At 39.5% G+C, this 144,179-nt stretch overlaps 1 protein-coding gene, 1 long non-coding RNA gene and 1 other non-coding gene across 11 annotated transcripts; 1 reads left to right on the plus strand and 2 right to left on the minus strand.

The window, feature by feature from the left end:
• Nucleotides 1-20,086: 20,086 nt before the first annotated feature.
• On the minus strand, nt 20,087-83,918 carry Rb1cc1 (RB1-inducible coiled-coil 1). Of its 9 annotated transcripts, none has more exon segments than NM_001107901.1 (24): nt 20,087-22,140; nt 22,950-23,020; nt 24,860-24,996; nt 26,567-26,625; nt 28,638-28,685; nt 29,592-29,640; nt 30,910-31,150; nt 31,238-31,346; nt 32,932-33,097; nt 41,460-43,351; nt 43,433-43,559; nt 43,798-43,901; nt 45,881-45,942; nt 46,034-46,115; nt 46,195-46,381; nt 46,568-46,752; nt 47,294-47,464; nt 51,111-51,537; nt 53,088-53,290; nt 56,738-56,908; nt 57,051-57,177; nt 60,888-61,002; nt 62,704-62,810; nt 83,615-83,918. In NM_001107901.1, coding segments are annotated over 22 exon segments (4,767 nt in total). In that variant the 5' UTR covers nt 60,959-61,002; nt 62,704-62,810; nt 83,615-83,918; the 3' UTR covers nt 20,087-22,062.
• Nucleotides 72,981-73,120, minus strand: LOC148005646 (small nucleolar RNA SNORA8). Its single transcript, XR_015621562.1, has one exon. It is a non-coding gene; the product is annotated as a small nucleolar RNA SNORA8 (small nucleolar RNA).
• A 29,382-nt stretch (nt 83,919-113,300) lies between the features above and the next one.
• LOC102549737 (uncharacterized) lies at nt 113,301-130,718 on the plus strand. Its single transcript, XR_015620112.1, has 4 exons — nt 113,301-113,341; nt 127,612-127,697; nt 129,432-129,503; nt 130,420-130,718. It is a non-coding gene; the product is annotated as an uncharacterized LOC102549737 (long non-coding RNA).
• The last annotated feature ends 13,461 nt before the right edge of the window (nt 130,719-144,179 follow it).

Genomic DNA, 144,179 nt, shown 5'->3' on the forward strand with positions numbered 1-144,179 from the left:
CTGTCTCATTCATAGCTCAGAGTAAGTTCATAGCTTTCTTACACAGGCTCACACAATGAAGCAAATAATTTCCTTTTAATCAATGGCTTAAAGCTGCCAAAGATAACAAAACATAGCACCAGATGTATTCCCACGCTGAACTTGTATTTGCTGAGCCTGACTGTAAACATCACCTCACGTTTTGTTTGCTTTAGTAATAAAAATGAGAAATGCTTCCTTGTTGTTGCACTTCTCTTGAGCTCACAGGCCTGAAGCTCCCTGGTTATCCTACACAGATTTTGGGGGTATCCTCAATGGAGACAGCCTTGCTGGCTCAGACAGGTCAATACTTCATTGAAATTCACTCTTTTCTAGAAACAAAACAACCCAAAACAAAAACAGACCAAAACAAAAAACCCAGTGGATCAGTGAGATGGCTCAGGGGAAAACTACTTGAAGCCTGAAGACCTGAATTCTAAGTTGGATCCTGGGGATGGATCTGCATGGTGGAAGGAGAGAACCAGCTCTCACAAGTTATCCTCAAACCTCCGTTCATTCACCGTGGTGTCATGCAGCTGCACGTCCATGACTGTACATATCCGCACAAACTCACACCATAAACCAATAAATGTAATAAAAGTGTAAAAATAATTTACAAAAACAGTTTCTAGGGTTTTTAGATTGCTTGAGGTCTTTGTATGCCTGTGGTGGGCAGTCTGCTCTCCTACCCCAGCAGTTAGCTGGCCAAGCTGCTTGGGGACCGTCCCCTAAGGGCACAATTGCCTTTCCCCATGGAGTCAGGTACCCTGTGCTTGCTTGTGTGCTGTTTTGTGCCTCCGGACACTTCTGCTGACCCGGTCCAATAATTTAGTTCTCCAGCCTGGTAACTCTTCTGATAGACTCTTCTGATAGAGCCCTACTCCCAGACAGAGATTGTTTGTGGGGGAAGGGCAGGCATGAAGACCAGTGTGGAGCCTGGGCCTCCAAGCTCTCTGGGCCTCTGTCCCAGTTTGGAAAACCCCAAGCAGCAGCAGCTTTCAAGGTACAGACATAATAGGAGGGGTGGCTCCCAGGAGTGAACTAGGAGCAGCCCAGACTTGAGCCTGCGGCTGCTTACGGAAAGAGGCCTCCAGGGAGGGGCTTGGGCTTGAGGGACACAGCACCAGCCCTTCAATCACCAAACACAGTCAAATGGCCAGGTAGGGGAGTGCTGCTTACGGAATTATATTTTTTTCTTTGAAGAGTTTTAAGAAGTTGTAACACTTTGTATCTTGTCGTGTAAAAGATAAATAAATATTCTAAATAGAAAAGTTTTTTTTGACCTACACATACATCGACTATGTTTATTTTCCTGATACCGTTGTGCGTACCTCTGACTATAAAAAGTGACACATTTGCAGAACAGATTTCTTGTGTACTATTGGCCATTTCGTTTGGTTGTTACACTTGTCAAAGACGAATACTGACATTGTTTTGCTACTAGGAGTGGCCCCTACAGTCTGATACATGCTAGGCAATCTTCTGGCCTCTGACTTATAACACCAATCTTGGGTTTTTAAGTGGTGTCTCTGCATTTGGTGATCTTCCTGTTTCTACCTACTGTATGTTCAGATTTCATTCTGAGAGATAGAGTTTTAAACTAGCTCAAAACTCAGCAACAGGATCTGACTCAGGAAGACTGGTACAGAATCACTGACCCTCCACATGTCACCGGATGTGGGTAAATGAGTAACAGGTTCTGTTCTGCTCCTGTGATGTTTGTTCAAGCCCCCATTGTGCCCTACAGATAATGTTCCAGCCATTGTGTCCTGCAGATAGTATTCCAGGAAACTGGGCCCAAGCCTAACCAGATGTGTTTCGGATGCAGATGTCTCATCAACTCTGACAAACATTTACCCTTACCCTAAAGGACAACAAACAAGATTTGTTCTCAGGAGAATGCTTGACCTTTCCCCCGATTTAAACCCTAGAGTCTTAAGAACAATCCTGTGACTTTGAGAGTTTCCCCTTGTGACATTTTTGGTATTTCCTTTTGACATCCCCTCATCTCCTGGAGCTAGTGACTTCTTCCTTTAAAAAGCCCTTCTTCCAGGCTCTTGGGGTTGACACCTCTGTCTCCTGCGTGGGATACGTGTCGGCCCGGAGATCTCCGTAATACACCTTACCTTTGTGTATTACATCCAAGATGGTCTCTCTGTGTCTGGGGTCCGTGATTTCCTAAGTCTTGAGTAAGGGTCTCCCTTCGGGGATCTTTCAATTCCAGCAACATCATACCTGGCTTAATGTTGCGCGCCCAACGTCTCGCCAGCAGGAACGACGCACAGACACCAGGATCCTTCTGCAGCAAAGCGTTTATTACATCTTGAAGAGGAGAGACCCGGGGCCCAGAAAGTCGCTGCTTATATACACCCTAGCACGGCGCATCCACACCTGATTGGTCGCTTACCCATGATCTCATAGGCACGCCCCGGGGTGGGCAAAGACTTGGCGCAAACACACTCTTGCACATGCACACACAGCTAGCTTCCTGAAAGGAAGTCGGGCTGGCATAGCGGAAGCCAGCGCCATCTTGTAATGGCGAATGCTATCACGGCTTTCCACATCTCTCCCTTTTTGTTTTACTAGAATGAGGCTGGTCTAGGCCTCTGCAGTTACGTCCATCTGCTGTGGCTCCTGTCTTAGGTCTTTCCTCTAATGTCACAACCTTATCCGTTGTAGGGTAACCCTATCGCCACCGGGCCCCGTGTCTTAGATTAGTCTGTGCATGAGGAAAGTTGCCCGTCTCTGGATACCGCAGTTCTGTGTGACAGTAACTGCTAAACGACCTAGGGCGAACTCTACAGGAGGCCAGCCAGAAAATGAGTTAGTGGGGAAATCATGATCACCCTATCACGTGCAATGAGGAAACCTCAGCGATGTAGAAGGGCTGATCAAAGAATCATTGAGTCTCTCTCATCCCAGTGCAATGGATTCACAAATCCATGGGGTGTAAGAGCAGAGAACTCAGATGTCGACTAATTTTTGAGGATAGATAACCAAATTTCAGGGGAGGCCCCTTGTTCAATGGCCACAAGTGCTTGAGTGACAACGACCTTGTCACGTTTCTGTTGAGATCTGAGTTTGCAAACCAACCATAGCATGAACACTAATCCACAGCATAGGGCTGCACCAAACAGAGCCACTCCCGGTAAGTAGTGGGCACCTCATCTGGTTCTCCTCAGCTGCTACCACCAAGGGCGGTAGTCAAGCTGCTCCTATAATAAAATTTAGAATTCCCAATTGTTAGCAACTACTCCAGAAAGTTCACCCACTGTGCTTGCCTAACAATAGATTGGGGGAGGGTAACTCTAGACACTGCAGACACAATGGCTGCAGCAGCGCCAGTATTTCTGTGATGACAAAAGATGAGGGGGAATCCTCCATCTTCTTCCAAGGACACAGGAATGACTCCAGGGACCCGAACCATGAGAGCTGAATCTTCATGTAACCAGGATCAGCAAGTCTCAGCAACCACCTCTGGCAGCTGGCATACTCTTGTAGCATCCTGTAGAAAAAACACAAAGATTCCCTCTTCCCCACAAAAATACCTGGACAGGATCATGCCAATATATGGATCTTTCTATTTCACCTAGGCAGAAGTATGCCTAGTTGTAGGGTGCCATAAACACTCAGAGTGTTCCTTGGCATACAAATTTTAAAATTGGAATAAAAGGAGCATTATTTAGCATACAGGGATTCCCCCTTTTTATTTATTAAGATATAAACTGTCTAGTATCGTTGTCCTACATCGTTAAGGGGTCCAGGCAATCCAGTTTGAGTTTTTAAATGGCCTCTAAAGGAACAGTATTTAGTGTTCTTAACCACTAAGCCATCTCTCTAGCACCTCACAAACTTTATTTACCTAAACATAAGCATTAATTAGAAATGTCAAATCCTGTAAATATTGTCTAGATTTAGTCGTACTAGAAATCCCTGAGCTGGAAGGGGTGAGGCTGGGCGTTGAAAGTAAGCAAATGGAGTCTTCCTCTTTTTGTGAGGGTGTGTTATCAACTCCATTACCATTTCCAAGGAGCTGGGTCTGTGGTTTTGTTTAGTTGTCTGAGCCAGAGCACTGAAAGGGCAGTGAGATGTCAGACATTAACACTGAAATCACTGATTTCATGTAGAAAACTTGTCTCTAGTAAAGCATTAAGTAAGTGAAATCAATTGTAAACCACAAGCCACACATTGGCTATCAGTATATGAATTGAAAGCTTGATTTAAAAACAGTGGCTAAAGCACGGAATTTAATAGTCTGTGTTGAAGCAGGGGAAACTCAAGAGAATAAACAAGTGATCCAATCATACATGTAGCCTTTTCATTAGATGAACCACCTATAAATACACTAAGCGCATTTTCTATGGGTTGCATGCACAAATATACAGGAAATACAAAAGCATGCAAAGAGTAAAATTATCAATTTTGCCTGATAAATTTGTATAAGTGATAGGCCAAATATCAGTATTTTGTAATAACCAATTTGATTGCTGTTTGGAATAAGATATGTTTCACCAGTTTTCTTTTTAAAATACTTCCATGACTCTAGCCTACAATTCTGTAATAACACAACTGAAGCTTTATTTCCAATGAGGATAACAAAGTTAAGTCCTCTGGTAAGGTGAGGTACTTTGGCAATTAGCATATCCTTAGAAGCTTAAAATTAGTTTTAAATATTCTTTTTTGGAGTAGTGTAACAGCTACTCCCCAAATATTAAAGCTCATTTTGAGAGCAAAGACTTGTAGTAAAAATTTCCATATACACTGAAAGATTTAAAGTTCTAACTTCTTACATTGAAGAAGCAACAAATTTATATAATATAAGGCTATTAGCCATTCTTTGTAAAATTTTTAATGATATCACTTTATGGGCTCTCTAAAATTATAAGCAAGCTCACAAAATGAAAACTCACAATTGTCAGGACGTAAACAAATTGTATAGAATCAGCCCTCTAAATCTATCTTGAAATGGCAGTTGGAGTAAGCAAACATGCTGTATTGCTCTCACAAGTTCCAAAACCTCATCAATCCTTCATAAATCCTGTAACAATCTCTACCTGCTTGATTTTTTTTCAATTACAAATAAGTTTGAGTTAGTCACTATAACACTGGCAATCTTTAATCACAATCTTTAAGTTCTCCTTGTAACACCAGAGCACAACCACAACTTTGGAAAGTCACCTGAGTTCTGAGTTTGTGACTAGGCAGCTGTCCTTGGGGCAGTGAAATCAGTATCAAAATACAGTAACTTCAGGGCAAACCACAACTTTGGAAAGCAAAACTCAACCTGTAACAATCTGGTCTCCAAAATCTAGTCTCCAAAACACCCCAAGTCTATTTTTTATGCTACCAAGTTTGACTTGTTGTTCTGCAAGGATCCTCTGACCTGTCCTAATGGCTGTAACGGCTTCCCATACAAAGAAAAAAATAAACAAAATTACCAGCCTTGCCCACAAAGGATCCATAACTTTCAGTTTCTTCACAGTGGCTCTCCACCTAGGCCCATATCTTTCTTCTTCATAGTGAGCTGCCTCATCTTCTAAATCCTCTTCCTCAGAGGGGCTAAGCTCGTCTGTTTCTGAACTATCAAGCCCCAAAGCCTCTAACTCCTCTACTGGATAAAGGCTTTTTTTTCGGGGTTTTCTTCTCCTTCCTCTGTTTCTCTCCCAGGGCGTCCTTTCCCTTATCTCTCGCTTCCTCAGATCTAAAGTCCTTGGAAGGGCCTTTTTTCTTATGTGCACCTTTTCTCTTTGAGCTCTTTAATCTTTCATCCCGCTCTGTTTCTGACATGCTGTCCTGTAACTCCCCTAGCGTTCCCTGTCCTGCTATCACTGTTGGGTGGCATTTCCCATCTTCTAGGCACAACTTCTGACTGTGCCTACCGGCAGCCGCAAAATCAAAAACCAAAAGAGAAAGAATGAGCGCTGCCAAAGTGATAACAAAAGCTTTCGCCGCATCTTCTAATGGGGGAGAGAAATGAGAGAGAACAAAACCAAGCATGCCTCTCAGAGCTTACCCTAGACACTGCAGTTCTGGACCCTCTCCGCGAGCGGAGGCTCTCCTCGGCGCTGGCGATGGTGAGGCGTTTTTCTCAGGTTTCGGCACCATATGTCGCGTGCCCAACGTCTCGCCAGCAGGAGTGACGCGCAGACACCAGGATCCTTCTGCAGCAAAGCGTTTATTACATCTTGAAGAGGAGAGACCTGGGGCCCAGAAAGGCGCTGCTTATATACACCTAGCGCGGCGCATCCACACCTGATTTGTCGCTTACCCATGATCTCATAGGCACGCCCCAGGGTGGGCAAAGACTTGGCGCGAACACACTCTTGCACATGCGCACACAGCTAGCTTCCTGAAAGGAAGTCGGGCTGGCGTAGCGGAAGCCAGCGCCATCTTGTAATGGCGAATGCTATCCTGGCTGTCCACGTGGGGTGCAGCAGAAGCCGGCGCCATCTTGTAATGGCGAATGCTATCACGGCTTTCCACAGCTTAAAGTACATTTTTCATAGATATGTGGACAAATCCACCTATTTTTAACATTAATTAATTCTGTGGCCATCTTGTCTTTTAAGGTTTATAATTCATATTTTCAGTTCACTTGGGCATTATTTTGGAGTATGAACGAGGAAAGGAGCAAACTTGGTTTATTTTGAGAAGTAATACAATGTCTTCCCATCTGAGCTGAGGCAGTAGGTAGATTTCCCTAACTTGCACTCTATGCCCTGTGGAGAGCATCAGTGAATCAAACTCCTCCCCTTTGATGTGCTATAGACTTAGGTGGTACTTCAGCCTGAGCCAGAGGGAAGAGATGAGAGCCTGCAGTCAAGAGGTGGAGGACAGTAGTGCTAGGGCCCTATGTCCTACTCTATGATGCTCCCGGAAAGATGGAGGAGGACCTGCCTTTAAAAATTCAAAATAAGGGGCAGGAGAGATAACTCAGTAATTAATAATCTTTACTGCTCTTCCACAGAACTAGAACTCAGTTCTCAGCACTCATGGCTGGGAGCTCACAGTCCCCTGTAACTGCAATGCTGTGGGAGCCAACACATTCTTTTGGCCTCACAGGGACCTTTACACACATGTGCAAAAGCACACACTAAAAACAGAATAATACTACAAAACAAAAATTTCAAAACAAGCTAGTCACTGTGGTATATATCTATAACTCTAGCACTCAAACGGCAAAAACAGGAATGTCATGAGTTTAAGGCTTGTCTCTAAATAAAGAAAGAAAAATATTCCACTATATAATGACCCTGGCCTAGGCTTCAGCTATGCTATATGCTGCATTATTTTAATTTGGATTTTTAAAAATAACTAATGATCCCTTTGAGCAATAAGTCTTTTGCAGGGATGAAGTGTTCGTCCCCAAAGAACCCCAAAGACCCATGTACTGAAGTTTTTGGAAACCTTTGAAAGTCCCTCCGAGGTAGAGGAAAGGTCACTGGGAACAGTTGTTGAGCACTATACTCTGCCGTAGATGCCTATCCCTGTTTTCTGTCTGCTGGGGTGAGCAGTTCCTGCCTTGTGCCCTAATCACCATGGTCTTCTCCTGTACTGCAGATCTAGATTCAAGAGCCAACAAATCTGAAGTCAGGAACTAAAACAATTCAGCCTTTGAGATGCTTTGCTCTGGTGAATCTGAAGTCAGGAACTAAAATTCAGCCTTTGAGATGTTTTGCTCTGGCAGTTGATTACAACAATATAAAGGTAGTTAACACCACTTATGATCAACCTCTTTGAGCTTCTGCAAACACATATGGGAAAAAACATGGTAAATCTGCTCCAAAAGTTGGTGGACGTCCTCGCAGTGGTAGAAAAGAGATAGATAGCCAAAATAATTTGGAATCAAAAATCCTTAAAGTACTAATACAAACAATATCAAGAGAAACTTGGGGACATATAAGCTTGTTAACAATACATTTGCAGAGTGGGACATGATTAGAAACAAAGGCATATAGATACTTATGGGAAAATAATCCATATGAACTGGACTCAATAAAATAGAAATGGCCACCAGGAAAACATTCAATGTATAAAGCTTCTACATAGATGCAAAAGGAAAGCAGAATACAATCCCTAGAACTGTAGTTCTCTTGGGAAAATAAAGTCAAAGTAACAATAAAACACATGCTTAAAATATATTCAATGTATTTTCTACAGCAAAGCAAAATAAATACAAAGAGATAAAAAATATGTTAAATGCTATGAATAGGAAGAAAATATGGGTAGAATTTATATATAATGTATATACTTGCAGATAAATACTAGAGAGAGAGTCTTTTGAAACAAGGTCTCAGACTGTCCCAGTTGGTCTTGAACTAGCTATATAAAGTTGAGGATGACCTTGAACTTCTGATCTTATGCTTACACCTTTTCGTGTGTGGATTCTAGACATTTACCACCCCACTGGCTTATGGACTGCTTGGTCCAGGTCTTTGTGCATGTTAGCTAACCACTCTACCAACTGAGCTACATTCCCAACCCCAGAAAAGAAATAAAGGTAAAAGGATCACATATAACAAAACTAAATAGTAACTATGTGAAAAAGATAAAATAATTGTGAACAAAATCCACCTGACAATAAAGTCTCAAATATATTTGTCAGTACTGTGAGTCAAATATGTAAATGAAATTCAATTTATTGATCTTTTTAATATACGTATCTTTTTTTTGCTCTGTGTAAGAGTTTTTTTTTTTCACACATAGGATGGTATTTTCCTGTTTTCTTCTAAACACTTTGTTTTCCTTTTCACATTTACTTCTACAATACATTTCATATACATTTTTATGTGTTTCAGAGAAATATTGTGGCTGCAGTACACTCAAGGCTGAGAGAAATGGGATTTAAAAAACAAACTGTATATATTAAGTTGTTGCCTTGGAGTCTATTTTTCTTTCTATTATTATTTATTATTATTATTATTATTATTATTATTATTATTATTATTACTATTATTATTATATCTCTTTTTACAGTCCAGTCCTCCTTATCTCCCTCCCAGTCTACCCTGTTCCTCATCCCATTCCTCCTCCCCCTTCTCTGAGAGGATGTCCCTACCGTCCCCTACCCCCACTCCAGCAAACCTCCCCACTCCTTGGGGCCTCAAGTCTCTCAAGCGGGGTTAAATGCTTCTTCTCTCACTGAAGCCAGAACAAGCAGTCCTCTGCTGTATAAGTGTTGGGAGCCTCATATCTGCTGGTGTATGCTGCCTGGTTGGTGGCTCAGTGTCTAAGAAATATCTGGGGTCCAGATAGTTGAGACTGCTGATCTTCCTATGGGGTCACCCTCCTCCTCAGCTTCTTCCAGTCTTTACCTGATTCAACCACAGGGGTCCTGGCTTCAGTCTATTGGTTGGGTTTAAGTATCTACATCTGACCATTTCAGCTGCTTGCTGGGCCTCTCAGAGGACAGCCATGCTTGGTCCTGTCTGTAAGCAGACCAAAGCATCAGTAATAGTGTAGGCCTTGGAGCATCCTCTTGAGCTGGATCCCAATTTGGACTGGTCACTGGACCTCCTTTTCCTCAGTCTCTCCTCCATTTTTGTCCCTGCAGTTCTTTTAGACAGGAACAATTCTGGGTCAGAGCTTTTGAGAGGGATGACAACCCAACCCTCCACTTGGTGCCCTGTCTTTCTGCTGGAGGTGGACTCTACGAGTTCCCTCTCCCCACTGTTGGGCATTTCATTTAAGGTCCCTCCCTTTGAGACCTGAGAGACTCACCTCCCAGGTCTCTGGTACATTCTAGAGGGTCCTCCCACCTCCTACCTCCCTGAGGTTGCCTATTTCCATTCCTTCTGCTGTCCCTCAGGGCTTCACTCCTGCCCCCTTCCCATACCTGATCATGTTTTCCTTTCCTTTCCCCTGTTCCCTCTCCTACTCAGGTCTCTCTCTCCCTCTGCCTCCCATAATTGTTTTCTTCTCCCTCTCAAGTGGGATTGAGACATCCTCACTTAGGCTCTTCATCTTGTTAGCCTTCTTGAGGTCTGCAGATTATATCCTGGGTATTGTATACGTTTTTGGCTAAGATCCACTCATTAGTGAGTACATACCATTTATGTCCTTTGGGTATGAGTTGCCTCACTCAGGATAATATTTTCTAGTTCCATCCATTTTCCTGTAAAACTCATGATGTCCTTGTTGTTAATAGCCAAATAGTAGTCCATTGTGTAAATGAGCCACATTCACATTTTCTGTATCCATTCTTCCATTGTGAGACATCTGGGTTGTTTCCAGCTTCTGGCTATCACAAACAAGGCTGATATGAACATCGTAGAACATGTGTCCCTATGGCATGGTGGGGCATCTTTTGGGCATATGCCCAAGAGTAGTATAGCTGGGTCTTCAGGTAGATCCATTTCCAATTTTCTGAGAACCTCCAGATTGATTTCCAGAGTGGTTGTAACAGTTTACAATCCCATCAACAATGGAGGAGTGTTCCTCTTTCTCCACATCCTCACCAACATGTGTTGTCACCTGAGTTTTTTATCTTAGCCATTCTGATTGGTGTGAGGTGGAATCTCAGGGTTGTTTTGATTTGCATTTCCCTAATGACTAAGGAGTTGAAACATTTTTTAAGTGCTTCTCAACCATAACATAACAGAGATTCCTCTGTTATGAATTCTCTGTTTAGTTCTATACCCCATTTTTAAATTGGGTTGTTTGGATTTTTTGGAAGTTAGCTTTTTAAGTTCTTTACATATTTTTTATATTAGCCCTCTGTGGGATGTGGGGTTAGTGAAGATATTTTTCCCAATCTGTAGGCTGCCATTTTGTCCTATTGACTATGTCCTTTGCCTTACAGAAGCTTTACAGTTTCATGAGGTCCCATTTATCAATTCTTGATCTTAGAGCCTGAGCCATTAGAGTTCTCTTTAGGAAATTCCCATACAACCCACCCCACCTTGCCAATGAGTTTGAGGCTTTTTCCCATTTTCTCTTCTATTAGATTCAGTCTATCTGGTTTTATGTTGGTCCTTGACAAGTTGGACTTGAGCTTTGGGCAAGGTGACAAATATGTATCTATTTTTATTTTTTCTACATACTGACTGCCAGTTAGACCAGCACCATTTACTGAAGATGTTTTTTTTTTTTTTTCATTGTATATTTTTGGCTTCTTTGTCAAAGATGAAGTGTCCTAAAGTATGTTTTTTTTAATAAGGATTCCCGGGAGTCTTGCTGTACACAGGGCAACATATCACCAGTGTGTCTGCTCCTCTGAAGACTTCACAGTCTAAAGGTCTTCCAGGAGTCTTGCTCCACGAAGGGCAACAGGTAATGGGCCCTTCCAAACAACCACGGCAGTTGGGAATCCTGAGGACCCATCACTCTCCCAAGCTACCACTCCCTGAACTCCACTCCCCTTCAGGCCATCTTCTGCCTGGGCAGATCACCAGCTTGTCTGCTCCGATGAAGACCCAACAGGTTGAAGGCCTCCCCGGAGGCCATTTTTAAAGCAATTCTATTAAGTAGATACTCTGTTCCTTACAGCAGGTCTTGAGATTTTTCAAGGAAGTCTAGGACATGTTGATGATGAAGTTGGATAATGGGCACCAGTGCTACAGGATCATTGATAAGCCTGAGCAAGTATTGGATCCTAACGTGAACAGGAAATGGATGACTGCAGGATCTGGTCACACTCAGCTTCTGAGTGGCCTAAAGTGTATGTCCCAGGCATTAGACACCAGCTTTTTTGTGTTCTGCTGGCAATGTATAAATAGTTTACCTTGTTTGCCCTTGCCCAGAATGTTCCTTAAAGAAAAATATATATTCCTTTCAAGTGCAACGGCTGGTTAAAAAACTCAAGTTTCTTAAATATCTATTAGCTTTGAAAGTGTAGACTTTATCTGAGCAGGTCAGATCATGGAAAAGATATTGTCACTCCCCATAACCCATGGGCCATGTCCTTTCCAAGGTATGACTTAATCATGAAAATCACTGTCAATTCTAGTAACACCCGCTTTGGTTTGACACTACAGTGAACTTTGTAGATTTCTTCTCTTTCTTTCTTTTCTGTAGGTGTTCATGTGTACTTGTGTACATAGGTGGCATGCATTAATGTGAACATACACATGAAGGCTGAAGAGCCATCACGTCCTCCTTAGCTGCTTCCTACTTTATTTTTAAACAGGTCTCTTACTGAAGCTGGTCTCTTACTGATTCAGCTACTCAGGCTGGCATATAACTTCAGGGATGCTATGGTCGCTGGGATTACAGGTATTTGCTGCTGTGCCTGTTTTTGTTGTTTTGTTTTGTTTTAACATGGGTGTTTGAGATCTGAACTCAGTTCCTCATAGGTGGCAAACACTGTACCAACTGAACCATGTCCCCAGACCATTTCTTATGGAGTTGTCTATTTGCAAGTTTTAACAATGGAGTCTGTGTACCCTAGGTTGAATTTGAACATGGCTATCCACCTGCTTCAACCTCCAGAGTGCTGGGATCACAGGGAGATGCCACCACTCCTGGTTTTCAGTAATGTTGGATATGTGATCTTCCATCTCGCAGTTGTATTTGGGACTCAGGTGGAATAAATGTTTTACATTTTCCTGCACGTGAGCACTAAAGTCACTTTAATGTCAGCCATTATTTAATGGAAAATTTCTGAACATCATTCTAATATGCTTCTACTGTCACTTTCTGTACTTATAAAATAGAAATGATGTGAGCTATCAGGTACGCTTGCCTGTTAAAAGTGCTCACAGTTGAGGATATGTGTAATTAACCCGGGCCACTTCCAATTCCATGTGGTTTTATTATATTTAAAAATATGGATGAGTAACATACACAGAAAGTCACAGGCACCCCCTCCAGCTGGAAAAAATGAAAACACTTTGGGAAAAGTAACTTGTAAACTGGAGAGACATTCCAAGGGATGTGGCTTCTAAAAGAATGAGCAGACTAGTCAAGACCAAGGCTTATCAGAGACACAGTACATCTATTTATCATCTTAAGACCCTGGACAGTTGAAACGGGCAGCAAACAAGAAAGGGGTCAAAGAAGGGCTCTAGGAAAGCGCACAGAAAGAAGGCTACACTGAATCAGACTAAACAGTCCTGAGACTGAGCCAAGGTCAAATGTTTCTCCCACTGGTTGCCACAGCCAGCCAGTCTTTGCCTTGATTTCTTGCTTTCCAGGCACCACTCCCCTTCTCCTTCAAAATATTTTCATTAAATCTTTAAAAAGTTAATGAAAATGTAGTTTGGTCATACTTCTTTCCCACAAGATCTACTCCCACTTTTCTATCAACTCAACTTCCTGTCCTTTCATTTGTAAGAAAACATATAGAGTCATCTGAGCATGGTGATGTATATCTTTAAGCCCAGCACTCTGAATGAAGGCAGTGACAGACAGATCTGTATAGTGAGCAGGCAGAGCTATGTAAAAAGACCAAGTATCAAACAAACAAAACAAAAACTTAGGGAGTCCAATTGTGCTGCCCAAATAATTTTGAGTCTGGGGCCTGCCCTGAAAGGTGGCCAGACTCCAAGTGGTAACACCTTTAGAGATAACCAATTTCTTCTCTAAGTAGCTACCAACTGTCAATAGCTTTTCAGCTAGGGGGATTTCATGCCTACTTTTGCCATCCATGCTGGGATTTTCGTCTGAATTGAACTTACATGTCCGTATACTGTTACAATAGCTGTGAATTCACATGTGTCAGTGGTCCTGCTGTGTCCATAGTCATCCACCACCCTTGACTCTTGCAATCTTTTAACTCGCTCTTCTCCAATGATACCTTGGGCTTGTGATAAATAGATGTCTCATTTATGGCTGAGTACTCTGAAAACTCTCTCTCTCTCTCTCTCTCTCTCTCTCTCTAAATAAGCAGTTGTCTCCGTCAACTGCCATATACTACACATGATGCTTCTCTGATGAAGGCTGAGGGGTATACTAATTTATGGGTATAGTGAAACCATCAAAAAATTGTTATAATCCTATTCCATTTAGTAGAATAATACTAGCAGATTCTCCCTAGGCCTATAACCTATCTAGCCACAGGCTCTTAGCATCAATACCAATACCTGGTGTTGGCTCCATCTTGTGGAGTAGGGTTTGAATCCAATCTAAAAGTATCTGGTTACTTTCATATCTCCATGCTTTCAGTTTATATATTTTAACAGGACACTCATTTTTTTAAATAGTTCACAGTTCAAAACCAGGTGGGATTGATAAGTACTGTTCTTCTCTGGTAGTGTTTATAACACCTTCCAGGACCAAGAAAACTAGCCAGTAAGGATGAAGTTTCAGGTCAGGACCAGCTTGATTTCTCCATGGTCTATGACTTAAACACATGATATCTTCAGCAACAAGGTCTTTCTGTCAATTTCTAGACAGTAACCAAGAACAACTTGACAACTTTTTGACAATTCTGCTTATTGGAGGAAGGTCTTGTGCACCGTGGATTCAGATTTGAATTTCAGTGCCCTGAGATGTAATTATAGTTCCACAGGCATTGTCATATGTGGTGTGAAGCATGTTCCCCAATCATCTCTGGTTTGTTAATAAAAGGCTGAACAGCCAGTGACTGAACAGAGAAGATGGGAAGGCTAGACTTCCCATCCCAGCCAGGGGTCCAGACAAGAAGAGGAGTTGGCCACAGGGCAAGTAAGGGTCCAGAAGGGCCATGAGGCAGGTAGAGGAAGATGAAGGTCTCCATGAGGCCGGGCTGAGTAGGAGTTGCCAAGGGAGTTCTGCATGAGGACACATAGTTACAGCAAAGCAAGCCAAGGAGAGATTAAATACAAGTAAGTTGGGGCATGTGGCTGGAAAGTAGCTAGATAAGCATAGAGGGTTAGGAAAATCAGTCATCGTATGTAAAAGTTGTTGAATGAATATTTCAATAGGTCTCAGAATCAATTATTTAGGAACTAGCCAGGTTAGGAAAAAACTGCCACGTTTAACATCATCCATTATCAACTTTCCAACAGGAATACAGAATTGATTAGTATTTTTCAATTGGCAACCTATTACTTACAACAAGTATCTTTTTGGCTTGGCCTGCATCTATGAAAAGATCACAAATTAAAACTACTGATTCATGAAAGTATTCAGAAAACCAAACATTTGTAGGTTACGATAGCTCTTTCTATAAAAATGACTATTTCTTGAATTCAGCCATGCCCTTTCAACCTATCACACATACAGCAATGTTACATGCTAAACCTGAAATATCCTCTGCAGGATCATAAGCCCAGATACGTTGGGAGAGTTCTGTAGACTTTGTGAAGTAGAAATGAGCTGAAGGTGATGGGTCCCTGGAGGAAAGTTCTCAGGGATATGCTATTCCTGTCCCTTTTGTGCTTCACTCTGCTTCTTGTTCAACCTAATGTGAACAACCATACTAACATACTCTTGCTTTCATGATCTGAATTTCTCCTATCATGAAGATAGGAGCCAAAAGAATTCTGTCAGGCATTCTGTTAGAGCATTACAAAAGGTTAATCAACCTGCCCAACTCTTGATATGTTCTGGCCTAAGAACTGTAGCTAGTTTATGATGTGAGATTTTAATGGTCTCAGTAGACAATGGTTAAGCTGACTTTTGTGGCAGTGAGGGGTATGATTATTTCTAGTCACCACTGATTAGTGTGGAGATCTGTTGGCAAAACAGGATCTAGAACTGGAAGATGATCTGCTACTCCCAGCCACGTGGGCTTATTAGGACCAGAGTGATGACTGAATGCATAATCAAATGCAAAGTGCATTTCTGAATGCTCTAAGTTAGAAGGGCACTGTTACTTCTAAACATCTCCCTGTGTTTACAAACATGTGCCTGGCTTTCATGACTATAAAGCAAGTCCTCTGGTGGAGGTTTTCAGAAGATGAAATGACCAATGTCAAGTTTCACAGGAAGCTGCTCTCACCTCCTTGACTGAAGCTAAATTGAAACACTCATGAGAATGTGGTGCTTCTATGAAATAGCTGTTAAGTAGACAAAGGCAGAAGGGGAAAGTATGGCTTCTTATTAGAAAACTCAACATTCTTTAAAGGCCATATGAAACCTCTGAAAGCTGTACTGAAACAGGTTGCATAGGGAGCTAATCATGTAATCTGTGATGAGAGAAGATGCTGGGAATGTAGACACTTTATGCTTGTGAGACAGGCTATACATTTTCAGAAGAGCTGTGGTTAAGAACATAAGCATGCATGCTCATCTCCTAGGCTAGTTAAGGTCATACTCACTGGCAGAGCAGAATTCCAGAGAGATTACAAGTGACACCAACAACACAAACTCTCCAGCTCTACTGGAATTAGATGATGACATTTCTAAAGCAGTTAAGAAGGAGAATTACAACATCATTTTGGAATCAGATTCTCAGAAGCCTTTTTTTAAGGTGCCACAAAATCAGAGTTCTGAAATAAAACCCAACATTCATAAAACAAAACAAAACAAAAAACCTGTCAAGAGCTCTGAAATCCACCAGGAACTCCTAAATGGTAAAAATGGAAGTTGAGTGCAACTTCATGGATTAACAACACACTGACACAAAGTGGTGATGTGTGTAAAAGATTCAGCAGTGTTGCCATGGGGTGCAATGTCTGCATAGCAAGGCAGCCATGGCTGCATTTTAACAAGACACATGTAACTGCTTAGATTTGAAGATGAGTGAAGGGTGGAACCTGAATTAATCTTAAGGGTTGCTACTCTTTTCTGAACATTGGAAATGACATTGCTAGTAAGCTTTAAGATAGGAATGAAAGAAACTGGTATTGCTTACTCTAAATGGCTGCCAAGTCTGAGACACCCAAGAAGTATGTAAACCAAATAGCTTAGAGTTGACTGTTTGGTCTCTTTACCACTATGTTAAGAACTGCTTGAAAGAATTTCCATCTCACCCATAAAGATTATAAACTGTACTTCTTAAAAATTTTGGCTAAAGACAATGTACCAAGGGTATGATGAACATAAGAGCTACCAGTTAGTAGAATTAATTTCTTGCTTCCTAGTTTTTAAATAATCATTAAAGTAGCTACATTTATGAAAATTAAGCATTACCACCTTTGGTTGGCTTTAGTCCACATGCACCCACATGATTTCTGCTTCATTTTTGTGGTGCTGAGGACCAAACCCAAGTTCTCACTATGAGCAACAGTTCAATGAAGATATATCCCCAGTTACATATTTTTAAAATCTCATGTGTATCTGTAAACCTACACCTTAAAGGACAAAGCTATTTTAAACCTTTTAAAAAGGACTGTAATTTTACTACTTTTTACTCTAGGTATCCATGAATATTAACTGTGTTGTTGACTTTGATTTTGACCCGAAGTATGTGGTAGAAGCTTCTGACCTTTGTTGTCACTCTTACTAGGATGTTGCTATCTTTCTGTGATCATCAGTTCTTAAAAGGCATTCCTAACTGTAATCTGTGAGGACATGGCCATATGGACTAGTCAGTCCCAGCCATTGACACATATCTAATACTGAAGTTCCAATAGAAGGTCTGGATGAAAAAAAATCCAGAACATATTGCTTTAATAGAGAACAGACTATTAGTAGATGTCAAAAAGGTTGAGAAAATGCTATTGGAGAAGGCAAATGTGGAGATTTATGGTTAAAAACAGCAAAAACAATTGGCCACAATAACAAAACTGTCACCTTTGATAAGGCTGCCAAGGCATGTGCAAGGCACGTTAGTTGGCTTATTTTAACTGTTTTAGTGAAGCAAGAGAAGACAGAGAGCAAACAAATACTAAAATGTTCAAGTTGTGAGAGTAACTTAGCTAAAACAAAATACTACTCAGGAACCAATGAGTTGGGCTTAGCCAACTGAAGACTTTGAGTACCGATGTTATATGTTCATGACCAACATAAGCCTTTGTGAAGTCCTCTGCTAAGATGTCACTACTCTGAGCTAGAAAAAGTGACACCTACAATTGTTTCCTCATACTACACTATCACTCCTGTGTTATGATTTATCTAATATAATGGTAAAAAGCTTTTTCACCATGAACAAGACATGGATGCCCACTTTCACATCTACTTGACAAAGTATTGATGTTCTAGAGGGCAACCAAAGAAGAAGTGGAGCTATAGTGGCAGGTGACATGAAAGCCTTAACAACCTCCATCCCCACCCCACAGTCAAGCAAACAGTTAAGTTTCAGAATATAAGAGTAACACATGAAAATTAGTGAAGTGTGACAAAACAGTGGCATTAGACAGCACTGAAACACCTACGAGTGTTCAAGGAAGCACTAGCGTACTAAACTGTAAAACACTTTCAGGCTAACAAGATGGAAAAATCCTCCTCTATGATCAAACGAACACAATACTATTGCTCCCCATTGATGACATTCTTAATATAGTCACTATTAAAATCCTAACGGTGGACCTAATAGTGCTTCACCACTAAATAAATGTAATAAACATGTCAAAAACTTGTCAGCTCGACACAAGCTAGAATACGCTGGGAAGAGGAACTTCAATTGAGAAGCTTCCATTGGTTTGTCTTTAGGAAAGCCCTGTGGGGCTTTTCCTTGAGTACTGATTGACGAGCCCAGACCATAGGAGTGGTAACACCTCTGGGTAGGTAGCCGTGAGTTGTATCATAAAGCAGGACAAGCAAGCCATGGGGTGCAAGCCATGGGGGACAAGCCAGTACATAGCATTATGCTGTAACCTCTCTTTTAGTTCCTACCTTTACTGTTATGGAGTGTGACCTGAGAGTTATAAGGTACAATAAACCCTTTCCTCCCTGTGCTACTTTTGGTTATGGTGTTTTATCATAGCAAAAGAACAAAAATGTTGCTGGGTTTGTAGGATATTGCTATGACAGACATGGTCATGATTTTGGTAAAACTGTGAAAGGACCTTGGAATTCTGGGCTAGAAAAGCCATTGAATTGTGTGGTGGTTTAAATATGCTTGGCCCAGGGAGTGGCACTATTAGTAGTGACCTTCTTGGAGTAGGTGTGGCCTTGTTAGAGGAAGTGTGTCACTGTGGACCTGAGCTTAGTAGAACTCTTAGCTCCTCCTGCACCATGCCTGCCTAGAAGTCATGCTACCACCTTGATAATAGACTAAACCTCTTAACCTTCCCCAATTAAATGTTGTCCTTCTAAGAGTTGCCTTGGTCATGGAGTCTGTTCACAGCAGTAAAACCCTATGACAAGTAGAGCCTAATGGGTTGTTGTGAGAGCTTAGAAGATAAGTTATGGTGTGAACAGTACAGATGATGGGGTCTTAGCTTGTTAAGTTTTAGAGGGAAACTTGAATCTGTAGTGCTCAAGCAGCTGGCACTAAGAATCAGCTGTGTGACTAACAAGTGACTAGCTGCACTAACATGAAATTTTTGCTGCTACAATTGATACTGGTTGGCCAGGGATGAAGAATCAGATGTGAAAGAGGCCAGCATCATGGAGTCAAAAATCTTCTGATAAGTGTTTCCTCAGGGTCACCATACGGAAGCTGTGACTCAGAGGGGCCGATAATATAACATAATTGAATGTGGTAATGTACAAGACAGTTCAAATATGAACTCTGAGCTGTTATCATCATGGACATCTGAAACTGTAGGCCAAACAACAGCCTTTCTTCTACAGGTTGCCTTGGTTTTATCACAGCCAATAGATTTTACTATCTTGTTTGTAAATGTAAAGAAACAAGTAAAGCTCACTCTTGAACTCTTGCAACAGGAATATATTAAAGAGACAGGGAAACATAATGAAGGGGACATAGAAACTCACGTTAGTCAGGCATGGTGGGACAGGCCTTTATTCCCAGCACTTGGCAGGGGTAGGTGGATTTCTGAATTTGAGGCCAGCCTGGTCTACAGAGAGTTATAGGTAAGAGACCCTATCTCCAAAAAAAAAAAAAAAAAAAAAAAAATTAGAATAGAAAAAAACTACATACAATTTAGTGTGACACGACAAAACTACAAAACATTAGGGGTTACAATATATTTTTTAAAACACAATTTTTATACCTTATTCACTTTTTCAAAACAATAAAATGTTAATTTTAGTTCTGTATACTGTTTTCTTTGAGACAACACAGGATCTTCTCTTGCTTCAAATGCTTGAGTGCTGGATTTATAGGCGTGAGCCAGGCACATATAATGTTTTTATTATCAAATTACCACTGTCACAATAAACATATGTAACATAAGCATTCTTAAAAAGTTGACAGTAAAAACCTTCAGATGTTGCCTTTCCCTGTTGCTCAAGTACTCCTGCCTCAGTCTTTTGTGATACTGGAACCATGTGTGGCCCCTATAAAGCTACATGTTTTTTCCCCCTCAAGACTATACTGAAAAAAGAAACCTTTACAGCAATTAACGTTTGTTGAGTATTGAACACGTTCCTAAAAATTATTTGCATTGAAAGTGTAAACTATATCACAAAGGTTCCATTACCCTGTTTTAAGTATCAGTCAAATGATCGTTTATGGAACTCTAAGTCATATCTAACTAAGTCTGAAAGTCAGACATTCTAGCTGCAAAGTTCATAGTGCTTTTAATTATGTAAAACCAAGAACTCAATGAATTTAGGTTTTTGGAAATGTTTTGTTTTCCTTCTAACAAAATCATTTTAGTTCTCACTTGCTTGAAACGTTATGTGTGAACACTGCTAGATGAATATGAAAGCACTATGTAACAAAAACAATTAACGACCACAACATTAAAGCTCAGTATTAACAAAAGAGATTTAGTGTGTCAGAACACAAAATAATTCCACGCATTAAACCATATATTAAATCTGAAGAGCACCAATTAAGAATAAAGTCATTTGTTACACTTGTAGTCTATATATAAAGATGTAATTGAAGGATTGAATAGAAACGTAATTAATGAATTGTTTGTTTATTCATTAATATGTTGTTGAATTAGGTATTCTATACACTATGTTTATGCCATTTTTGTTCTACTAGATTACATATTTATAAAAATATCCAACTTATTTTTATGAAGAAATTAAATATTTCTGAAAAAGAATCATTTTATTACTGTTCTCTAACAATAACCCTGAAGAAACTCCTTTCCAATCAACTAGCTACATCAACATCTTTGTTCAGTGCCAGCTTCTAAACCTTGAGTTTACATGGTTCTGTTCCACAGAACACCACTTCACCCTGTTACATAGGATACAAACAACATTTTGTAATAAACAAGTTTCTCTCTGATACAGAACATTTTTTTTCACCTTTCCCAGCAATCACGCAATATATTAAAAATGTAACCTTCAAAAGGCACACACATTTACACTTTTAATTCTTTATTGTCTTAAAATTATACAGGTCCTTTACAATACAGAATTTTGTTATTTATGACCTCTAAATGTTAATGTACAATGAATATCTTCTTCTGAAGCTCAACCATGAATTACGAGTTCATCAATATGATTATTTTAAACAGTCCTAAGATGCTGAGAGGTCTGAGACCTGCACTTGAAAAGATCAGCGGTACAGACTTTTCCTCCCTGGAGACCGGATGATCTGTGTGAAAAGTACTTTTGAAGATTGCTCATTATGTATGGTCGATCTTAAAGTCAGTCAAATTACACTTTTTTTTTTTTTGAAACATTAAAGGGTATTTTTTTAAAAATGAACAAATTTTCTTTAGCAGTCTTCTGAGGCAAACTCAAAATTACGATTATCTGCATGCAATAACACTCCTCTTTAAATAGTTTGGAAGGATTTATACATTTTATAAAGAACATGTTAAAGAGTGCAAGGACTCTTAAAATCACAAGAGGACAAATGCTGGTAACAACACTGGTAACTACTCAGCTAATGTTTATTAACAGGCAATTAATGAGGCTAATCACAAGCCACAGTTCAGGCTCTGCCCTTGGAAACATCTACTTTGGTCCGCATTTCTAGTTATTTGGGTGGAAACAAAACAAAACCATTTTGATTCAGCCAAGAATTTAATAAATTTATTGTTCCTAAGATGTAGTCACTTAAAAGGTAAGTGTAGTTCACCAATGAAGTATGTTGTCATGTTTACTTTTGTAAAAAAGGATGGCCAGTTGTTTTTGGAGTGGTTTATCAGCACTGAAGGACAAATCAGAAAATGGTATCAGATGTAGAGATTTTTTCTGTGGCTATACTTTCTTATTCCATGACACAGCTTTCACTCTGTAAAACTTTGTCCCCAAAGGAACTTTAAATCTGTTTTGTGCCTAAGAAGGAAAGGGAAAAAAAAAAAAAAAAGGAGTCACTGAATGACTGAACCAAATTAAATAAGCACCATTCTACCATACGGTTTACTGCTAGAGTATTGCTAGAGTATTGGAGACTGGCTGAGGGAGAGTCTCTACTTTGTACCAAACTATAAACATAGGCTCCTGACTAGTGAGAATATATTAGGTAACTCATATTATCGAGTGTTGGGTGTAGGGAGGATGCTGTAGCTATCCTATCCCCTTCCCTCTAGATCACAGATCAGTCTTACTATACCCTGGATGGCCTGGCACTCATGACGCAGACAAGACTGGCTTCAAATTTGTAGCATCCCTCCTTCGCCTGACTTACAAAGGCTGTAATATATTCATAGCCCGAGATGGCCTAGAACTATATGGATCTTCTGTCTCTGCCTTGGTTTCAAGTGCTTTGGCTAGAGGTATACTACCAACCCTGGCTTGTCAGTTTCATTCTAGCCTCCAAATAAAAACTAGAGAGCATCTTTCATCAGTGGTGTAGCATATAAAAATGACCACAGACCAACTATACTAGTAAAGTTCATTGCTGCTTCTAGTTATACAGTGTGCTTTCAATGTAAGTTACACTGGTTGTTCTCCTTTATAGGTGAATGGACTGTTGGCAATCTACCTCTTCTATCTAAAGATGATAGCAATATTTACTAGGTTTCTGTCTTAAACTCAATTTAATAAAATTATAAAGCTCTAAGTGAACAAAAATCAGAAAATATTACTAACCACTTCCATATAATAAAATTCCTAGGTTTACCATTACAGGGTATAGCTCTTACCTTTTTGGCTTGACAGTATTCCTTTTCCATTACTTTTCCAAGGACCCAGGGTCTTCTAGATACACCTGAAGCTAATAAATAAATTGTTAATATACTTTCAATGTTCATTCATGAAAAAAAAGAACTTCAGAATCAAAACAATAGTGATATTCTCAAAAGGATGTTTAAGTACTTTAAAGCCAGTTAAGAATCACTGAACCAAAATTTTTGTTTATTGACGAAAAAAATCTATGATGTGTTCCAATATATAAATATGTGTGCTTTTTAAAATGCACATTATTCAAGGAACACCAGTAATCTAAATAGGAGTCACGAACCAATAACTAACTCAACACTGCCACCTACTGAAGGAACTATAACTTGCGACCTCCAGACCAGAATGGCAGCCCTTCAGTGTGTTTTAGAACCACAGTGCCTAGCACAGCAACACCAACACAACTGGGTCTCAGTGAACAATTAATACTAAAAACCAAATGAAGGGTAGAAGTGCAGAGACTGAGAACAGCCAAGACTACAATACTAATGAGAAGACAAGCACTTTGTTTTCAAATTCACTACAATAGCAGTGCACATTTTCAAGTGCACATGTTTAGAAATACACATAAAAAATACATATAGGGGGAAATGTTAACAGGTCAATCAGGGTAACTATGTGGGTGGTTTGCTTTTTTTTTTTTTTTGCCTTATGAATCTTCATAGTTCTGAAGGATCATTTTCATCTACGAATATAAAGAGCTGAGGTACAACTTGAGACACAAGACATTAGGGTTGATCCCCAAACTGAGAAATGAAATCCCCCAGGTAAATACAAGGAAACAAGTGCAACAAGAACAAGGCCAAAGGGCAGGAAGATGAATCCCAGCACAGTGCTCCATGCCTGGAAACAGAGCAGTGGGTAGGTACAGGGGAGATGAGTCATGAGTTCAAAACCAACCTCAGATGCCTGACAGTCTGTGACCAGTATGGGATATTTGAGACTATGTCAACATTCCAAAAATTACAATAAAAAATGCTGCCTATTTCCTAAATTTCAAGGTGAAAACAAATTATCTTCTCACTTTTCATGATTATGTAACTGCTGTCCTTAAATAGGTCATCCACCAAAAGCCACGATGGAGTTGTCAAGTGACACTGCCCTAGCCCAAGGATGGGGATTTATGTACAAGTCAGTCCATATAAGAACATCAGATCATGTGGGGAAACTGATTTTCCTTTTCTTTTCTTTGTTATTTGAGCAGGATTTCTCTTTGTAATCCTGGTTGTCCTGGAACACACTCTGGGTCTAGAATCCGAGGTCTAAGTGCATCTGCTGAGACTGAGTACTGGCATTAAAGGCATGCCGTGATCCACCACACTTGGCTTGGTACACTGATTTTCTAAGCAGTCCTATTTACTCTAAGAATCCCAGAATAACTATTTTCTTCTCTTTGAACTCTTTAATGAACCAAAAACTAAAAGGTATTGTTGAATAAAGAAAGCTCAGTTTCTACAAAACAAAACTCCATAAAGCAATAATGATGATGATGAATCAATGAACAAATGAACAAGGTAGGAAAACAAATCATAAATAGTACAGGCAAGGCACTACACCTAAACTAGTTATTTGACAAACACTGGCAATATCTCTGAACAAAAAAAAAAATATACTAATTGTCAACGAAATGAACATCAAAATTCTGACAGAAATATTGCAATTACTAGGTTACATCATGTTTGAATATATATGCAGTCTGAGCAGTTAATCTACTGTAGAATACTATATTCAAACTTAGAATTATCAATTAAGTCCATAAAAATATGCGGCTAGTGTAGATTTCATTTTTAAAAAGGCAAATTTTCCTAATGACTTAACTCGGGTATAGAATACACAACAGGAAGGATGCATATTTTAGAAATGTGTGTGCACTTACCTCCCTCACCTGGTTTGAGATCCAGGGCAGGAAGAGACTCTGAATGCAGAAAATACAAAGTAGGACTAACAGTAAACAACACATAATTGTCATGCCGCTCATCTAGGATGATGAGAACCAAATCTCCCACCTGAAAACTAAGAAGAGGTAGGTTATTGTCCTAGAGAGCGCTAATCACGTGACACAAACTTGAGAGTCAGCTGGCTCAGTGTCTGTGGGTTCTATACTCTCTGCTTGTGTGGGGAAGGAAAAATACCTAGTCATAAGTTAATTTTTTTCTCTAATCTTTCATTCCTGGAATTTCAATTCTTCGATGTGTTACTCTTTATTTCAAAAGAAATACAAATACACACATGTGCTGAATCAGGCCGTAGAAAGGCACAATACAGATCTATTGAAATAACAGGTGAAGAAATAGTTACAACTACCTATGAGCGTCTACCTCTCAAACTATGCTCAAAACATTTACAGGTTCTGAAGATCAGCCTCAGATTTAGTTACCAAAGTAATTTTATGTGCTAGGTTCTCCAGCTGACAAAGTCAACTATGAAACGTTTTTCCCTTCCCTTTTTTGAGACAGGGTCTTGCTACGTGGAATAGGCTGGCCTTTGACTTGAAATCATCTTTTGTCTTTACTTTCTCAGCACTGGGATTCTAGTAGAAGCACAGTCTAGGAAGTTTTAAATGCTGCTACAATGATGTGGTAAGTAGCGTTTTGACTGAACACCAAACCTAATATATTAAAAGGAGGTAAAGGATCTTTTGCGGCTGTAATGCTAATAAGCTCGTCTCTAATCTTCCAAAGACTACTGATTTGATACAGAGCTGGTGTTAAGCTGACAGCTATCCTGCTACTTCATCAGTTAGAAAAGATAAAACTGAGATGCTAGGGCCAGAACAAGGATATCTGAGATTCATAAAAAAACACAAGACAAATAAAACAAAACAAAGAAAAACTCTTCAAACCAATTAACAATGAAGATCTACTATAAATAAAATAAGGGTCCTCACAAATACTTAATCCAGAAGTCAAGTCCTGTGATTCACCCCTTTAACCTAACATTTGAGCCAGCAAGGCAAGAAAGTGGTGTGTGGCAGGCCAGAATGGGCTATACGGTAAGACTCTTGTCTTAAGAAAAGTAAAGAAGTGTGTAAAGCTCAAGACTTTTTGCACAACAGGGTTCCCTGAGCTGCTATGGTGCTTTTCTTTATTATTCCAAAGCTCCTACCTACCAAACAACCCCAGGGGAGACAACTACTTCTGACTTAATTTGGTCAAGGAAAGCTAAAACTGTTTTGACTGATAAAAACTTCAAATTATATTCTGAATTTATAGCACATAAGAACATAAAATGGAGAAACAAAGCACAGCAGCTTAAAAATCAACATCTTCCATTTTGAAGTGAGGATGAAAAAACTAAGGATGTTTTCAGAATGGACACTGAGCTGAAATGTTAGCCACTGTCAGGAAAAGCTTCCTGAGTTTTTGTGTGAATGATAGAATCCTAATGGGATAGCTCAGAACACAGTCCCCAGAGCTCCAGGAAAACAGTGAAAAACCTTGCTTTCCAATGAGTTTTTATCTTATCATTATGCACAAGGTATTGGCTTAATGAGTGTGGATCTAATAATCATTGTGACTACAACACATTTTCATTAATTCAACAATTTGACACAAAATGCACAAAATAAGAATGAGATACTTACTCTCTAATGGCTATTTTTTCAGAATGCCTTGAAGATACTGAGGACAAGCTCTGAGACATCTGAGACAAAAAAAAGTGGAATCATGCATTAGCTGCACACACAGTATCGTGCTCACCAGAAAGGTCTGCTGTTACTGTTTTAATCTATGCTCAAGCTGAGGAGGCCACACGAATGTACGTTCATTAATTCAACACTGAAATCTAAATTTGTGTGCTAAATTCCATCCACTCCATTCCAAACACTATCTGGTACAAAGGCAAGGAATCGGAAACAGAATTATCTGACTAAGAAGGCCTAATAGCTTTCAGAGATTTGGTAAAATTACCCAGGAGAGTGACATATGTCCTACCAGTGAAGTTAAGCCACTTTTAACACATGTTCAATTTTATTCAGATTTTCTAAAAGCTCACTCTATAAAAAGCATCTAAGCTTGGAGAAAAACATGTCCATGTGTGGGAATGCACACTTCTCTGGATATCAGGTCTAGCTGTATGTGCCAGTTCTCTGGGTCACATGGGAGCTCCTCTACTTCTCTGGTTACTACTATTCTAGGTGCTAGAACAAAGCAGTTTTAAAATCTTTCTTTAACTTCCCTATATGAAAACAAAACAACAAAATATTAGTAAAAACGTCAGCCAAATAAGGCTTATATTTCCTTGGGGACTCTCCATAAAAACAATGTATTCGGTGCTGTCATCTGGAATAGGCCACTCTTCTTTAAAGCCTTCTTAGTAATACTATAATATACAACATCTAATTTTTGTTGTTTGTGTGAAGGCAAAGGAAGGAAGCAAGAGGCTGGCAATAAATAGTGGCGTGTGCCTGGCTGGAATCACCACACGCTAGAGGTAGGACTGTGCATTCCATGCCAACTGAAGACCCTGTCTCAAAACAAACAAACAAACAAGGAAACAGAGAGGGGATAAACAGAGAGGGGATAAACAGAGAGGGGATAAACAGAGAGGGGATAAACAGAGAGGGGATGCTTCACTGCTACTGTTTGTAATGTGGTGAATCATGCTGACTGTAATATATGGGTATCTGCGTTAAAAGTATTTCTCCTTTTTTTTTTAAATCACTGAACATAAGCCTGAAACTATGTCTCCTTTAAAATATGCAATTAGCAGAAAGTAACTGTTTTAGGTGCTAGGAATTCAATCTGACTTAGAGGAAAATTAAGTAATTGCTCTATTGAAACATTATTGCCTCTAAAGTGGGCTGCTGGAAGAATTTTTAAAAAGACACAAGTCAGGACAGAGTAGTTATCTTCACTGTCAAGATGCATGAGAGTAAATGTTAATTTTCAACAGATTACAAAGCCCTCCCAACTCATTGAAGTAAACACACAAAGATTACATGCATAAATATGGAATCCCAAGAAATGGTAGTTCCTTAATAATAAAGACTATTCACTTTCATTTTTTCCTAAGTATCAAAGTAAGGTAGTCAGTCTCCTTTGTTAAATTCTTGTACAATACACTATTTTCAAGTCAAGAAAAACAAGATATGGGTTAGAGAGGTGGCACAGTGGTTAAAAACAATTGCTGCTCTGGCTGAGGACTGGGGTTTGGTTCTAACATCCATGTGATGGGTCAATTATCCACATGGACTTACAATTTGCACATAAAGTTAAACAGGCAAAACATTTTTACACACAAAATAAATCTATTAAAAAGGGGGGGGGGAGGTGATTCTACAATCAATCAAAATGGAAGCCCTGACTAGATTCCATCACTTGATGGAATCCAGTGATGGCCAATGTACAAAATGGCTTAAAAACACTAGTATGAATAAATTACACACATTCTGGGCTGGAACGATGACACAGTAGATTAAAAAGCAGATGCCACCAAGCCTGATGACCTGAGTTCAATCCCCACGCCCACATGGTGGGAAAAAACTTATTTTGTCCTCCAGTTTCCATAGTGATACCATGGTGGCACACATGCTCCCTTCTCTGATTAGTAAATGTAAAAACAAAATTAGAAAAGGATATATCCCTCAGGTGCATGATGCCTATACCAAAATACAAAGTAAATTTTTAAAAGAGACATAGCCAAAAAACTCTTACCAATCTTTGATTTAACCTCTTGTTTTCTTCTTCTTTCAATTGCAATGTCTACAAGGAGAAAGCAGACCTGTGGTTCATCCTTGAATGGTTATTAGCAAGGTTCTCATCTTCAAAGAGAGTACATGCCTGGAGAGTCTCTAACTGTTCTGATCACTAACCATTTTAGTGAGAATGAGAATACTGTCCTAAAACTTGATTTCAAATCTTGTCATTAGCTGCATAATTTATAAACACAATAAATGCTGCATTTATCCCACCCAAATTTGCCAGTTTGGAGGTGGAATCGGCATTTGCAACATATTGTTACATCCTGTGTGATCCTAAAGTGTTAACCACAGACCAAGAAGAGAATGGCTAACAGGTTTGAGTTAAACTAGACAGTTTGGCTCTGGAATAATTTCACACATCTGAGCTGGTATACAACAGAGACACTGGTAAACATCATCACGACCCAAAGAATGAAACTAGCCATTGAGGGTTCATTCTGTTTTCAAAGTACTTTTAATTCATAAAAATTGTCAAATATTTATCTTTTTATTTTTGGTTGAGTATGTGATCCATGTGTGTGTTTCTGGGGTGTATGATTTTGTATGCAACTTCATTACTTCAATCTTCACTTTTTTTATATTCTTGCTTATCTTAAAAAAATCTACTTTTGTTTTTAAAATAAACTTGCTGAAATTCTTATTGCTATTATATTACTGTTTTCTGAGCTGTTAAGTAAAATTTTATAAAATAAATCTTTTTTTGCCTTCTAGAGATGTCAAGCACTGAAGAAGTTACATAGTGAGACCTAATCCTACTAGGAACACAAATGACAGGCCTTCTAAAACTAACCATAAAAAGACTTAACTCATAAATGCAAATCAAAATGCAATGTGTTTAAAATGAAAGGCATTTAAATCTTGTCCCCGGGTCATCGTAGTAAACAAGTACTGCACAGAGTCTGCTCACCCGTTCTAGGAGCATGATCCTCTGCTTCTCTTCAGATAGCATATTTTCTCTAAAAGTGAGAGAATGGTGGTTTTTAAGGTTTAAGCACTTTCATGGAATGTACGTTCTGAATTGTACATTCATCAACAAGATTGTAGAAGCTTATCTGGGCATGGTGCTACATGCCTCTAATCCCAGCACTTGGGAGGCAGAGGCAGGCAGATCTCGGAGTTCAAGGCCAGCCTTGATAACTTGATAACTAGTAGAGTAAGAACTTGTACTAACTTTTCTAAGGTAGCACATATTTATCAGAACGGCTGATACTCTGTATTCAGACTTAGACACTTCCTAAAACTATAAACATAACTTTGAATGTTTTTATGTAGAGATAATTTCTACAAAATGCATACTTTCTCAGATATTAAACATTCTTTTCCCTACCTGAATTAGTTTTGAAAGAAAAGTATATGAGGTTATATAGCTCCCTTAGAATATTACATTGATTATACTTGGTTTTAGATCCTATTGTTTAATCTAGAAAAGTCCAATTTCTCCTTATATACCAGTATTTATACTCTTCTTAGAGGCATCAATAGCTATACATATAAATAAAGATGTGTTAAAATTTCCAATTGTACAAACTCACCTTTTTGTTAAAAGTTGGGGAAATTGATTGTCATTTCTTTTGTGTGTGTGTGTGTGTGTGTCTATGCATGCGCTTATATGAGAAAACCAGGTCAACATCAGGAGTGTTGGATGAGACTATTTGCTACCTTTGTGAGTTTTCTCACTGACCCAGGAGCTCATTAGTTCTGCTCCAATAGCTGGCCAATGAGCTCTGAGGATCTGCCTGCTTCTGTTCCCCACCCCACCAATATAGGTCGAAGATAATAGATGCATGTTTTTATACCTTATACTGAGCTTCCTATATTGTTTCTATATTGTCTATATTCTAAACTGCCTCTCCTGTTCATAGAAGATAGCTGGGTTTATTTCCCCCAGAGGTCAATTTTCCACTCTGGATTAATTTCTGTCATTTATGAGTTTTAATTACCACATTCTCTTAGCATGTCTCTACACTATCTTTTAAAATTACTTTTATATGAGCTGAAAACAACTAATAAAGCTAAAAATACTTCCTTTCTTTAAAATTTTGACTTTTTTGACAGCCTCAGCTAAATTGTTCAAGTTGGCTTTGATCCCACTGTTGCCCAAGTTGAGCTTTAACTTGTGATTCTCCTGCTGAGATTACAGACCCATGACACCAGGGTCAGGCCCAGTGTGGCGCTGTTGAATATAAAAGCCTCTGATGAACTGAGTGGAAACTAAGCCTACTTACTGGACAGACATCATGCTAGTCTCCATTGCTGAATCCACTCTTCCCTCGTCCGTCGTCTCCATGGCTGATCGCTCTGGCTCACCTGGGAGCTCAGGTGCACAAGCGCCATAAAGCTCTGGGGCTGCAAGCACGGGTGCTGAGGGAAGGACGCTGCTGGTGCGCAGTTTACTCACTTCCTCTTCAAGCTTCTTCTTCTCTTCAAGCAAACGAGCTCGGTCCTCAGACAGCGACTCTATCAAATCTAAGATCCCAAATTCAAAGACGCATGCATTACTTACTGAAAACATTTCAAAGTATTTTTAAAAGCATATTGTAAGATAACACTAACCTTTATCCCGCTCTTGCTGCTGCATTGTACTTTTTAGCTTATCGCTAAGATCATTTATTATGTTTTCTTTTCTCATTTTCTCTCTTGTTAAGACTGTGTTAAAATTGGTCTGAAACAATAGTAATAGTCAATTAATTGCACACACTTAGGAGCCAATGCTATGGAAACAAGATTGAGAAGTATTCTTTTCTGGGGGACATTTAGGGAGTCACATGACTAAGCAAAAATGGTATGTATTGCAGTAAAGGTTATTATTTTCTTTATTTGAACTCAATATCTTGAAAACAAATCTTATTTTCTCCTTGTCTGCACTGTCAGAAGAAAGGTATTAGCAAATGCTTGAGATTTTAGGGAAGGAAATTAAATGATGAACGGTTTAAAGAGAGTGCCGTTGTATACATGACTTTTTCTTTGGGAAACTTACTTTCCTCTGCAACCTTGGATCTTTGGCTAGCTCTTGATTACTATACTCCTGTGTGATTATCTTTCTCTCTCTTATTTGGACATGTGCAATGCCCTCCTGGCCTCTTTAGCAACTATACTTATTACTCCCAGGTTTCACCCATTCTCATTGCATGAAGTTCATATATCTAATTGCCTAGAGGGATCTGAAAGACAACTGGCAATTTTAATTGCATTTTAATTAACAAAGGAGATTAAATTTGTTAAACATTTCATTTATATTCATTAAACATATCCATTTATTAAAATAAAACAAATACATAAGTGAGAAAATGATCTAACCTGATTCTTTTATCTGCTTAATTAACATTTACCCAAAACCTTTTGGAAATCCATTAATGGCAACAGATTTTTGTTTGGTTTGTTTGTTTTAGATTTACTTATAATGTGTACATCGTTCTGCCTACATGTATATTTGCGAGTCAGAAGAGAGCACCAGAGTTATGAGTCACCATGTGGTTGCTGGGAATTGAACTCAGGACCTCTGGAAGAACAGCCAGTGCTCTTAACCTCTGAGCTCTCTCTCCAGCTGGAGAGAGCTTTAACAGGAAAACAATTTGACAGTTTCAGACAAAAATCTAATGGCAAAGAACAAACTAAAAGTTTCAGGATACCAAGAACATTTGAAGAGCACTTTCTTTGAAGAAAAAAGGGAATCTTACCAATATAACTTACAATGTTTACAAATTAACTTACTTATTTTGTTTACAATGGGAAACCAGCATATAAAAAAGCACATTAACCATTATTTATTTTCATGAACTGTGCTATTTCTGTAATGTGAAATAGATTATGATGATCACAATTTATAATAAGCAAACTAGACTAGACTCTTATGATAACTCAGGTAGTTGTTAGCTTCCCAGCTTTGAATCCATTAATTCAGCCCCTAATTCATTTTGGGAATTTGAAATTGAGTATATATTATAAAAGAGCACAGTGAGAACTGCAGAGAAAGAGCCCAATTGCATGTGAAGTAAGTTGTGCCAAGGATGCTGCAGTTCTCAAAGGCAGATTTCACATCTATGCAAGTTGATAATTCTTACACAAACTGCTAACTACATTCACGTGACATTGTTACAAGATTTCTTTTTAAAATAAATGCTTTTATCATGAGAAGAGTCAAACAAACACTGAGATGGTCAACTAATGGAAACACAAGCCACAAGCACCCTGGACTGCAGAGCCCTAGTTAGGCCAGCGTCTCTCCAACGTCCTCAGACCTCACACACCTGCTGTTCAGCAATCAGAGAGGTGCGCACATTCTGCATTTCCTCATTCTTTCTCTTCTCCTGTTCTTCAAGTTGTTCTAGAAACTTAGCTTTTTCTTCCTGAAGTTTCTCTTGAAGTTCAGCAACTAAGCTTGAAGAATCTTCTCTGGCTGATTCAAAGGCGGGACTTAAAAAAACAGTAACAGATATAATCAAAATATATAAAACATTACACTTAGGTTATTTACCTCCCAGAAACCCAAGAAAATGAGAAATGTATTTCTGTATGAAGCCTGTCTTTCTAACTGAAAATAAACTGACTATGTAATATCTGAAGTAACACGGCTGATGACAGCAACAAATGTGGCGAAATCAGGGCTTCCACCAGCACCTAGGAAGTCAATGTTCTTGTTAGGCACTTCAAGATTCAGCTTTTCTATCCCTATAAACTGAAGAAGAAACATACCTGATGACTTCTTAGAAAAAAATTTTACTTTACGTAAGATAGATTTTTGGCTCAATTTGACACCTAATGGCAAATAACATGAAGCTAAAACAGAAACTGATTCACTTCAGTCAACTCTTGCCAATCTCTTAGCAAGGCAGCACAGATAAGAATGGCCAAGTGAAGCACAAGATAGCCCAGGTGAATGATTACACACTGGTTAGTAATCGTCAATCTTTTTTCTTATTGGTTATTTTGTTTATTTACATTTCAAATGTCCCTCTTCCCAGTCTACCATCCACAACGCCCCTCTATTCCCATCCCCTTCCTCCTTGCCTCTATGAGGGTGCTCTCTCTCCCACCCACCCGTTCCTGCCTCACTGCTTTAGCATTCCCGTACTCTGGGGCATCAAGCTGCCACAGGACTAGGGTCTTCCTATTCTACAAAACAGAAACAGAAGGAACACTCCCTAATTCGTTCTATAAAGCCAGTTACGCTGATATCTAAACCACGCAAAGCCTCAACAAAGAACTTCAATTTCCCTTATGATTATCCATGCCAAGATAATAAAATTCTCATAAACCAAATCCAAGAACACATCAAAACAATCATCCATCATGATCAAGGAGGCTTCATCAGGGATGCAGGGATGGTTCAATATATGGAAATATATCAACGTAATCCACTATGTAAACAAACTCAAAGGGAAAAACAACCCCACATGATCATCTCATTAGATGCTGAGAAAGCATTTGACAAAATACAACACCCCTTCATGTTAAAAGTAATGGAGAGATCAGAAATTCAAGGTCCATAACAAAATATAATAAAAGCAATATACAGCAAACTATCAGCCAACATCAAATTAAATGGAGAGAAACTTGAGGCAATCCCTCTAGTATCAGCGACTAGACAAGGCTGCCCACTCTCTCCCTACTTATTCAATATAGTACTTGAAGTCTCAGCTATAGCAATTAGACAACAAAAGGAGGTCAAAGGGATACAAATAGGAAAGGAAGAAGCCAAAATATCACTATTGGCAGATGATATGATAGTATACATAAGCAAACCCAAAATTCTACCAGAAAACTCTCTCGCGGCTTATAAACAACTCCCAACAAAGTGGCTGGATATAAAATTAACTCAAACAAATCAATAGCCTTCCTCTACTCAAAGGATAAAAAGGCTGAGAAAAAATTTAAAGAAACAATAACCTTCACAAAGTCACAAATAATATAAAATATCTTGGTGTGACTCTAACTAAACAAGTGAAAGATTTCTATGACAAAAACTTCAAGTCTCTGAAGAAAAAAAATGGAAGGAGACCTCACAAGACAGAAAGATCTCCCATGCTCAGGGATCGGCAGGATTAACATAGTAAAAATGTCCACCTTACCAAAAGCAATCTACAGATTCAACACAATCCCCATCAAAATTCCAACTCAATTCTTCAGTGATTCTGAAGAGCAATTCTCAAACTCATCCAGACAACCACCATCACCACCCCCAAGATAGGGTAAAACTATTCTCAACCATAACTTCTGGGAGAATCACCATCCCTGACCATAAGCTAAACTACAGAGCAATGGTGATAAAAACGGCATGGTATTTGTATAGACAAAAACAGGTAGATCAATGGAATAGGACTGAAGACACAGTAATAAACGCACACCTATGGTCACTTCATCTATGAAAAAGAAGCCAAAGCTATCCAGTGGAAAAAAGGCAGCATTTCCAACAAATGGTGCTTGTTCAACTGGCAGTCAGCATGCAATCTTAAATCTTAATTTGCTTTCAACCTTTTAAAGATTCCTAAAATACTGCTTTCTCAAGTACTGAAACAAGCCATGCATGGTTCATCCCTGCACTCGAGTTTCTGCAAGCTTTCTTACCCATACCAGCATGGGTTTAATATAGTATCTGGTGACCCTGGGCCACATGACAAGTGGTAAAACATACTACAACAAAATAGAGGCTATTGTGTCATTATTAGAAAATGAACTTTCAGTGTACACTTGGTTGATTTTAAAAGATACTGAAATGTTTTTGAATTAGAGGTGCAATTACAAACAGGGTTTTTAGTTAAAAAGTTTATGCTTTTAATGTTCATGCCTAGTTTTCTATTATAATTATGGTGGCAATGTACAATTAATACTATAGCAACTGAAATTATGAAGATCACTGGAAATCTTTTATCCATACATCCGAACTTATGGATAAAGCTAAGCTAAACTTGAATACTCAGACAAATCTTCCTCCATAAGCACTTCAACAAACAGTCTGATTTATGACTTTGTACAGATAGGTTGTAATCTTCTATTTCATATAACACAGCATTAAAAAGTGAAGGGTTTATTTAGTTTCTCCTTGGGGCTCAAAGAAATGTTGCTGTGCAAATTAAAGCTTATCAAATCAAGTATGCACGGCTGCATACAGGAAGTGTTAATGAGAAACACAAAGGCTTCAGGGCTGTGACAATAGATAAAACTAGGCCTAGGCAGCCTGTGATGAGAGGTAATCCTAATCAGCCGACAGCTGGAGGTTCACGGCAGTAATTTATAGTAGAAGGCCATAGCCACATTAGATAGTCAAGGGAGACACTGTACAGAATATACTTAAGTGAGGCTGCAGTCAGCAACAGAGTCCCAATTCAAATTTTACTGTAAATCAAATATTTCTAAATGTTACTATGATGGGAAAGAATATGTAGCAATTAAGTATAGTATCACTCAAATTTTGTGACTTTGTGTATACACAAAGGCAAATACCTATCATTTCTAATTTATTTTTTTATCTCTGTATCACTGTACACTGTGATTGGGGATGAATGCTGGGCTGAGATGACATGGATAGAAGAGATAGTTCTAGTAAGCAAGCACACACAGCTATAACACTCACTCTCTCTGAAAAGAGCCTATGATCCACTGACCCAAAAAAGAGTACCTACGTGATTACCACAGGTATACTGCACAATGACACAAAGGCTAAGGGGGGAATAAAGCCTAAGGCCTGAGGCGGAAGAATGAACACTGTAATGGAACAGTAACAGTTGATAGAACACCTTCTGTTCAGTTTTCTTTTTCTAGACTACTACTTCCTGGCTTTGGGGAAGCACAAGAGTTGTGAACTGGAAAAGGAATGGTTGTGGTGATAAAAGGACAGACACACTGACATTCAAACTTAAATGCATACTGGCTAAGATTCTGAAGTGGTTCTGTTTAAGAGCAACTAGACTGAGCTTAGTTATAACTTAACTGAAGTGGTGAAGTAAAACACCAGTAGATTAGGGCATTACATAGCAAATTTTATGAAGGGACCAATGAAAGCTAGGGTTTTGGAGCATGCTTCAGCTGTCTTTTTAAATACTAAAGAGCTTCCATTCCACAGAGCAAAGGAGTCTTCTTTTTCAGATGTATTGGTATCGCTTTGAAGCAGTTCCATTCTCAAAACTCAGCTCCTTTACAAATCCTGTCTCAGAATTCAGCTGCTTCCAGACCTACTGTGACTTTTAAACTTAGGTATACAAGTAAGTTAAAAATCTAACCAAAGGATGTTTGTTTGCATTCTTCAGTTACTCAAATTTATTTTGGCAAAAACACAAAAAGAAAGGGTGGAGAATATACCTAGTATGGGGGACATAAGCTATTAGAATAGGAACAATAACCCAAATCTGTTATGGTACAAACAATGAAAGGGTTAACATAATCATCTCTGTTCTTACTATTCAACTTTGGCCAAAAGCAGTAGCTGAAAACAAATCCATGGATGTGCGTGGTGGGCTGTATTAAAGCTGTGGCAGAAGCTCCCACACTGCTGCAGGACCAATGTCTCAAGTCATACAATGGATGCCTGGCAGCGCAGATATGATGAACTCTTTATATACTGCTTCTATGCACAAATATCTAAGGCAAAGATTAACTCTTGTAATAAAATATAAACGTGCCCTCTCAAGATAGTCCATCATACTATACTCACCCTACAAGTCAGGAGAGATAGGATTATCTACCTGGTGGATGAAATAAGGCAAATGAAGTAGTCACTGTGTTAGAAAGCAAGGGCACTTTACCTCCATTACAAGAGGGATTGTGGCCCATAATGCTCCTGAAACTAAGGAGAAAAGAGGAAGCTAGGGGTGCGCATACGTAACTAGAGAGACAATACACACATTACAAAGTGTGGACAGATTCCTAGACTCCAGCTTGCCAATCCAAGCTATAAACCATCTGCTAATTTTGTTAGAATATGGTTAGCAGACATTAAACATCTACACTTCAAATCTTGATTACAAGCTGACCTTGCTGCACAGATGTCAGAGCAGTTTACTATGACAAAAGGTTTTGTACTTCATTGTCTTTGAAGAATTATATAATTAATGCTCCCTACCCCAAAACTAGTTGGCAAAGATGCTGGTCTTCCCCCTATTCTGAACATCAGACTGATCTATCACATTTAAAGGCAATGGCTGGCTAAACCTCACTTGTAGGGTGAATAAAGAATTTTAAGATATCTTGATGGGGCAAGACATATGCAGGGCACAAAGGTTATGAATATTTGGAGTTAGTCAGCAGTGCCTGTGTCCCCTCTAAAAGGGAAAAAGGGAAGAGGTATTGCTGGGTAAGCCTCTAAATCTTGAAAGTAACACGTCTCCGCCTGTGTATGTTGTTTTGGGCCATTTACCAAAAACTTTTAAGACTGTCTACTTGTTCAAATTACAAAGCAAAAACCACTCTTTTATAAGGTCTAGATTAGCATATAAGCTTTTTAACCCTTAGACCAACATTCGAGCAGATATTTGAAGTATGGCTAACAGATAAATGATGCATAGAAATACTGCATACTCTAGGATAACCATAAGACCCTAGAGATTGGGAGTCAGTATTTTCCTTTTTGCAGAGTTATCATCAAGTACTCTATTTCTTGTACAGACTAAAAACCTTACCACAATAATCTTCTAAATTACTATGTGAGGCCATAGTACTGTCTATAGTAGTTACTTTTCTGTTGCTGTGATAAAACATTATGAGCAAGACATTAGATTCATAGAATAAGAGTGACATTTTTGCATGGATGAAGTATAAAGTCCAAATGTAATAGTACTCTGAACCTAAGACCATTCTGTGACCATTGTCACATAACAATAGCAGAACTTGAAATTGGTGCAAGTAATTGGTGCTTTTCCAAAGAAAAGCAACAGAAATGTGGTCTATGCTTATTTAGAAGTGATTTACTTCTACAGGAAGTAATTCTTGGAGGTCAGTGAGATCGCTCAGTGGGTAGAGTACTTGCCACACAAGCTGATTTAAGCTGGAATTCCAGAAACTACATAAAACCAAGTGTGGTAGCATAGCATACCTCTGTAATCCAGCATGCTACTAGTAACATGGGAGGGAGAGGTAGAGACTCCTGAGTCCTGAAGGATAACTATTCTGAGTATTCAGTAGTAAATGTTAACAAAAGAGGCCCTGTGTCAAACAAAGTGGAAATCAAGGCTGCCCTATGATCTCCATGCATGGCATAATACACATATGACCCTTTCCCCAAGCATTTTTTAAATTAGTTATCACATTGGCCACTGCTGCCCCCTCCATTGTACTGAACCAATAAGTACAAATGTTATATGCTACATAGCTGGTGTAATTGCATACTGTCTAATAGAATAAAGGAAAACAGTTTACCTGGGATGCCTCTAGGCATTACCATGTCTAGTAAGGGAACAACAACAACAACAACAAAAAAAAAACAGAAACAAAAACAAAAACAAAAAACTAATGAAGAACTATACCACCTAAGAATGTGGATGTAGTTCAGTGGTGTACTTGCCTAGCATGTACAAAGCTCTGGGTTTAGACAGACAGACACGCACATACATACACACACACACACACACACACACACACACACACACACACACACACACCTTTTAAAAAGTTAAAGTAAAAATCTATGGCAACTGTATTATAAAAGTAAATGGTAGTCTCCTTACAAAGATTTCAATCTGCCACCAGATAAAGCACTGGCTAACGTAATGAACAAATGGAGTAGATAACAGAAGAAGCTACATATATTTATCAGTTGCAATGGTAATTAGAGAAATAAAGGCTAGTGATTAAATCTAACCACATTTTCTTTAATGTTTCTTAAGGTTTTATAAACCCTTCTTCTATTCTGATGGTTTATGAAGTAAGATACAATAATGGTAGTTATTCTCTATTTTTTTCAGCTTTTAACCTGTAGAATGGCAATCATTGTAACAAAACAAAAAAGAAAAGGAACAAATGTTCAATCGAGGAAGGGTAAAAAACATCAATTTGAGTCTTACCTTTGAAAACAGAGAGGATAAGGAAATCTTAGGCATGTGTGGGACAAAAGTTACATCATGTGAAACAAATATGATATTAATTGAAGTGTCTTTATTTGGACATCCAATATGAATAAAGGAATATCGACATCTGACTACTATGTTTAAAACAGGGTACAATGCTAGACTGCTCTCTCCCATAACACTGCTACCAACTCTTTTGTAATCTCATATATTCTTCAAGGCAGAGATTCTACATTTCCCAAAATCCCTTGAAGAGCTTCAAATATGCAATAAAAGAACACCTGCAAGGTTTGGAAGACAGAAGAGAGGCCCGGTCCTATTCTCCAGAAGTGGTTGTAGCCGGTTGTGTCACAGAAACTTTCTGACAAGTAACTGAAAACAACTCATTTTATGTTGTAGATTTAAGCCAACGTTCGCAGCTTTTAAGAGGTTCTTTAGTACTGTGGTAGCTTCCCAGTGAGCCATGGAGAATCAACTTTGATGGTTACTTCAGAGGATGTCTTGATCTTTAAGAGAGCTTGACAAAGTTTCACTAAACATTAGTCAGTCTTTTTTAGACTCCAAAGACAACTGTTCTTGTCAAGCTTGCACTGCTCAGCTGTAGCATGAAGTCTGTACGTCAGTTTGGAGAAAATTTCCCACTCCTGCAATCTGATCTCTCTCAATACTGGATCAAATTCTTCATCTCCTACTCTTGGCTTCTCATCACTCTAGCTTGCTATCAGCAAGAATCTTGGAAGGTCAATTGGAAAGGCTAAAATTTCCTTTCATTTCATTGCTTTTTTGATCTGTTACTGATCCTGATCCTGTTACCCAGAATAAACTTGCACTAGTCCATGCTATACTAAGTAAGAACTAAACTCAAGTTTTATAGTACAGCTACTTCAATAATTCTAATATATTCTATTACCAGTTTACCATCCAGTTCTTTAATGGGCTTTTTCACAGTCATTACACTGTTTTGACTTTTTGTCTTCAAAGATTTATTTCCACAAGTCTATTAAACCCTCTTACCTCCCATAAATACAAAAAGAGCTAGTCTAAAATCAGCATTACAATACAGGCAGAAACATACATACACATACACACATACATGCACACATGCACGCTAACAATACAATACTCACATTGAGAACTAATGATAGGACTAAATGACAGATTTACCATACTGTGTAAAATCCCACCACAAAATGGAAATACTAAACCCATCTGTGGTAACAAAACAAACAAAAAAAGACATTAAAAATATAAGAAGAAACACATAAGCAAGAAATCTAGAATTTAAAAGAATTAGCTTTCCAACCAGAGAAAACAAAAATGAAATTGTAGTGTCCAGAAAGCAATATTGAGGACCATTCTGCATATTCTCATTGGCATAAACTCTAAAAAATTATATAGGAAAAGAAAAGCAATTTCAACTGAAAAATTTAGTAAAAAGTACAAATCACATGTTTCAAAAACATTTTTCTGAAAACAATTTGTGTTTCCTTTTTAAGACAAAGTCTAGCCTAAATTAGTTCACTCTGTAGCCCAGGCTTGACTCCATAGCAATCCTCCTGTCTCAGACTCCCAAGCACTTGGATTATAGGCATAAGCTCTCACGCCTAGCTCCAACAGTAGTAAATTTATGTAATATTATTTTCATGTTTGTGATAAATAGTATTCTACAGGTAAAAATTCCTCAGTTCCTCTACTTAATTATAGAAAAATCAACAAATCAAGATATTATAATTAACACATACATCTGAAATAGTAAATTACATTCTAAGCTTAATACTTACCTTTTAGCTATTTGATTCTCAAGATGTTTAACTTTTTCTAATAACTCTTTCTCAACAAGTTCTCTCTCCAGCTTAAATTCATCTAGTGCAGTTTGAATGGCTTCATCTTTTTCAAAATTAAGCTTCTGAATTAACTGTTCTTTGTCTTGTTCGTGGTTCATGGCCAATCTTTCCTTGTCTTTCTCAAGGTTCTGTATAAGAGCTTTATACTTCTCTTCTTGTTGGGTTATTTTTTCATCTTTCTGTTTTTCAAGAGCACTCAGTTCTGAGTTCAATTTAGTCTGCAATTCAACTATTTGTTCTTTCAGTTTTTTTTCTATTTCAAATGCTTGGTGATGCAAAGCTGTAACACTGTCTAATTCAGCCTTAAGTATATTAGATTCTTCCTCATGTCTACTGATTAACTCTGAAATGCACTGATCTTTTTCAATTGTCATTAAAGATCTTAACTCTGATAAACCCACCTGATAACTCTCACTATTATCATGAATTTTTTGGTTTAATTTATTTATTTCTGTTCTTAAGTTTTCGGTTTCTTGTTCAAGTAGAGACTTCAGTGTTTCCTTCTGCTGTGTTCTGCTCTCTTCCAGCAAGATCTTTATTTCATCTGTTTCTGCTTCCTTCAGTGCAAGTTCAACCTCTAACTTACACCTCATGTCTGACAAGTCAGAAACCTTGACTTTCAATTCCTGCAGCTGCTGCTCTTTCTCCTGAATAGCTGAGGCATGAGATTCTAGCATCTGGTCAATTTTTTGCTGATTTTCCTTTTTTAATTTCTCCAAAGATACTTTGTGGTCTGTTATAACTTTCTCAAACTCCTCTGTGTGCCTGATGTGCAGTGTGTCTTCTAATTCCTTCAAGTGATTTTGTTCTAGGCACTGAAATTCAGCTCTCAATGACTCTATTTTTTCATCATGCAGTTTTTTCAGGTCTTCTAACACCATTTCTCGTGACTGCTTCAGTTCTTTAATTTCACTGTTTTGAGTATGCATTATATTTTCCATCTCTAACAACTTCTGATCCTTCTCATGCTGCATGCAGACAATAGCATCCTTTTCATGCTTAATTATCGCAAATTCACTGTCTTTATTTTGTAAAGCCTCCTCAAGGGATACTAAATCTTCTTTCAATTTTAAAATTTTATTTACATTTTCTTCACTGTCTTTTTCTAGAGTATTAAGTTTACATTCATACTCAATTTTTAAAGATTGGAGTTCTTGCTGATGTTTTTCCTTTAGTGTTATTTCTAGGGAACATTTTACTTTGTCAATAATATTTCTTATTTCTACAGCTGTACATTTTAAATAATTTGATAAGTCACACTGTTCTTTCTGTACAAATGTTCTGAAGTGGCACAGATCATCCTTGATGGTTTGTATACTGATGTGAGAGTCTTGGGCAGCAACTCTGCATTTCTCGAGCTGGACATGTAGCGCAGCGCGATCCCCAAAGCCCTCGTTTCCACGTGTGCTTGTGTCCTGCATGCGCCTACTATCTATTGCATTGATGACTGAAGAGTAAAGCGACTCCACCATCATTTCTGGACTTTGTGGATCACTTATAGGGTTCGGAGACGATAAATTTTCTTCTATCACAAACTCATTCACAGCAGACATAAAATCAGACTCAGGGCTTTCTGCTAATGAGTCCAAGTCTATAGAAGCCTGGTGAACTGTTTGCTCTGTGTTTGGATGGGAGACGGTTTCAAAATCAAATGTGTGAGCATCGATGCTATCCGGAGACAGCTCTTCTAAGGGACACGCTGCCGGACATAGAGTATCCTGAACAGTTAGTGGAGGAGGAGCTTTTGGTGAGGTAGTAGTTGTAATGCCTGTTGTACTTTCTATTCTTGGAGAAGCAGCTGACTGTGGAGATGCCTGACTTGTGGATACCTAAAACACAAAGTGAAAGTCTCAAAAATCTATAACAGTGCAAACATCTTATATTAATAAATATATTTAAAATTCATTTGCCTTTTGTTCATTCAGCAGATCTGTAATGGTCTGTGACATTTCATCCAAACTTTGTGCTGCTTTTACCAAATTATGTAGGGCAAGTACATGCTGGTGTAGAGGTTCAAAGTCACAAAGTAAAGGAACCCTGAAAAAGAATGATAGATTTTTAGTTTCTAACAAAAACTGCAAACAAATTATTTCACTCTGTTAAAAACAATGAACAACCTGGCCAGTCCTTCTTAAGCAAGGACAGGCAGACTGAAAGAAGCCTGTACGATCATTAAAAACATCCAGTGTAACAAGTTAGGGAAGCCACAAGAAAACAAATCATAGCGTTCATCATTTTAAGGTCAATTCTAGTCAAAAGTAGTCATGGCTGTTACCTGAGGAATGGCTGCACTTCTGAAGGACAAAATGATTGAAGAAACTGTAAATCTTTTAATGATATATCTGGAAGTTCACAGTCAAATTTTCGAGGCTTCTGAGTCTATAAATGGAAATTTATAAGAGGAAGTCTATAAATGGAATTTATTTACGATGATGTCTTGCAACAATTAAATCCACTCTAAGAGACTGACAAACACATATCAAATGATCTTCTCACAATTACAAGAGAATAATAATAAAACTAAACAAAAGACCGTGCAAACATGACAGAGCACGCTAGCTCTATGCAGCTTTAATCGTCTGGAAATTGAGTTTCTTGGTGGTAACTAGTAGGCTTGTTCTTTAGCACCATTCTATAGACATTCTAGTATCTCACCAACACTAAATGGCGCCATGTTACACCGGGTAGACGCTATTCTCCAATCTTCCCTGGACTTGAGAATGGTCACGAGAGGTCTCTCTACAGTAAACTTTGTTGATGTACCTTAGGAAGATTTTTTTTTCTTTTCTCTTCTCATTTTGAAGAATTCAAACTTTAATTCTAGATGAAAAACGAACTGTAAAGATCTACTAGCTGTTTTCTTATAATCCTGGCCAGAATTAGTATCTTTTAAAAGTAACTCCAATTATCTTAACCACTAGTCAAGAAGATTTAAGCATGTCAGGATAATCTTCATAAAACAGGCTCACTGATAAATGAGTATGTGAATGCTAATTATAACTGTGCATTCTGAAGAAGTACTGCCATGCAGAAAAATGTTTGAAATTGATGTCTTAATATGGTGGGGGGACACAGCATTTCCTAAATTTCTTTGATCATGAAACATGTTTCTTTCTATTTAAATAATTGATAAGCCCAGCTAACTGCCCTTAAATATATCGAGTGATATTTTCATGTTTAATTTTAAGGAAGATTTACTGAAGATTTAAGTTATTGACTCAAATAATGAAGTGGCATGGAGACAATGGGATGAAATGACAACAGACAGCAGAAAGACTACAAAAAGATACAATGAAAAGCAGAAAAAACAAAAAAACAAAAAAAAAAAAAAAGAAAAAAAAACAAAACTGCATTGCCGCTGATTATGCCAGCCTACTCTGAGCTCTTGGACAATAAAACAGTGGTGAAGCACTCACTCACGCCTTGGTAGTAAGCTCGCTAACTGAAGACCTGCTCAACAGAAAGAGACCATGTCTGGTACTGGAAACCTAACTGCTACTCAGTCCTAGTGATATCAGGATTATTATAGGAGAACACAGAACCACTGATTCACTAATAACATAATCCCTCACAGCAATCTTCAAATATCTGTCCTTATACCTACAAACACGCATACATTCTCACCCTTCATCAAGGGAACTGCTCTTCTGCAATAAGGACTACAGAAAACTAAAACTGAAGGATACCTCTATAAATACTTCAGCACTAAAGACTCAATGGAAAGAGGGGACAGAAAGATTGTAGGAGACAGGGGATCGGGGACTTCTAGTAACATCAGAAGCTATACCCACACATATCACCAACATGACCACCTGAACATGAGTTAAACAAGACAGACACTAACAAAACACCAAGATGCATGGGGGAAAGCCCACAATGCCTTAACCCTACATAAAGAACTACAAACAACTGAGTAAAGCTGGGAGCAGGAGAGGTGACCTTTCCCAGGGTTGGGCACACTAATCAATTGTCCAGTGCCAAATGGTCAACTCTGAAAATATGCATGCATGTAGGTAGCATTATATGAACTCAGATTATGCCTAAGAATATTTATGTATACACATATATGCATATAATACCAACGGCTTTTTAAAGTCCATGATTTGAGATTAGAAGGTGTATATAGGAGATTTTAGTGGGAAGAAAGGGAAGGGAGAAACACTGTAATTAAAATATAATCTCAAACACAAAATTATTAACACATATTAAAGCTTACACCAGATAACCCTTAAAGCCAGAACATTTTATGGTAATTCAATCCTATCACTCACAACTTCTTCTGTTTCTGATAAATGCCTCTAATACTAAAAAATGAGGCTTTATAACATAGAATTTAGTCTTGGTTAGAAAATACATACACAAAATGAGGAAGGCCAGGAGTCCAGTCCCTTAAACAGACGATTTCTTAAAAAGGACTTCCCTGTACAAAGAAACCAGGAACATAATTATTTTAGAAATTACTTAAGGGTCAAAAAATAAAGAAAGAAAAGGGTAAATAAATGAATACTTACTAAATAATTTCCCAAAGGACTCCCTTTTTGACTTTTCAGCTTCATACAATTGTTTTCCATCTTTGACTAAAGCACCGGCCCACTTAGAAGACGAACATTCATATTAATAAATATACCAATTATGAAAACTAGTGCATAATTAAATAATTAGAATTGCTTACCTCTCTGTAGTGTTTAATGAACATTTTTCTCCTTACAACCTCAACAACAGCTAGGCAGTACATCTGAGGAACTGTACTAAGAGCCTCAACAATTCTGACTCTTTCTAATAGCTCTATTACAAGGCGGAGTAGTGCTTGCAGTTTTTCTCCATCTTGATCAGCATGAAGCATCACAAAACAACACCACCTACAGATAAAGAATCATTTTTCTCAACAGCTCCAATATTTGCTAAAAGTCATCTTGTAGGTAAGCTATAAAGACCAAGGCTCTATAAAGTCCAACCCCAAGGTTAGTCAATACGCATTTCAATGTAATCATTAGGGGGAAATTACTGTTGTTCCTGGGAAGATTAAAATATGAAGAAGTTCTTACTTCAGTCTGACATGCAGATTGTTTGCTAGCTCTTGTTTGGCAGTGGTACACTTCTGTTTAATGTCCAACAGTTTTCTGTGGTTTTGCAACATAATCATTAGCTGATTTGCATGACTCAGGCACAGATCAGGTAGCACAGATGCATCCTTCAAGTTTTCTGCTCTCATCTGATTAGCTAAAAATCCCTTTGGGAAGGAAAAGTTTTAAGAATGTTTAATTTTGTTACATAAATGACATAAGCTGTCAAGTAAGAGAAAAATGGACAACGAACTACTTTTCATTTAGATTTCTAAAATTTCTATCTCATTAACGGGAGAAAACAAAAGAAATAGCCATTCTAAGGACAGAAAGCCAATTTACAATAATCTGTACCTTGAAAGCTTTATTACAATAATTAACCCAAACACAAGCCAAAAACAAACAAATTCTTTGAAATGTCAGGGAAACACAAAATCTAAGCTATCTTAGACTTTTATAATATTTGTGTTTCCTTATTAAAAATAAGCACATGAAACATCAACATCACAAGGAATAAAAATGTAACAACCACCAGAAGACACAGCACAGCAGGAAGACGACCTGGGCTACCTGGGAAAACTGCAGTCCACGAAATACGGAAGGACTGGTAGGAGAGGGTGAAAGGAATGAGGGAGAGGGATGGTGGCACAAAATGAAATTCAGCTATTTGGTTCTGGGACTGGAAACAAGTGGTGCTGAACACAATACCTGAGCAAGCTCTTTCTGTTCATTCACCAGCCTGCTACAGCTAGCAATCATCTGGTCCAAGGCATACAGCCGATCTTCAAGTCCTTTAATGGCTTTCATATTCTGATTATCAAGTTTGGCAATAGTTTGATGGCATTCTAACATAAACGGTTGAATAATCTTTGGGTCAAGCTAAATGAGAAGGAAACACATGTGAGTAGAATCTACGGAGTCAGATACAAAAGAGAAAATGATACAAAAAAAACCAATGCACTAGGAATCGAGTTATAGTTCCAAAGAAAGGTTGATAGAATGAACCTCATGCTAAACAACTGGTGTTAAACAAACCACAATACAAAAATCAAGAGCATAATTTCAGGAATCACAAATCTCAATCAATGCTCTAATTTGAACAAGACTCAGTATCCCTAAGAATATGTTATTTTCAAAGTAATCAAGGTCATATAAAGTGGAGCTAATGACGAACCCATTCTTTTGCTGGTAACTCATCAATTCATCTTCTCTCAAAGCATCTTCCACAGCCAGGTACGTTGACATATGTTTGTAATTCAGAACTCAGGACACAAGGTAGAAAGACCAAAGGTTCAGGCCAGCATTAGTTAACTCAGCAAGGGTTAAAAGAATTAAAAGAGTTGAAAAGGCAATGTTTTTCTTCTCATCTGGGACAGAATGCTTAATTTAAACTTTCTACTGTAAGGAAATGGCTTGATCAATAAGGCTTCTTAATCTTTAATCGTTCCTGTTCTCTGACTTTTTATTTCTATCTGTTTGTAGTGTAAAATTTAATTATATGATGCATTTGAAGGTGATTGTTTTCTAGTAAACTGTCTGGTCACAGGTATTAAATGACCTTGTTTCATAAAAGGCTCCTAGAACTGTGGCATAATATACTACCTTTGTTTATCTCCTCATCCTCAGGTTCTGCTGCTTCCTTCACAGATTCCTCCTCAGATTTGGATTACTCTGTATGGTTTTAGCATTCATTAAGCATAACATTTATTTATTTATTTTGAGGCACAGTCTCATTCAAGGAACTCACACTACATTGCCCAGGCTAGTCTCAAATTTTCAGTGTTGGGATTACATGTGGGAACTGTCACCAATAACTTGAAAGAACATTTTATTTCTTTATCACTATTGATATTGTAGTACTAGTAACTAAACCTAGAGCCTTGGTGGGTAAAAAGACATGAGCCAAAAAGGAATGCCCTCTCTCCTTACACAGTGAGTCCTGGGAATTAAGATGAGGTTTTAGGCTTTTACTCACTGAGTCATCTTGCCAGATTCTAAGCTCAAGTTTTAATGAAGAAAAACTAGCACAGCTTTTCAAGCCTCAGAAGGCACTATGAATACCTGCCAATATAAACACATGGATAGCAACCAAGTGATTTCTTCAACTATGTTTATTTTGTGTTTGTGCAAACACATGTAAATGGATACACGTGTGTGGGCATGAATGTAAATGTATGTATGTGTGTGTGTGTGTCATATATATATATACACATATATACATACATACATACATACATACATACATACATACATGCAGGTCAAAGGACAACTTGTGAGAGTTAATTCCCTCCTGAGGCCATCTAAGACCCAAACATCAGATTCAAGATATCCTTTACCCACTGAGTTATCTCATTGATCAAGGTCTTTTTGGCTACTCTTGATGTGTAAAGGAAGAATTTGACTAGGCTCTTTAAATGAGGTTAGAGGAAGGTAAAACAGGAAGATAATTCAAGTGATGTGAACAGTGGTCAGAAAGAGAAAAACAATGGATTTATCTTGAATTAGTTTAACATAATTCCTAAAAACCTTACTGTAATAAAAATTTATTTAATATTTTATGGATGATTTTATTTCATTTTCCCAAAGATAATAAAAACTACAACTTCCAGGTAATGTTTTTATTGATATAAATCATACTAATAATTATTTAAGTTTCTACCATCAGCATTTATTGATATATTAATCTTTACTCATGAGTGAAGTTATAAAACCAACTCTCTAATCTTCTCTATTCCTAACTATACAACCTTCAAACAAACTGCCCTCCCTCTATACAGAGCTAATTATCCAATAAATAGAACAGTGCACACATTTACTCCCAGCATGTGAGAATCAGAAGAATTTCAAGGCAAGGACTACATAATGAATCCCTGACTTTGAGAGACAGAAAGACAGACAAATAAAGTGGCTTGAAAGATATACTAGAAATACTAAAGATCAATAAACTCTGGAAAGTGTAAAGTGAGCTAAGTATAAACATGCAACCCACGTATACAAGCATAAATCCTCTACATTTGTGAAATAGAAGTCTACAAGAAAAATCAACAATTATAGAATCTTATGTATAAATTAAAACTGTGTTGCAAACAAAACAACTACAAAAATTATCATCTAGCAGTCAATACAAATATAAAGCTAGGGATTCAAATTTATAAACACAAGAGTAATTCACAAGTGTCAGAAATTACAAAAATTAAAACTAAAAAAAAAAAAAAAACCCTTATGTCGCAACTCATTTCCTGAAGCAGTTACTGAAATTCAGAGCTGGAAACATACATTATGAAACAACAGAATTGGACTAATCTATAAAACTAAGGGCTGTAAATAGCATTTTAAAAAAAAACCATCAAATTAAGCACCTTTTGCTTATTATATTGCTGGCAAACAAAACTACTGCTATGAGATAAACAGTACTAATTGAGAGATTAAAAAACAAAATATCTCGTGGTGGATTTGTTAGCAAGTCCTATACAGTCCCAGGTACTCAAAAGGTTGAAGCAGAAGGACTGTAAAAGGACTTAACTGGACCACACAGTTGAGTTCAAAGTCAGTCTGGATAAGTTAGTAAAACTGCCTATATAGTACAGGGGATACAACAGTAGTGGAACACTTCCTAGCAAGCATCAGGTTTTATATAAAATTATTCTGAATTCCAGCACAGTTTTAATTATAGCAATGATAACAGTTATTAGAACTACTGTTATATGGTTGATCATGCAGTCATAAATGGAAGTGTTAGTTACTAAGATATTAGTATTTAAGCAGAAATACTTGTCTCGCTTTCATTTTTTTTGCAATTTTTGCTGAATCGAGTGCCTTAAAGTGAATTAAATAATTACCTATCAGATGTTATCAAAGGCAAAGATATTAAGAAGCCAAGATCTTACGGGTCTCATTTTACTTACAACTTAAACAATGTAGGCATGTGCTGTTCTAGGTATCTTAGACTAAATATTCAGGTATTTCATTTTGTTGAAGACCGAATGAATCAAGGACTAAATCTGTTTTCAAACTAAGTACCCCTGTAAGCAAAGTCCTTTATATTCTGACAACTGAAATCTTCAAAACATTAAGTATTTTGTGTCACTAAAGCGATTTCCTTTCTGATGCAAATGTTTTCTATCAACTTACAGAGCAAATATGAAGAGAATATGAATATGAATCTCATGTTTACTTCTAGAATTGTATCTGAAAGCCCAATGTCTTACTGATAACTTCTTAAGGAGATGGAATAATTACTATTCTCATATAGGAAGGTGCTTACTGCGAAAAGACCACTTTCCAAATTATGGAAATGTTCAATAATACATTTTAATTGGTAGTGATTTATCCTTGAATCACTCAAAATGTATTTATGAAAACTCTTCAAACTGCACTAAAGATTTACCATCTCAAATAATCTTCCCAAGTTTATAATCAACTCAAGAGCATGATTACAAGTGATTTGATCTAATCTCAAGTTCTAATGCAAGTTGTTGTTAATCATCCCCCCCATAACACACACACACACACACACACAACTTACCCTGCTCATAGAATCAAAGCACTTCCTGACCAGAGATTCCACATCATTAGGTCTATCTTGAACATTTATCCAGTCTAACAAAGAAACATTAAAAAAAGGCAGATCACTGTCTTTAGCATCTACTGGAGCGTCTTCTTGCTGGACAGTACTTTGACAAGATTCTCGAAGTTCTTTGCCTTGTTCAGCATCAGTGACATCTGGAGCTACATGCTCCACTGACTTGTGAAATGAGGTTAACAAGGATGTGTTAGTTGTTCTAGGCATATCAGGAGAGAGCACCAGTTCAGTAGATCTTTTCATATCAGCTTTCTCTGAGCCTTCATGTTCATTTAAAGAATCCGGTCTTCCCAAACATTCCCTGTAACTATGTCTGGTTAGGCACTCCAACAGTGGAATCTTGGCCATTACTGAAACCGCAGTTCCTAAACTTAATATATAAAACATGAGTCAGTAAAACAAGTGTGTTCATCCAATGAAATCACACTGTACTTCAAAACACCAGCCTTACCACTGCTCCGAGTCTTATTCACATATAAGCTTATTTATTAGCCAGATAAAAATACAGCTTAGAGGGTTGGGGATTTAGCTCAGTGCTTGCCTAGGAAGCGCAAGGCCCTGGGTTCAGTCCCCAGCTCCGGAAAAAAAAAAAAGAAAAGAAAAAAAAATACAGCTTAGTAGAGAGGTGACGACTAAAATTAAAATACCAATTTACACAAAGCTAGCTACATTATACTGAAGTAGACACTGACTTTCAAACTAGTTTCAAAGACAACCTATTTATTAAAAAACATCAAAACTTATGAAGATTGACCATAGCAGTCCCTCACAATTTAACTGCCTTTAACACAATCAAATATACTTAATATATTGAAAATACAGGATTAAATTAAGAATTCTAACCTTAGAATAACTCTTATACTAACCACATCAGGCAAACAGACTGAGCGGGTTAAGCTACTGAAGGGTATGGAGGAAAATACTTAATCTTTAAGCTATCATAAAACTGTATCTTTTAATATACAGGTCCTTCAAGTAAACTAATGTGGTTAGGGTTAGAGGACTCTCCCCAAAATAGGCACTTGGGAAGGTTATTGTAATAAACATTTAAAATGGTCCTTTTCCAATTACCAATTATCCATTCTCTTTCCTACTAATTATTTCTTCCTAAGTCAACTAAGGACCAAAATTTGTCTTAAAATACTCAATCTGCAATATTAAAAACTGAAGAAAAGAAGGAGTCATGGGGGTTGGGGTACAAAATTGCTTGTTTGAAATAGGAAATGATGAGGGTTGAGTTACCAGCATCACTTTAAAAAAAAAATTGTAAAATTTGAGGAAGGAAAAGTAGATACATGCTATCACCTCTAAGGTAAATTCAAAGTAGAGGGGAAAAAAAAAACCCAAAACCAAAAACCTACTACAAAATCTGGAGAGTACATATACTAGCATGCACTCGTAATTATTATTCTAAGGTTGAAGCATTGCTCATTTGCATATTAATTATAGATTAGTTTAGTACTTTCCTTCTAAAGCACAGCAGTACTTGTTGATTTATATGTAAAGGACCTATACTAATTTTCCATGTCTGTGAGTTCTGGTCTTCCTGTCCCCCATTTACATTTTCTCAACTGGAGGAAAGCTAGGAAGAGATTCTTAGACAGATGGAACAAAAGAAACCAAGAACAAAGCCAAAAGTGTGACTGTAAAAAAGGGTGAGATGGCTGAGTGGGTAACAAGAATGGCCTCAATCCCACAGCCAAAAGAGAGAACCAACATCAAAATGTTATCCTAGCTTTTCGATAAGCACTATGAAGCACACATCCCTGTACTTACACACACTACAATAATTATAATAACAAAAATGCTTTAAGAGAGTCTTAAAAATAATCATTTAAATAGTGTCCTCCAGCCAACATCCAGCGACTAAAAAAACTACTGATATAGGCATGGTAAACATCCACTTAATGATAAACATACTGAGTAAGTTTTAACTTGATGTCTTCTATGGATTGCAGATAATCAGAATAAATACTTTCAAACTTGAAAAGGAGTTTTTGGTATGAAGTTGAACAGTCCTCCAGATTGGCCATGATTGCAGCCCAGCCTTGGTGCTGAAGATGTTCATCATGGACAAGGCCTTCACAGAAAGAGCAAAGCTTCTTGGCAACTTCATACATTTCCTGTTTGAAATGGAAAATAAAGAAGCAAAGGTCTGTGTGTATGTTTACATACATATGTATTTTCAAACAGTTTTTCTAACATGAAAGATTGAAAATGCATTATCAGATTCTAGGATAATATAACACATCTTCAAACTGTAAGGCAGGAGTCCTCAATTTTAAAAAAAATTGTGTGTATGTGTGTACGTATGTGTTATGCTATGTGTATGTTGTACATGTATGAACATGAAAGCTTTAAGAAGATGCTGGGTGTCCTACCACTTTCCACTTTATTCCTTTGAATTGAAGTCTGTGCCTGGAGCTGGGCTGGTGGCTAGCAAGCCTCAGTGACACTTCTGTCTACTGGTTCCCAGGCACTGGGATTAGCACATGCCATCATCCCCAGCTTTTGTACAGGTACCGGAGGTGCAACTCTTCATGCTTCACCAGCAACGTTTTTACCAACTGAACCACTCTGCAGCCCTAAGAGCTGAATAGTTATTTTTAAAAACAGATGACTGGAATTCAATTATAACGAATGAAGTATCAAGTACAAACTAATAAAAAGCAATGTGGGAGATTTCTGAATGAGAGAAGTTGCCTGTCACAAGAGATTCTGCTCCTGTGGAAAATAAATAACATCCCACTGTTCAACGGAACTCTGTCAGCAGCTCAGACACTTAGGGAGGTACAAAGAGAATACGGAGATAAATTAAGAATGGAATTTTCCAAAGGCTAGAAAATAATGAAGTAGAAAAATAGCAAATGTAAAATATAACTATGTAAAAACAAATAATCTAGAGGAGAAAGAGAAAAAGAGAGCTACAAATCTCACAAAACACTATGAAAAAAATTAATCAGATTTTACTGTGGGCCACCATGGTGGTGTACTCTTGTAACACTAGCATTAGAGTTGCAAATGTATGAGGAACAGATAATATACACATTGTATGTTGGGAGAAGTGACAGAAAGAGCAAGTTACTATTATAAAACATAGCACTGCAGAGAGGATACGTATTTTAAGATGTCAGTGGAGGAGTGTGCCAGAGGACTGCCCCACAAAAATACAACGTAGGTTATCACTCACTGTTCTTTTTTTTTTTTTTTTTTTTTTTTTTTTTTTCCGGAGCTGGGGACCGAACCCAGGGCCTTGCGCCTGCTAGGCAAGCGCTCTACCACTGAGCTAAATCCCCAACCCCTATCACTCACTGTTCTTGGTTGTCGGTGAAAATTTGCAGTAGGACCCTACAGCTGAAGACAGCTCACACATTCATCAAAAAATGAAGAAAAGATAGTACTGACCAGGAAGCTTATTCTCTGATGACTGACTGCCTCTCATAGTATTAGAAGTTGCTATTCAAGCAACTAGTGTAGAGGGGATAGGGGACATCAACATTCTTACCCAGCTGAAACTCTGAACTGCTATTACTGGGTATGAATAGTGATCTTAGAGCAAGATCAACGCAAATGTAGATGCAAAGTGTTACTAGGGTAATCATTCACTTTCTGATTTAGGGCTTGTTCCATAGAGAAAGCACACGCATGCCTGTGAAACACCATGCCTGGTGAATCATCTATGGTTGGAAGCTCACAAGACCCAGGTGAACCTACTATTATTGTGCAAAAGGAAGAAAGTGAGTATCAGTGGACAAACACTCAGGAATCATACACGGCATTTGCTTACCCATAGCTGAATCAATACATAATAAAATTAGAAATGAGGGAATATAAAAGGACAAAATAAAGATATTCAAATGACAGTTGTGTGGTGGTGATTTTTTTTTTTTTTTAAGCTCCCTTGGTAGATAGAAGCAGGTTGATGTCTAAATTCAGGGCCAGTCTGGTCTACAGAGTGAGTTCCAGGACAAACAGGGCTAAACAGAGAAACCCTGTATCATGACACACTGACACACACACACACACACACACACACACACACACACACACACACACACACTCACGCCCCTTTTTATTACACAGGGTCTCTCTCTGTGTGTAGCTTGACTGTTTTGGAACTTGAAACTTGCTTTGTAACCCAGGCTGGCCTTGAACTCACAGCTTCTGAGTACTAGGATTAAATCAAATGTGGCTGCTGCTGCTACCGCCCAGCTCACAGTGTTACCCTTAATACGTGACTATAATCCCACTGAAATTTCTCCTTCTGTTCAAGCTTTTGTTGATTTACACTTTATCACCACATCCTCTAATAAGGTAAAAATTATATTAAATATTTAATGTTACACTTTCTCAGGAGACCAAGAAGCTAATGCAAGAAGATGATGCCATCACCAAGAGGATCTCAGCTGACTCAAGCACTACCAAGTCTTTTATTATGACGATGACAACAGCAACAAAATGGACTCAGCAATCCTGGGTTAAGTCACTTCCTACTACCAGCCAGTCGCAAAGCCAGAATGCTTGTGGACAAGAAGAAAAGCACCTTTAAAGTCCATGACTAATTAATATACAGACAAATATCAAAGGTTAACCCACTCCAAGAAAACCAAACAAATGTCTGTGGCTCCGCATTAGGCTGAATAGCAGCCTCCTCAGCATTCATTCCCTTCTGCTTCCCATCAACCAATGTGCCACTTTGACTGTAAGGGCAAAGTGTTCTCACCGCTGTTTTCCTGCTACAAGCATCTTTTGTCCAGTATTACATAACACATCTATATGAGTTCCTAAGTTTTACTAACCAACACTGACACTTTTCTAAATGTTACTTGTTACAATAAAATATAGACTGTGTTACTTCACAGGTCCTAAGAAACATTTTTCTTCCTTATCTAAAACTAAACACAGCAACTTCTTGACAGCTTGGAGTCAATGACACTTTAGTAAAGTAGTGGTTAACTAATCAATTAAAGACTGTTCTAAACTAATAATGTGACTATCACCATCTTGGGGAGATGCTTGCCAAGTCATATTTAAGACAATCTTTTCACACTACCTAGTAATGCAGAGGACCAAAATTTTAAAACTTGGTATATTAACTATAAAATATAAATTTTTTTATTAATTTCAATTGTGTGTATGTGTGTAATAAATAAGTACAGGTTCTGTGGAAGTTAGAAACATCAGATACCCTAGAGCTAGAGTTTCAGACAGCTGTGCATCGACCAAAATGGATCCTGGGATCCAAACCTCAGGTCCTCTGGAAAAACAATGCATGCTCTTAAACTATGATCTACCTAACTTTAGCTCCAACCCTCAACCCTACACTTAAGTAGAAGAGAATGTTATAACGAAACTACTAAGCAGATGAGTTAATCCCTGAAACTATATTGAGAACCTATTGAGAGCCATTAGATATTCTTTGACAGGCGCACATACGATAAAAAACAAAAACTGTAAGAGGAGAAAGAGCTGGAATTTCTCATGTTACCTATGCACAATTTTGACTTCTTTGCTATCTAGACTTGAGTGCTTTTAGAAGCATTTAGTTAAAAGTATTGTTTATATCATACCACTGCAAGCTGTGTCCTTGAAGCGACAGTGTGAAAAACTGCAGGCATCATAAGAGACTCTTCGACTTTTATTTCCATGTCATTTTCTGTTGAAAAGGTGGTTTTAGGAATAGCAGGTGCACGGTCACATAAGATCATTTCTTTATTAAAAAGAAAAATTGGATTTGTGTCCTATGTCAAAAAAATGCAGAAATGATAGAAATATAAGTGTTATAAATGATACACTTGTATACTGTCCTTAATATAAAAACAGAGTCCCTATTCCCTTCTGCTAAGAAAGCAGAATACACAGTCCAGGGTCTTTGACACCTACCGTCCCAGCGCTGTAAGTGCACACTCTTCGATCTGCAGTCATGCATTCTCCTCCATTGACAACTAGCACCTGGTGCTGAACAGCAATCTTGTATTTGCTTTGAATGGCATGCTTCAGATCAGCCACACTTAGAAAAACAAAATCTAGTTATTTACATGTTTGTAACACCTTTGTAAAAGCACTTCATAAACACACACACACCCCATAATAAGACTACTAATTTCATTCTAAGGTTTTTCTCAAATAACAGTAGTAAAAGTTTCCCCTTTTTTAAATTGGATACCACCATCAACTGGCTGGCCGTGAATTAAATGCCTATGTTTTTCATATCTAAAAGTGAACCCATAAAATATAGGCGGGATACAAAGTTACTTTTTTGGGTTTTGTATAATGGTAAAAGGTATAAATTAACATACATGTATGTTTAAGCTGACATCTATTTTGGTAGAACTCCTCAGAACACAAGATGTGTGATTAAGATTTTCAAACTACATTATAGAAAGTACATTAAATCTAAATCACATGAAAACTGGTTCAAAAAATAAAATTCCTATAGCTACTTGCTAAAATCTGTGATCCTAGAAGGATCCTGGGCACTTGAACTTAATGAGAAATCATTCTTTTAGAAGTAAAACTGTATCAATAAAAAATGAATGTATGGGCTGGAGAGATGGCTCAGCAGTTAGGAGCACTGACTACTCTTGCAGAGGTCCTGAGTTCAATTCCCAGCAACCACATGTGGCTCACAACCATCTGTAAAGAGATCCGATGCCCTCTTCTGGTGTATCTGAAGACAGCTACAGTGTACTTATATATAATAAATGAAGAAATCTTAAAAAAAAAAAATGAATGTATTTAAAACATAAGTTCATGATAGCTGGGTGGATAAACTGCCCACTGTACAAGCAAAAGGACTTGAGTTTAAATCCCCAGGACTCATATAAAGGCAGTGAGTTGGTCAAGTCTGTAACCCCAGCACCAGGGTAGCAGATCCCCTAGGCCCCTGGGATGGATTGGCTAGGCAGGGTAGCCAAATCAGAAAGCTGTAGGTTCAATGAAAGCTCCTATCTCAGTAGGAGAGAAAAGGATGAGGGTGATAGAGCAAGACATGACACATCTCTACACATGACCAACATTCATAAGCCTGCACCATGAATGAATAAAATAAAACAAAAATCACAAAGTAACCCCTTAGTGGCATTTGTGCGTTTATGTCTATTTGGTGTATATACTGGCACATTCATCTGTGCCTGCATGTGGACACGAGAGGTTAATGCTGAGTGTCCTTCTCCATTGCTTTCCACTATGTTTCGAGAAGGGATTTCCCCCTGAACCTATAGCTTGCTATTTGGCTAGACTGAATTGACAGCAAGCCCTACGGATTCATCTGTCTCTGCATGCTGCTGCTTCCCTTCCTACCCTGCTGGGGTTACAGGCACACAATGAAACATCACACATTGAAACACTGGGTTTATACATGGGCATTGGGAATCCAAACTCAAGTCCTCATGCTTGCATAAGCAAAATCTTCCAAGGCTAACTCTTCAGCTCCTTTAGTGCCATTTTTAAAAAGCTTTTTATTAGCACATATTAATTATACATATTAATTGTACATCATAATTAATATTTCATTAAACATTTTCACAAATTTTATTTTCACTCTTTTCCTCTTATCTCCCTTCTACTCTCATTAGTCTCCTTTCTCTTTCCAGTTACTTCCTACCTTTCTTCTACTTTCATGCTAAAACTTCCTTTTTAAGGTTTAATTAGAGTTACTTCAAGAGCTTGGGGTTATATACAGACGTATAAGCAACTTACTACTGGAGCCACTACTAAAGAAAATATCTCTCTGCCCCAGAACTCACGAACTAACTACAGATTCTTGGAGAGAGTAGAACTAACTTAGTACCATTTTTTAAACATTTTTTAAAGATTTATTTTAAATTATATGTCTACTCTGTAGCTGTATTCAGACACCCAAAGAGGGCATCAGATCTCATTAGAGATGGTTGTGAGCCACCTCGTGGTACTGGGAATTGACCTCAGGACCTCTGGAAGAACAGTCAGTGCTCTTAACCACTGAGCCATCTCTCCAGTCCCCATTAGTTCCATTTAAAACTAAAAAACCAACAAACATGAAAAACAACAACAAAAACCCTCTTTAGTTTGTGTGTGAGAGCTTTTCAGGTACAAGCACAGATATGCATGCATGCATGGTATGCTTCCTGCCCAGAGGAACTGGAGTTTCACAACAGGAGGTTGTGAGTCACCATGTTGGTTCTGCAAACACGCCCTAGCTCCTGTGCAAGAGTAGCAGTGCTCTTAACGGATGTGCATCTTTCCAGCTATCTTCCTGCTCTCTTCTAAATAAAAGTTATTCAAAGTGTCTGTAATAACCTCAGTAGGAGACTATTCTGCAATGCTATCAAACCACCACAATAAACAGCCTTGAAGGTGGTATGTACCTACTTGTTCTTCTCCCTGGGAGAACTTTTTTCCTTGCCCTGAGAACTAACCTTTGTACTTTATAAGCTTATGAGAATATTCAAATATTTGATATCCTGGCCAAAATAGAAAATGACTAGAAATGAGCTTCACTAAATTACAAAAGAATAGTCCATTTGTTTTATTCTCACATTAATAAGCAAAACAAGCCCATTGATTTAATTCGTATAAGAATAAAAACAACAAATGGACAAGATGGCTCAGTGGATAAAGGATACTGTTAAGCTTGATAACCTGAATTTAATCCCAAGGATCTAGATGGAAAAGAGAACCCAGCTGCACAAATTGTCCTCTGGTTTCCTCATATGTACTTTTGCATGTGCAAGCGTTCACATAAACACACACAAATAAAATGTAGTACAAAATTAACGAAAACAGCAAAGTGACGCTACTGCTCTAATAAACCTAGCTTAGAACTACCCTTTTTTAAAACTGTGAATTACAGTCATGCAAAACCACAAAGCACAATTTCCAGAATTTAATTTTAGCATTTTATAATAAACTATGTATGATGAGTAGGAAAATGATACCGAGGTTTCAGATTTACAACATGACTATTGTTTGTTCTGAGACCCAGGTATCACTACGTATCCCTGACTCATGAAACGCAGATGCCTGTCTGCCTCCAAAGTGAGTGCTGGAACAAAACGTGCTTAACATTCCCAGCTGGCTAGTTTTTTCACATAGATTGGTTATTTTTTTAAAAATTAGATTTATTGATTTTATTATTTTTATGTGTATTGCACACTGCATATGGGCCTGGTGTCACAGAAGTCAGAAGAGGGCACTGTATTCCCTGAAATTGAAGATACAGACAGTTGTGAGCTACCATATAGGTGCTAGGACTCAAACTTTGTTCTCTTCATAATGAAGCGACAAGTGCTCTTTAGTTGCTAAGCCAACTCCCTAGCCCCCAGTTGTTTTAGAAACAGGGTTTTAAAAATGTTTGTATGTGTATTCAAATATCTATATGTGTATTCATATGTGCATGGGTACAAGTGCATGCACATGAGGTTACATGAAAGCTTCCTTAGGAAGTGTTATCCTTGGGAAGAAGATTTACCTCCTTGAAGACAGTATCATTGTCTTGAATTTCAACAAATTCAGCTACACTGTCTATCCAGAGGGATCTTCCCAAAGTTCACTTACAAGAGCACATCATAACAACTGTCACTCCTATGTGGGCTTTGGGTATTAAACTCAGACTGTTCTTGTAAGTGTTTTTATTGACTCTGTCATCCCCACCATGGTAGAATATTTTCTTAAAAATAGGTAATTTTTTTTTCATTAAGTCAAGTTGGAAAAGCAAAGGATAAGTGAAATATAACTCACGTTTGCACAGTTAGCTCAGTGTCAAATGTCAGAGTGGTTCCAGTGTTAACCAGAAACACATATAACTTCATGATGATCTTTCTGGAATCTGACACCTCACCCTCCAATGTGGTTCCTAAGTGAAAAAAAACAAAGGGAATTATTCAAGAATAAGATTGATCACTATGATAAAACAACCTTGCTATACAACAAAAAATAAAGTGTGTGTTGATTTTAAGATAGCTAAATTGGATCATGCAAACAACTTTTGTTTTGTTTTATTTTGAATAAGACTAGTGAAAAGCGCAACAGTCCTACACTGGACAGATAGCTTTTGTATAGAAAAAAGAGAGGCATACCACTAGAAAAATGTGTATAATTTTTCATGTTTTCTACACCCTGAATAAAAAATTGAGGAGGGGGGTGTGTAATTCACCAGAATAATTGATTTGCATGCAATATGCAAAAGGTTCTAGATTTAATCCTCAACAGAGAATTAAACAACATAAAACAATATATATGTGTGTATTAAGAGAAGGGAGCAGTTACATACTTGCAAAACCAGTACTCAGGAGGCTGAGGCAGGAAGATGGCTTGGAGTTCAAAGTCAGGCTAGGCTACATATTAATTAAGTTCCAGGCCAGCCTAAGAAGCAGTGATTTTAATCTCAAAACAAAAACTCCAAAGGCACCGCTTCCTGTTTCTGGGAGCATATAAAAATACAATTGGCCACTATCGGGCTGAGAAGATGGCTCAGCAGGTCAAAGTACTTGCTACTTAATCAAGAGGATATGAGTTCAAATCCCAAGGACCCATGTAAAACAGCAGGGCAGGTCACAGGGAAACTGTTAACACTGTGAAAGGAAAACACTGAAAGCTCACTGGGACTTGCAGGTCCCCAACCTAGCTCCAGGTTTAAAAAAGGATTTTGTCTCAAGAAAAAAGGTAGAGGAGACAAAGAGCAAAGTGACATCCAACTCTTGCCTCCATTCCAGGATACAGGAATGAATATATATATCATGAACTGTGTGCACATCCCTCCCCGGAGACAGACAACAGCTATTAATTTCTAAGTTAAATACACACACACACACACACACACACACACACACACACACACACACACACACACACACCCCTACACACCCCTTCCTCCTTTGTTGCTGCTTAATCTGTATTCTGTCTCTGTAATGAACTAGATCACTCTACAAAAAAACCTTAACCCTTTTCCTCCCCACAAAAGCCGGCAGCCAGGGACTGGACAAATGGCCCAGTGGTTATGAACATTGCAGCTCTTATAGGACCCAGGTTCAATTCCCAGCACTCACATGGTGACTTACAACTGTCAGTAATTTTATTTCCAGGAGATCTGATGTTCTCTTCTAGCCCCTAAATGCATCAGGCACAGACATACATGCAGGCAACCACTTATACACAGAAATAAAAATAAACATATCCTTAAAAACAAAAGCAAAAGATCACCCTCTACCACTAACTAGAAACTGGATGGATCTCAAAATGAAATTATTTAAAGCTACTATGCCATCAACTTGTTCAATTTAAAAAGTCATTTGTGAGCATTTCATAATCAATAAAGTACCACAACTGTACTTTAAGACCTTTGTTACTTTTTCCATCATTATTTTATTGTATTTGTTTTTAACAAGCAGCAGGTAGAAATCCTATGAAATTGATGAAATTAACCTCTTAGATTAGAATGGTTTATGTCCTTCCCTTCTGAATCATAAAATTTTCATGTACAAAAAGGTAAATAAAAGGTAAAACTTTGATGTCAATGGAACAAAAACACACTTATGAAGGTTTAAGTATGACTTACCGCCAGGTACAGTGAAGAGAACTACTTTTCTGCAAAGATTACAAGTGTCTTATATGTGCTTGCTTGATATTGGCAACTGAGTGGCATTACTGGTGAAACTCAGAGAACTGGAAAAGAGAAATTTCAAAGACATATAGAGAAATCAATGCCAACATTGATAACAATAACAACATAATGTTAATCATTATTTTCCTTTAAAACTGCCATCTATAATAATAGCTCTCTACCTAGACCAGTTTTTCCACCTGACCATTCACTTAATGCACAACGATGATACCACATTATCACCAGTGCTTAACAGCCTGCAGTACTAATGCCTAACAAAATATACCCCTTCAAGACTACATGATATTTACTTATTATTAGCCTCAAGAGTTTAATCTCACAGAATACATTTCTTGTCCTCAGAATTCTTTCTTCTTTTTTAATTAAATATTTTTAATTGGATATTTTTTATTTATATTTCAAATGTTATTCCCTTTCCCGGTTTCCCAGCCATAAGGCCCCTATCCCATTCCCCTCCCCTTCTTCTATAAGGGTGTTTCCCCTCCCAAACCATCCCCATTCCTGCTCACCCCCCAACATTCCCCTGTACTGGGGAGTCCAGCCTTGGCAGGACCAAGGGCCCTTCCTCCCATTGGTGCCCAACAAGGCCATCCTCTGCTACATATGCAGCTAGAGCCATGGGTCTGTCCATGTGTACTCTTTGGGTAGTGGTTTAGTCCCTGGGAGCTCTGATTGGTTGTTGTTCTTATGGGGTCTCAAGCCCCTTCAGCTCCTTCAATCCTTTCTCTAATTCCTCCAACGGGGATCGACTCAGTTCAATGGTTTGCTGCTAGCATTCGCCTCTGTATTTGACATGATTTGGCTGAGCCTCTCAGGAGAGCTATATCAGGCTCCTGAAATCATGTACTTCTTGGCTTCACAGGTATTATCTAGTTTTGGTGGCTGTATATGCATATATGGACTGTATCACTAGGTGGCAGGGCAGGCTCTGAATGGCCATTCCTTCAGTCTTTGCTACAAACTTTGTCTCCATATCCCCTCCTATGAATATTTTTGTTCCTCCTTTTAAGAAGGACTAAAGTATCCTTATTTTCTTTTGTCATTCTTCTTGAGTTGATGTGGTCTATGGACAGTATCTTGGGTAATTTGAGCTTTTGGGCTAATACCATTTATCAGTGGATGGTTTTAACTCCTTTGGTAAAGGTCAACTGAGCATGGGTGTGTGAGTTCATTTCTGGGTCTTCAATTCTATTCCACTGATCTTCTGCCTGTCTCTGTACCAATACTATACAGTTTTTATCACTATTGCTCTGCAATACTGCTTGAGGTAAGGGATGGTGATTCCCCCAGAGGTTTATTGTTGAGGATAGTTTTTGCTATCCTGGTTGTTATTCCAAATGAATTTGCAAATTGCTCTAACTCTATGAAGAATTGAGTTGGAATTTTGATGCGCATTGCATTGAGTTTGTAGACTGCTTTCAGCAAGATGGGCATTTTTACTACATTAATCCTGCCAATCCATGAGCATGGGAGGTCTTTCCATCTTCTGAGATCTTCTTCAATTTCTTTCTGCAAAGACTTGAAGTTCTTGTCATACAGAATTTTCACTTGCTTGGTGAGAGGCACACCAAGATATTTTATTTTGTTTGTGACTATTGTGAAGGGTGTCATTTCCCTAATTTCTTTCTCAGCTGTTTATCCTTTGAGTAGAGGAAGGCTACTGATTTAGTTGAGTTAATTTTATACCCAGCTACTTTGCTGAAGTTGTTTATCAGGCTTACTTGTTCTTTGCTGGAACTTTTGGGGCCACTTAAATATACTATCATATCATCTGCAAATAGTGATATTTTGACTTCTTTTCCGATCTGTATCCCCTTTTGTTGTCTGATTGCTCTGGCTAGGACTTTGAGTACTATATTGAATAAGTAGGGAGAGAGTGGGTAGCCTTGTCTAGTCCCTGATTTTAGTAAGATTGTTTCAAGTTCTCTCCATTTAGTTTGATGTTAGCTACTGGTTTGCTGTATATAGCTTTTACTATGTTTAGGTATGGGCCTTGAATTCCTGATCTTTCAAAGACTTTTACAATGAAGGGCTTTTGAATTTGGTCAAATGCTTTCTCAGCATCTAATGAAATGACCATGTTTTCTTTGCATTTCTTTACATAATGGATTGCTTATATGGGTTTCCGTATACTGAAACATCCTTGCATCCCTGGAATGAAGCCTACTGGATCATGATGAATGATCATTTTGATGTATTCTTGGATTCTGTTTGCGAAAACTTTATTGAGTATATTTGCGTCAATAGTCATACAGGAAATTGGCCTGAAGTTCTCTTTCTTTGTTGGGTCTTTGTGTGGTTTAGGTATAAGGGTAATTGTGGCTTCATAGAAGGAATTGGGTAGTGTTCCTTCTGTTTCTAATTTGTGGAATAGTTTAGACAGTATTAGTATGAGGTCTTCTATGAAGGTCTGATAGAATTCTGCACTAAGCCCATCTGGTCCTGGGCTTATTTTAGTTGGGAGACTTTTAAGAACTGCTTCTATTTCTTTGGAAATTATGGGACTGTTTAAATCGCTTATCTGATCCTGATTTAACACTGGTACTGGTACCTGGTATCTGTCTAAAAAATTGTCCATATCATCAAGATTTTCCAGTTTTGTTGAATACAGGCTTTTGTAGTGGCATCTGATGTGTTTTTTTTTTTTTAATTTCCTCAGATTCTGTTGTTATGTCTCCCTTTTCATTTCTGATTTTGCTAATTTGGATACACTCTGTGTGCCCTCTGGTTAGTCTGCCCAAGGGTTTATCTATCTTGTTGATTTTCTCAAAGAACCAACTCCTGGTTTTGCTGATTATCTGTATAGTTCCTTTTGTTTCTACTTTGTTGATTTCAGCCCTGGGTTTGATTATTTCCTGCCTTCTACTTGTCTTGTATGTATTTGCTTCTTTTTATTTTGGAGCTTTTAGGTGTGCTGTCAAGCTGCTGACATATCCTCCCTCCTGTTTCTTTTTGCAGGCACTCAGAGCTATGAGTTTTCCTCTTAGCACAGCTTTCATTGTGTCCCATAAGTTTGGGTATGTTGTGCCTTCAGTTTCACTAAATTCTAAAAAGCCTTTAATTTCTTTCTTTCTTCCTTGACCAAGTTATCATTGAGTAGAGCGTTGTTTAACGTCTATGTATTTGTTGGCTTTCTGTCTTTGTTGTTGTTGTTGTTGTTGAAGACCAGCCTTACTCTGTGGTGATCTGATAGGATGCATGGGATTATTTCTGTCTTCCTGCATCTGTTGAGGCCTGTTTTGAGACAAGTTATATGGTCAGTTTTAGAGAAGGTACCATGAGGTGCTGAGAAGGTATATTCTTTTGTTTATGATAAAATGTTCTATAAATATGTTAAATTCATTTGGTTCATGACTTCTGTTAGCTTCTCTATGTCTCTGTTTAGTTTGTTTTCATGATCTGTCCATTGAAGAGAGTAGGGTGCTGAAATCTCCTATGTTCTATAAGGTGCAATGTGTGATTTGAGCTTTAGTAAGGTTTCTTTTATGAATGTAAGTGACCTTGCATTTGGAGCATATTTAGGATTCAAAGTTCACCTTGGTGAATTTTTTTCCTTTGATGAATATGAAGTGTCTTTCCTTATCTTTTTTGAGAACTTTTGGTTGAAAGTGGATTTTATTCAATATTAGAATGGGTACTCCAGCTTGTTTCTTAGGACCATTTGTTTGGAAAAATGTTTTCCAGCCTTTTATTCTGAGGTAATGTCTGTCTTTGACACTGAAGTGTGTTTCCTGCATGCTGCAAAATACTGGGTCCTCTTTAAGTATCCAGTCTTAGTCTATATCTTTTTATTGGCAAATTAAGTCCATTGACGTTAAGAGATATTAAGGAACAGTGATTGTTGTTTCCTGTTACTTTTGTGGTTAGAGGTGAAATTATGTTTTTGTGTCTCTCTTCTTTTGGGTTAGTTGAAATTAGATTACTTTCTTGCTTTTTCTAGGGTGTAGTTTCCCAACTTGTGTTGGAATTTCCCATCTATTATTCTTTGTAGGGCTGGATTTGTAGAAAGATATTGTGTAAATTTGGTTTGTCATGGAATATCTTGGTTTCTCCATCTATGTTAATTGAGAGTTTTGCTGGATATAGTAGCCTTGGCTGGCATTTGTGTTCTCTTAGTCTCTGTATGATATCTGCCCAGGATCTTCGGGCTTTCATAATCTCTGCTGAGAAGTCTGGTGTAATTCTGATAGGTCTCCCTTTATATGTTACTTGACCTTTTCCCTTTACTACTTTTAATATTCTTTCTTTGTTTTGTACATTTGGTGTTTTGACTATTATGTGACGGAAGGAGTTTCTTTTCTGGTTCAATCCTTTTGAGTTCTGCAGGTTTCTTGTAGGCTTATGGGCATCTCTTTCTTTAGGTTAGGGAAGTTTTCTTCTATAATTTAATTGAAGATATTTACTGGCCCTTTAAGTTGGGAACATTGGCTCTCTTCTATACCTATTATCCTTATGTTAGATCTTCTCATTGTGTCCTTGATTTCCTGGATGTTTTGGGCTAGGAGCTTTTTGCATCTTATATTATCTTTGATGGTTGTGTCGATCAACGTTTTCCGTGGTATCTTCTGTCCCTGAAATTCTCTTCTATCTCTTGTATTCTGTTGGTGATGCTTGCATCTATAACTCTGATTTTTTTTTTCCTATCTCCAGGGTTGTCTCCCTTTGTGCTTTCTTTATTGTTTCTATTTCCATTTTTAGATCCTGGATGGTTTTGTTCAATTCCTTCACTGTTTGTGTTTTCCTATAATTCCTTAAGGGATTTTTGTGTTTCCTCTTTAAGGGGTTCTACTTTTTTACCTGTGTTGTCCTGTATTTCTTTAAGGGAGTTATTTATGTCCTTCTTAAAGTCCTCTATTATCATCATGAGATGTGATTTTAAATCTAAATCTTGCTTTGCCAGTGTTATTAGAATATCCAGTATTTACTTTGTTGGGAAAACTGGGCTCTGATGATGTCAAGTAGCTTTAGTTTCTGTTACTTAGGTTCCTGTGCCTGCCTCTAGCCATCGGGTTGTCTCTGGTGTTAGATTGTCTTGCTGTCTCTGACAGTGGCTTGACCCTCCTGTAAACCTGTGTGTCAGCCCTCCTGTAGATCTGTTTTCTTTCAGCTGGATCTGGGAACAGACAGCTCCTCCTGCGTTTGTGTGTCCTAAAGCTTCTAGGTGGGTCGCTTGGAGCAGAAGAGTTGTTCTTACCTCTGCTCTCAAGTGTGTAAGTGCTCCAGGAGAATGGCTTTCACCTCTGGGCTCAGACAGAAACTGGAAGGTATTCAGGGGGCACTAGGTAGGTTCGTTCCTCTTGGTTCAGGAATATAGGCCGAAGTTGTTGTCTCCTCTGAGCTCTCAGGATTTTCTGCACTTCTGAGAGACCAGCTCTCTCCCACAAGGGATTTGGGTAGAGAGAGTTATGGGACTGGTTCAGTTCAGTTCCGAGTGCAGGCAGCAACCAGAAGGTCCCTGACTGCTCCTATGTTCTTGTATCCAGAGGGCACTAGGCCGGTTCCTCCTGGGCCAGGAATGTGAGCAGGAGTGGTGTCTCCCCTGAGCTCTCAGGATTGTCTGCACTTCTGAAAGTTCAGCTTTCTCCACCACAGGATTTGGGTAGAGAGGCCAGAATTATTTTAAAAGACTAGTTTTTGAGAAATAAAATTGCAACATCAAAACACTCAAATTTTTTTTGGTTTGTTTGATGTTGAGAAATAGTCTCATTCTTCAGTCCAAAATGGCATAAAACTTGCCTCATACTCCACGTGCTGGGATTACAGTGACACATCACTATTGCTTACTTGAAATATTCAAGTATTTTAGTTACTAGAGTGTATTACAAACATGCTGCTTTTACCAAACCATATTCCTCAGGCCATACATCCCATTTACACTCTTACACCATATCCTTCCCTGTAGTAATTCATTTCTTTATATTCCATGCCATCTTTGACAGCCAATAAGTTTGTTACTCATTCACAGATTCCCTACTATAGCGGTTTCAATAGTTATAGCCCCTACAGTCTCTTGTTTTTGAATGCTTGGCCCATAGGCATTGGCACTATTGGGAGATGTGGTCTTGTTGGAGTGGGTGTGGTCTAGTTGGTTTAAGTGTGTCACTGTGGTGGGGTGGGCTTAAAGGTGTCCTATGCTCAAGCTATGCCCAGTGTGGGAGTCTCCTTCTGCTGACTACAGATTAAGATGTAGAAATCTGGGCTCCCCAGCACCATGTCTGCCTGCAAGCTTCCATGCTTCCTGTCATGATGATAATGTCCTAATCCTCTGAAACTATAAGTCAGCCCTAATGAAATGCTTTCCTTTATAAAAGTTGCCTTGGTCATGGTCCCTCTTCACAGCAATAAAAAAACAAAACAAACAAAAATAAACCCAAAAAACTAACTAAGATACCCACCAAACACATCAGGCAGTATATCAAAGTATAAGGACGCAATGACCAGGATAAACATAGCCTCTAAAGTACTATAAACTTCAATCACTAGGAAAAAAAAATAAACTCGACTGTTAAGGGCCATCTTAATTAAAGATTAGGCATGGTTACACACACACACACACACACACACACACACACACACACTTACATGCATAAAATATGAGGTAGGTGTGTGTGTGTGTGTGTGTGTGTGTGTGTGTGTGTGTTTGTGTGTGTGTGTGGCATTTGCTATTTAGCTCAAGTCTAGAAGCTACTAAAGATATGTTGAGAAGCATAACCTGAGCTATTTAGATATGGAAGTCTGTGCTTTCATTCATTGATTAGCAGCTTTGCAGAGTCCTTTAGGATGGCTACTGTGAATTCCAAGGTTGGCAACTTTACTCAGAAGCTCCCTCTTGAATTTCCACACTCATTCTCACACCAAATAACTGCAGCTAAGAAAGTGCTGCCCAAGAACAACAGAGAAACCAAGCCACATAAGGTTCCACCTATATTTGTCGCCTAAAAAAAGTCAGTGGACAGATTTTGGCCACAAATGCTTTTATTCAGCCACAAATCCAAGAACATGATACAGAGAGTAGCAATCACTGCTCTCGCCTAGAGACTGCTCACTTTCTGAATTACTTTCTCAAGTACAATCATTATACTAAATAGCTTTATATACATTGCCTCATTTAACACAAAATGTAATATAATATTACTGTTTTTTCTATTTGCAAATGAAGAATCAGAAGGTACTTAGTCTGTTTAGAGTTAGAAATGCAACAAATAAAAATTCCAGGGGTTAAACCCAAATCAGTTTGCTATATAATTTCAACTAAATAGCAGCTTAGACTAGGAAAGTTGGCACTGACACACTTGCAATTCCAGGACTGCAAGGTCTTATATTCAATATCTAATACTATTAAAAAACAAAACAGCATTTTCAGAGAAAAAATGCATAATAAAGAAGTAAAAGATGGGCTGGAAATGGAGCTCAGTTGTAGGATTCTGGTCAATGTCCTAGTTCAACTACAGGGGTATAGGGATTACTCTGAAAATGTTAATACCAACAGCGTACATAACCCTTTCCAGGAAATGTATTTCTTTCACAGCATCAATAAAAGCAATGCAGCAAAACAGCTTTATGTACCTTTGTAGTGAAGAACCATCCTCAACTAAAAAGAGGTCTGATTTCTGTCCTTACCATCTATTGAATAATCTCTAGGCCCCCTGGGATTTCACATCCAAAGGGCTTCAAATAACCAATGACTCTACAGGTCTTGAAGACCTCCTAACACCAGGAAGTATTACAGGCTGAAGATGACAGCAAGACAGAATCCGATCTGGATTCCTTCCAAATTCTAATTTCTACTTACCCTTCCCTTTTTGGGGTGTAAAAATCTCACAGCAGCAAGTAAATGTCAGTAGCTGCTTGGAAGAGAAAGGAAAGAAAAAGGCCATGCAATTTAAACTGATCAAGCATGGAGGTCAGCCACAAGGCAGACAAGTAGCCATAGAACCAGGTAGGAAGCTTTAGAAAAGTGAACTCCAAAATGCTAGGGAAAGCATGCTTAAAACGTGACAGAAAAGGGAAAGGTATGGGTTTTTGAGTAATTCAGAAAGTGAGCAGGCAGACTTCTGAAGCTGCAGGGGTTCAGCTCTATAAGCAACAGCCTGATTTTAGTTAAGTATAGGGCTTTCCTAAGTCTGTGAGCTATTCCACTTGGGGGATGGGGGGTGAGGGTGGGGGTGAGGGTAGGTGTTCATCAGGGGTTGGAGGTGAGGGCCTGCAAATCACCATGCTTGCAGTCTGTCTCCAGAGTAGAGGCTGCCTTTTCTAACTCTGTAATTGAGTAAACTCACTGAACACTCAACATTGTGGTTTCTAAGGGGGCTATTAGAAGTTGCTGAATTTAAAAGTCTAAAGCAGAAAAAAAAAAAAAAGCCCCAATCACATATGCTTAGAATATCTTAATGTGCCATAGGGCAAGAAAAAAGTGAGACCATGACAAAAGGGCAAAAAAACGAACATTATAATGGCTTTCACTGGCATAGTTTAATCATCAAAACATCCAAAACAAAAACAAAAACAAACAAACAAAAAACAAAAACAAATAACTAAACAACATCAAATCTGTAAAACTCATGTGTCTATAACAATAACTTAAACAGAGGCTAGTGAGGTAGCTAAGCAGGTAAAAGCACCTGACAACCTGAGATTAATCCCCAGGATTCAAGTTGTGAAGAGAATTAACTCCCAACCAGTTGTTCCCTGACTCTCACAGGCTTTAAGTTATGTCTTTCTGACCATACACACAAAACAAATAAATCAATTTAAATATTAAAATAAAACACTTTGGTGAACGTGTTTCAGAACCCATTATAAAACTGGAGAAAGAAAAATTAAGCTCTTAACCTTTCTACATGCAATGTGCTTTAAGAAATGTGGCCCTAGTCAACAACACAGTGAAGGACACCCACAGTGAGACAGATGAAATACTATGAACTATATTTCATAGTATACTCAAATGATTTAACTGGATACACTTATCATTTCCTGTCTACCTCCCAAAATTAAGCTTTTTATACTGATCAGCAATACAGTAAATGCAGAATAGATAAAAAACTAATCACTGTATGACAGCACTCAACTAAATACAGGATAGGATGATGATCATTCCCTAGAACATTGCAGTTTCTTCAACAAATTGTTTCCAAAATAAAAGAAGTTAAAATAAATTTAAAAATAATTATATGCATATACCTTTTTAGTGTTAAACAAAACAAAACAAAACAAAACAAGGGGCTGGAGATATGGCTCTGTGCTTAAGAGCCCTGTCTGCTCTTCCAAATGTCCCGAGTTCAATTCCCAGCAACCACATGGTGGCTCACAACCATCTGTAATGGGATCTGATGTCCCTGGATATAAGTATACATAAAACAAATAAAATGATTCAAAGAAAGAAAACCACAAATAAATAAAATAAAATAAAATAAAAAGCAATTAATAAAAGCCAATTTTTAAAGGAGTATTGTAATCTAAGACTAAGTTAGGTACTAGGTATTAAGATTTTTAAGCTGCAAGTTTTTCCGCCATGGAATGCTTGCTCAGCATGCATATTATCTTTTCGTTTGATCCCCAGCACAAACCCCTACCACGCAAAGGTTTTCTAAAGTTTTTATTTGATTGGAGACTGGAGAGGTTGCTTGGGGTTAAGAGTTCCTACTGCTGGTTTTCCAGGCACCTCAGCTCAGTTCCTAGCACCACATTTAGTGGTGGCCCTAACCAAGCTCTAGACAGATCCACCGCCTCTGGTCTCCACAGGAACTAGCACACATACCCTGGACACACTATTAAAATAATATTTGTAAACATGCTTGTTGGGTTGAAAATGGTACTATGGTTAAGGCAAAATAAGCTGAAAAACTAATGTGTAAAATGATACTTGATTTAAACTATTAGTCCAATGAAAACAAATGGTGAAAAAAAGAAAAGTAAAAAAGGGTTAGCAGAACTGAATTGTGTTGAAAGATAAATTGAATGTTGAATAGTACCCCCCAATGAGTGAGGCTACTATGTTCATTTGTAAATTTCCACAATAAAACCATTATAAACAGTAGTAAATCATTTTAATCATATTCAACTTTTATAATAAAAGTATCAATGTATCATAAATAATTATAAGCTTTCTAGAAAACCACTGGTTATTTGTTAAGGTAAACAGAAATTTTATAAACTCAGACTTCCTTTAGTTCAGTAATAATACTAGAAAATTCTTACATTTTTTTCTTTAAAACTGCATACATAGAAATACCAGGTTTAATAAGCACAAAGTCAAGAAAATCAACAATGCTAGATATTGAATTTCTATAGGGCTGTCCTTGAAACATTCTAGCAAGAGGAAACTGCCGAGCACAGATGCCCATACAGTACAATAAAGATCCTTCTTAAAGAAATCACAGCCAGGCCTGGGGTGCTGCTTTCCTTTAATCTCAGCAAATTCTCTACAAGTTCAAGGCAATCCTGGTCTACATAGTGAGTTCCAGGACAGCCAGAAATACACAAAAACCCTGTCTTAATCCCTCCCAGCAAAAAGAAAGCCATTTTTCTAATGTGTTTAAAATATATAAAAAATACTTTACATTAATAATAAATGTAGGTTACTCATTGTTTTGGTGTAAATATTGTGGGAAAACATGGGATAGCTAAAGAGCACGGAAAACATAAGCGCAGCCAGGTGTGATGACTCACGCCTATAATCTCAACAATGGGGAGAGTGAAGCAGGAGGACTGCTGGAAATTCCAGGTCAACCTAGGACACAATTTTCTGCTGTTCCCTAATTAATAACATAATCATAGATATAGAGAAAATGTTCACGGCATTGCTTAGAGAAAAAAATGATACTGTTAAGTATTAGATTAGCAACAGTCTTTCAAAACAGTAAGATTTTTATGGAAACATTATTTTCTAGTTATATTTGTATTTTTTGTTGTTTTGAGACAGGGTCTGACTTTGAACTTGTAATCTCTCCCTATACCAGCCTCAGGAACACAGAATTAGACCTGTGCCACTATGCCTGTTACCTGATTACAATATGTCCCCAGTCAACATAAAAACTGATTGCTAAGTGAAAAGCTTTAATAGATCTGGTTCAAATCCCTCTCCCACTATTTCTAGGCTGAACAATGAGAAAAGTATTCTAACTTCCAGCTTTCTTCTCAAAAGTAGGGAACATATTCCTTACAGTACCAAATAAGAAGAAAAGGTTAAAGTCTAGCTAAAGCAAGATGGGAGCTGAAGGAAGTTACTAAGATGCAATATTGGTATACTAGGCAGTCTTCTATGGCCAGGTTTTTGTTTCTCGTTTCTGTTAAAAAATGAAATGAAATGAAACGAAAAAATAATAACCGCAATATAAAAGCAAAGCTTACAAAGAGTTCTAGGTTCCCGTCTCTATCGACAGGACAAAAAATTATGTAGGTAGAAGTTTCCATCAATAAATTGGTCTTTTGTCTGTTTACTTGTTTTTCAACAGGGCCAAAGGAATGATTTCTCAAAAGCAAATCCATCTTCTAAAAGCCTAGAAATACTAGGTCTGCTATGGAACCGGAAGCACAGAATTGGAATAGTGTCTGTACATTAAGCATATATATTAAGTATGACCTACATAATCCCCCCTATTCAAAATGAACAAAAACTAAACCTTTCCCATACCAATTGGCCATCTTTACTCACGCTGATGTACCAGAACCTCCCAAAACCAGGCATGGTGGTATATGCCTTTGGGCCCAGCAGAGGCAGGTGAATTTCCATGAATTTGAGGACAGTCTGGTCTACATAGTGAGTTCTAGGCTTAGCTAAGGCTACACACAGCAAGACCCTGTGTCAAACTAATCTGTTTCAATTCTCTAAGACTGAACTTACTTATTTTCTTTCCTGTAAGATCTCAATGAGAATCAAGTTCTTAAATTATGTATGAGAGCTGGAGAGATGGCTCAGTGGTTAAGAGCACTGCCTGCTCTTCCAGAGGTCCTGAGTTCAAATCCCAGCAACCACATGGTGACCACAACTATCTGTAGTGAGATCTGATGCCCTCTTCTGGTGTGTCTGAAGACAGAGACAGTATACTTACATACATGAAATAAATAAATAAATCTTTAAAAAAAAAAAAAAAAAAAAAGGGCTGGAGAGATGGCTCAGCGGTTAAGAGCACCCGACTGCTCTTCCAGAGGTCATGAGTTCAATTCCCAGCAACCACATGGTGGCTCACAACCATCTGTAAAGAGATCTGATGCCCTCTTCTGGTGTATCTGAAGACAGCTACAGTGTACTTATATATAATAAATAAATAAATCTTTAAAAAAAAAAATTATGTATGGCTGAGCCTATGTCAGGTCTTAGCACACTATTTGTAGCCAATCCAAGAAGATAAGCAAAAATAAAATCTAGTAATGCCTATACAAACGGACTTTAAACACCCTGTACACAATGCAGGATATAAGCAATAAATATACTTTACTAAAAACAAATGGTAATAACTGATACACTAGTTATCTCAGCCACCTCTAAGCCCATCATATACAAATCTAATTTCCACTGCGCATCAACACCTAACTAACTTGAGGTATTTAAGATTGTTCTCATCCTTAGGTAATACCCAGCTTTCTAGTTTTAAAATTAAAAATCAGACACAAAGAAAATGAATTATTTTGCCTGGTTAGTACATAACCTTACTCAAGAGTCTACTTACTCAAAGTAGTGTCCTCAAGCTTTGAGTCTTACTCAAAGTAGTGTCCTCAAGCTGGCTGCAGGGAAGCAAACGAAATGGGAGCTACCTGATTGAATGGCTTTAAAACAAAAATGTGGGGGAGGCAAACTCAATGGCAGTAAGGGACTGGAAATATACATTCGCATTCAGCCACAGATCAAGATTACTAAGCTTCTGCCACAGATCTTCTCTTCCATCACAGAACCTCTTTCTAAAGCTACCATTTTCACAGACCCTTCCTTCTTTCTGTCTTGGTGCTCACCCTACCAACTCTTTAACAAGCATTTCTGGGCTACGTGTGTAGTGCAGGGATAAAAACAGTCATCTTTTTTCTTTATTCTTGGGGAAATGATCCCATGGATACCCAGATCTCAGTAGCAAGTCCTGTATTTAAATGGTGTAATGTTCACTGACACACAGCCTATGTCCTATATTTAAATGGTGTAATATTCATTGACAGACAGCCTATGTCCTGTATTTAAATGGTGTAATGTTCACTGACAGACTGCCTATGTGCTGTATTTAAATGGTGTAATATTCATTGACAGACAGCCTATGTCCTGTATTTAAATGGTGTAATGTTCACTGACATACTGCCTATGTCCCATATTTAAATGGTGTGATCTTCACCTGACACACAGCCTATGTCCCGTATTTAAATGGTGTAATGTTCCCCTGACACAAAGCCTCTGTGTTTTAATCTACTACAGTATAGATGTAAACAGTAACTAGAGGGCTGGAGAGATGGCTCAGCGGCTAAGAGCACTGATTGTTTTTCCAGAGGTCCTGAGTTCAATTCCGTGCAACCACATGGTGGCTCACAACCATCTGTACTAGGCATCCAACCCCCTCTTCTGGTCTGAAGGGAGCAATGGTGTATGCATATACATCAAATAAACAAACAAACAGTAGCTAGAATGAATTACTGAGGAAATTATAGGTGGAAGACTTTGAGTTTAGATAGTAATAATATACTTGATTGCCTACTACTATTTATCTTTGGTCCTAAACTCTCAGTACTCTTCCCTAAGCTCTGAGAGTTCAAGTATGTACCACCATACCTACTTGTTTTTTATAAAAACTTATTTTTATTTTATGTGTATAGGTGTTTTGCCTGCTTTTTTGTGAGCACAACACAGGCATGCCAGGTGCCTTCAGAGGGCAGAAGCTATGTCAGATCCCCTTGAATTGGAGTCACAGAATTGGAGCCTTCATAGAGGTGCTCAGAATCACCTGAGAATCCTCTAGAAATATAACAAGTGCTCTTAACTGATGAGCCATCTCTTCAGCACCCCAACTCCCAACTCCTACTATTTATTGACCACCTGCCTAAGTTTACCATTAGTTTCTAGTCAATGAGACAAACTTAATATATATTTCACTGAGACAACACCAGAGAAAAATATCAAACATGTCAGTCATGCTCAAACCTAGTGAGAAAGATACACAACATGGTTAATGGTGTGAAGAGCTTGCCCAGATGAGCATAGAGAAATCTCTGGGTTCACCCCCAAACACTGTCTAAGCCAGGTGTAGTAATGCATACCCCACTAATCTCAAGCCCTGGGAACTGGAGACAGGATCATCGACCATAACGTCAAGGCTATGCTCACTTACACAGTGAATTTAAGGCCGAGCTGAGCTACAGGAGACCCTATCTAAAACTTTTTCTAAAAAAAGATATATTTATTATATGTAAACACACTCACTGTCGATCTTTTCAGACACACCAGAAGAGGGCATCAGATCCCATCACAGATGGCTGCGAGCCACCACGTGGTTGCTGGGAATTGAACTCAGGGCCTCTGGAAGAGCAGTCAGTGCTCTTAACCACTGAGCCATCTCTCCAGCCCCAAGACCCTGTCTAAAACAAAAACAAAAAGCCAAGACCTTATAAACTGCTGAGCTACACATCCAAACCCAGCCAAAAAGTCCAATTTTCAATTTGATGCTTTTCCTTTAAATCTTTCCCTTCATTTTATTGTATACAAAACTATCATTCCCCTGGTATCCAAACTCATCTCTGTTTAAATTCTGCCCATCTTTTCTTTTAGAACAGAACTCCTAATCTGTCATGGCAGAACCTTTAGACTGCAAATGCTCTATTCTTTTTACTTTCTATTCCACTCCTTCAACACTCCTATCAGCTGGCCTCAAATTCTGCTTGTCGTTGTCATCCCTGCCTTCTCTGAAGCTACCTTTCATGTGCTATAATGTTTAGTTAAGCACTGCTTTCTTCAAAGCAGGCTTTTCTTCCTTCTCATTGAACCACTCTGCAAAATAATGTGAAAAGACAATTCCAGAGAATGACAACCTACAGGATCCCACTTACTTCCTTTAGTTGGCAACCCCACTACAGATGTGAACTTGACAACTCTGACACATAATTAACCTAGAAAGGTAATGTTTGGAACAAAATTTATCTCAATTAAGATTCTACCTACTCCACTGGGACTCAATAACTTTAGCATCTCAGTTTACGATCTACAAACTGAAAATGATACACTTACAGAGTTGGTAAGGAGGAGAGCAATAATGTGAATGAGAATCCTTTACAGCGCCCAGGAGTGTATTTAAAAAAAAAAAAAAAATCACTAAAAGTGGTGGGTACTAAGCTTCAATGTTTAATAGCTTCATAATTAACCCCAGTTCCTTTTTCCTGAAATATCATCAAAGGATCCCACACAGGAAGAAAACTATACCAACACTTTGCATTTTCAGGCCAGGTAAAAATCTCTCCTCCAATCTTTGTTTATCTGAATGTTTAATGTTAGGTGTAGTCCTAACATTGTTTCTGAGCTGGGTGTGTAGCCCAGCAATTTATGTGGCCTTTCCCATTTACAGTTGGCTATAAATGATAGAAGGAAGAGACGGATAGATTAGCCATCTATCTTTGAAAGAACTTTGTTCTTTCAAAGTTCCCAGCATCCATATGGCAACTCCAAATTCTCCACAACTCCAAATCCAGGGTATCCAATGCCATACAAAATAATCTACAAAAATTTAAAATTTTAAATTAAAAATGATCCCACTGTATTTATATGGAATATATGGGTGATGGTTGACTTCCATGTCTATATAAAATAACTAGAATCATCTCAGAAAAAAAAAATGCATCTGGCTCTGTCAAGTGTGGTGATAGACACCTGCACACCTTTAATCCCAGTCCTAAGGAGGCACAGGTAGTAAAATCTAGAGATGATGGCAGCCTGGTCTATATAACAGGTTCCAAGCCAGCTGTCTAGCCAACTTTTCAACTGAGGTAATTAAAAATTTCATCCTGAAAAATTACCACTGTGATAATAAGGCCCACCGCACTAGCCGTAACACCAATTTTCTATAATACTAAAACCTCAGAATTAGCTTTCTTACATTTCAAGGTTTTCAGAACTAAACACTGACTAGACTCCCAGTACTTGGGGTGGGTGTGGAAGTAGGGGAGATCTAAATAAGCCAGGCATGGTACTAGGTGCTAGGAATATAAATAACTTTCAAGTTGCTTTCAAGTTTAATAGAGCACAAGATCTGGATGTTACTAAAGAAAGCAAACTAAAGGTCTTATGGAGAAAAGCAATTTGAAATAATTTTGTCTTGTTTCCAATTCTGCAAACTACAATTCTTAGTAATTCTACCTCTTTGAGTAATGACTGGTTTCTGCTTCAATGAAAATAAAATTCACCACAAAAGCCATATAGGTGGCTCAGACCAAGAACTGGGTATCAGTCTCTGCAAATCAGATATACCCCATATACCACCACCAGGAGAAAACAGAGAGTAGCACAGGCATCTTCTTCACACTGTACAACCTGTTTCATAAAGGTTCCTATCTAAGTGTGTGCTTTCTCTAACACTAGATAAGCATGCTCAGGTAAGCCTTACACGGAGATAAGTAATACAACATGCTTGTGACCAAAACAGAGCAGAAATACTTCTGTGATTGGAGGCATATTCCATGAAAAAGGTTCCTGAAGACTAATGCCTGAAGTGAGGGGTAGTAGTAGGAAGAGACATTCTGGAGACATTCAAGTTTTATGACACAGTAGTTTAAAAAAAAAAAAGTAAAACTGTGGCTGCATGTGTAAAACACAGAGTTGAGTGTCCGTAGATTCAGCAGGTCTGGGGAACAGCTGGACCGGAATCTATCCCTCACATATGGATTGGTCCTATCTAGTTTACTTGTGTATAACAGTAAGGAATAGAATAGGCACATGCATATATATAATCTGGTTTTATAAAAATGAGGTCAGCCAGGGCTACACAGGTAAAAGTGTCTGTGACTGCCTGTTTTCTTCCTTCTACAGACAATAAACAAACAAACAAACAAACAAACAAACAAACACATGTGTGAACATGAATGCAGGTCCTGAAAGAGACCAACAGATGGTGTTGGATCTCCTAGAGTTGGAGTCACAGCTGGTTGTGAGCAATCTAATGTGGGTGCTGGAACTGAATTGGGGTCCTTTGGAGGAATGAGTGCTCTTAACTGCTGATACATTTCCAGCCCCCAGAGTTTTAAAGATTGCATTTATTGGGGCTGGAGAGATGGTTCAGCAGGTAGGAGCACTGTCTGCTCTTCCAGAGGTCCTGAGTTCAATTCCCGCAACCACATGGTGGCTCACAACCATCTGTAAAGGAATCCTATGTCCTCTTTTGGTGTGCCTGAAGACAGCTACAATGTACTCATAAAATAAATATTTAAAAAAAGATTACATTTATTTTATGAGTATATTTGTCACAGTATATGTGAAGATTAAAGAATAAGTAATTATATTCAGTTTTATTCCCACCATGATGCCATTCATACTAGCATGTGTACCTTACCTGAACTGCATAATATGGAAATTACTGGACATTAGAGCATTAACATATTACCATTCTGGCATCATATCTAACCATCAAAACTATATAAAATCCATGACTTTAGAGAACATTTTTCTTTTTTTTTAAATATTTATTTATTATATAGAAATACACTGTAGCTGTCTTCAGACACACCAGAAGAAGACATTAGATCTCATTACAGATGGTTGTGAGCCACCATGTGGTTGCTGGGATTTGAACTCGGGACCTTTGGAAGAGCAGTCAGTGCTCTTAACCACTGAGCCATCTTCCCAGCCCTAGAGAACATTTTCTAGTAGTATATTTTACTTTACAGTGTATACCAACTAAACCCAAATCACCTATATAATACTGAATTAGCTTTTACTCTATCAAACCAAGTCTATAAACATAGGCTTCTTTATAGGGCAGTATCAAGGAAGCATTCTCAAATGTCATTTGCTGCCAAAGTCACCAAAGGCCATAGAAAGAACAGAAAAGTAGTGAATTATAATCTGGACACGTATTCTGTGGGCAGTGACTGACCAACTTTTGTATATGGCTAGTGAAGGAAAAACTGATGTTGATATTCTTAAATTAGTAACAAGATGAAAACATCACTACTACATCAATGTTTTCATGAACAATAACATGAGAATTCAACCCAGCAAAATCTGTAATCTTGAGGGCCCTCATTAAACACCTAAGAAAGCCGAAACTACTTATAAAAGGCTGCTTGTGAGCGTTCAAGTTCTGCATACACTTGCAGGCTCACTAGACTCAACTTTACAGAAGGGTGAGAGGAAGACTAATGCTCTTAGGACCTTCAAGAATGACCAGCTTTAGAATAAGCAAATTAGGCTTCCTAGGTCCATAATACAGAAATACTAGAGAAATGTGCTCAGTAACATTATGTTCTTATCTAAAAAGTACATTGGGGCTGGAGAGATGGCTCAGTGGTTAAGAGCACCAACTGCTCTTCCAAAGGTCCTGAGTTCAAATCCCAGCAACCACATGGTGGCTTACAACCATCTCTAATAAGATCTGATGCTCTCTTCTGGTGTGTCTGAAGATAGCTACAATGTATATAATAAATAAATAAACCTTAAAAAGTACATTGTTTAACCTAATACTCCACAGTCTGCTTCTCTAACCTCTTTTCTAAACCAGCAACTGATATTTGTCATTTTGCCTTCTTTAAAATGCCCAATGGTTGCCTAAACACATACGAAATGTGTGTTTCTCTAGCTTACTGTTATACACAAGTAAACTAGATAGGACCAATCCATATGTGAGGGATAGATTCTGGTCCAGCTGTTCCCCAGACCTGCTGAATCTACGGACACTCAACTCTGTGTTTTACACATGCAGCCACAATTTTACTTTTTTTTTTTTTAAACTACTGTGTCATAAAACTTGAATGTCTCCAGAATGTCTCTTCCTACTACTACCCCTCACTTCAGGCATTAGTCTTCAGGAACCTTTTTCATGGAATATGCCTCCAATCACAGCCTTCCATAGTTCCTATTTCTTCTCCCCCTCATCCCTCAAAAAGGATCCTTTTGTTTCTTAAAGTCTCTTGGGTCTTGACTCAAGACAGTAAGACACCTTACCCAAAGTTTCAAACCCACCCTCCAATACAGACAGACATTTCTTAACCTTTCTGGCTTGCTTAAATATCCACTTATGTTCTCACTTTTCTTCTGAATAATAGAGCCTTGAGTTTGTCTGCTGCTTAATACTTACCAACACATCACTAATGAATACTTGCCAAAACTTAGCAAAACTCTGAGATGTGTCAGGTATGACAGGTCTTAACAAAAGGGGGTCAGGAGCTGAAGGCCAACCTGAGCTACACAAGGTGCACCTCTAAACAAAGCTCTCTTAATCAGGTAGTCTTGGAAACACTTTTTTCTCAGGTCTAAGAGTGAATCAGGAATAACGCTTTACAGAGCATGCAGAAAGCTCTAGGATTTATTCCTAGCAGTACATACTAACAAGGCAAGAAACAAAAACATACAATCGTGGAGAAATCATTTCTTTTATCTTATGTCTTTTGGTTTTTATGGATTTATGTGTAAACTCAATCTGCTGTGCATTCTAACCCTGATGTCTGTCATAAAGAGCCAAAACAAAAAACACTAACCAATTACATTAATAGATTTATCAATGTAAATGCTACGTTACGTGCCTGACACACCCATGGCATAAGTATGTAAATACCATTTTTGTTGTTTTTTCCTTTTTTCAAGACATATTCTCACTATGTTTCCCAAGACTACCTTAACTTACTGTGTAATGCAAATAGCCTAAAGCCATCTTTCTGTCTCAGTCTCCTGGAATGCTGAGATGAATAGAGCAGCTATGTTCTAACCCTAGGCTAACGTTTAAAACAGAGATAAACACTAAAAAAAAGACAAAAACCTAATTGGAAAGTGATATTTGTGCCATATTTTGTAATAAAATATTTCTCGCATAGCAGCAGTCCACTTATCCAGTAATCCCAAAACACAAAAAACAAAAACAACAACAAAAAAACCCCACCTACTGAAATACAGTAACATGAGCACACACAAGCCGGTGCATTTTTAGGCTGCTTCTAAACTGCTAGCTGTGCAAACCCTCAGATAAGTAAGTCTCATCAGTTATTTACAGAAAATGGTTAGCAAAATGGAAGTTTTTAACGCTCATAATAGACGTGTCAACATCCCCACCCAACTGAATGTCTTGCAGAGACTTTATCAATAAGTGAGTGCACGAGTGTTCTGTAGCATCAGGCCTATACCAACCAGTTCATGGAATGATCACACTTTAAAGACTCATGACGGAAAGGACAGGATTACGAAACCATAAGCAGTCACCACAGGACATCCACCACTCTAGAGAAAGTATAGACACCACGTTCGGAAGCTGTCATTTGTACCAAGTTTTGGAACCCGCATAAACCCCCTACTCCAAATCCATTCGTGGGGCGAGCGAGGCTGAGTCATTCCAAGGAGTAACTTTACACCGATGCTTGCACTCCGGGGTCGGGACAAAGACATCACCTCTAGGTTCCTCCCCTCTGGGCACTCCGGCCCTGGCCCAAACCCTCTCCGGTTTCCCAGGCCGGACACTCCAGTGCGCCAGCCTTGGAGACGGAGGCCGCAATTCAGGCCTCCGGTGAGCACCAGCGCCCTGCGGCTCCCGCGATCCTGTCAGCAGCCAGCCGGCCTCACGGTCCCCGTAGGGCTGGCGCCGTGACCCTCGGAACCGGCGCCGACGGACGCTCGGGCGATCCCGTCAGGTGCTGAGAAGCCCGGCCAAGCCCGCCGCCAGATGGGAACAGGGAAGGCACTTACCCGGCAGCGCCTCCTCCGCCCGCGGCAGCAACACAGCCGGCGGACCCCCGCACCATCTTCTGCCGCCGCCCTGGCCTCGGCGGCGGCTACCAACCGCCCCTGTGGCGCCGCCAACCGACACAACCGTCGGCGCCCGGCCGCCGAGCACCCGGCTAAGCCCGGAGGTCCGGCGGGATGGGAGTAGGGCGCAGCCGCTGCTCCGGCCCCTCGGCTCCGCGCGGGTACTCGAGTCCGCGGGCCGAGGCACTGGGAGCTTGGCAGGGTTGGGTCGCGGCCGCCGTGGGGTTTGTTATTGTCGACTCGGCCTTTCCGCCGCAGAGCACGCCGGGAAACAGCCTGCCGGGGGAGGGGAGACCCAGGCGTCTGCGCAGATCCGGAAGTCACTGGGCCTCCCGGACGGGCGCGGCTCGGCCGGCGAGCGAAGTCTCTGGCTAGTGACATGTCTGTCCTTCCCTGACCCTGGAAGGTATTTCGGTGCTTGCCGTGGACGGCCTCAAGGTGAGCGTGACCTTCTGGCCCGGGCAGACCGACCCCGCCAAACCTGGAGCAGTCCCAGCAGGGGAGCGGGAGGCTGAAGAGTGAGCACCAGTACAGCTCTGGGGCCCTCGTCGGCCGCCCGGAGGTCAGCCGACTGTCACCTGGGCCACCGGTACCGCTACTGCCTGGTTGGCAGGCAACTCCGAAAGTATGCCAGGCATCTTTGCAAGGGTGGGGCAGCACAAAGTCAGACCAGGTAAGTAAAGACCACGTCCAAAAGAGAAGAACCGAAGCAAAGTGTACTGGACTTTAATCGGCACGACCGTACAATACGGAATTCGATATGGGTCAACAACATCAAGATTAGATAAGAGAATGTCAGCTTGGGAGAATGTTGCATTTGTATTCAGGCTCAGGCAAGGACTTGAAGCTACAAAACTTGAGTATTAAAATTTGATGAGCAGATGTTACATGCAGACTAATCAATTATGTGACATAAACAGGTACTAAATTACTATTTCCAGGAATATCTGAAAGAGGTAAAAGTTTAGGAATGGTCTCTCTAAGCCAACCATGAGTGGTTCCTAGCAATATGAGACATGAGGAGTATTAAACTAATCGAGATCTGCAGCTCTTTATTGTGAAATACACTAGGAAACATTTGCTGAGTTTCAGAGTTGTTTGGAGAGGAGCTCTTGTTTATCTCACTTTGTTTTTAACTCTGCACTTCTGCTATATCCCCGGAAAAAAAATGTTGTCTTCATGGTTTTTGACCACACTCATACATATTGAGTATTTTTTCCAAACTGGAATTTTAGTACATTACACCAGCAAAAGGGGGGGGGGGGGGCTCAATTATTGTGCACCAGGAAAGTAGTGAATTGGCAAGACTAAAACAAGAAAAACTGTTGCTATATTAGCACATGTAAGCTATGCCTATCTCAGTCTAGCTAGAAACTTCGAAAAACAAAGCTGGCCCGGAGGTGCAGCCCATACCTTTAATCCCTTCACTCAGAGGGGGAGGCCTGGTCTACAGAGTGAGCTCCAGGACTGCCAAGGCTACACAGAAAAAGGAAAAATCAGGGCTAGTGAGATGACCCAGAGGTCATCTCCTGACTACCAAAACTAACCACCTCAGTTTCATCCTAGGACTGACATCGTAGACGAGAACCATACTTGAAGTTCATACACACTAAAAGAGCACTAAAGAGCTTCGTTTCCTCACAGTTAATCAGTGGCATTGATCAGGAGAGATACACTCCAGTTTCAAATGTTAAAGCACCACATATCTCATGATGTCCCTGACTTCTTTGGGAAACTGTTACAACAAATGTCTGTTACTTTATACTCCGATGTAAATGTTCAAAATCTATATGCATCTCAAACTATTCACTAAGACTAAAGTGAAAATGTGATATGAGTTCTGCTAAATAAACTTGAGTACACAGAAGATAAATGTTACTGATCATGCATGTCCATGAGTTTTCTGTCACAAGCTATTTTCCCCCCTTCTCTATAATCATCGAGAACAAACTCCTCCTGCATCACCACGTGAAGCGTCATAATCCACTTTGATGTTTGGCTTCTGGGCTTTTCTCAATGAAACTACAGACAGATGTAAGGACCTTAGAATTGTCTTTCATAGAGAGTGCTGAAATATTTAAACTTACTGATGCATGGGCCATTCTTCATTCCCCTTCCTGGGTTATCTCTTTCCTGTTGCTTATAATCCCCCATCCATTTTACTGGATTCTTTTCCCGATTATCAACTAGAATACACTGGGTGATGCAAAGATTAGGTTCTTTGTAAGATAAGAAAAGTTCTCATTCTTGGCCTCCACTAAACTTTTTTAAAGTTAGTATCTGTCAGTGTTTCAGTGAACTTTAAGGGAAGGAGAATAAGTAAAGGTGCATCCTACCAAGAACAGAGCTGACTCCATTCCTCCACATGGCGTGTGCACACACATAAAATCAATAATTGAATTGATAAATATAATTTTTAAAGTCATTTTTTCTTTCAGAAGTGTGGAGGGATTATGCAATCTACCTGAGTACTTCAAATCATTTGAAATTTTAAATCTTTTTCTCAATTTTAATCTGTCTCCTAGTCTTTACTTGACACATCTGTAACTCTTGATCTTTTAAATGTCTAACATGCTGATTGTAAGCTCCCCTTTAAATTTTAACCCTGCTGCCTGACTAATGATATCCATTTAGTACTAACTTTTGCACCTTGTTACTTGCAACTTGCTCAAGACCCGTGCTTCTGGCTGGCCTCGTATTACCCTTCATTATTTTTCTATCAAAAACCATACAATTATGTCTCTCTCCCTCCTAAGGATTTTTCAGTGGTTTTGTTTTATAGATGGATAAAATTTGTACATACCACAACAAATCTTGTCTGAATTGGGATTAGGTACCAACTCATCTCACACTATACTTGATTAAATTCTCCTCTTCCTATAAATCTTTAAATTGGATGAATTTTTTAAAGTTATAGGATTCTGAAGAAATTGACACAATTATAGGTCATTTACAGAACTCAATAAACTGTAAATATTAAATATCACTAAAAACTAAATTTTAATATTTAAGGCCAAGTAAGTTTCTATGAAATATTCTTGCCGTCGGATGTCTCAAAGGCCACAAGTAGTAATACAGGGGCCACTCAAACAGAACTGCACGGATCGCTGAGCACTTGGGAAGCAGAGGAAGATTAGGATCCTTAGCTACACAGACATTTAAAGACAAGACTATGGTATACCTGTTACACGTTGTAAAACAAACTGCAACAAGTTCCTATGGCGTCTCTTAACAAAAATTCCTTAAGGATACTGGGAAACACCTAAATTTTTTCAGCTCTGCCTAATTTGAAATTCAGTTCAAAAACATGTATTTGTTATTTCTTAAACTTAGTGCTATTACCCTAATTTAAGGTAATGTTGAATAGCATTATACTTTAAAGTATAAATTGATCAGTTATGCTGGAAGGACAGAGCCAGGTCAATGGTTAAGATGACTTAATGGTCTTGCAGAAGACCATTTGGTTCCCAGTACCCACCTAGTCACTGACAGATATCTCTAACTCCACTTCCAGAGCATGAGTTACCAACCTGACCTCTTTGGGAACCAGGCGTGTGTATAGTTCAGGCAAAGCGCTCTAATACAGGATACTTTTTACAAGATCGTAAGTCAGTTGTCAGGCACTCTTGAACATGCTAGGGGCACTGTTCATGTTCATGTTCTGTTTTCAGTACTGTTCATAGACCTTATAGCTGATCTGTGTAGTTGCTCTGTTGGTGTTCATAGGTGTTACTAGTGATTATGATAGTTAACTTGAGTGACTTCGAGGACAGTAATGAGTCTGAAGAGCTAGTAACTAATGCTGTCACATGCTGCAGAACATGCAAGAAAGATTTGAGTTAACAAAGACAAGGCTTTTTTCACATTTGAAAGAGATAGTATTCCTAAGATTATAAAACATTCTTATATTAATTATCTCAATTATCTCAAAACTTACCAAAACGTCCAGAAGTAGAGCCAGTACTTTGTGGAATATTTTCAATGATAAATTAGTCATTCATGTATACAGAACTGACTCCAGATGTCCAGTGATAGTTGGGCTTTTAGTAACATACATTACAATATACATTTTTAGTTGAGATGGAGGATGTAGCTCAGTAATACAATGGATGCTAGAAAGGCCTTGAATTTCATCCCTACTACCTAAATTCATAAAACAGCTGGATGAAGTAATGCATACTTCTAATCTTAGCACATAGAAGCTAAGGTAGGATGACTGAGGCCACCCTGACTAAATAACACCATGACATGACCAAATACTTACAAATCTCTATCTATATCAAAGAAACATAGGGAAAAAAATACCTGTTGCTTCTGAGGCAGTAATATTTTCTATTCTTCATTCCTCCAATTCTAATATTGGCCCACCATTGCTTTTTATCATTCTCTAAATGGCTTGAAAGTCGACCATTTGATTCAATAACAGGAGTCAGATCTTGAGACGTGTACTATTTTGACTTCATACTTATGGCAATGCTTGACATGTTTATTTTTATTGAAAATACTAAAATGTTCTTAGATTTGTATCCCTTGGATTTTCCATTACAATTCTACTTAGCTGTCTTAACTAATCCAGATTTTATCACTTTCCCTCAGTTTTACAGGTGACAGATTGATTCTTGAAGACTAAGCTTCTGAATCAGTACACTTTACTTAGTGTTCTTTAGCTTGTAACTTAACAGGGCTGGAGTTTAAAACCAAATGATCAGTTCTAAGGCCATAATCATAGTACACAATGTTGCCCCTCTAGCATCAGTTCAAATTAAGGTTAAGGGGTTGGGGATTTAGCTCAGTGGTAGAGCGCTTGCCTAGCAAGCTTCAAGGCCCTGGGTTCGGTCCCCAGCTCCGGAAAAAAAAAAAATTAAGGTTAAAAAGGTATGAACTTGGAAGTTTTAGCAGTAAGCTAAGGTTTTCAATGAAAGTACTGTTTGTTTTGTGGGCATAGGGCAGGGGATAGCTCATTTAATTCTTTGTTGTAAAGGACCGTCCCTGTGAGTGTTAGAATTTTTTAAAATTTATTTTATTCTGTTTGGGTATCCTATCTGCATGTATGACCATGCACCAAGTGCATGCCTCATGCTTAGAGGTCAGAAGAGGGCACCGGAGCCTCTGGTGTTAGAATTACAGAAAGCCGTGAGTGCTGGGACCTGAACATGCTCTTTGTCAGAGCAGCCAAGTGCTCTAGATGGCTGAGTCCAGAGCCCACTCCAGCCCCATGGTTTAGGATTTTTTGACATCTCTGACTTCCATCACCTGGTACCAGTGGCACTCTGGCACTCCTAGCCATAACTGTTTGGTTTCAGACCCCAGGACAAGGGGCTGAGATGCATATTTTACATACCAAAGCAGACCTGGCTTCCAGGTTCTCCCAGCATCCTTCAGTCCCTATCTAACATACCCCATCCCTGACCTTGAATTTTCCAGCCTAGGAGCTGGGCTGCTCCTCTGCCAGAGACTTCCCTATATAATCCAGAATTTGTGAACCACACCCCTGGCTGTGCTCCTTCTCTTCCCCTCCTTTCCCCATAAATCTGCTTATGTACACTTTGGCTAGAATTGGCTCATTTCACTGGTGGAGAAATAACTTAATACCAACTTAAAAATGCCTCTCCAGACACCCCAGTTTGGGATTAACAACACTAGCAACTGGAGCATTATCTGTACCATGCCACATCATACAGTTACTGAAAATTATTTTTCAGGAAAACATTAGAAGACATGGAGTCAGACTACTGTAAAACACATTTTTATATTAATCTGTGGAAATCTGAATACAGTTAACTGTGCATGAGGATCCTAAAATCTTGCCACTCATTCCCTATTCATATAAAACTTCACCCATGCTATCTTAAAAAATAAAATTCTAAAGATTTCTAAAAAGATTTTATTTCTAAAACAGTCTAAAATGATATAAAAATGAGGTAGTGGTATGATTAAAAAATAAGAGTAGTGGAATTTCTCAAAACTTCTTTGCCTCACTTTGGATTTTCAAGACAGTGTTTCCCTGTGTAGCCTTGGATGTTCTAGAACTCAGCTCTGTGGACTGGCTGACTTTGAACTCAGATATCTGCCTGCCTCCGAAAGAGCTAGAGTTGGGCCCAATCTGGGGCCAGTGGGAAAGTTCCCACCACAAACCTTCGAGCACAAGGACCCTTCCCTTCTGGGAAGTAAAAAGCTGGTTTAGATCCTGGAAAAGCTGCAGGGCAAACTCGCACAAAGCTACCTGTGGCTTCCAACCCCTACCCCCCCCCCACTCCTGTAGAAAAGTCTTAAACAATACACTGAGTCTAAAAGCTGTTTTGATCCACCAAATCTGCATAGTACCCTCCCTAGTTACCATTGTTAAAAGTCTGCCACAGTTGTTTGAATTCTGCTTCAATTGTTTACAAGGTATATAGCTCCCTGTTAGAGTCTGCTCAGGGTTGGCTCCCCTTGAAGTGAGACAACCCCAACATGTCAGAATGATTAAACTCCTCTTGCTTTTACATCAATCAACACCTCTGATTCTCATTTAAGAGCTGGCAGAGGTTCAATTCGGACCTCATAACTCTGCCTTTTGATTGCTGGAATTAAAGGCTAGTGCCACTACCTCCAGCAATCAAAACTCTTAAGTAAAATACAAAGGGATTTTTTTTCTTATTTGTACTTATTCTATATCTTTTAAACTGTACCTCTTTATATCTTTTAAACTGTGTGTCATTTGTAACCTATAATAAAATTAAGGTGCCTTTCTAGTTTCCTGAAATCATTTTATTTTAGTAGCATTTGTTTTCAATCTTATGTCCTCCCTTTTGTTTTAGTCAGGCTGCGTCTGTACATATGTTTATGAGAAGGTATCTTGTAGGAGTCAGTTCTCTCCTTCAAACATGGGTTCTAGAAATTGAGCTCAGGTCATCAGGCTGGGCAGCATGTACATTTACTCTCTGAGCCATCTTACTTGACAAACCTTCCATATATTTTTAAGGTGACTTACTAAGGAATGTTAAACTGAATAGCTGCAAACCTGGGTTCTCAGTTTTACCTTTCTCCCACCCTCCAAACTTTAGTGTCCTCAAATCCCTAGGCCCTTCAAATCCCAAATCCCCTAGCTACCCTTTCCCAAGATTTCTTAATTCATCAGAGAACATCCTCACATTTTGGCCATAAAGTCTTCACTCCTAGTTAAATCTGTTGTCATGGGCTGGAGAGATGGCTCAGCGGTTAAGAGCACTGACTGTTCTTCCAGAGGTCCTGAGTTCAAATCCCAGCAACCACATGGCTCACAACCATCTATAATCAGTCCTAGCGCTCTCTTCTGGCCTGCAGGCAGAAAGCTGTATGAGGTATACATAATAAATAAGTAAATATTAAAAAAAAAATCTGGGGCTGGAGAGATGGCTCAGTGGTTAAGAGCACTTGGTGCTCTTCCAGAGGTCCTGAGTTCAATTCCCAGCAACCACATGGTGGCTCACAACCATCTGTGATGAGATCTGATGCCCTCTTCTGGTGTGTCTGAGGACAGCTACAGTGTACTCATATAAATAAATAAGTTGATCTTTAAAAAAAAAAAATCTGTTTTCATGCCAGTCCTTATTCTGTACCTTGTGCTCATGGAACAGGACTTTAAATCTAGCCCATTTTACATCCCATTCAGTCTTTCTATAAAACCACTTGGTAAGTGCTGTGAACTGAATTTACCAGAGAAAAGCCAGAACTTTGTTAAGATGTAGGGGATTCATTAGAGACTTTCTGATTGTGGAGAGCTGGGATAGCACAACTTCAGAGCTAAATTATCTTGGGCTAACAATCCTCTTAATAAAACTATTCATTGCCTACTTCAGTATGACTTAACAGTCTTGTGACATACGTGGCATGATTTGTAATGTATTATTCCAACAGATTGCTCACTTCCTTCAGCCTAAACTCAAAGAATGACATCAGATAACAAACATCTCAGACCTATAATGAAGGCTGCTCCTACTGTACTATAATACCAATGTTTCTATCAATTTGAAAAAATACCTTGATTTGTGTCTTTCCCAGCTGTTCTGGAACGCCATTTGTAGACCAGACTAGCTTCAAGTTCAGAGATCATCCTGCTTCTCTCTTAAGAATATTGTTGTTAGAGACATTTGCTACCATATCTGGCTTGATTTTCTTAAACAACAAAATCCTCACAAAACTATTACTATATTAGAACATATTATTCAGGTAAACTGAATGACCAGTGGTATCGTCATCCATATTTGGCTACATACAACCGGTTTTTTTTTTTTGTTTGTTTGTTTGTTTTTTATAGTAGGATATAGTACATGATTATATGCTTTGCAGGTGTTTTCTTTTTAATAACAGATGCCGGGTTTTAGCTCAGTGATAGTGCGTAAGGCACTGGATTTGATCTTGTTTTATAAAATATTAGTAGATACTGAAAATTAACATGTAATATGGTTAGCCATAACTTTTAGGCAGATGTAAAAATGTAAATAGGGGCTAGAGAGAAGACTTAGTAATTAAAGGTACTTACGGCGTTGACAGAGGACCCATACAGATGCTTATAACCATCTGTAACTCTAGTTTGAGGGATCCAGTGCATTCTTATAGCTTCTATGAGCATGAGGCACATTCATGGTTCAAACATAAAATAAAAATAGATCTTAAAAAATATTGCGGGGTTGGGGATTTAGCTCAGCGGTAGAGTGCTTGCCTAGCAAGTGCAAGGCCCTGGGTTCTGTCCCCAGCTCCGAAAAAAAAAGAAAAAGAAAAGAAAAGAAAAAGAAAAAAAAATATTGCCAGTTATGGTGGTATACCACTTTAATCCTGCACTTACAAGGCAGAGCGGGTGAATCTGTGAATTCAAGTCCTGATCTATGCAGGGAATTCTAGAACAAGCAGGGTTTCTTAGACGCTGTCTCTGACATCCTAAGTATTAAGAATAGGATAGCACTTGCTTTTACTCTTAGAACTCTTGAGTTTGAGGCTATCTTAGTCTATAGGGTTACATAGTAAGAACTCTCAAAAAGCACAAAGTATTGAATAGTTTAATTTTTTGGTTTTATAATTTGTTTTAGATTCCCTTTAAATTTAGACTGCATTTAAACAAATTGTTTTAAATGTGTCCATTCTGAATGTTACACACTAATTACACCACTAGCAAGACAGGAATTCTAGGGAGATCTTTATACATGTATGTATTTTGCATAATGCTAGGAATGAAACCCAGGATCTTTAGTCAGTGCTTAAAGCATCTTCCTACTGAGCTCCACTCTTGACTCCCTTTCAGGAAGAGTATTAATGCAGGCACCTCTGGGAACCTCCCGACCTCTAGCCATGGATGGATCACACCTTCTTAAGCTGCATACCACAAGGAAATTCAGGTCTACTCCCAAAGCTTTCTGAATTTTTATAGATTTGGTCTGAGAGTAAATTGAATTTATCTTCCCTAAACTTATTTAGAAAATACGTATGTAGCTTACAAATATAGCTAATAAGTTAGGTGACATACAGGAGCTGGGAAAGGTGGAGTCCATTTACATTTGGACTGTGAGCAAAGTCTCCTTTTTGTTTATTTAGTTGTTTTCTTGTATTAAGACAAATTTTTAATGCCAGAGGTACATTTGGGAAGCAGAAAAGGCAGATGAATCTCTCAATTAGAGGCCAGCCTAGTCTATATAGAGGCTCTAGGCTAGCAGTATTAGTCAGGGTTCTCTTCAGACACAGAATATAATTATTAGAATGACTTACAGGATGCAGATCAACAAACCCAACAATGGTAAGCTATGAATGGAAAGTTCTTGAATCCAGTAGTTGCTCAGTCCCACACGGCTGTTGTCTCAGCTGGAATCCTGGAGAAGTAAGTTCCAATGCCAGAAAAGGAAAGGATGTCCTAGCAAGGTAAGGGGAAACAGTGGAAGAACAAACCTTTCTTCTTCCATTGTTTTTTTTACAGACTTCCAGCAAATGGTGTGGCCCAGACTACAGGTGTCTCTTCCCACCTAATGTCTGAATTAAAAGCTTGTGTCTTCCCAACTCAAGTTATGGATGATAAGCCTCTCTTCATCAAATTGAAAACCAACAGTAGCGATCCAGGCTACCCCTTGTCACTTGACACATCTTCTTATATCATATCTCCTTATGTCATGGTTAATATCCAAATAAAACAATAGCCAGGTCATAATAATACCTAAACATAATATAACTATCCCATGTACAGTTGCAAATATGCATTACATATTTTAAAATAAATCTTTTTTTAATTTATTTATTTAATGTATATGAGTACACTGTCTCTGTCTTCAGACACACCAGAGGAGGGCATCGAGGGCATCGGATCTCATTACAGATGGTTGTGAGCCACCATGTGGGTTGCTGGGATTTGAACTCAGGACCTCTGGAAGAGCAGTCGGTGCTCTTAACCACTGAGCCATCTCTCCAGCCCGCATTACATATTTAACCAGGTCATAATTACCACTAACATAACTCATACAACCACAAGGGCAAAATAAATTTAGAATAGGTGGCATTATCCCTTAAGGGACGTCCTATTAGTATTCTCTTAATTCATGCTACAACATAGGATAAAAAACAATCTAAAGAAAGCACAAATATCTGTACAAATCCATTTTAAATAAAATACAGCAGAAGCACTCATGTCAATTACAAGCCGCATTTTTGCAACTAGTCATGTGGCCCTAGATGGGATTTCTAACTGCCTTCCTCTACTATCCATTCCTAATTCTTTCCACCCTCTGTAAGGACCTCAGCAGGTCTTGGCCCTTTTCCTAGAGAAGTGACCCATATCATAATTACTGATGAGTCTGTGCTGCCCTTTGTCGTCCTGCCTGGATTAGGCTGTTGTGGTTTCCCGTTGACTTCAGTCACAGGACACAGTAGTACCAAGAGATGCCCTAAAGGATATCCTGTACTCCAGACATGATGCTTCTGACCTCCCTTGTGGAGAAGCAACCCAATTTCCCCATGGTAATCTGGTTCTATTACCCCTCCTAACACTGTTATTCTTTTCTTAGCCTATTGGTTTAAGGACATTAGAAGCCTAAAATGAGCAGGGGACATCAGAGCCTGCAGGTCTATGAAATATTCATTGTAGCTCCTGGCAGGAACACTCTCCACTTTGGGAAGCAAAGCTTCCAGGCCAGCAGAACTTAGGGTTGTGAGAACAACCTAAGGGAGAGAGTGAGAGGAACTATTTGCTTTTCAACCCCTTGATTCCTGGACCCATGGATTGTGGCTATAGGAGAAACTACTATGTATTGGGTTTACCTTCTGGAAAACCCCGCCCCAGCCCTCCAGGCTGCTGCCACCTAATTAGCACCCTTACTGCCTTCAAAGGGCCATTCTATCTTTCTAATAAGCCAGCTGCTTCAGAATGATGGATAATGTGGTAAGATGTTCCAGCCTCAAAATCTGCATCAAGATCCAGTCACAACTATGCTCTCCACTTCCGGACTGTCGTTCCGTCCACATTGACAACTAAACAGTAGCCATCACACCAGCCAAGGCTGCATAGTGTGGCTGTCTCAGAAAACAACAGAAAAAGAAAGCATTTATATATCATGTGTGTGCATTTGAGAACAACTTGTGGGATTGGTTCTCTCTCTACACTTCATGGGTTCTGAGGATTAAACTCAGGTCCTCAGCAGGCAATTTATGGAGCCATTTACTGCTGTTTAGGTTTTTCTCTAAAAGAAAAACCCAAACTAACCTCAAACTCTTGGTTTTCTATCTCTGTTTCTTGGTTGCTGAGATTACAGGTAGGTTTGTGCCCCAAATTCTCCTTAAAATCATATTGGGAACACTTAAATTTGTGTCACCTGATTCTGTACATTGTAAGGAAGATTATACAGTTCTGGCTGTCTACTAAGTATCCATACAAAGTCAGTTCTTATTTCAAAAATGTCAAGTAACATTGACTCACTCAAGAACATGAATTCAGGTTGCTTCAGGGGAATGATTCTAAAAAGTATTTATAGTTTCAAAACAAAAGAAAGTCCTAACTCAAGGCATTTTCCAAATAAATGGGTAACAACATCCAGTTAGTTGGGTTACTGGACAGTGTAGAAATCTCTTTTGTAGGTCGTCACTGTTACTAATGGCATTCAGCTTTTGGGGTAGTGGAAGCCTGGGGGCAATGAATGTCTATTATGTGAGCTAAAGTTTGCCATGGATAATTTCATTGTGGACCTGCAACATTTCAACTCTCCACAATCACAGAAGTTGTAATCAACCAGTGAGCCTTATACAATCTTTAACAGCCATGCTTCTTTTCTAAAAAAAAGAAAAGAAAAGTACAAATTCCCCAGTACACCCTACTATGCACTCAGTACTTGAAAAATGAAACTAACCCCATCAGTTTTTTTAAAAATCTGTGATGTTTGTATGTGTTTGAGTTTAAACACTGACTTACACCTAAAACAATATTTAAAAATAACTTTTGAAATATTTCTTAATGTTTTTACCCATTTATATTCATGTGTTGGAGCCTTTGTTTTCTCCCATCTTGGATTCCAGAATTCTGGAAGCTGACAAAAGACAAGTTTTATGCAAATGCTTCTTTTCTTTGCATCTATGATGCTCCCAATAATAATTTTACCATCTCATTTTAAGATTACCTTTTTAAAATAATGAGCGTCAACATTAATAAGCTCAGCCAACATTCATTAAATTGCAGGGGTTAGTTTTATTTTTATTTTTATTTTAAATACTTTTTTTAAAGATTTATTTATTCTATGTATGTGAGTACACTGTCGCTTTCTTCAGACACACCAGATGAGGACATCAGATCTCATTGCAGATGGTTGTGAGCCACCATGTGGTTGCTGGGATTTGAACTCGGGACCTCGGGAAGAGCAATCAGTGCTCTTAACCACTGAGCCACCTCTCCAGCCCCAGTTTTATTTTTTATTATGTACTTATTTATTTATTTTTATTTTTACACTCCAGATTTTATTCCCTCCCGGCCCCTGCACTCCCCCCTCCCTGTCTCCACAAGGATGTCCCCACCCCACCCACCCCACCAGACCTCTGAACTTCCTGAGGCCTCCAGTGCTATGCAGGCTGCTGAGGGGAAAAGTCATCAGGCCTTACTCAGCTGTGGGTCCTACAGGGTATATTACTGACCAGACAGGTAACGTGCCCACTTGTGTAGTAGTGGAAAATCTGTTGTGAGTATAACCAATGACTTTCTGCTTAGTTTGTAGGCCTGTTCCTCAGGAGAGAATTTACATCTGGTATTATAAACCTGACTGGAGCCCATGGCTGGGAGCTCATATACCCTAGCATGGAAACTATAGCTTTTTTTGCTAAGTGAACATGATACACCTGACAAATTCCATTCTAAATAATTGTGTTTTTTTTCCCATAGATAATGTGGTTATCCGTGTTGATCAGAGAAGCTTTTTTTTTCTTTTGCAATGACCAATGGTGACTGCAGACTCACAAGGGACCAAAGTACTAAACATAAATGAGTGACGGATATTCAGCCATAAGTGAGGCATCTGTATCACCCCCTTAAGGAATACTTCATAATAGAGAATGGAAAGAGGCAGAAATTAGGGTGTGGGAGATGTTGTGACACGCTGTCTTCTAGGCATGACATGCCAACAGTACTTTGCACCCCTGTTATCACGTGCATGGAAGAGCAGTTCCACCACTAGAGAAGTGTCAGCAACAAAATGGCACAAGTTCCGGGCATGGTGGAACATGCCTTTAATCTCAGCATTTGGGAGGCAGAGAGGTAGACAGATCTCTGTGAGTTCCAGGCCAGCCTGGAATATATGGTAAGTTCATGACAGCCAGGACTATGTAGAGAGACCCTGACTCAGAAACACCGATGATGATGATGATGGTGGTGGTGGTGGTGGTGATGGTGATGGTGATGATGATGATGATGATGTATGCAAATGCTTATAAAATACAATTCACAGCAGCTAAAATGTGGAAGATCCATGTAGGCTAGCTAATGAATAGGTGACCAAATATAATTATATGTTCAAACAACAGACGATATGTGATAGAAGAATTTAAGCAGGGGATCGCAGAGATGACTCAGTGGATTAAGAACACATACTGGGGGTGGGGGCAGGCTCGATTGATGGTTCATTCAGTGGTTAAGAGCACTGACTGCTCTCCAGAGATCCTGAGTTCAATTCCCAGCAACCACATGGTAGCTCACAACCATCTGTAATGGAATCCAATGTGATGTGTCTGAAGAGAGCAACAGTGTATATTTATTCATATACATAAAACAAACAAAGTTTAAAAAGAACACATACTGTTGCAAGCAGAGGTCCCAAGTTCTGTTCCTAGAACCTACTATACCAGGCTGCACACCAGCACCTGTAACTGCAGTTCTAGGAGATCCGACACCCTCTTCTACTCCATGGCCGCCTGTATACACATACTCACACAGAGACTTACAGGATTCCCTAGAGAAACAGAACTGATATTTTTAGAAGAGATAGGCTCTAATGCCAGTGAAGCAAGCTTGTTCCACATGCTATTATATAGACTGCCACCAGAAAGTGTGGCCCAGATTTAAGATGGGTTTTCCTACCTCAAATCATCCAGACTAAAAGACAAAAACTTTCACAGGTATACCCAGCAACCAGCAACTGTGGTTTTATTCCAGACGTAATCAAGTTGATAACCAATACTCATCACATGTATATGCACACAATTTTAAATGCTTGTGTTTTTTAAAGAATGTAACAAGCCAGGCAATGACACATGCCTTTAATACCAATACTTCAGAAACAGAGGCAAGTGGTTATCTATGAACTCAAGGCCAGCCTGGTCTTCAGAGGATATTCTAGGAAAACCAGGTCTTCACAAAGGAACTCTGTCTCTCATACACACACACATCACGCGCATGTGCGCACACTCGAACACACACACAGACACACACACACACAAAGAGAGAGAGAGAGAGAGAGGAGAGAGAGAGAGAGAGAACTAATTGGCAAAGTACTCGCCTAGCATGCAAAAACCCTGGAGTCAGAGGCCAGCACTATACAACCCAGACATAGGCTAACCTATAATCCTAATACTTAAAAGAGGTGCATACAGGAGGTTCAGAAGGTCGAGCTTGTCCTTGCCTACTTAGTAGTTAGAAGACAACCTGGGATATTGTGTCCTTGTTTTAAAAACAGAAGGCCATTCCATTCCTAGGCATGCCTAAGAAACCTAAAACCTTCAGGTATTCACAGTAAGCATTTAGGATTTCAAGTTCCAGGGCAGCCTGAACTATGTAGTGATACCCGGTATCAAACAAGAACTAGATGGTTGATGGTAGCACATACCTTTAATCCCAGCACTCAGGAAGCTGGGGCAGTTGAATCCAGTTTGAAGCCAAGCTGGTCTACTGAGTTCCAGGACAGACCACAAGGAGAAACCTTGCCTTGGGGAAAACAAAAGCAAACCAAGCTCAGGACACTTGCTGTTCATGCAGAGGATCTGGTTCTCAGCATTCACTTCCTCTTCTGGCCTCTGCAAGCTACAGCATATACATGCAGGCAAACACCCATTCACATAGTTTGCTGGAGCCACATGGTGGAAGGAAATCTGAAAGCCACAGGTCTTGTCATTTATATTGAGGCAGTGGTAGCACACGCCTTTAATCCTAGCACTCATAAGGGAGATACTGTAGGATCTCTGTGGAGTTCAAGGCCAGTCTGTTCTTCAGAGTGAGTTCCAGAACAGCCAGGGCCTCACACAAAAACCCTGTCTCAAAAACCAAAGACAAAACCAAAAAAACCTTTATACTTACCTTGTTTTTTATGTAGCTGCATGAATGAAGGCCAGAGTTAGCTCTTTCCATCATGTGGTCTCATGGGTCCAATTGTGGTCCCGTAGTTCATCTGCACCATTGTTGGACACACACACACACACACACACACACACACACACACACACACACACACACACGTGTGCATACTAAATGAGCATAATGAAGAAAATAAACACTTCAATGAACTAGTTTCAGAGTCTATAATAAAAACTTGAAAAGAAGAAATTAGGCTTTTCCTTTTACGTGAAATGTGCTTCCGGATAATGCACTATCTAATGACACACACAACAGTTACATTGGTAAAACACCAACAATGGTGCAGATGAACTACGGGACCACAATTGGACCCATGAGACCACATGATGGAAAGAGCTAACTCTGGCCTTCATTCATGCAGCTACATAAAAAACAAGGTAAGTATAAAGGTTTTTTTGGTTTTGTCTTTGGTTTTTGAGACAGGGTTTTTGTGTGAGGCCCTGGCTGTTCTGGAACTCACTCTGAAGAACAGACTGGCCTTGAACTCCACAGAGATCCTACAGTATCTCCCTTATGAGTGCTAGGATTAAAGGCGTGTGCTACCACTGCCTCAATATAAATGTAATTTTAAAATAATAAAAATTATTCCTGTTGAAATAATTCAGCAAGCAAGACACCCTCTGCCCAGCTGGGTGACCTGTGATCTCCAGAACCACACAGCATAGAGAACTGACCCTTTAACCTTGTCTTTAGAATAGAAGCCATCAAAACATTAACCAATGAATAGTAAATGTGCTCGATTGCTTAGAAAAATAGATAAGCGGGGCTGGGGATTTAGCTCAGTGGTAGAGCGCTTGCCTAGGAAGCACAAGGCCCTGGGTTCGGTCCCCAGCTCCGAAAAAAAGACCAAAAAAAAAGAAAAAAGAAAAATAGATAAGCAAGGAATTCACTGGACTTCAGTAACCCCCTTGCCAAGTAAACACTGGTTATTTAACCACCATTGTGTGGTGTTTAAGACAGCTCTTAGACTTAACTCCCCACCCACCTTGCATCTACACTAAGGAGACCAAAATAGCACAGTGAATGAGAGCTCTGGATTGGTTGTATGGGATTGCATGTGGCCAGCAAGGGACACACTGTTAAAGCTATCATTGACCTGTCATAAAGAGGCAGATATAGTGACCCTTGCTTATAAATCCCAGCATTTAGTGACTAAAGCAGTAGGACCCTCAGTTACAGTCCAGACTAGGATAGGTAGTGAATAAAACCTCCTCTCAAAATTAGTAAAGAGAGATCTACCTCATTCTGTGCTGAGTGTGTGGCACCCATCCCAACAGGGTAGTGAAGAGGCCTCCCTGAAAAATACTTAAGGAGCTGAAGACAGTATCTCCTTTCATTTCTCTGCTTAGTCCTAGTAACCCTTTGATGGGCAGTTCTCTCATGTAATTTAAGGTTCTTAAGTGTGCTTCAGGCCCCTTACCATTTAACTTCAGTAGCAACCCCCTCCTTCTGGTAACAGCCTTTAGTATATCCAGATAGTGTCAAATAACTTCAGATTCAGAACCAGATTGAGAACCACTGGCCTAGTTTATAAACCAATGGCCTGCTTTTCTGTTGAACATTAGTGAGTGACTAAGCTTTGATCTAGCACATTTTTATCTTCGCTTTTGGTGCTGAGTTGTATTGTTATCTCCAATTAAATATTTATGCTTTTTTTTTTTTTTTTACTTTTTATTGTCTGTTTTTTTTGAGACAGGGTTTCTCTGTGTAGCCCTGGCTGTCCTGGAACTTACTATGAAAACCAGGCTGACCTTGAATTCAGAGATCCAACGGCCCGTGGGCTTCAAGATGTGAACCATTACACCCTGCCTTATTTTACTCTTGATAAGTTTATCTGAAGTCTTATGTGGTTGTCCCACACATACAAGGACTCCGTTATCGCGTGTGGTGATATGTAGAGTACACTCACAAGGCTGTGTGTTGGGTTGAGCACTTTAAACCTAGAGTTTAATAGCATATTCAGAATAACGATGGTAAACCATGACTGTAAAGCGGCCAAGCCACAAACTGAGAAAGGTTAGTTTTATCATTCTGTGTGCTGATGCCCCTCAGAACTGCAACATATTCCTAAACATCTTCTGACCATCTTAGCCTAGCTTCAGAGTATCTATTCACATACTAAATAACTACGGTTCTATACATTTTCCCCATAATCTTGAACTGTGTTTAAATTTACTGGGAAATGAATTGTATAATATCAATCAAAACCAATAAAATATTGCTGATTCTTCTCATCAGTTTTCATTTTTAAAGGTTTATTTATTATGTATAAGTACACTGTAGGACTGGAAAGATGGTTCAGAGGTTAAGAGCACTGTTTGCTCTTCCAGAGGTCCTGAGTTCAATTCCCAGCAACCACATGGTGGCTCACAACCATCCATAATCAGGTCTGGTGCCCTCTTCTGGCCTGCAGGCATACATGCAGGCAGAAAGTTGTATGATGTATACTAAATAAATAAATAAATATTCTTTTAAGACTGAAGGAACACCCATTCAGAGTCTGCCCCACATGTGGCCCATGCATATACAGCCATCCAATTAGACAAGATGGATGAAGCAAAGAAGTGCAGACCGACAGGAGCCGGATGTAGATCGCTCCTGAGAGACACAGCCAGAATACAGCAAATACAGAGGCGAATACCAGCAGCAAACCACTGAACTGAGAATAGGACCCCCGTTGAAGGAATCAGAGAAAGAACTGGAAGAGCTTGAAGGGGCTCGAGACCCCATATGTACAACAATGCCAAGCAACCAGAGCTTCCAGGGACTAAGCCACTACCTAAAGACTATACATGGACTGACCCTGGACTCTGACCTCATAGGTAGCAATGAATATCCTAGTAAGAGCACCAGTGGAAGGGGAAGCCCTGGGTCCTGCTAAGACTGAACCCCCAGTGAACTAGACTGTTGGGGGGAGGGCGACAATGGGGGTAGGGTGGGGAGGGGAACACCGATAAGAAAGGGGAGGGGGGAGGGGGATGTTTGCCCGGAAACTGGGAAAGGGAATAACACTCGAAATGTATATAAGAAATACTCAAGTTAATAATAAAAAAAAAATAATAAAAGTGACCAGAAGAAAAAAAAAAAAAGTACACTGTACTGTGATTGTTATCAGTCATACAGCAAGCCAAACTAGAAACAAAGCCATTGCTCTGTAAACTGTCGAGTCTTTAAATTCACAGCTATGGAAATCTTGGAATGTATTGATTGTAGTGGGGGTCGGATATAGACCACTTTGCCTCAGGATTTTTAACACATGATATGTTCTCTTACCCCAGGCTCAAAACACATCATGACACAAATACTAAGTAATGCCAGTATGCAGTTACAAAGTTCTTAAATGAAACTACCACTTTGTCAAAATATATGGACTTAAACTTGAACTTTATGGGCCTGGTAGGTCACTTTCACAGAGCAACCTAGCCAGATGTATTAACTCTGCATAAATATAGCTGGGTGTGGTGGCTGTTAGGGAACTGTGACTATTTTTTTTTATTCAAAACATGGCTCACAGGGCACTATTTACATTAAAGAAGAAAAACCAGTCTTGATATAGTTTCTTTGACTTGACTAGTGTTTATTTTTTGTTTTTTGTTTTTTTTTAAGTTGTGAATCAAAAGAGTAACCAGAGTCCAAGAAAAATAATAGGTTATACAGGGCTTGGGAATGTGGCTTAGTGCTACAACACTTGTCTAACATATTAGAGGCCCTAGATTCAAGCCACCATTGGAAACAAAAACAATAGACTCTTCCCTCTCAACCTGTCCATTCTAGCCTTTAAACAATAGCCACAGACAGATGAACTTTCTAGAGAACACCAGCTGTGCTATGACTACTTCCCTCTGGCATTGCAGTTCCTAAGGATACCAACCACAGTCTGTCACGTGTCCACACCATGACACCCGGCATGCCCTGCATTCAGCGTCTTACTGATTCATGGTTAGTTCACTCAACAAAGACCTGTCATGGATCAGACACTCTAGCAGGTGTCTTTGTATAACTAATTACAGCTATGCTATGCATGCTTTTCCTCACCGCATAGCATACTGGAACTCTGGAGTCTGCCTTGTTCACCTCCTACAACAAGCCTCGATGGAGCTCTTAAAACACGTTGTTGAGATTAACCTTAACTGTCTGTCCTTCAGAAGGTGAATGGATAAACCATAATACATTAACATAATTGAACACCACTCTATAATAAATAGAAAGACACAAACCAGACCCACATGGATATATTATGGATATGTAGAAAACATATTTAAGTGAAAAGTTAAGCACTTAACAAGATGATGTATTAGAAAAAATGAAAAAGTCAGGCACTATAGTTTTTATTTGTTTTGTTGAGCTTTTTATTTATTTTTTTATTTTTATTTCCTTTAATTTTAGATTTATTTATTTGTTATTTATAAGTACACTGTAGCTGTCTTCAGACACAGCAGAAGAGGGCATCAGATCCCATTGAAGATGGTCATGAGCTACCATGTGGCTGCTGGGAATTGAACTCAGAACCTTTGGAAGAGCAGGCAGTGCTCTTAAACGCTGAGCCATCTCTCCAGCCCCTGAATTTTTTTTGGGGGGGAGGGGGAAGTGGGTTGAGAGCATACAAATACTGCATCCTGAAGGGTGAAGACTTTGGCAGTTGATTACAATATTAAAATTAAAAATAGCAGATCTACTTTATCCTACACAAGTATTTGCATGCGCAGTAAATAGCATGAACAATAGCAGTTAATGCAATATTGTTTTATGGTAAAAGGCTATCTATTACTAATAGACTCGCTAAATTGTACATAAATCTTCTGCATCCAGGACAGACAGACAGACAGACAGACACACACACACACACACACACACACACACACACACACACACACACGGAATTTATACAATGTATATAATTTAATTAACTCTAAGACACTTCTAAAATCAGAAGTGCTGTAAACTTTGCTTATTTCCAGGAAGTTACTCTGGGCACCTGGGGCAAACTTTTGGAGGGAAAAAAACTTTTTACTCTGTCCTGGAAACGTTTGAGCCTTGAAGCACAGTCCATCAGAAACTTTTAATAAATCATCACAAAGAATCTCTGGATGAAGGGAGGGCATGAGGTGGGGCACTAGGTTGGGAGTATGGAGCAATGTGGCCTCTCACAAAGCTAGATTCTCAAGATGAGTAGCAGTAGATGAGAAACTTCTCATCTGGACCTTGCTATAGTTCTCTTGCCTTCTCTAAATGTCCTTAGGTTGCTGTGGTCTTAATTTAGATGCAGTGAAAACTGCAGAGACCAAGAGCTGAAGCTGACTTTGGACTCTACCCATGCCTAATAGCAGATGAATGATCTCCCCTCCCCGCCCCCAAAAGTACCTAACTTTGCTGGGCATGGTTGTACACACCTTTAATCCCAGCACTCGGAGGCAGAGGCAGTCGAATCTGTGTGTGAGTTCGAGGGCAGCCTGGTCTAAAGATCGACAGCCAAGGTTTGTTCCACAGAGAAACCATGTCTCCAAAACAAAAACAAAAAAGCACCTAACTTTCTGTATGCCTTAGTCTCTCCACCTCTAAAATGTGAGTGTGCTATGAACAATATTTATAAAGAGTTGAATGGAGCATCTGGTGTGTAGTAGGTGCTTTATTAACATCACCTATTGCTAGTTAAAGACCCTTTTCTCTTCCAAATACATGACTTACCTCAGCCTGTGCTGCTCGAAAACTCTGTACTTCCTGCCCCCAAACTGTCAATCCAGGAACGTTTTGTTTGGTTTGTTTTGTTGGGGAGCGGGGTGTCTAGTCTACCAACTGCGTGTCAGTTTTTGTTGTCTGGACCTTCAGATTGACATTTGTATATTCCGCCTAGCTCATTTTCATTCTGTTTTTGTACTTGAATTTTTAAGATTTTTTTTTAATTTCATATGCATGAATGTTTTTCTTGCTTATGGCATACCATGTGCCTATTGGATCCTCTGGAACTGGTAAATAAACCTGGGTCCTCTGCAAGAGCAGCAAGTGTTGTTGACCACTGAGCCATCACCCTAGCCTATTTTTTTTTTTTTTGGTTCCTTTTTTTTTCAGAGCTGGGGACTGAACCCAGGGCCTTTCGCTTCCTAGGGAAGCGCTCCACCACTGAGCTAAATCCCCAACCCCCACCCTAGCCTATTTTTATTCCTACACTATTTTTTGCTCGTCTGTTTGTTTTCTGAATCAGGGTTAGTCCATATAGCCCCATTCTGGCTTCCAGTTCATGATCTCCAGGACTCAGCCTTTGCAGTGATGTGGTCAAAGGCATTAGTCAGTACACCCAGCTACTAGTCTGTCTTTATCTGAACACTGATCCTATTCTCCATCATAAACTAGAAGTGCCTGAGGCATCTGCATTTTCAAAGATGCCTTTACCAGCTAACGGCACAAAGCAATGAAACAGTTTCTAAAAACGAAGATCTTGGGGTTGGGGAAATAGTGACAATGGATGGCACACACTCATAACTCACTATTTGAGAGACAAAATTAGGGGTATCACATGGTTGAGACCACTGTGGTCTACCTGGCCTCAAAAAAAGATTTTGAATTCTTTTATATAAGTTATTTTTTATTAATCATTTATCTGATTTTGTCTTAAACCACTGTCTTGCTGTCTTACCAATGGAATTGGAATTCTGTCCCCTAAAAATAGAAAGAGAACTGTATTAGGTGTCACCTACTCTTGTAACAAAAACTACAATATGATTTGTGAACAAATGCATTGTTTCTTTCTTCCCCTCTGCCACTTTTCTCCCTTTTTGGCCTTTTTCTCTCATCTCACCATGTACTATGGAACATAAGCAAAACTGTCATTATGCAATTGTATCGAGGATGAAACCTCTAGGCATGGTCTGAGCTACCTACTGGCAATTTCTTAAATTTGAAATGGTATCATTCATTTAAGATGTTGGGGTTCAGGAGTCACCCCACAAACCACACAAACAGATCTTTGTCAGACAGGGATAGTTTACTGAATGCATATCCTAAGACTGATCAATCAGGGTGGCAGCTCTCAGCGGTTTAGGTGCTGAAGATGTAACTCAGATGTAGAGTCCATACATACCATGGGTGGGTTGTATATTTGATTCCCAGCATCCACTCTTCCAGCTACCCAAATATGGTCTGTCAGATTACAGACATGTTGCCTGGAAAGTCTGGCACAGTTATTGGAGAGTTTGTCTGGCACTCATGGAAGCCTGGATCCGGTCCCTCACACAACATAAGTCTGGTACATTGGCACAGGTCTTTCAACCCAGCATTTCGAGAAAATTGAGACAAAAGGATCTGAGTTTTGAGGCTAGGCTGGTCTACATTAAGTTCTAGGCCAGCAAAGACAACACAGTGAGATTCTGTATCAAAAAGATAAAAGGTTATAGAGATCTGCCCAGATGTGATGGTGTGTCCTTAGAGACGGGAGGATCAGACATTCAACATCAGCTTTGGTTTCTAAACCAAATTCTGATCTCAAAAAACAAACGAAACCAGGAGAGGGACAAAGAGATCTAACACACTGTGTAACACTAGAAGTCACTGCAAGATAGAAATTTCCAACACTATCTGAAAATATCGAGCTAATGTTATTCACAAGATTTATTTTTGTCATCCCACAAACCACACAAACACCAATCTCAGACAGGCATTTATTGAATGCACAGTCTAAGACTGTGACCAATCAGGGCCATAGCTCAGAATTTGGGGACTGAGATTACAACCCCTAACATTTTTCTATGTCAGGTTTATAAGGGCAAAACCTGCGAAAATCATGATGAGCTCATATGCAAATGCAAGCATAGCATGATACATGGTTGTTGACCTTTAATTTGATGGGTCCTACATGACTTGTAGTTATGGAAGTTCATAACATATAGAACACATAGCAGGGTATGTAGTTAGCATGACCCTGCTCTGAGTTAAGTTACTTTTCGTGTCAATGACTGACAGGCATATTACAGCTACAATCTGAAATAGCTGGTGGGGATGGAACAAAATGACTGTAGTTATGCTAGTGGGGCAGACCCCACAATCTGAATGCTTGCTTATTCATGAGACTATTTTTAACCATCCTACATTTTTACTTGCCTGTATTACATTTAAACATTTTTAAATTGTCCGATTGTAGTTCAACTAAAAAGAAAACTTATTTAAGATTGTAGAAAGCCTTGCCTTAAAGTAGTTTTGCTTGAAGTGTCTTCAGAATCGTTTTTCCAGCAAAAATGTAATACAATTTCATAGTTCAGTAGATAAAGGCAGACTTGGAATTAGAAAATATGAATTATTAAATCTACTGAATGTGGGCAGTTGCTTATAGATCTTCACTCTTTTTTTTTTAAAGATTTATTTATTCATTTATTATATATAAGTACACTGTAGCTGTCTTCAGACACACCAGAAGAGGGCATCGGATCTCCTTTTTTTTTTTTTTTTTGGAGCTGGGGACTGAACCCAGGGCCTTGCGCTTCCTAGGCAAGCGCTCTACCACTGAGCTAAATCCCCAACCCCGCATCGGATCTCCTTACAGATGGTTGTGAGCCACCATGTGGTTGCTGGGAATTGAACTCAGGACCTCTGGAAGAGCAGTCGGGTGCTCTTAACCGCTGAGCCATCTCTCCAGCCCAGATCTTCAGTCTTGATCCTGCTCACATTTCTGAATTCTAATTCAAAAATCATAATTTTTCCATTCTACCTATATCCCCCTACATACACTAAATAAATAAATGTTTTTAAAAGACTGTGGCACTGGAGAGATGGCTCATAGGTTTAAGAATGCATGCCTTTCAGCAATCCACTGAACTGAGAACGGGACCCCTGTTGAAGGAATCTTAGAAAGGACTGAAAGAGCTTGAAGGGGCTTGAGACCCCATATGAACAACAATGCCAACCAACCAGAGCGTCCAGGACTAAGCCACTACCCAAAGACTATACATGGACTGACCCTGGACTCTGACCCCATAGGTAGCAATGAATAGCCTAGTAAGAGCATCAGTGGAAGGGGAAGCCCTTGGTACTGCCAAGCCTGATCCCCCAGTGAACGTGATTGTTGGGGGGAGGGCGGTAATGGGGGGAGGATGGGAAGGGGAACACCCATATAGAAGAGGAGGGGGAAGGGTTAGGGGGATGTTGGCCCGGAAACCAGGAAGGGGAATAACAATCGAAATGTAAATAAGAAATACTCAAGTTAATAAAGATGGAGAAAAAAAGAAAAGAAAAAAGAATGCATGGTGTTCCTGCAGAAGACTGGATTCTAGTTCTCTGCACCCACACCAGACATCCTACAACTGTCTGTAACAACAGCTCTGGGAGAATGCAGTCCTTCTGGTCTTTGATTACCCATACCCATACACATACTTTTTGAATTTTTTTAAAGCATTCAAATTATGAGTTTGATAAGGAGACTATCTTTCAGACCAACGCTTTTCACTGTATTCAGGAACTATGGCAGAACATAAGTCAAAGAGGGCTGGAGATGAAGCTCTGGGTTGCAGCAGATACCATGTTCAAGGCCCTTGATTAGATGTCCTGAACAAAATATATTAAAGAAAAAGAAAAGATGATCATGGAAACTCATGAAACAAAGGACTGCACTCATCCTAAGGGAACACACAGCCACTTATTCTAAGGCAAACGTGATCATGCACTGTGGGCATAAAGTTGCCTCAAAACAAACAAGCAAACAAACAAACAAAACATGATCTAGTGTGAAAATAGTTACATGAACTTAAAAAGCAAACAAACACTAAAGTTTATGTAACCACACTCACTTTGTATAAAGTCCTGGCTGACCCCGGAACTTACAGTATAGAGAAGGGTACTGGGATTACAAGTGGCCTGTCACATCTATCAGAGATTTATATGTGTTCTGGGGATCCCAGCTCCATTCCCCATTCTTATGTGAGTCATTCCCCAGCCTTTAGAGGGGTTCTAGTTAGTCAGTCCTGAAGAACCTGAAACAGGTATGTCTCCTTTTGGGGGATGTTTGTTATTTAATGTTGGCCTACAATCCTGTAGCAGGCACTTAAAATCATTGACTTCTTACTTGGACCAACAGAATGAACTGAAAGCAAGATAGAAGCTTGGCACCTACCTCTAGCTAAATTTTGTGTCTCTGTCATTCTGGCTCCAGCTTAGCTTGCATAGGCATGTTAGCCATTCCAGGAGTGTCTGTTTACACAGCCAGTCCAACTCCTTCAAGGCTGAAGGGGCAGACATCTCATTTTCCTACACCTGAATTCACCTTAGATTCCAGGAACAGCAAGACATCATAGGGCAGACCACAGGCAGATAAGGGTAATTATGGAAGAATGTGAGGCTGCTGCTTATAGCTTAAGTGATCAACTTGCAGGAACAAGATTGTTTCAAGTCAGGACTTCTTCAGCCCACCTTGCCGAGTCAGGACTGAAATGCAGATCAAAAGGCAACACTGTGACCATGACTTCTAATACCTATACATCTCCATCCTGTTCCCCGGGAACTGTAGTTACTACGTTTAAACCTAAAGGTAATATCAGAACCTCTCAAAGAGGAACTCGGGGGTCCTTGAAATTTATTTGTTCCTATCCCCAACATGTTGGTTAAATCTCTCTCTGCTTTTTATCTCTTTAATTGGAGAGTTGGTGCAGAGGCCAAGCTGCGAGCTTGTTGAGACAGGGGACTTTGTCCTTCCATTTTGACTACAGTTCCAGCACTGCAGAGACTGTTACAGGAGTAGCACACCAGGGGAGGAATCCAGGCCAGCCTAAGTGTACAGTGAGCCTCAGCCTCAACCATGGGAGAGGGATGCCTAACATACATGTGACTACTGGACTCAATTTCCAGCATCTTAAATTTAAAAAAAGAGCATTAATTTCTATATTGTAACTCACACACATACATCATTCTAGCACTTAGGAAACTGAGGCAGGAGGATTTCCAAGAAATTCCAGGATTTCCAAGGATTTCCAGGCTAGCTGGGCTATACTACATTATGTTACACATATATAATATATTAAGACATTGCTATAATAGTAGGTTTGTATTTAAATCCAACTTTGCCTTTTTAGCTGGGTGGTATTGGGCAAAGTATTAAACCATTTGTTTGACTTTGAAAAATGAAATCTGATCAAAACACCATAAAAAATTCTCAAAGAGCTAATAAATTTTAAAAATTGAAAGTACAGAAAAGGAAAAGATGTACCAGAGGTGGGGCCTGGTGGCACACGCCAGAGTCAGGAGTTCAAGGTCATTCCGTATATATACATATATATATATATATTTTTTTAAGGACTATATACATATGGGTAATTAAGGAATATATATATGTATATACATATATATTTAAGGTATATATATATGGGTAATTAAGATATATATATTTAAGGAATATATATGGGTAATATATATATATGTATGTATATATATATATATGTATGTATATATATAGTCAGAGGACAGCACAGGCTACAGAATGTCAAGTATCAAGGCCAAAAGAACAATTGGTGTGTCTGTTAGTTACTTCTCTGTTGCTGTGATAAAACAGCATGGGTCATAGTCCTCAATGTCTAAGAATCTGTCATGGCCAGTAAGCACAGCAGCAAGTGGCAGCAAGTGGCAGGGTTGCAGAATGAAGCAGAGTTCAAACAGAGAATGCTATTCAGCACCCTCACACTTTTATATTTTGTCCAGAGAAGCCAATGCATATGTCTGCACAAAATAGAACGTAGTCCTCAAAGCTTTACTCACTACATTCAGTGTCACGATGAAGATCTAGCTCAGGTGACAGAGCGTCTTCCCAATACATGCAAGGCCTTGGGTCCATTCCTGGCACAAACAAAAAGGAACAATGTCTGTCAATACATAAGCGAGCCAATCAAGGCAGACAGACTCCTATAGATTTGGAACTATCACTGGTCCAATCCACAGATTCTGGCAGTGAAGTCTTAGCATCCCATAAGCACTAAAGAGTAAAAGAAGGCAGACCAAAAGGGTTCTGTTCATTCTATACCCATCTCTATGTGAAAGATTATATACTATTTCACTCTGTTTCTATAACACTCTAGGAAAGGAAAATTCATAACTAGAGAAGATACCGTGGGTTCTAGGGACAGACAAGATCCTGACTTCAAGGGGACCTTCTTGAGTGAAGGCAAGATATAATAGATTTTGGAGGTAGAGAGAGGTGAAGGCTCAACCTGTAGCCCAGCATGGCCTTGAACTTTAGGTAATTCTTCAGCTATAGTGCTGGGATTACAGGCATAACTCTCCACAATGGGTTTTAAGTACCAAGAATTGAATTCAGGGTGGTTTTCTACACCAGGCAATCAATCTCTCAGCTGAGCTTAACTTAAGCCCCAGTCTTATTGGTAGTCTTTTATATGGTAATTTTGGCGGTAATTACATAGTTTCATATACTTGTCAAGATACAATTTATACATCTGAAATTATATATTTTAACTTTAGCAGGTGTTGTGATACTTGCCTGTAATCTCTAATATCAGGGGGAGAGATTAGATAGAATGAGTTTTAGGCCAGGATGGATACAAGACATCTAGTCTCAAAAAACAAAAGAAAGAAATATATCCAGCCTGGTGGTAACAGTCTGTAATCCAAACCTCCCCAAAACTGAGGACAGCCTTGGAAATACACACACACACACACACACACACACACACACACACACACACAATCTCAAAAAAATTGGCTTTATTTCTTGTAAATTATACCTGACCAGATAACACTTCCATAGACTTTCTGATGAAAACAACAAGGTACACAGAGAGAGTCAAATAGGGACTTGAGATTACAGGAGTCTTGAAAGCTCATCTACAGACTGCCTACTCTGATGCATTCTAGTGAATAATCGCCATGCTTGCCAAGCATGGCGCAGGATGCACTTAATGTCTCCTCACCACTTGTCAGCATTAAGTCATGGGATAAAGAAGGATAAGGGAAAGAATCTATGAAATATCACAAGAACTATAAGAAGACTATGACATTAAAATTAATTTTTTAAAGATTTATTTATTTATTACATATAAGTGCACTGTAGCTGTCTTCAGACACACCAGAGAGGACATCAGATCTCATTTATAGATGGTTGTGAGCCACCATGTGATTGCTGGGAGTTGAATTCAGGACTTCTAGAGGAACATTCAGTGCTTTTAACCACTGAGCCACCTCTCTAGCCCTTAAAACTAAAGTAAATAAGGGGTTGGGGATTTAGCTCAGTGGTAGAGCGCTTGCCTAGCAAACGCAAGGCCCTGGGTTCGGTCCCCAGCTCCGAAAAAAAAAAATGAAAAATAATAAAGTAAATATAGTTCATTGAAATGCTACACAAAGTTGTGGGCAGTTGGTTCCATCTGCCTAGAATTTGTCACATAAAGCAGTAGAAACACCTTTCCTCCAAATGCTCTTTATTTTGAGGCAGCATCTTACTCTTTGATGCAGGTTGGCAAGGAAGTCATTATGTGACCCAGGTCGGCTGCAAATTTAAGGCAGACCTTTTGTTTTGACTCAACTCCCCAATTTCTGAGATTGCAAGTGCATGCCGTTGTGAGTGCTTAGTAACTGTTGTTGTGAGTTGGAAAGTAGCTTGTTTCCCAACAGATCACTCCAGGCTAGTCCAATCCCTCAAGAGGTTCTTTATTGAATGGGGCTGGGAGGAGCGGGGGAGGATGAGGAAGAGAAGAATAGAAAGGGGTCAGGGTCTCTGTCTATTATCTGGGGCCGTGAAGTCGATGCCAGGTAATGACATGCACCACCATGCACAGACATACTCCGGGAGCGTGTGGAAGTTGCCTTGGCAACAGGTGCCAAGCGCTCCTTGTCGCCTAGAGATGACGTCATCGCTGGAGTGGAGGCTAACTGTAAGCTGCTTCTGATGCTAACAGTTGTGTTTGGTGACCAAACAAAAAGGAAGTGTAACAGCTAATCATCTTGTCATCTTGTCATAACTCCCCCATAGGACTCTGCAGTGTTGGCTTTGCAAATAAATTTACAAATGAGACATTTGTCGATCCCACTGAGCAAGAATGAGGACCACCACCCAAATTAAGGCCAATTAATTAACTATGCATAGGATTTGACTCTCCAAAGTGGGTTTTGAGAGACCGGTGAGGGTAAATTTTTAGGGCCTGTTTTTATAGGGAAAAGGGTGTTTTTAGAGGAATTTGGCAGTATAAGGATTTGGCAAGCAAACTGCAGAAACTGACAACAGGTATGATTATTTGACAGATCATTTTGGCAGAACATCTATAGGTATCTCAAGGTTCCTTGGCTGGGCATCTTATGAGGGCAGAGTTCAGGATATGTTCAAATTATGAGTTAAACTCCATAAGTGGGAAGCATGTCAGATTCTAGAAATAGTTTAAAGAATGATCAGATTTGAGTTTTACTGTAAAGAGAAACAAAATGGCTTCCAACCTTAAGATGGAGTCAGGCTGGGGGCTGGGGATTTAGCTCAGTGGTAGAGCGCTTACCTAGGAAGCGCAAAGCCCTGGGTTCGGTCCCCAGCTCCGAAGAAAAAGAACAAAAAAAAAAAAAAAAAAAAAAAAGATGGAGTCAGGCTGGCCTATCATTCCCTCTTGTTTTATGTGTTCCCTTCAAATTCTTGATCAGGAACTCTCATTTCTGTTTCACGGGCTGACAATACCAGCAGAGGGTAGGTATTTTATCACTTTCTATATAGCAGTAGACAAAATCTGTAATGCATCGGAAGACACATGGCCTGATTATGTAATAGTGGGCCTGGAGCCCCAGAAATGATAGTGGTTAGCCAGGGAGACAGGTTAAATAGAGATTGGTGCCAATTATTTCCTCCTTGGAAATCTAAGTATTTGGTTTTAAGATCATTTCTTACCACGGTTATTGTTTCTTGAATTACTCCTGATTGGTTAGCATAGAAACAGCAAGTTTCCCCCAGGGCCACACACACACCCCTCTTTGTTTCATAAAGAACAAGATGAGACCTCTCCTGTTTTGGAATACTACGCTGGTCAAAGCATTTAATTGTTCTAATCTAGAGACTGACTTTTTGAAGAAGCCCAAGTCCCATTTAACTTGGGCATTTAGGGTTTTGATCTCTTGGTCTTGTAGGACTAGTATTAATGTTCCCAGGGCTGCAGAAGCAGCTATTCCTGTACCCACTACAAAGTATTATTACAAGGGAAGCCACCCTCTTGGCTCTGGGATGATCTGATGTCATAGCTAGATGTAAGTGGCCAGAATCCCTATCATAAATATAAATTTGAGGAATATGAGGGAAAATACAAAAAATAAAGGATGTGTCTTGTGTACAATGGAGGAGACTGATAAGCAACACACAGTTCCACCAGTACAGGCCTACCAGACATCTGTACAGGCAGGAAGAAATAGTTGTTTGTTCTCCATGCCAGTGACTGGTTGCATACAATGGTCACACAATTAGCCAAATAAAGATATGCCAAGTGATCTGATGCATTGAAGATAATGCATAGTACCTGTCCTATTCATTGCCTAGGGTTAATTGGGCTGGGACCAAGGACAAGTATCAGCAATAACTTGTGGTAATGCTATAAAAGATTGGTTATAAGCCATCCCCCCATAATAAGGGGGCTTTTGATTCAGACAAAGCCAACAATTTTGTGTTAGGTTAGGTGTAGAATGATTGAGGAAGAAAAAGGCTACCGAGCACATAGTCAAGAGGGGAACTTCCATTGGGAGAGTAGCTGTGGGTATTGGAGGCCTTTCATTTTAAATGAGGGCAAGATATATGGAAATGTATGTGGAGTCATGAATAAGAGTAGAAGTTCCAATGGGTCTGACAGTAGTCAGCAAGTCTTTAGGATGCGTGCCTGCTGTGGTAGGTTGTGGGTGTGATGGGAGAATCTGGGATACTGGGAAAAGATTTTTATTGGTGCCTATAGGTATCAGTTTGCTCATGGCTTGCTTCTGGTTGAAATTATTTTCTTTGAATTGTAGTGAGGGTAGCAGGATCATGTCCAGAGGTATAAATCTAAGACCCCAGGTTCATGAAGTATTCCAGGGGAGTCTTGGGGTTTCTATGGCTGCAACAAAACTTCATGAATAAAAAGCAAATTGGGGAGGAAAGGGTTTATTTGGCTTATACTTCTACATCGCCATTCATCACCAAAGGAAGTCAGGACAGGAACTCAAGCAGGGCAGGAACCTGGAGGCAGGAGCTGATGTAGAGTCCATGAAACGGTGCTGCCTACCAACTTGCTTGCTTTTGGCTTGCTCAGCATGCTTTTTTATAGCACCCAGACCACCAGCCATCCCAGGGATGGCATCACTCACAAGAAGGCTGGGCCTCCTTCCATTGATCATTAATTGAGAAAATGCCTTACAGCTAGCTGGATCTTATGAAGGCATTTCCTCCACTGAAGCTCCTTTTTCTCTGATGACTCTAACATGTATATTCCACATTTTGTTCATAAAGTTTACACATTGCATGACTCTTGTTCAGAATTAGGGTTTAGGGTTTAGGTAAGTAGGGTTTAGGATTATATTATGACTATAAGATCAAATTTGGATTTATCCCAGTGGCAATAGTTACATAGCTCCAGGAAGTATAAAAATATTCACATTCACTGTCTTTGGCCTAAGAGCAAGCTCCATTAGCTGGACTGGTATAAATTTGAGTAACTTATAGGCTTTTTTTCTTGATTCAAATCAGTACAACACCAAGTAACCGTATGTTGTATTTTGGGACAGGCATTATACATAGCAACTTGATTCATGCCAAACTCATAAACAGGCCAAGCATTAATGGTAGGACCTAGATTGAATAGACTATCAAAGTCAGTGCTCAGCTTGGGTTGGTCCTGAGTCCTTACAGTTCTGTTGTCACAGTTCCATTGGGGTGGCTTGTGGGGATTCTCATAGCTTAAGGGAATGAATATAATCCAACAAGTTAGGACTATCAATGTGGTATACATAACAATAAAAGAAAATAGGAACAGAATAGTAACATTAAACCTTGTAGTTCTTGAGGGCAACATTCAGTCACTGTCTTACTTCAAATGGCCCATTTCTTTTTCTCAAGGGTCCTCAGGTACATTCCTGAGATGTAAGTGATGAATCCAGGTTAAAAATGCCAGCAATCTTTTTTTCTTTTATTGGATTTTTTAAATTTACATTTTAAATGTTATCCCCTTTCCCAGTTTCCCCCTCCAGAAACCCACTATCCCATCCTCCCCTCCTATGACAGTGCTCCCCCACCCACCCACCCACTCCCTCCCACCTCCCTGTCCTGACACCCCCCTACATTGGGGCATCAAGTCTTGACAGGACCAAGGACCTCTCCTCCCATTGATGCCCAACAAGGCCATCTTGTGCTACATATGCAGATGGAGCCATAGGTCCATCCCTGTGTTCTCTTGGGTTGGTGGTTTAGTCCCTGGGAGCTCTGGGGGGGTTCTGTTTGGTTGATATTGTTGTTGTTCTTATAGGGTTGCAAACTCCTTCAGCTACTTCAGTCCTTTCTCTAACTCCTCCACTGGGGACCCTGTACTCAGTTCAAAGGTTGGCTGTGAGTCTCTGTATTTGTCATGCTCTGGCAGGGTCTCTCAGATGACAGCTGTATCAGGCTCCTGTCAGCATGCACTTCTTGGCATCTGCAATATTGTCTGGGTTTGGTGTCTGTATCTGGGATGGATCCCCAGGTGGGGCAGTCTCTGGATGGCCTTTCCTTCAGTCTCTGCTCTACACATTGTTTCCATATTTCCTCCTGTATTTTTGTTCCTCCTTCTAAGAAGTTCCAAAGTATCCACACTTTGGTCTTCTTTCTTCTTGAGCTTCATGTGGTTTGTGAATTGAATCTTGAAATACCAACAGTCTTATCAGCAGTGGGGAACTGAAGACTCATGATATAAGGTTCTTTCTATCTGGGTTCAAGCTGGTCCATTTTGAACTGGTGGATTAACTCAGCATCACTGAGCTGGAAGTCAGGTGAACAGTACCCAACAGGCTGAGCAGTCTGGACCTGAGGAAAGATCTTATCCAAAGTTAATTATAATCCTCTTAAGGATTCAGAGAATGGAATTGGGCAATGTGACAACAGTTTTCTGTGGACCTGAGGGACTATGGAGGTGGTTGCCCATAGATTATCTCATATGTACTGAATTTTTTTCATTTTAGGGCACAGCAAGCCCTCAGGAGGGCATAAGGCAAGAGGTCAACTTGTATAAAGAATATATTTAGTTTATTTTTTATAGCTCTATTCACCCTTTTTACCTTTCCTGAGCTTTGAGGATGATACATACAATGTAAGTTCTAATTTATGTTAAGAGCAGTGGTTCTCAACCTTCCTGATTATGCAGCCTTTTAATATGGTTCCTCACATTGTGGTGAACCCAACCATAAAATTATTTCCATTGCTACTTCATAAGTTTGCTGTTATGAATCATAATGTAAATATCTATGTTTCCCAATGATCTCAGATGACCCCTGTGAAAAGATCATCTGACCCCTGTAGATTGAGAACTACTAACCTAGAGTAATATCCTTGGTAACCTGATCTACATAGTTATTGCCTTATGTCTGTGGTCTATTTTCTTTTCATGCCGTGGCCTATGTATATTATTAGCCAGTTTGGTGGGTAGCCAGATGCTCTCCAAAGGTGTATAATATCCTGGTTATTTTGTATTTTTTTTCTGATATTAAATAGCTTCTTTGTTTGTATATCTGTCCATGAACATGAGCTGTAGCAAAGCATATTGACTATCTATAGAAAAGTTTATTTTCTTTCTTTCAGCCCATTTTAGTGTCTGAGACAAGGAACTATTTCCACTCCTTGGGCACAGATGTGTCACTGGGTAGGGCCATACCCAGTGATTTCTTATTGGTCTGTAAAACTACCATTGCCCCTGCACACTTGATTCCTACTTTGGTAAAATTGCTGCCATCAGTGTAGAATGAGATAACAAATCTTTTTAAGTTCCTACTTCATTTTAGAGATCCTGACTAAGTTTGAATTCAGGTAAATTAACAAGCTAGTACCTAGTTTCTAAGGCTAGTACATTAGTTTCTAAGTTATCCTCCGACAAAACCCGAGCCTAACTCCAGTCTCTAGGCTAATCCTCAACAAGACCAGTGTCTCCAGGTTATTATTCCAACAAACCTGCACCCCCAGGTTATAAGCCCACCTCCTAACAACTACCAAGTGCAGAGGGTGGCAGAAATTAAGTTTATGATATGAATCCCAGAACCAGTCAAGGCCACAGTCATTCTCCAATTAGATGCTTGCGCCCATACTCACTGCTTGCTGCTTAATATAAAGTCTTCCCTCAATAGACGTTTTGGTCTCCCCCACGACCAAAACTGTCCTGCGTGATGGTGGTGCATTGAGCAGGCACAGGCTAGCTCAAATTGAATAAAGATCCTGTTGTGAGTTGCATCAGATTGGTTCCTGTGTGTGTTTTGTGGGCTCTCTAAACTTCTTTGGCATTACAGAGATCTGCATCTCTGTCAATAAAAGAGATATCTATCAGGTATGGTTGAGCACCTTGGATGACATCCAATGTTTCAAGGCAGTTATGGACAGTTTCCTCATGGGTGTCATCTGGCAGCAGGGTGGCAGGGTTGATGGTCAAAGATTTGTTAAAAGCCAATCTGTCTTTGTCTAAATGGAAAGCTTGGTATTGAGTCAAACAGTCCATTGACATCTACCAGTTAACTGCATCCCTAACCAGGAACTCTGCTGCATGTGGGGCCATTATAGTTAGAGTTTGTTCCAATATAAGTTGTTTGATTCTTTCACAGGATTATGGTAGCCACTATGATCCACTGGCAGGGTGGTTATCCTAAGGTCATTGGATCCAGGCTTTTTGAAATATAGGATGTCTAGCCTTTTCCAGGGACCCATGGCTTGAGTCTGGACTCCTTTGGTAATGCCCTTCCTTTCATGATGGAAGGGCTTGGTAACATCGGGGAGAGGTCTAATATAGGGTCTGCACAAGAGTCTCCTTTAAGTCCTTAAAAGCCTATGCATGCTTCTCCATTCATTCCAAGGAGGTGTTGCCTCTCACAGAGGCTGAATATAGAGGTCGGGCAATCTTAGCAAGCCAGAGTATCCAGCGACAGCAATATCCAATGGCCTCCAAGATTTCCCTAATTTTCATCTTTGTGTTTGGGGCAGGGTTTATTATAGCCTCTATTCAGGTCTTTGACAACAGTCTTTTTCCTTCTTTTAATTCATACCCCATATAGGTAGCCTGTGGAGTGTAAATCTGAGCTTTCATTTTGGAGGCCTGGGAGCCTAATTGATCTAGAGTTCTAAAGAGACCTTGAGTAGCCCTAAATAAGCCTCTTTATTCACATAGTGGAGTAAGGTATCCTTTGGATACTCACTGAGAAACAGTTTGAGTCCTGGTTAAGAGCCTCATCAAAGATTCCCTGAGATAATTGTGTCTGAGTCAGTTATCCCAACATTCATGAGGCCAAAGATGTCACCATGAGGAGTTGGGGGTGGGGAGTGAGAAAGAGTGTGCACACAGAGAGAGAAGAGAAGGAGAGCAAGGAGACTAAAATGTCTGGATTGGGTAGGGAAGAGCCTCTTGGGAAAGGGCAGCCCAATCCCTGATCTGGAAAGCTCAGGGTTGGGGCCATGGTATGCCAGAAAGGAATTAAGGGATGCTAGGAGAACCTGAGGTCAGGCTTGCATTTATATGTAAAATATACACCTCAGTCCTTGTCCAGGGATGCAACCAAACTATTCCAAGTTTATGGTCCACTCATTAAATGCAAAGATGGGCTGACTTAATTCTGACAGAGGAATGGATAAAAATGCATCTTTTAAATCAAGCACAGTATAGACCTCATGTTCAGATGGTCACATTCTGAGCAAACTGAAGGGATTGGAAACAGTTGGGTGGTAAGTTTCTTTCTTTTCATAAGTAGGTTTCTTTTATTTTACATGTGTGAATGTTATGCCTGTTCGTGTGTGTGTGTGTGTGTGTGTGTGTGTGTGTGTATGTGTGTGTGTGTGTATGCATCATGTGTATTTTGAAGAGCAGAGCAGAGGAAATATATCCCCTGGGATTGGAATTAGACCTGATACATGGAGTTGTGAACTACCATGTGGGTGCTGAGGTTTGAACCTGTGTCCTCTGAAAGAGCAACCAATGTTCTTAGTCATTAAGCCATCTTCGCAGCCCCAGGTGAAAAGTTTGCATCGCCCTGTTAATATCCCTTAATTTTTCTACCAGTATATACTCTTGGGTTCCTGGTTTTTGAACTGGTAATAAAGAGTGGTCCACGATGACTGGCATTGATTGACTATTCCTGCCTCAACCAAGTATCTGATGTGGGTCCTTATCCCTTCCCTGGCCTTGGAGTTTATAGGGTACTGTTTAACCTTGTGCCCTAGAAATCAGTTGTACTATTATCAGGGACACATGTTTGGCCAGGGCAGGAGGATTATCTTCAGCCCAGACAGTAAGAACATCTTTTATCAAAATCTCCTTTAGTTCCTTGTCTGGATCTAGGGTTGGGCCTTGGAGGAGGATATATTCCTTTCTTAAGGGGAAGGTGACAGTCAGGGCTGTGACTAAATTCCCTATTTGTATCTTAGGCTTCTCGCCTGAACCTTAAAACAAATTGCATGGAACTTACTCAGATCTCTCCCCAGCAAAGGAAACAGACATTCAGGAATAACAAGAGAATGAGTCACAGTTCCCAAATCCATAGTCGGTTTTGTAGTCAAATTGTTGTTTTAAATTTCTTCTGTCACCCCTTGCACTTCCATTGTTCTTTTTGTTAAGCAGTCTCAAGGGTTTCAGTAACACCATATATGCTGCTCCTCCATCTACAAGGAGTTTGCAGGTAAGCAACTGTGGTTACCATAGTTTACCAGGGGCCTAAACGGAAGGAGCCATGGCCTCTTTTCTTCCAGAGTCCGGACTGGTTTTGGTTAAGGAAGGCTCATCTGTTGTTGGAAGTGCCACGAGCATGTGGTGCTGATTCATTTTCTTTATTGAAAACCTTCGCTGTCTCTATTGTCAAACACTCCTTGGATTATTTCTAATAATTTTGACCTATTCTTCCTTACAAACTCACCCATCTTTTGTATTTTTTTTTCCATACATCTGAGGCTGACTGGGTTACAAAGGCCAGGTTAAGTGTTTTTCAGATTTGCTGAGTCCTCCAGATCTATAGTAGTATATAGCCAATATGCCTCCTGAAAGCACTCAGGAAACACCGAAGGTGTTTCTGAGTTCTTCTGAGCGCTCTTTTATAACCTATTTTAGAAGGATTAGGTTTGTAATCCTGAGGCCCTCCAGTAGAGCCTGGTGACTTTCACTGGAAGACTTTCTGTCCCATAGTCCTAACCTAACTCTATCCTTCTGGACAGAGCCTTGTCAATTGCTTCCATTCTGAGATCATTGTCAAGAGTGTATAATTTGAGCAGTATCTTGGCTGCTTCTGCTAGGATTCTCTCTCTTTCTTTTTATAATGAGTGAGAAGAATTTGTTGGCAGTAATTTCAGGTGGTTTTCCAATGGTAAAGATCTGTTACACTAAATGGATCATACAGGTATAATCCTTTCCGGGCCCAGCAGAGGGGAAGGATAGGGCCTACAGTCCTTCTGCTTCTGCTTTGGGCCTAGAAATGGAAACAGAAGCTGCAGGTCGGCAGGGCAGGGTACTGCATTGGGGGTTTCATCTGCTTCAGAAGTAAGAGTGGAAACAGTAGCCACCCCTCCTCTTGCCCACCATTTTCCTTCAAGAAGTAGTAGGCCTCCAAGAGATAACAATACAAGGCAAAAATCCTCAGACACTGCAGGCTGAACAGAACAATCTAATAGGAAGAAATGAGTCTTGAGAACAGGCAGAAGTGTCAAACACTCCAGATCCCACTGTTGGAAATCTTACAAATACACTACTCTAACAGCCATAACATATACATAGAGGACCTGGTGTAGACCCATGCAGACTAGAGCTTGTCACTTCAGTCTATGAGTCCATGTGAACCCTGCTTAGCTGAATGGTGGGTCATGTTCTCCTAGTGTTTTCCATCCCATCTAACTCCTACAGTCTTTCCTCCCCTCTTCCATAGGGTTTCCTGAGTTCTGAGTGGGGGACCCAGTAATATAGGCTTTTTCTCATAATGTGTGGCTGTGGGTCTCTGTACCTGCTTCGCTTTGCTGCCAGAGGAAGCCTCTTTGATGACTACTGGACAAGGATCAATCTATGAGTATAGTAGAAGATCATTAGGAATCAGTGTTGTTGTTGTTATTATTATTATTATTATTATTATTATTATTATTATTATTATTATTATTGCCAGTCCTTCTTGGCTCTATCCTAAGTTTCTGGGATGGCCACCCAGATAGAGTTGGACAGGGGCTCCCTCTGCTGGCATGGGTCTTAAGTTAAACCACTCATTGGTTGGCCACTCCCAAAGTTCTGAGTCACTAGCTCCAGCAATTCTTGCAGGTAGGACAGATTGTATATTGTATATATGGCTGGGTAGGTGTTCAGGTTTCTTCTTCAGTAGTCTGAAGAGTACCTTCCTATACTAGAAACTAGAACATAGGGGTGAAGTTTCCATTTAGGCACCAGTTCAACCTCTCTGCATTCAATGAGCTGTGTGGATGTTGTCCTATGTAATGGGACCCTTCTGTCAGCCTAGTGTCAGCCTTGGTTTTGGGGGGATGTCCACAGGAGCCCCTTGAACCACAAACTTTGACTCAGGATCATTATCTGGCTAGTCACCAGTTCTTTATTGTAGGTAAGGCCCTGTGGTATAGTTCTATATTTACAGTAGGCACTAATGAATATCTCTTCTATGGAGGGTTTTGTGTTATACAAAAAGGTTGTAGAGGGCTGGAGAGATGGCTCAGCGGTTAAGAGCACTGACTGCTCTTCCAGAGGTCATGAGTTCAATTCCCAACAACTACATGGTGGCTCACAACCATCTGTAATGGGATCTGATGCCCTCTTCTGGTGTGTCTGCAGACAGCTACAGTGTACTCATATACATAAAATGAATCATTTAAAAAAAAAAAAGGTTGTAGAACTGGGATTCAAAGCCTGTGTGTTGCACTGGAAGCTACTACAAAGTTGGAACCTTCCACAGGAGTTGACCTTTCCAAATCTTCCCTCATCTATAAAAAGAGGTGAAGCTTGGCATGACAATGCATGCTAATATTCCTAGCACTTGAGAGGTAGAGGATAGAGGTTCAAGGTCATCTCAGTCAAAGTTCCAGGTCATCTGAAACCCTATCTCCCTTCCAAAAAAAAAAAAAAAACCCAAATAAATAAGTGAAAGAAACCACAACAAGAAAGGATGATAAAGATACCCATTTCATAATGCTGTGTGTTACTCGGAATACTACTACAGAGCTAATCTCTTGAAAAACGTATTCTGTCAATGCTAGTAGCTATTAGTGATTAATCATTAGTCTACAGAAATCTTCTCCAAAGAAAGGGCCAGACCTTCCTTCCTTCACTTGTCAGCCACTCAGCTTTTACTAAGGACTGGTTATGGAAGACCTTATATACCTCTGAGGTATGTCCACAGTTCCCTAAACTTGAATTTGATATATTCATTCTACTAACAAAATAATTTAAAATTATTTATTTATATTTTCATACTGCTTCACCATCATTTTCTTTAATCAGAACTTTTGAAAATGAAATTTGTCTTCTAGATCTCCTGTATTTTCCTATATTTTCTTAGGTTTTATTTTTTCTGTTGTTGTTTGTTTTATGGTGGTCTTTGTTTGTTTAAAATGGAGTCTCTTGTCCCTCTTGATATCTTTTAACTATTCCTGAAAGCTGGGTAGGATGCATTTAGTTTAAGCTTGATTAATTTTGGTAAGAATGTGTGACCATGAGGTTGTATGCTTCCTAATTCATCAGTGATGGAGTCACGTAACCCGGATGCTCCCAATAGCAATGATGTCACATTTGATGACTTTGTGCTATGCAAAATGGGGCTCAGCCATAATCCCAGCACTTAACTATGTAGAAGGATGGAGAGTTTGAGGCTAGCCTGGGTACATCCAGACATCCCATCTCAAGAAAATGTAAAAGATGTTTCTAAAAACAACAACAAACAAAACAACAACACAACACACATACATACACACAAAACCAACACTAACCACCCCCAAAAAAAGCCAACCCCTAAACAATAAACCTAAAGACACATCAAACCCAAAAAATGCTGAATTCCACATCGAGTAACACATCATTTAGTTTTCATCATACTAGTTGTTGTTTTCTAAGCTAATCTAATATATATGTGCATGAATACACATGTGTAGACTGTTCATGCATGTATATATTATATAAGTGTATTTATGTGTAAATATACATTTTTGTTATGGTTTGAATCTGACATGTCCCTTGCTAGCTTATGTTTCAAATGTTTGCCTTCCAACTGCTGCCGATTTTCTAGGAAGCCATGGCACCACCAGGAAATGAAACTTTGACGATAGAATTGGGGTCACTAGGGCAGGCCTTAGAAACCATCTCTCCTTCATAATCTACAGTGATATGAGAAGTTGGGACCACATATTTTCACTGCCATGAATCTGCCATGTTCTCTCTGCCATAAAGGATTGAAACCAAGTACGGTGTTTCTGTCGGATATTTCAAGCACAGCAATACAAAAGTGATTTCTTCATTGTTATTTTTTTCCCCACTAAGTCATAGCAAGTGGTTTGGGGCCTGGTTACTGAAATGTTAGAGTTAGGAACTTTAAGTTGCTTCTTTGAGAATTTGCTTCCTTTCGTAATTCCTAGCATATGCACGTATGTCCTGTGTCCGTATGTGTACTTGGGATTCCCTAGTGCTAGAGTTTGCTTGTGAGCTGCCTGATTTGGATTCTGGAATCAAACTTGGGTTCTGCAAGAGCGGAACCTCTGACCCATCTCTCTCTAGCCCTCTCTCCCAAGAACTTATATTGGACAGTATTAGAAACGTTGATCTAATTGTTGGTTGCTTGGGTATTTGTTGTGCTCCACAGGTTCTTTTAAGTTGACATGACAATGAGACACACATGAACAAGCATACAATACAATATGTACATACATACATACATACATACATACATACATACATACATACATGAATTCATTCATACACATGAAATTCCATCTGAAAAACCTCTGTACTTACAATGAATAAAAACTGCATTTCTACTAATATCTTGAGAGTTCCAGCTTCCTCTTCTTGATTATTTGTAACCCTCTAACAGTGAGATCCTTGCTCCGTGGCAGAATTGAAGTCTCCAAAAACACAGCAATACTCGAATGTATTATATCATTTATCAATCATGTCCACAGCACACAAGGAAACTAGTGAGACTAGAAGTCACAAAGGCATCAAAGTTCTCTGTTCAGGGAATTCAAAGCAGGACTATTGAATAGGATTAAGGAACAGTTAAAAATCTTGAAAATATCAGATGTATTTCCTAATGCCTAATGAGAGAATGGCATTTGATTGTGAAACTACAGAATCAAGCAGGGTACAGTGATGTCTCCAGCCTTCAAAAGTGTCCCTCCTGCTAGAGAACAGAGGGATGCAGGAGGGAGGCAGTAAGCTGGCTGCCTGTCATTGAGGGGTACGGTTTTAGTTTGTCTTCTGTCATTGTATTGTTTTATTCTGCAAGACAGCATCTTACAGAATAGCCTAGGCTAACCTAGAATTTATGGTCCTCCTTTTTTCTCTTGAATGCAAACATTATAGTTATGTGCCTCCACATATTTCCTCAGTCAACTCTGTTAAGAAAAGAAATCTCAGCTGTGTGTGGTAACACACACCTTTGATCCCAGCACTCAGGAGGCAGATCTCTAAGGTCAAGGCCATCGCAGTCTACATAGTGAATTCTAAGTCAGCCAAGGCTACATGGTGAAACCCTGTCTCAAAAAACAATACAAAAAAAACTCATCATGATCTCTATCTTATTGTTTGTTTTCTGGGACAGGAATTTTCTGTGCTGCCCTAGTTGTCCTAGAACTCACTTTGTAGACCATGCTGACCTTGAACTCCCGGAGATCCACCTGCCTCTCCCTCCTGAATCCTGGGATTAAAAGTGTGTGCCACCACCGCCTGGCACGATCTCCACCTTAATGAAGTTTTTGTCCACCTTTATAGCCATCTGGCATTAGCATTTATGAGGTTTTAAAAACTGCCATATTCTTTTTTTTTTTTTTCTTTTTTTCGGAGCTGGGGACCGAACCCAGGGCCTTGCGCTTCCTAGGCAAGCGCTCTACCACTGAGCTAAATCCCCAACCCCAAAACTGCCATATTCTTACATGGTCTAAGTTATACAGAGCTTTTGTGAAAACTAGTTAACTCTGCCTTATCAGGCAGAGATCATACCATCTAGTTTGGAAAAGAAGGTCAGATCAGAAGCAGGCTAGGGGAGAGGAAGTAGAGTTTTGACAAACAGAGAAGATGAAGGATGATATGTGGCTACAGAGTAGATTCTGGACTTGAAGGAGTGTACCGCCTTAGCTCTTTCGTTTATTTTCTTTACACATGAAAGTCATTGACCTCTTTCTCATTTCTTCTGCTATCAGCAACTTTCTTTTTTCCGGAGCTGGGGACCAAACCCAGGGCCTTGCGCTTGCTAGGCAAGCGCTCTACCACTGAGCTAAATTCACAACCCCAGCAACTTCTTGTTATCCAATTTTCTGTTGAGACTGAAAATGGAATTTGTTCTGAGTCTGTCCTTTGAGAAATGAACTGAGTCCAGCACAGTTCTGAGTGGGCCCTGGGGCTTCTCACTATCAGCAAAAAATGCAGCTCAACTGCCAGCCATGACACCTGAGGGGTCCCCGTAGAACCTTGCGTGGCCTACGCGCAGGTGCGCTTTAGTCCTTTGTATCTTTCACAGAAAAGAATTCAGAATGACTGGCTGAAGCAAAGTTAGTGAATCTACTGGCCGAATAGGAAGATGTGGCAGTTTATTGATGTTAAAAAAGTCACAAACACAGAGGGATACATTTGGAAACAGTAAGGTATGGCCTTTAGAAGAATAGAACTAGATATCTTAGAGGTAACTCTGTATATTCGATCCAGGGGCTTTTAAGCTATTCATTTGCAAGTGAGTTTAGATATAAAGAAAATTATGTATTAGCAAACTTTTTTGGCGTATGCGTAATACATCTTTTTCTGACCCGCAGAATTGTGTCCCTAAAGAGACCTTTTGAGGTACCTCGTGCAGCTAGAGAAAAGCTAGTAGAGACGGAATACACATCGAAGGATGTCGGTAGGCATAGTTTGGGTCTTTTGATTTTCTTTTTTTTTTTTTTAAAGATTTTATTTATTCATTTTATATATGATGAGTACACTGTCACTGTCTTCAGACACACCAGAAGAGGGCATCAGATCCCATTACAGATGGTTGTGAGCCACCATGTGGTTGCTGGGATTTGAACTCAGGACCTCAGGAAGAGCAGTCAGTGCTCTTAACCATTGAGCCATCTCTCTAGCCAGATTTTTTTTTTAAACAATCTCATCTCTAATGTCTTCCCAAAGGCCATTATAGCTTTTCCTGAGGGCAGTCTGGTCAGTTCTGTGGAAACTGCTGAGTGTCAGCCAGCAGCAGATGTAAATTCAAGCCAGTAGAGTGATGAGGCGTTATTTTCTGTTTCTTTTCTTTTATAAAAAATAATTTTTATTATTTTATGTGTATGAATATTTTGCTGCATGTAAGTATGTGAACTATGTCGGAACTTGTCAGAACTTGTCAGAAGGGGACATCAGATCCCCTGGAGCTGAAGATTTTAGTTTTGAAGCTGGGGATGGGATCCGATCCTCTGGAAGGACGAGAAGTGCTTGAAAATGCAGCGCTATCTGCTATCTCTCCAGTCCTGGTCCTTTTCCTGCCTCAGGTGGAGCGTTTTCAGCATTACCTGGGAGTTTGACTAAAAAGCGAGCTCTCTGTTAGGTCCCGTTCCTTCTGGGAGTTAGGCCCCAGGACGCCCTTAACAGACCCTTCAGTTGGTTTCTTTTTTCTTTTTATTTTCTGGTGCGCGAGGAAATTTTATTGGAGTTTAAAAGACAAACTCCAGGGTAGGCAGGCGATAGATCTTATAGCTGTTAGGCGAATAGAGAAGATCAGCCACAAGGTGGCAGGCAACTGCAGAGTGGGAGAGAGCAGGAGGGGCCTTTAGAGAGAGAGAGCAAGGAAGCCCGAGGCTTTGGCTGGAGACTTTAAAATATACTTAGGCTCTGACCAACATCCAAAAGAAAAAAAAAAAAAAAAAAAAAGACAAAAAGAAAGAAGAAAAAAGAAATAGGCCCGTTTGAAAAAATGTTTGCTTCTGTTTCTCAGTGCATCTTTGTTTTCTGTGTATCACTTACAAAGTAACTTTGAGGTAGTTATCAAAGTGCGGAGTTTCATCACCTCCATACACTGATATTTTATCCTCACTCACCCTCATTTCTTACTGCCCTTCACAGTATACCCCTCCTGCTTCCTGCTAACTTCCTTTCTTAGAGCTCAGGTAGTACCTACTTCTACTTAAACGCTCTATTTCCTTCTGTTTCCCAGTTCTCCAAAGCTCTTTCCCCCTGCTCTCACGATCTGCATTCTACTGTTGTGACTTACAATCACTGTTCTGTGGATGACATATCTCTTTTAAATCTTGATTCCACATATGAGAGATGTCACATGGTGTTTATCTCTATGGTACGTTCTCCTGCAGATGTACATAGAAGAGTGGTGTCACTGAATTATGCAGTGAGTACAACGTCCGCGTTCTGAGGGACATTCACACTGATTTCCATAGTGGCAGTACACGCTTATAGTTCCACTAGCAGTGAACTAGCTTTCCTTATTCACAACATTTCCACCAGCTTATGTCACTATTGTTTTCATTGGTGATAGTTATTCTGATTGGGATGAGATGGAATCTCAAAGCAGTTCACTTTCATTATTAAAGGTTTCTCTTTTATTGTTATTTACGTTCTTGGCATGTTCCTGTGTGTGTATGTTCAGGTGTCAACTGCAGCTGTTCACAGAGGCATGAAGAGATCAGTGGATCCTCCGAAGCTCAATTTACAAGTGGTTGTAAGTTGCCCAATGCGGAGAATTGAGCCAGAGTCCTCTTAAAGAGCAGCAAACACTCAGCGAACACTGAACCTTCCCCTCAACCCCTGCCCCATCATAGCAGTTTATTTAGTATTTACTTGGTGGCTAAGGATGTTGAACACATTTTCAAGTACATATTGACATCATTATTTCTTTTTCTTTTTAAAAAATTATCACATTTAAATTTATTTTATGTGCATGCATGTATGCCTATGTATGAGTGTGCATGGGGTGGGGGCGGCACCAGAGGACCTTTGTAGGAGTCTGCTCTTTTTTCCTACCGAATGGGTCTGAGGATTAAATGCAGGTCACCAGGACAGCTGCAAGCGTGTATTCCCTGAGCTCCCCCACTGCCCTGTATTTCTTTTCTGAGAACAACTTCTTGGGTTCATTAGTTCATGTTTCAATTGAGTAACTTATTTTGGGGTGTTTCATTTTTTTCAGATCTTTATATATCTTTGATAGTAATTCCCTGTCAGATATGTAGATATGAAAGTTACTTTCCTGTTTTTGTAGCCCCCCCCCCCACCCCCCAAGTTTCTCTGCATAACCTTGACTGTTCTGGAACTAGCTCTGTAGACCAGGCTGGCTTGGCTTGAACTCCCAAAAATCAGCTTCCCTTGTCTCTCAAGTGCTGGTTAAAGGCACGATCCACAACAGCTGGGCAGTAGGCTCCCCTTTAATCTGGTTATTTGTTGCCCTTCTTGGGCAGAGACTACTTAATTTCCTATAGTTCCATTTGTTAATTTGTAGGGCAGTTTCCTATGCTTTTGGAGTCCTATTTAAATAATCTTTCCCTGTATCTTGAGGGTATCTATCCACAACAGTTTTAAAGTCTGGGTTATTGTAGTAGTTCATTTAATCTATTTTTAATTAATCATTTTATTTTTTGCAGGGAGAGAGGATTGGATCTGGAAATTCAGTTCTTTTTCATGTAGAAATTCAACTTTTCCAGCACCATTTGCCTGTTCCACAATGTACATTTTTGACTGCTTCATTTAAAAAAAAATGGGGGACTGGGCTAGGCACCATAGTGTACCCTTTTTAGTACCAGCACTTGGGAATCAGGAGCAAATAGATCTCTGCATTTGAAGCCAGCATGGTCAACATAGTGAGCTTCAGACTATCCAAAGCTATATGCAGAGATCCTGTCTCAAAAAAAAAGAAGAAATAAACCAAACCAAACAAACAAAAGAATTGACTGTAACTGTGTGTGTCATCTCTGGTCCTATATGCTATTTTTTGATTTACAAGTCTGTTTTGTAATAGTACTATGCTATCTTTGTTAGTATGACTCTGTGTTATAACCAGAGATTGGGTATTGTGATATCTGTAATGTTAGTGTTTTTACTGAGGATATTGTAGAGGGGTGTGTGTGTGTGTGTGTGTGTGTGTGTGTGTGTGTGTGTGCTTCCATATGAAGTTTTGGGTTGCTTTTCCTAGTTCTGTGAAAAATATCACCAGAATTTTGAGGAATACCCTGGCAAATCTATGGATAGCTTCCAGAAATAAAGCCATTTGTACAATATCAATTCTGCTGACCCATGACCATGGAACCTTTTCTCATCTTCTAGTGTCTTGTTAAATTTCTTTTCCTCAGTTTCTTAAAGCAGTGATGTCCAATCTTTTGGCTTCTCTGGGCCATACTGGATAAAGAAGAATTTTCTTGCACCACACAAATATTAATGAAATACACAAGTATTAATGAAAGTTAATGGGAAAACATGGCTCTGTTTATAATTTTTATATCTGCACCAAAGCTAAGCAAAAACTTCCACACATAATAATCCCAATTTTCTTTCTTTCTTTCTTTCTTTTTTTCTTTTTTTCGGAGCTGGGGACCGAACCCAGGGCCTTGCGCTTGCTAGGCAAGCTCTCTACCGCTGAGCTAAATCCCCAACCCCCAATAATCCCAATTTTTAAACTTGGTGTGGTGGCACAGCCTGTGATCCCATCACTTATAGATAGCAATGGGAGGATTCAAGTTCAAGGTTATCCCCACATGTCGTGAGCTTAAGGGTAGCTCACTATATTAAAAAGGAAAACCTGGGCTGCAGAGATGGCTCATCACTGACAGCTCTTCCAGAGGTCCTAAGTTCAATTCCCAGCAACCACATGATGGCTCCCAACCATCTGTAATGGGATCTGATGCCCTCTTCTGATGTGTCTAAGACAGCAACAGTGTACTCATAAAAATAAATAAATCTAACAAACAAACAGAAAACCTTTTAAGACAGTGTCTCTCCTATCCAACCCAAGGCATGTCTGGAACTCACTATTGTAGCTCAACATTCCTCAAATTCATGTTCTTACTGTCTTGGTGTTGGGGTTGTAAATGCATTCCACAATGACCAGCTCGTGATTCCTTTTATTTTTTTTTAAACTTAATTTTTAATTATGTGAGTTTGTGCTTGTGAGTGCAGTTCCTGATAAGGCCAGAAGAGGGAGTGGTATCCTCAAGAAGTGGAGGTACAGGTACCTGCAAGCTGCTTGATGTGGGTGCTGGGAACTTGGGTCTTCTGCAAAAGCCCCTTAATTATTTATTATTATTATCACTGTTACTATGGTTGTAGATTGTAGACTCTGATGGAGAGAGAAGAGAATCTAAGAAATCAGTGTTTGGGGGCTGGAGAGATGGCTCAGCGGTTAAGAGCACCGACTGCTCTTCCAGAGGTCCTGAGTTCAATTCCCAGCAACCACATGGTGGCTCACAACCATCTATAAAGAGATCCGATGCCATCTTCTGGTGTGTCTGAAGACAGCTACAGTGTACTTATATAAATGAATAAATGAATAAATCTTTAAAAAAAAGAAATCAGTGTTTGTAATATCATAGTTGGCTCAAATCTAATATATTAAATTTTTCTAATAAAAGTGCTCTCTAGAAAGGACATAATTATGGCATAGTTCCCACCACTGGAAAGGTGTGTGAGCATTGACTCAGCACTCTCCTGACACCCTTAGCCCTCACTAACGATGAACCTCAGAAGCTGCAGAAGGGCCTCTGCTCAGGCTCAGGGCAGCCAGATCTGCCAGAAATCATTCAACCCCAAACACACCTCTACAGCTAAGCGCTTCTGTACCATGGGGCACACAGATGTGTATTCTGTCATTTTCTCCAGACCCTGGGCACTCACACTGAATCCTCCCCCGTTCGCTTGTGACCTTCTCTTCTTGGAGTTACTTTTCCCTTCCTCACCCAGGTCAAGAGTTTTCTCATAAATTGCCTGTATTGTTGTTATTTGAACTCAGGACCTCTGGAAGAGCAGTCGGTGCTCTTAACCACTGAGCTATCTCTCCAGCCACTGTGTTGTTGTTATTGACCCAGGCTGCACATAGGAAACCCAGACTAGTTTAAATACTGTGTCATTTGGTCATCAGAACTGAGAGGATAGCAGGCTAGTATTATTTCCCTTTTAATAGAAGCAGAGCTGTCTCTTCTTCAAAATCACTATTAGGATTAATCTTGATGTGACTACAGACATTGTAGATGAAAACGTTATGATTGCCAGCGTGCTGCTAATCAGCACCACTTACCATAGTGTCCTAGCACACCAAAGTTAACAAAGCCACCACAGCGATATGGCACTGACAGACACGCGTGGCTGTCAGCACCATGGATGTAACTGAAGGCTTTACTAGTACAGCTGCACACTGCACAGGATGTGTTTGCTTGTCTGTTTGTTTTAGGAAACACGGTCTCTATATGTAGCCCTGGCTGTTCTGAAACTTTCTATGTAGACCAGGCTGGCCTCAAACTTACAGAGATCCACCTGCCTCTGCTTCCCCAGTGCTGGGGCAAAAGGTCTGCAAAGATTCGTAGCTTTGCTGGGATTGAAGACATATGCATTGCTTGGGGCTCCTCCTCCTCCTCCTTCATCATTTTAACTCAAGGGTTAATGACCTAACACAATGAATCTCAAAAAAAGTGAGAAACAACTCCCAAGTCAGCATACCCATAAGAAGACCTGTAGGACAAGAGCCTACACTGTGGTAAGAATCCCTGCAAGGAGCTTTGGCCTGGAAGCTACAAAGAACAAATCTCAGATAAAACTTCCTCCCCCAAAGTTCCTTCTGCTCCAATAAAGCCCCAAGCCCCACCCCACCCCCATTTCCCCACCGTGCTTGGGCACATTCTCCGCATTCATAGAGAGACTGCTAAACTTTATCCACCTCTACAGAAGCCACTCTCCTTCTTTTATTTCCACATCTCCTTAATCAGTCTAGACCTAACACTAACCACTAACCATACCTTCCTTCTGGCCCGAATCATGGGGATTGTCTTGATCTTGCTGATGCCCAGGGTCCTACTTCTGTCAGTAAGTTCCCAAAAGATTATTCACGCTGCTCTATTTTTCCTCTGGCATCTTGAATTCGACATTAAATTAATACACGCATGTTGTGTTTTTCCCCCCGCAAAATAGGTAGGTTCCAATGAGAATTCACAGCTATATGAATTCAAGTAGGAACTACGAAGCAATTTCTTTCTTTCTTTTTTTTTTTTTTTTGGTTAAAAATATATTTTCAGAAAAAGATGCGTGGTTCAGTGTAATGAATTAAGGTAAGAAACCATCCAGGAGCACAGGATGGTAAGAAATATGTTCAACTAAGATGGTGAGTTAAAAAGGAAAAGCTAGGGGCTGGGGATTTAGCTCAGTGGTAGAGCGCTTGCCTAGCAAGCGCAAGGCCCTGGGTTCGGTCCCCAGCTCCGAAAAAAAGAAAAGAAAAAAGAAAAAAAAAAGAAGAAAAGCTAGGTAAGTTCAAATGAACCAAAGGTCCTCTCAAAACATAAAAGGAAGACTGGGAAGGTGCTACTACTATTCTTGCTATCTCTAGAATAGAAGCTTCTGATTCATTAGTACTACTGTGACTCTGGGATAGATAGGACTCCCTTCTGAGTCTGAATTTTCATTCAAAAATAGCTTTGGGGGCTGGGGATTTAGCTCAGTGGTAGAGCACTTACCTAGGAAGCGCAAGGCCCTGGGTTCGGTCCCCAGCTCCGGAAAAAAAAAAAAAAAAAAAAAGAACCAAAAATAGCTTTGAAACACCAACAGGAGTCATAGCTTTTGGGAGATGTGCTTGTGGTCATTAAGACAATAGAACTTCAACTTTATAAAAATTCTAGAAAGTTGCACTGCTGAGTTTGAAATATTACAAAAAGGATTTCACCTTCATTTTCATTATTCTATTCCACCCCTTCCTCCAATTTAACTCTCACCTCGCCCACATGTATTCTTCTTAGAATCAGTCTGGCAACTGGAGGGTTGAGGCAGACCAAAGAATTTGAGACCAACCTGAGCTATACCACGTTTTCAAAAGGAAATGGGAGGGGGGGAGATATAAAGAAAGGAAGCAAAGCTTACACTTTTATTTATTTGTATTTGTTAAGTACCTGCATGGGTTCATGTGCAGGTGCGCTTGGAAGCCAGCGTGCACCAGTTCCCCTGGAAATGGAGCTACACACAGCTGAGGGTGGCTAATTTGTGTGTTTAGAACCAAACCAAGGTCTTCTACAAAAGCAGCAAGTACTTTTTTTAACCACTGAGCCATTTTACTAGCCTCGAGAAAAGAATCTTGATGCTGCCTGGCTACTGACTTCTAGACTATTCTGTTCCTTCTAGTGACAGTCATTATGTGCTACCAGAAAGCTAGCCTTCTAGACACATACAAGTCCTTCTGTTGTGTCTGATCCAATTAATGAGAGGAGCTTAAGCCATTGTTCCTACCCCACCCCTGAGTATTGTTTTCTCTGAATTCGCTTCAGACCCTTTTCAGTCATTCTCTTTCTCGACTATTCTTCTTCTTGCATGCCATGCTTCAGAATGTAGGACAGCATAGAGCTCAATGTTGAATGCAGGTGGAAGGACAAGAAAGGCCAGGCAGGAGAAATGAGTTCTTCACCCCCATCACAGCATATCTCACAGCAACAAACAAGAAAGCCCAACAAACAAAAGTGAGGGGCTGAGGGCTGGAGAGATGGCTCAGTGGTTAAGAGCACTGACTGCTCTTCCAGAGGTCTTGAGTTCAAATCCCAGCAACCACATGATGGCTCACAACCATCTGTAATGGGATCTGATTCCCTCGACTGGTGTGTCTGAAGACAGTGACAGTGTACTTATATATATTAAATAAATAAATCTTTTTAAAAAAAAGGGTTGGGGATTTGGCTCAGTGGTAGAGCGCTTGCCTAGCAAGCGCAAGGCCCCCTGGGTTCGGTCCCCAGCTCTGAAAAAAAAAAAAAGAAAAAAAAAGTGAGGGGCTATTTCTAAATCAGCCAGTGTTTGGTATTTATATTCCTCCTCCTCCAGAAGTTCTGGACATTGAATGTTGCTGTTGACATGCTTTAAGACAGGGCCTCACTATGGGGCCAGGCTGTCCTTGAACTCTTGGTTTTTCTGCTTCAGTCTTTACCTTTGTTTAAAAAAACAAAAACAAAAACAAAAAACAACCAACCAATAAACAAAGAGCAAAAACAGAGTACCTAATTATTGTTGGGTTCCAGAAATCACTTCATAAACCATGCAAACACCTATCTCAGTCAGGGACTGATTGATTGAGCCATTATGAAGTGTATACCTCAGGACTAATTGACCAGATTTAAGAACTGAACCATGACATTGAGTTAAGATCCTATAGGGCTTTTAAGCCTAAAATTTATAAACATCTGTGCCTAGTTATTCCACCAATCAGGAGTTAGGGACAAAGGATTTCCTTAGGAACATGTTTTAATTGAGTATTCATTCTGCTTCCAATGGTTAGGGTATTCGATTCTGACAGGGGACTTACCTTGTCTAACATTCATGTCTTAATTTGTCACCAAGATGGGACTTGTCTTGTCTATCATGTCTTAACTTGCCAAATATTAGGATATCAATGTACATGTCTCTTTCTGTCAAGTAGGATGTCAGTTCCCAGGGAGGTCTTGGGAACTTAAACTTTACTTAACCACGACTCAAAATAAAAGTTTTATTTTAAATAGTCTCTTTTATCTCTTATGTTGGGGTACATCACAAGGGCAGCTTATAAAAGCAAATACTGTAAAAAACTTATATACAGGTGCAGGAAATGCTGCTGCTTGATTCGTTTGGGTCCAGGTTTATTGTGGGTAACTATACAAAGCAGTTTTACTACCTTCTCTTATGATTGGTTTCCAGGGGCACAGAATACAACAGAGTATGTAATCAACTTGGCATAGAAAGGTTCCTAGAAACAGCAGAAACACATGAGAAAGTTTTCTTATAATGGCAGGCCAGCCAAGTCACAGTTACCTAAGCTTTAGCATCCCATGTAGATCTTAACATTTCATCTAGGCCTTAATATTTTTTCTAGGCTTTAAGGATCACTTTTGATAGAAACAATAAAACTCCAAAATGGTTGTTTTGATTCTCTACTTTATTTTACTTTTTTTTGAATGTACCTAGAATATGTTGACTATGAAATATCTGGTAAAAATAAAGTTATTGTTACAATAAGTGATGGCTTCAGCATGCTTTAAGGTGAGCCTGGTCCCTTGACTGAGTGATTGACCTCACCCAACTGGAAGGTGAAGTTTTTATCCTAGCTAGAAATTCTATTCTCTTGACTAGAAGAATTTTGTCTTAACAAGCCTGCAGTGATTATTTATTTTGGTTTGGTATTGTTTATTTTGTTTTTGAGGCAGGGTCTTTTACATTGCCTTGGTTGTCCTGGAACTCACTATTTATCATTTATCTGTCTGTCTGTCTGTCTATCTATCTATCTATCTATCTATCTATCTATCTATCTCCCCACTTCGAATTTACAGAGATCCTCCTGTTTCTTTCTATAGTCCAGAGAGTAATCTTGCATAGCCTTGTTTTTGTTTTGCATGATATAAGTAGCAGATAGAAACAGCAGTACACAGTGGATCCTCAAACTGAAGTTTACAGTGCCCAGCAGAATTCAGCTAAGGAGGCCTGTTAATCTACGATATTGAAGTTATTATTATTGCAAGGTTCTCTCTCTCTTCTATCTCTCTCTCTCTCTCTTTCTCTCTCTCTCCCTCCCTCTCTCTTCCCCTCTCTGTTGGGAGGCAGAAAGTCCTCTCTATTCTCTCCATGGACTAGTCAATCTTAGTCAATTGACTGTTGCTATGAAGTGACACCATGACCACTGCAACTCATATAAAAGGAAACATCTAATTTAATTGGGGCTTACTTACAGGTTCTGGGGTTACTCTATTATCAGCATAGTGGAAAACATAGCAGCACACAAGTGCTGGAGAAGGAGCTGAGAGTTCAAGATCCAGATCCACAGGTAGCAGGAAGAAGAAAAACACTGGACCTGGCTTGACCATTTGAAACCCCAAAGCCTATCCGCCCAGTGACACACTTTCTCCAACAGGAACACGCCTACTGTAACAAGGCCACACCTCCTAGTAATGCCACTTCCTGATGAACAAGCATTCAAATTTATAAGCCTATGAAGGTCATTCTTATTTAAATCAGTCATCAATCTTTTACTTTACTGTTATTTTGTTTTAGAACCTGTAATCTAGAGAATTCAGAACACAGAAAACTGTAAGAGATGCCATCAACTTGTTCTTCTCCATAGCGTGTTTATATCATTGCCTGGAAAACAGAAACAAAAGCAAGAGTGCCCAGGGCCTAGAAGTGCAAGAATGAAAGCAGACAAATGGCATGGAGCAAAGGAGTCTTGGGAAGGAAGAGGATATTTTAAAGAAAAACAGGCTTGAAGACACTGGGTAAAAGAGCAGGCATTAAGACTCAGCACAGACTGCTTCTCTAGCCTCCTTCCCACACAGTTGAATTGTCTTTGCTTTCAGCCAAGATGGAGACAAAATAACATGATAAACTTTTGCTCGTGATGAGCTCAGTACCAGGATAAAAGAAGCCTGTCTTCCACCAAGACACACCTTCCTGTGTGATTCATGTACCTCACAGATTAAATGTGAAGCCACCCTCTTTCTTTAAAAAGACATGAGAGATGGATTAGTGTTCTAGAGAACTTACTGCTCTTGAAGAGGACTCGGGTATGGTTTCCAACCCTCACATGGCAGTTCATAATTGTCTATCTGTCTATAATTCCAGTTCTGGGGGATCTTCTGACATTTTTGGGATTCTATATGCATGTGATACACACACACACACACACACACACACACACACACACACACACACACGCACGCACACACACATACAATCAAGCATGCAGACACATATACACATAAAAGAAATATTAAAAAAGTATATTTGAGGTTAGCATAGATAAAAAAGACATACCAGTGGACTAGGCATGCAGGAAGAAAGGAGAAAAGCAAAGACTCATGAAGGAATTTCACCATGTCAATACAAGAAATATGAATCCATATCTTACCACACAAACTGCAACAGAAGACAAGTGATATCAAGTAGTGGAGCTAAGCTCCACTCAGCTCACAGACAAGGTGTTACTGGGAAAGGAACTCATGAAGGAAGTAAGAATGAGGTGTTCCCACTGCCAGTAGATGGAGCTATTGATTTGTTGCACAGAGAAACTGGGAGGATTCCTTTAGCATTGTTTTACTTCATTCAAGAATGGCATATATACAGTCACCAAAACTAGATAAGATTGATGAAGCTAAAAAATACATGCTGAAGGGGACCGGATATAGATCTTTCCTGAGAGACACATTCAGAGACATGTCCAATACAGAGGTCAATGCTAGCAGCAAACCACTGAACTGAGAACAGGACCCCCTTGGGGGGAATTACAGGAAGGATTGAAAGAGTTGAAGGAGCTTGCAACCCCATAAGAACAACAATGCCAAACAATCAGAGCTTCCAGGGACTAAACCACTACCGAAATCTGTACAGGGACTGACCCAGGGCTCCAACTATAATGCTCCAACTCTGCGTATGTAGCAGAGGATAGCTTTTTGTCGGGGCACCAGTGGAAGGGGAAGCCCTTGGTCCTGCCAAGGTTGGACCCCCCAGTGCAGGGGAATATGGGGGGGCAGTAAGGGGGATGGATGGGGGTAATACCCATATGGGGGAGGGAATGGGAGCTTATGGAGAGGAAAGTGGGAAAGAGAATAACATTTGAAATGTAAGTAAAGAAATTTATCTAATAAAAAATTAAAAAAATAAAAAAGAATGGCATAGGCTGTAATCAGGTGGATCTGGAAAATTCCCACTACAAACCTTTGAGCACAAGGACCTCTCTCTTCCAGGAAGAAAAAAGCTGCTTTAGTTCCTGGAACAGCTACAAGCCAAACTGTCATACAAAGTTACCTGTGGCTTCCAACTGACCCCCCCCCCCCGCCCCACCTTGGGAAAGTCTTGAACAGTACACTGAGTTCAATCTGAAAGTTGTTTCGCTCCATCAAATATGCACAGTACCCTGCCTAGTTACCATTGTGCAGATTCTGCCCCAATTGTTTGCAAGGTATATAATCCCCTGTTAAAATCTGCTCAGGGTTGTCTCCCCTTGAAGTGGGAGGACCCTGACATGTCAGAATTAAACTCCTCTTGCTATTACATTGATAACTGCCTCCGTGAGTCTCATTGAAGAGGTTCAATTTGCACCTCACGAAGAGAGCAACAATGTACTCACATTTAAAATAAATAAATAGATAGATCTATAAATAAATAATTAGATCTTTAAAAAGTTAATCCTGATTAAAAACCAGAGTAGCCTTACAAGGCAGTTTTACTTAGAAAAGCATCTGCTTGGGGGTCACAAGGTCTAGGGTAATATCAGACCTAAGTGCACTGTTTTGCTTCCTTCTTTAAACCCGATCCAAGCACTCCGAGGTTTTCTGAGGAAACATGTTTGAGAGGGAAGAAAAGAGAATCAGTGTGGGTCATGATGGAGGGAGGGAGAGAGGGAGAAAGAGAACGAGAAAGAGAGAGGGAGAAAGAAGAATGGAAGGAGGAAGGAAGAGAGAATAAGAGAGAGAGAATGAGAGAGAGAATGAGAAGACAGAAGTTAAACTGGGTTTTGGAAGGTCGCTTCTTCCACATTGTTCATGTCTCTGTAGCTCAGGCTACAGAATGGAGTGTATGAGCCTCTGGGGCAGCCAAAGACAAATTTCTTGTCTAGGGGAATTTATTTTATTTTCTTGGAGCGTTTTTGGCCTGATTGTTTCTTATTTTGGTGCTTGGTGCTCAATCCTCTAAGAATTTCTAACATCTAAGTTGGGAATCCCTTAGATGTACAACCCTTCACTCAGGCACTCAAGTAACCTCCAGAAAACGGGACCACCAAGCAACTTTTACCTCACTCTGCAGTTTTCCTGGTTGCTGTGGTAGTTACCTGGGCTCTTTCCTCAGATTTCCAAGAAATTTTCTCTCCTGGTGTTATTACACATCCAAAAGAGAGTAGTTCACTTGAGGCTCAGGAGACCACAGCAACACAACGGGGATGTCTTTCTCCCATGGGAGGGTTTCTGATCTGAGTACTCTCCAAGATACATTTTTAATCCCAAAACTGTTGAAAACAAAGAGTGATCTCGATTGTGCACAAAAAGATAGGGGAACAAAGCAAATGCAGCTTGGCAAGGTGACCCCTCCCCCCTCCTGTTTTTGAGTAAGGATGTGCCAGGGCCCATCTTTTATCCTTGATGTAGGTGGTGACCATGTGTCAAACCATTGGTAGGAGCTCTGCTTCACACTCTACTACAGTTGGCTCCCCAACGCTAAGGGGAAAAGGAGGTTCAGGAGATATAAGTACTCAGGCTGATTACCTTTGACATAAACAACAAAAAACAACTCTTTTCTCCCAATAGAAGTACACCATTCACCATGCTGATCTTCAACTTCTTCCTAGTTCACAAAATTCCACATTTATTTTACAAAACCCAAAGCGCTACAGAAAGAGTAGCGCTCTTCCGAGATTTTCAAAGCAGTTAAATATTCATTCCCCTGCTTTTTGCTACAGCATCTTCTTTGTTTTCAGCTGCCTTCCATCTCCATTGGGTGCAGGAGATCTGGGTTGGGGCTGAGGAATGAAACAAAAATCTAGAAGTGGCATCGTTCATGGAATCACAATGTTGTTGAATGGGAAGTTTCTGTCTTGGGGGTTGGGGATTTAGCTCAGTGGTAGAGCGCTTGCCTAGGAAGCGCAAGGCCCTGGGTTCGATCCCCAGCTCCGAAAAAAAAAAAAAGAACCAAAAACAAAAAAAAAAAAGGGAAGTTTCTGTCTTGGTGTAGTGATTGATGCTGGCCCAGATCATCCTGCCAGGTGGGTGAAGTGGCAATGACTTGCTCCTCTTTCCCAGGAGGAACCCATTGTCTTCACTCTGGCTATGGCACTCTGTAGCATGCATTATCCCTTTAGTACACTGTCTCAGTTAGGCTTTCTCTATACTGCTAGCAGCCATTATCCAAAATGATTTCTTTCTGCTCAGCTACAGACATGCTATTTCTATTTCTAACTGGCAACAGCTTGTCACCTGTCTGAGATATCTCTTTTTTACAATGAAGTTCTTATGGCAGTCTTTTGCATAAACTGACCAATATTTTCCACTGTAGTTAGAATAAATGGCAAACTTTGTAATGGCCTCCATGGCTTCCTGTGTCTGTCCCAGCCTCCAGTTACATGCCCTCCTTACTACAAGGCACAGACACACCTTGCCTTTTCAAAAACACTTCAGACTCATTTTCATTTGCTGTGACCTGGTTCCTTCTTTTCACTAAGGGCTCAGTCTCAGGGGGGGTCCTTCCCACCTCTGCCTTCTCCCACCCACACAGTCTCATTTTTATCACATCTCCATTCTGTTTTATTCCAAAGAAAGAGTCACAGTAAAAACTCATGCATAGATTATTATTGTTAAATTTGTTTTCCAACTTTCCATTTAAACATAATTCCCATGAGTCAGGGGCAACCTTTATGTGTTTTCCATCATATTTCCCTCAAGTGTAGAAAGATGTGTGTCAGTAAATACTGACTAGGTGAGGACAATATATCAACACCAAAGATTAATCATCAGTGGGATTTCTGCTCCTGTGCTAAGCAGATAAAGAAAAGATATTACACAGAATGCAGTATAGGAGTGGGACCTTAGGCCCTGCATTCTTCCAAAAAAAGTCTCAAAATTATTGATATAGGCAAATAGAAACAAGTAATTATTTTAATATGCAATATTTAGTTACTACAGTTAATTTGATAAGCCACTCTTAATGATGAATTTGCAACATTTTTCCCTGTTACATCAACTGGGAAGAAATAAAATACAAACAATTTTATCTGGGGAAAGCCTTTAATTCCAGAATTTAGGATATTGAGGCCTAAGTGTTGAGAGTTCTAGGACATCTTAGGGAAAATGATGAGCCATCTTAGGGTTTCTATTGCTGTAAAGGGACATCATAACTATAGCAATTCTTATAAAGCAACACATTTACTTGGGTGTGGCTTACCATTCAAAGGTATAATCCATTATTGTCATGGGATAAAGCACGGTGACTTGAGAAGGAGTGGACAGTTCTACATCTGGATGTAACATGTAGTTTCTACTACCCCACTTTAAGCTCTGGGTAGTCTGCACTACCAGCCCCTGCCCAGGTTCCCTTGGATCTGAAGATGAAAGACAGACAGACAGACAGACAGACAGACAGACAGACAGACAGACACACACACACACACACACACACACACACACACACACGAACACTAACTCATTTTTAACCTGCTTTATGCATCAGTGGCTGGGCTCTTCTAAGCCTCCCATGGCTAGCATGCTCTTCTCTGTATTCCTTGCTCAACTTTCAAAATCAGACCTCAAGTTAGTTGCTGCCTAGTTACCTTCTCCTTGCTCAGCATCCTAGTTCTGCCTCCAGTTTAGTTGCATTTTTAATTTCCTGCCTGTTACCCCAGGCTTAGCCAAGGAAATAGTCAATGACCACTCTACCTGAGATCTCAGGTGGCTGGTGGCTCTCTCTCTTTCTCTTCAAAGCAGAACTTATTCTCCTTGAATGCCTGTGGGAACCTGGAAGTCCTACCTCTATCACCCAACCATTGGCCACTGGCATCTTTATTGATTGATCAAGAACCAATTGGGGAACAGGAACTTCAGCATTCACATGCAGATTCTGGGTCAAAGCATCAGAACCACTCCCTACACCTGGATCCGCAGGCAGCAAGCAAAGAGCTGGACTGAGTTTCTGAGACCTGAAAACCCCACTGATAGTGACACACCTGCTCTAACCTACTTCAACAAGGCCACACCTCCCAATAGTGTCATTCCCTATGGACCTATGGGAGCCATCCATTTTCATTCAAACCACAAGAGATAGTCTCAAGCGATGATAAAAATGGAAAACAAAAACTAAACTAACAATACTGGAAGTAAAACTGGAATCAAATATACACATAATTTGGGGCGATACTTGGCCTGTACTGGAGTTTAGGAAAAATAAGTATTAGTTCTCCAACAAAATTATAGGATTCACTTTCTTTTTTTTTCTTTTTTAAAGATTTATTTATTTATTATATATAAGTACAATGTAGCTTTCTTGAGATATACCAGAAGAGGGCATCTGATCTCATTACATATGGTTGTGAGCCACCATGTAGTTGCTGGGATTTGAACGCAGGACCTCTGGAAGAGCAGTCAGTGCTCTTAACCTCTGAGTAATCTCTCTAGCCCAGGACTCACTTTCTTTAGCCCTTAACCTCAAACCTATCCCAATTCCTTTT

Source organism: Rattus norvegicus, chromosome 5 (assembly GCF_021556685.1).
Source record: "Rattus norvegicus strain SHRSP/BbbUtx chromosome 5, alternate assembly SHRSP_T2T, whole genome shotgun sequence".
NCBI lineage: Eukaryota > Metazoa > Chordata > Mammalia > Rodentia > Muridae > Rattus > Rattus norvegicus.

Bases quoted from the DNA above. Each gene is read 5' to 3' on its own strand.
- Rb1cc1 (XM_087548620.1), bottom strand. From the start codon at position 60,958: ATGAAGTTATATGTGTTTCTGGTTAACACTGGAACCACTCTGACATTT. The intron at 47,465-51,110 runs GTAAGTTGTGTG...CTTCTCATTTAG, and splicing joins GCTTTGATTCTATGAGCAGG to CTTGACCCAAAGATTATTCA. The intron at 46,116-46,194 runs GTAAGCAATTCT...TCGTCTTCTAAG, and splicing joins TCATTAAACACTACAGAGAG to TGGGCCGGTGCTTTAGTCAA.